This window comes from Pavona decussata, unplaced genomic scaffold (assembly GCF_977016875.1).
Source record: "Pavona decussata unplaced genomic scaffold, jaPavDecu1.1 SCAFFOLD_380, whole genome shotgun sequence".
In the NCBI taxonomy this organism is placed as follows: Eukaryota; Metazoa; Cnidaria; class Anthozoa; order Scleractinia; family Agariciidae; genus Pavona; species Pavona decussata.
The window spans coordinates 144,650-267,500 of record NW_028145754.1 but is presented as its reverse complement, the minus strand read 5'-3'; the positions used below and the strand labels follow the sequence as shown (position 1 = coordinate 267,500).

Below are 122,851 nucleotides of genomic sequence, written 5' to 3'. Positions count from 1 at the left end.
TCACATGGAAAAACAACAAATGTTAGATTAAAATTATAAACCAACCTGAAATTTCCAAGATGACGGAATGCAACGCAAATCATGAGGAACGGATACACCTCTTTCTCACCATGAACCAACGTTCCGATGCACCCAGTTCTCATTGTGACCAAAATAGTTTGAAAGAGCTTTATCATCATGAAGTTGACAACCATTCAAGTTGCCAAAATCGCCGCTAGACAGATTTTTAAATTTATCAAACAAAGAATCCTGCGTCTGTTCAAAAAAAAAAATCCCATTTTCACTAAAAAGCCGATGATCGAAACATGTTCGAAAGTCAGTTTTTATTTCTTAATTGCATTACAAGGAAGCTATGCGAACTGTGGCAGTCGGACAAAAGTGCAACAAGGTCAAACAATCCGTCGTTTTTGTTTTAAGCTATTTCTAATACTTTTAGTTTATGCGTCATTTGACCACAAATGTGATTAAAATAAACTCGCGATTGCAAAAACGTTGACACCTAAAAAGCATAAACCGTGAACGATGAGACCCAATGGCTTTATGCATGGGTATAAGTGTACTGAATTTATTTTAATATTCTATTCTGAATGATGGAAACTGTCCAAGCTTTCCTTACACTGTAAAGTGTCAAATTGGCCAACAAGAGCCAATTTTTTAACAGTATACCCACAAATCCGTTGGGTCTCATCGTTCATGGTTTATGCTTTTTAGGTGTCAACGTTTTTGCAATCGAGTGTATGTAAACGCTATTACAGTCAATCCAGGTCACGCGTGAACAGTATTTCCAAGAATGAAATGAACATTCGAATTTCTCTTTGTAATGTCCGAAGTGTGATTGGAATGTTGGACATTTCTCTGGAAATCGTTCCTAAAAAGACGCATTAACTGAAAAAAAAAAAAAAAAAAAAAGATTAATAATACTTGGGAAACAACTGTTATTCTTGAAATATTCAATTTTGCCATGTAAAGAAAAATTCATAGCTTTATACCGTCCATTAGCTAAGGAAATTTACACGGGAACTCTGAAATCTCGTTGGCGATTTTCAAAACTGACATGTAAATTTCAAAACTCTGTTCAAATCACGCGTGACCTGGGTTGACTGTAAAGTAACAGGAAAATGCAAAATAAGAAACGGTTAACAGCAGCCTTGCATGCTCAGGGCTCTCTCTCGATTTCCATTCGTAGCAGTGAGACGACTTAGTTCCCTAAAAAAGTAGGAAAATGAGGGCTGTAAAAAACTTACGGAGAAATTTTGAAAACTAAATAAATAAATCAAAATAAATTACTCACCCGACATCGTTAGCGAGGGAATCCGTCAGCGCAGGAATAGCGAACCAGAGCGGGACCTGGAATCTATTTCGGCTGTATTTTACCGTGGGAATTGATTCCAGATGTTGTTTCGTGACAGCAGTCAACAGTCAAACGTTAAATTGAGTGGTATAAACTCACTCGTCATTTGCGCTGTTTCATCCTACAGGTTAACTTTATAACTTTAATTTCACATGTTTTTGTTTTTCGCTGTGATTTTTTGAGGGGGTCAGTTAGGGGGTCAGTTGGGGGTCAGTAGGGGGTAAGCTGACCCGGGGGTCATAGGGTAATTAAAAGGACATAACAGCTCTACATGTTTGAGTTGAGTGCCTTTCAAGGGGTGATATTAGCAAAAGCCAAAGCAAAATTACAAAATACAAACTCTAGAAAGCCACATGCCTTGCCGCAGAAAATGAAATGTCCTAGATTTGGAAACTACATGTAACTCATGCATGACACTGGCCTCTCAATGTTAACCATCTCATGGGAAGAATCAGCTCTGGGCAATTAAGGGTACAAGATCGTCTGAATGGTACAAGGAACTTTTAACTAAAATCAGGTGAGCTGCTGAAGTTAATAACAACTCAGTGCTACAGAACAGTGCTTGTGTGTCATGCAGCACTTACCAATAAACTTGGCCTTGTAACATTTACCATCAACAGAAATGCCTTCTTCTTTAATCACATTTTTCTCATAATTCAACCGCCTGATTAGCTTTGGTACTTCTTCCCTGTATTTAAAAGACAATTTATTAATTCAAACTGAAACATTTAAAAAAAAAAACAAAGAGCTAAAGTTAAAACTACAAAGTTTTGTTTTGTTAAAGGGGAACAGTCACGGATTTTGCTGTGTACTTTTAACTGTCAAAATTCTATTAATTGTTTTCTATAAATCAAGCATGTGCAATCGCAGCATGAAGCCCACTAGAGTTGCTGTTAAAATGGTGCCAAAATAAAACTTCTGCACATTTTCTAGGTTGTATAAATGGTAGTAAAAGATTCTCAAAGTTTATTTTGTCAGTAAAATAAAATTTGTATCACCTTTTTGTCATAATCCAGCCTGATATTTTGGGGGAAAGCAAAGTGCCAGTAAATGATGTTCGGCATGATCCCACGGAAAATCCCTTACACTAAACAGAATTAGACTACAATGATAGATTCAATCTAAGATTTAACAAATATGAGCAAATTGAAATGTCCAAAGATCCCTGATTTTCCAAAAATATTCTCAAAGAAAGCTTGCATTGAAAGCTTGTCAGAGTCTCTAAGTCTTGGGCAATCAAATGTGCGACAGTACAACCAAACATAATTATGCTGGCTTACAAAATACGATTTCAAAGTGCGCTGCCACAATTTTTTGATTATATAATGACTCCACTACTCCTTAAAGTCAACAAAGAAAAAGTTTTAAAAAATGGTATGCCAAATCTGTCAATGTTCAAATTGCCAGATGTGTATATCTTCTGATCCTGTTTTTAACCCTGGCAGTTCCAACATCTGTCAAACACTGACCAAATTGCCCTTTAAAGAGCTTTCCCAAAGTAAATTGTTGCCAAAAAATCAACAGAGGCATTCTGTGAAACCTTAAATTGAAGTAAAACAACCGTTATTGAATATCAGTATAAAAAGATGGAGAAGATCAACTGAGAACGATATAAACGTCAGGCTGATTTCTAAGACAGCTTTGAAAAATTTAGGTTCAACTTTTCAATATCATTAAGCGGAGCATCAGTGTGCTGTGCCCATGACCAGGCATGCCCCTTTAAGAGAAAAAAAGGAAACTTCAGCATGATTCACAAGCTAACACTTGTTCAAAGCAATGGAAAGTCGGGAAGGACAGTCGGGGAAAATTTTTTCATAAAATTTCATGGCTGGAGCCACTTTACCTGTTCTCTTTGCAGTTTCCGATTGCTAATGGATACACGGAACCACTACTTTCTGAGCTTAAGTGGCTAAAATTGACAGCAACCACCCCAACAGAGACCTGATCTTTACATATTCATTTCATAAAAAAAGAATAAATACACAGATCAACTGCAATTACATTAAACAATCTCTTAACAGATATATGTAGATGCTTTGCATTAAGTAAAGTACGTCTTTAAAAGGTCCTTCAAAGCAATTTGGAGAGCATCTTTAGGCTAAAACTGTAATAATGTAGCCTAGGACCATAAAAGATGTTAAATTACACATATACTATTTATACCAGTGAAAGTAGAGAGTGTAGTAGAAGGAAATTTGTCACAGATGAAATTTTCGTGTACTACATAGTTAGAAAGAACAAATTGATATGGATTATACTACTTGCAAAAGGGCGCCCATCCAACTTGATATTAAAAATCATTGTGGGGCTCAGCGTGTTGTGAAGTCTGGCTTCTCGAATTGCCCAAACAAGTGCAGGGGCCATGTACTACTGAGTACCCAGTAATGCCACAATCAAGGTCAAGGGCATTTATTTTAACCAAAGACTGGGTGGTGGAAAATACCATTGATTTGCAGGCTTTGATCATGTTTTTTGTCAGAAGACACTGCAGGTCTCTCTCTTTCTGTCATTAAAAGAAATGAACAAGAAAAACAAGAACATTTTCATAAAGTAACACCATTATAACATCACTGAATTTAAAAAAAATAGGGACTGTACTACAAAATTAACATATACGCTTTCTACATATGATTCTGATTCTGTCCTGTAGAGCATTTCATTGTTATTACCGCTCCAAAATAGAGGTTGTACAAGTTAAGGTTGTACAAGTTAATGAATCAACTTCAAACATCTGGTGGAGCAGAGGTAGTTTTAACATGAAGCCAAAATTCTTTAAGATCCAGTAACAACATGTATATCTTTTTCACTAGCTGTCCTCAAGATATATTTTTATGTTACTACTTGGGAAAATTTGTCTAAAAAAATCTTCTTACTTTAATAATTATTTAATCAGGCAGTGATATTGTAAAGAGAAATTAGATATTGGTCATTGCTGGGGCTTAAAGGGGTTAATGAAATTAGTTTGCTCCTGGAAGTTACAACATTATAAAGTTCATTAAAAAGGGGGAAGTATTTTTCAGCAAAGTTTAATAATCCTTTAAAGATAAAACAATACTCATAACAAGTAAACTCACCCTACTTCTTCCAAGATTTAAGAAGTTTACCACCGTTTGCCAACCGTTGTCAGGCAACTTGACTTCAAGTTTAACATACACTTGCACCCAATCCGGTACTCGCCACGACGTTTCCTGCCTCTGCCGCATTTCGGGAGAAAAAGCAAATTCGGGCGCAGATCTGACTCCTTTGTTGTCAGCAACAATATCCACAGCTTATGAAATTGCTGATTTCGTTCACTAATTGCTGATCCTCTTCTGTGCCATATAGAAAGCCGTATGCTAAGACAGAGCCTAAAGAACCGTGAGAGGAAGCATTGGTGAGCTGATCCAGGGCATTGCTACAAACTAATTTCAGTTGTCTTTTCTTGCTTATGGGCCCAACAGAAGTTGAAGATGCGATGCTCTCGATTGAGCGGGGGGGAGAGAAGTCGGCGACTTGCGATCCTACAGCGGGTGTATTCGGTGGAGTTTCTAAGGTAGCTGCCATGATCGAACTTTCAATGGCCCTAAACTTTCCCCGATAGAACGCAAGTTCTCCTTCGAGAACTTCGATTCTTCGCGATTTCGGCGTTCGATCGAGAGCTTGTGCACCGCCGGGGCCGGGAAGGCTTGCATCACAGATTTCTTCGATATCATCATTGTTGATTGTCTCCACAACTCGCTTGCAAACATTTGAAGACAAAAATCCGCCACACGTAGACGACGACTGCTTTATTAATCCCCCACAAAGGCCAAACAAAGTGATTCCGTAAGCTTCGTTTACGTTTTTCGTTCTTTCGGAAAACCAGTGTTTTGGAACGTGTTCTCCATTTTCCCGCCACAAATCGCTGACCTGAACGCGGTAGATCTCGCTTGGAAAAAGCTCAAAAAACTTTGCTTTGACAAACTGGCTGATCTTACGGTCAACCAATTGTCCTGAGAGACAGTACCATCGTTTATCGGGGCTCAGTGTTGTTCCATAAATCCGATGAAGTGGAACATTGTTCCGTGCCCCTGCACTGAGCGCCATTGTTGAGGCGCGCGCGCGAGGTGAAATGGATTTGTCTTTCCCGCAACCTTCATGTCGCCGCTAAAAATGGTCATTCGATAGAACATTAACTATTTTTTGCTGCTTAAAGTTAGTTTGATTGATTTCCAATGCAATCCGATGGACCCTAAACTCAAAACACTTTTCTGAACACGAAACACCTTTCGTGACGAGCTTATCGCTGTCGTCAATTATCGTGTGACGTCAGGAGACGTCCAGCCGCGAATTCCTGAGTCGAGTAAAGCACATCATGGTTTCGGCCATCATTAGTGAGCTTACGCAACAGGACGGCTGAGGGAAGGAGACGGTGAAATATCGTTGTGTGACCAACATGACATCTTTGTATCTTCACGTTTTTAGGCGATTTTCAACTAAAACTGGTGCTCTATCATCTGTGACAACCTGAAAACCACGAGCGGTAGGAATGTTACAATCTAGAGTCATGAATACTTGGCCGTCACGTTGGTCACACAAGCAAAATTTGCCGTCTCACCACATCAGCCGTCCTGTTGCGTAAATTCGCTATTCTGCCAACCTTCAGGACCGTCCGCGCGCGGATCGCCGCCATATTTAAGGTTTCAACGTTTTCAAATAGATATTCTTTCTACAAAAAAAATCAAAAGAAAATATTATTTGTGTCGAAAGATATCGGGGGTAAAAGATTGTTCTCGTTAATTATCTTAATAAGATCTGTCATACCCGTGTCATATATCAATTAATTTGCCTGTGGACTAGTAACGTGATACCGAATGCGCGCTTCGGCACAACACGTGCGAATGGTCTTCATTTTGTTTATAGCCTTTAGTATTCTCCATAGATATTTAGCGTTTGCTTCGACGAAAATGCCGCCAAAAAAAGAAAAGGTCGTGTCCGTTTTCGTCATCGAAACCGAGAGCGAAAAAGAAATCGAAAGCGGGTTCGACAAAGAATGGGCCGAAGAATTGGCAGAGAGCGACAAAGGCTCATTTTATGGGCAAGAGAAGTCTCTGGAGGAGTTGGATATTCAGAAAAGTGAAAATGCTCCAGTTGCTGAGAGTGCAAGCCGCTCCAAACTCCAGCTTGAAGAGCCAGAGGAAGAAAGCCAATTAATCTCATCGACCCCATCTGCTGATGGAACGTGAAAAACAATAAGCGGTCGAGCTATCGTATCGAGCGAAAAGCTGCTTGAGAAACTGGACTAGTCTGTATCTTGTCAATTTTGCCATGGAAGAGTCCAAGTCATGGTAAATGTAGCGACTAAGCATGGACTTGGTTCTACCTGGAGAATCCAGTGCGAGAATGAAAGCTGTCCGTCGCACAAGACAAATTATGTTTTTAATTCTTCCGAGAAGAGCAGAGCGTTTGGAATAAACCGGGCCTCAGTTCTTGGCCTTCGCGAGCAATCGGTGGTGGACATTCGGCATCTTCGCTTTCGTTCGTGTTGATTTCGCACTGGTTTTTGGTATCTTTACCAACCTAGCCAACATTTCAAGAAATAAACGCAATATATCTTTATTGTTACATGGAAACCGTCATGTTGTTTGTGTATTAAACGATTACTATACATGCACGTTCACTTACCTCAACGAATTTTGTCTTGTGTCTATACGCGGTGTAATTGAACGACCGGAAGCAAAATAACTATTTCACGCTGCTTGCCGCGAAAGTTTGTTTCTACCTCTCAAAGTCCTATTGTTAGAGAAAATTGATCCCTCTCTGATATCAATCAGAATAAACATTTAGGTGTTATAATCTCATTCCAGGTAGGATGCCGCCAAAAATTGTATTTTCTATTTTATCTCCGAACGCAAATTTTGCTGATCGACTCGTACGTTTTGAAGTCCAAGTCGGCAGCCTTTCAATCAATTTGGCTAAAATTTGGCCAGAGTGATGCCATATATCTCTTCTACGAAATCGTGTCTGCGAATTTTAATACTACTTTTAATTTTGAACTAGAATTTTTTTTCCACAGGGAGTCTTGACTAATTGCCTTCCCCAACTTCATTTGCTAATAAAAGAGAAACAAACGCACATATCAAAAATCTGACACACAGTCTTTTAGTGGTATTGTGTTGAGAAGCGAATGCGGTGTTAATTGTTTTCTTCCGTTTATTTCCGGCGGGAGTGGAACATGATTTATAGAGACGTGTACTTTTACACGAGGCGTTCCAATTTCGAAACACATTTAAGTAAATTGGTTTTGTTAGTTCAAATCCATAATCTCGAATCATTAAGCTTTTATAAAATATATGGTTTATAGGTTTTTTTTTATAAAAACAACAAACGGCTACAGCGAACCGCGAGCGGACGGTCCTGAAGGGTAGCTATGACCTTAAAGTGCTTTTTAAAATAACGACTATCTAATTTAATGCGCCAATACTTCAGGGCAGCAGTTTTACTGAAAACAGAAACTTCTACATGAAAAATATAATCAATTACTTCCGGAGAGTCAGGACATAGTTTCAAGTTGAGAAATTCTTTATAATGAATAATGAAAAGGCAAACGAGGTTTTACTATTTTAATAATAATTATTTTATCAAGCAGCACCTGGTACACAGGTTCCCATTTGCAGCTGCCCTTTGGTTAAAGTTGCCTCCTCATTCATATGCCATTTCATTTTTGCTTTTTAAAATAATAATTATCTAATTTAATGCACCAATACTTCAGGGCAACAGTTTTACTGAAAACAGAAACTTTTACATGAAAAATATTATCAGTCATTTGCGGAGAGTCAGGATATTGTTTCAAGGTAAGGAATTCTTTATAATGAATAATGAAATGCGCAACGATGTTTTATTTTTTTAAATAATTATTTTATCGAGCACCACCTGCTGCACACGTTCTCATTTCCCGCTACCCTTTGGTTAAAGTGGCCTCCTCATTCGTATGCCATTTCATTTTTGCTTTATAAAATAATAATTCTCTAATTTAAGGTTACCTTATACCTTCAGAGGTGTCGCACGTCCAAGCGATGTAGCGCGTCCGGTTTAAACTGTACATACCTAAACCCATATATCAAATTAAAGCTTATAGAGCTGGCCATCAAACTATACCAAAAATTTTGAAATAAAATGAATTGCCGAATTTTAGCACTGTTTCACTGTTTTCTCAAATCAATTTTTGTGCTTGGAGGAAACACTTTAAAGAGCTAAAACACAAAGGGAATTTGTTTGTTTGCCTTCAAATTTGGACAGTAGCTAGCTTAACACATAAATAACAAAAACGTGTCTGCGAATTTTTTTCGTTCGAAATTTTTTTTTCCGAGAGCGATTTTTGTCCGATCACTCTGCATTGTTTTGATCCTATTACGAAAATGTTCTGTAACTTTTCACTGCGATTCAATATGGCAAAACGCAGACACGTTTTGATAGCGCTTTGGGTCCGGAAACTGAGGAGCAAATTAAATTAGCAAGAAATAAAATTCGCTTTGACTTGTAGCTTTCAAAAAGTGATTCGGACGCTCACATTTAGAGGTCTTGACAAATTCGACAATTCATTTTATCATAAAATTCTTAGTATAGTTTGATAGCCAGCTCTATAAGCTTTAATTTGATGTAAGGTTCAGGTTTCTACAGTTTAAACCGGACGCGCTGCATCGCTTGGACGCGAGACACCTCTAAACGTATAGGGTAACCTTAATGCGCAAATGCGTCATGATCAGGGCAACAGTTTTACTGAAAACAGAAACTTCTACATGAGAAATATAATCCATTATTTGCGGAGAATCAGGACTTAGGTTCAAGGTGAGAAATTCTTTATAATGAACTGATGAAAAGGCAAACGAGGTTTTATTTTTTTATCAAGCACCACATGCTATACACTTTCTCATTTTCGCTTTAATATAGTTTCGGCCATCATTCTCGTATTTCAAGTGCTTTTTAAAATAACAATTATCTAATTTAATGCGCCAATACTTCAGGGCAACAGTGTTACTAAAAACAGAAAATGTTACATGAGAAATATAATCAATTATTTGCGGAGAGTCAGGACATAGTTTTAAGGTGAGAAATTCTTTATAATGAATGATGAAAAGGGAAACGAGGTTTTACTATATTAATAATAATTATTTTATCAAGCACCAACTGCTAGACACGTTCTCATTTGCCGCTTCCCTTTGGTTAAAGTTCCCTCCTCATTCATACGCCATTTCATTTACGTGCCGCAACGAGTTGATTATTAATGTTTGTAACGGAGATGAGCGTGAATCAGTTTGTTTGGTCAGTCATATTTAAGCTTCAAATGGTCTGCAGTGACAAACAGCGGCGAAAGGGGACCCATCAAGACTCCGTTCCACTTATTTACCATAGAGAAAGAGAGCTTCTGGATTATCCTGGTTTCGACAGTTTTAATCTGGTTCACTCATGTGACCAATTTGTGAGAAATCATGCAGCAAGTTTTAACAGAGGGAAGCGTCAAAACTGGACAATTCCGGCACGCGTGATGGCTCTTCTTTCTCTCGCGCACCTCCCACTCAACTCGTGGCTTGTGTGGAAACTTCTCAGTAGTTAACAGACTATTATTAGGAAGATAAACCAATGCAATGTAACTGTTACCCGGTCATCGTGCCACCCTATATCGGTTGAAAATTATAAATTTAAGATTAAAAAGGTTTGGCACAGCATTGATTAAGTATATTAGAACTGAGGAGTAAGAATATGCGACGCGACTATGCACCAAAACGTATTTATTATAGTAAGCAAGGAGATCTGTAGACAAGCAAAAGTGCATCAGGAATAAAACATATTTCTCAGAGATTTATGACACTGATAAACATACAGAATTTGAAATTGCAAGCTATCAGAGCACATTTTTTATTACACCAAAACGTCTGTTTTAATTCACACATAGAGTACATGGGCTGCAAAACTTAATCTGCCGAATTAGACTGATCGAGACGCTTGTCTTTTGTGTGGGTAGTTAAGCGAAGCAGTATCTACACCGGAGTGTCCACCGCTGCTTAACTAAGTGTCGCAAAATGCGGCAGACTCTGTCGGAGCAGAACAATTACAAAACAAATCGATCCGCACTCCAACCTTACTAATCAATTCGTTTCAGCACGTCAGTAAAATGGCGTTCGAGTCAGCCCTCTGTGAACAATGGCTAATGGTAAACAAAAAAGATGTGCGCAGTAGTTGGTGTTTGAGAAAATAGTTATTATAAAGGTAGAAACTATTAGTTTGATTTTTGACAATTGATGGTGTAGCACTTCTTACATTAGAAACTGAGTCCTGTTGCTCCAGAAAAATATAATTGGTTATACTTCTCATGAAGGAGTTTGTGTTTTCGGTAAACGTGTTCTCCAGAAGCGTTGGCGGAATAAATTGAATTTTTTCTGCATACGACAGTTGTTATACACCGATAAAGGAAAGAACGGTTTTAAAAACGAAAAGAAACCATACAAATAAGATAGTTAAAGTTATCTTTTATTGTATTTCACAAGTCTGTGTGCCATGTCGCAAAAGATGTGGTTCACGACATTGTATTTTAATTTATTTCAAGCCTGTTTGCCTACTCGTCAAAATGGCGTCGAAATCCGTGATAGGGCCTATTGAATTTTTCATGCATATGACAATTGTTATTCACCGATAAAAGAAAGAATGGTTTTAAAAACGAAAAGAAACCATACAAATAAAATAGTTAAGGTTATCTTTCATTGTTTTTCACAAGTCTGTGTGCCATGTCGCAAAAGATGTGGTTCACAACAGCTAATTGTAGAGCTGAGATTATTTCAACTAGCACGACATTGTATTTTAATTTATTTCAAGCCTGTTTGCCTACTCGTCACAATGGCGTCGAAAACCGTGATAAGGCCTATGGATATGACAGTTGTTATTCACCGATAAAAGAAAGAATGGTTTTAAAAACGAAAAGAAACCATACAAATAAAATAGTTAAAGTTATCTTTTACTGTATTTCACAAGTCTGTGTGCCATGTCGCAAAAGATGTGGTTCACGACATTGTTTTTTAATTTATTTCAAGCCTGTTTGCCTACTCGTCACAATGGCGTCGAAAACCGTGATAAGGCCTATGCATATAACAGTTGTTATTCACCGATAAAAGAAAGAATGGTTTTAAAAACGAAAAGAACCCATACAAATAAAATAGTTAAAGTTATCTTTCATTGTATTTCCCAAGTCTGTGTGCCATGTCGCAAAAGATGTGGTTCACAACAGCTAATTGTAGAGCTGAGATTATTTCAACTAGCACGACATTGTATTTTAATTTATTTCAAGCCTCTTTAACTACTCGTCAAAATGGCGTCCAAAACCGTGATAAGGCCTATGCATACGACAGTTGTTATTCACCGATAAAAGAAAGAATGGTTTTAAAAACGAAAAGAAACCATACAAATAAGATAGTTAAAGTTATCTTTTATTGTATTTCACAAGTCAGTGTGCCTTGTCGTAAAAGATGTGGTTCACAACAGCTAATTGTAGAGCTGAGATTATTTCAACTAGCACGACATTGTATTTTAATTTATTTCAAGCCTGTTTGCCTACTCGTCAAAATGGCGTCGAAAACCGTGATAAGGTCTATTTAATTTCTCCTGCATATGACAGTTGTTATTCACCGATAAAAGAAAGAATGGTTTTAAAAACGAAAAGAAACCATACAAATAAGATAGTTAAAGTTATCTTTTATTGTATTTCACAAGTCTTCGTGCCATGTCGCAAAAGATGTGGTTCACGACATTGTATTTTAATTTATTTCAAGCCTTTTTGCCTACTCGTCAAAATGGCGTCGAAAACCGTGATAAGGCCTATTGAATTTTTCATGCATATGACAAATGTTATTCACCGATAAAAGAAAGAATGGTTTTAAAAACGAAAAGAAACCATACAAATAAGATAGTTAAAGTTATCTTTTATTGTATTTCACAAGTCTGTGTGCCATTTCGCAAAAGATGTGGTACACGACATTGTATTTTAATTTATTTCAAGCCTGTTTGCCTACTCGTCAAAATGGCGTCGAAAACCGTGATAAGGCCTATGCATATGACAGTTGTTATTCACCGATAAAAGAAAGAATGGTTTTAAAAACGAAAAGAAACCATACAAATAAAATAGTTAAAGTTATCTTTCATTTTATTTCACAAGTCTGTGTGCCATGTCGTAAAAAATGTGGTTCACAACAGCTAATTGTAGAGCTGAGATTATTTCAACTAGCACGACATTGTATTTTAATTTATTTCAAGCCTGTTTGCCTACTCGTCACAATGGCGTCGAAAACCGTGATAAGGTCTATTTAATTTCTCCTGCATATGACAGTTGTTATTCACTGATAAGAGAAAGAATGGTTTTAAAAACGAAAATTAACCATTCAAATAAGATAGTTAAAGTTATCTTTTATTGTATTTCACAAGTCTGTGTGCCATGTCGCAAAAGATGTGGTTCACGACATTGTTTTTTAATTTATTTCAAGCCTGTTTGCCTACTCGTCAAAATGGCGTCGAAAACGGTGATAAGGCCTATTGAATTTTTCATGCATATGACAATTGTTATTCACCGATAAAAGAAAGAATGGTTTTAAAAACGAAAATTAACCATACAAATAAGATAGTTAAAGTTATCTTTTATTGTATTTCACAAGTCCGTGTGCCATGTCGCAAAAGATGTGGGTCACAACAGCTAATTGTAGAGCTGAAATTATTTCAACTAGCACGACATTGTATCTTAATTTATTTCAAGCCTGTTTGCCTACTCGTCACAATGGCGTCGAAAACCGTGATAAGGCCTATTGAATTTTTCCTGCATATGGCCGTTGTTATTCACTGATAAAAGAAAGAATGGTTTTAAAAACGAAAAGAAACCATACAAATAAGATAGTTAAAGTTATCTTTCATTGTATTTCACAAGTCTGTGTGCCATGTCGCAAAAGATGTGCTTCACAACAGCTTATTGTAGAGCTGAGATTATTTCAACTAGCACGTCATTGTATTTTAATTTGCCTTTACAAAACTGTGTTGCTTATGAAGTTATATGGACGTCACGAAAAGCCTTGGAACTGAGCAACTTTCATAGATGGAAAACTTTAGAGGCCAATAACGCGCGTCATGGTATTTTCTAAGCTTTCATAGCATTAGCTATCTTTTTTTTTAATTAAAAATACTGTCCGTGACGGGATTGGAATTCACCCAGAAAATTATTCATAAGTACTGTATACCAGAAATATAAGCATATATTAAAGAAAAAAGAAGATCTTTGAATTTCCTTTCATCATGGAAAAACTGCACCACAGGCGAATTATTGTGGTTGAATCATAGCCATAGAATCTTGTTTGGGAATCCGCGATCTGCACACTCTAAACGACACTCGTTTTGCTGAAGATCTCATCCGCCCAAATCCGTCCATATTTTAGAAAAGTGAAAGTCGTCGGCATGTCAAGTGGAGAAATAAGTCCAAACGCGATTATTTTAAAATGAATTCAGCATAAGCGTATTATTTTATTACCAAGAGATGAGCTATGGTTTGGTATGACTTTGGCGATTGCTATTTTCAAAACCACTTCTTGTTCTACATTTTAAGAAGCACAAGTGCGCGTCTTACTAGAGATATTTTTCTTTGTACCAAACGCCAAAGGGGCTGGGGCTGAGAGTGTCCTTACCCTTGACTCTTTTCCAAGGGGTTTAAAACACGTGGCGTGCCAATCTTAGCTTGTTTTCCTGTTATGGAAACTTGAAACTGTTAATCCTCCAAATGACCAATTGCTCGTCGATAGTCGATAAATGAGGTCATCGGCATCCAATGGCAGATCTGCATGTCAAGCTGTCGTGTCAAACAGCCCCCACCCTATGAAATCATCACCAACCAATAGCAAAGCGACATGTCAGCATTGTCCACACCCTGTTCTTTTAAACCTTTGTGCTTCTTTACTTTAAGGACATTGTCTTTGGGGAGATCGAAGGATCAACTTGATTTGAGGTAAGTTCTCTAGAACGTAATAAATTTAAACTGCGCTGAGGGTCAGAATGACGATATCTTATCCTTCGCAAGATGTGTAGCTTTCAATTTATACCGAAGTGGTCAACAGTGCCATAAATTACTCTTACGTGCTGTACTGTTTTATTCAGAAGAGGTTTATGATTAGTTAGGAAGGCTAGAATTATGTTGTCTTTGAGTCAGCATTTCAGTTGCGTTAGAGAGTTGTTACTCTATCGTATCGAATGAAGTTGCAATTGAAGTAAATTATATATTTTATATTTTTCATTCAAAAAAATCTCCAGTTCTTCTTAATTCGTGTTCGTGCGCGTAACTTGTTCGCTCCGTCATTGAAGGCAATCCAGCTGTGAGCTAGCGCACGCGTTGGTCGCTCCCTCGCCTGCGGACTCTTCCGTGTAAGTTGTAAGTAACTGAGGCTCGTGTGAGCCTCGTTTTCTCACTCAATAGTTGGAGTGATCCCAAATCAGACAAAATTTTGACCTAGCAAAAATTAAAAAAAAATTCTTTATGTTGCGTTTTATTCCATTATTTAGATTACATTAGATTGTTCTATAATTTAATCCCCTTTTTTCCTTTAATCTGTTTTGGTTGATGTCCGCATTCTGCCTTGTCTGAATACAAAGATAATTCGTATACTTCCATTGTTCAGTGTTCCCAAGTTAAATAGCGAATTTTAAGACGTTTAAATGATGGACCTCCATTATTCCTGCGTCAAATAAATTATCTACAGGTAATTTAATAAATTATCGCCTACAGGGCTGAAACCCTTTTCTTGGTATCTCTTTTAAAAAGAGCATTTTTTTTTATGATAGGCTGTTTCGTACTGTAATGAATGTTCTTTCTGAGCAGAAAATACCATTTTAACGTCTTGTTCTTAGTAGCTGTTTTTTTGCTTTAAGGCATAAGAGTCTAAAGTTGTTCACAATAATAAGCCCTATAGAAAGGCAAAAAACATAAACTCAAGGTCAGAAAATACTAACAGAATACCATGTAAAGAGAGGAAAGTTATAACTATTTAGAACGAAAAAGATATATTTTTAATTGTTTTTATCTTGAGAAAGTAGTGTTGATGCATCTGACTACAACTGCACAGATTTAGAAAGTAGGAGTATTGCATTATTATGAAAACAACAATTTGTAACGTCATTGAATATTCATAACTGTTTTAATATAAAAAAGATGGCGCACGTGACTTGATGTTTCTATGGAAACAAGATTGGGAAACATTTCGATTGGCACAAACAACGAAGTTTAATTTTAGTTCTGTTAAACCTTTATATGTTACATTATTTTGACTCTTACCGATTGTTTTGGACAATTTTAGAACAATTCGGGTCGACTTTTTGTGATTAAGGACAAATTTTTTTATCGAGATATAATTACTTACTTTACAATACTTCACATTTCATAGTTTTGTGTACACACACACACCCACACACACACAAGGCAAAATACAACACTGGTCTTATCCTTCAAAGAACTGCCAATAATTATCACAAAAAAAGTTAATCAGTACCATATGTAATTTTTTAATTAATACAAATTTACTTTTACGATGGATAAGACAACGCAAACTACAAAATTAAGCACAACTGGAAAAAGGGCCGTATGAACTGCCCTTTAACAGAGACCAAAGTAAATGTTTATAAATATAAATTCAAATTCATGGATATTTGCTCATACAAGTCATGGGAAAGAGGCCCAAGAAAGGATAGTAATAATGTTTTAAGAGAGCGTCGTTTTTGTCTGCTATAAAAAGTTCTAAATTGTAAGTAGTTGCTACTTTACCTATAACAACATCCATGGATGGATGGATTTTATCCAACACCTGTAAATATTAAATGTTCGGCAATAGTAATATATGATTAATTGCTTTGAAATCTTTATCGATATCAAATTTACCGATTGCAAGAGGCACGTCAATGAGGGAGATTTCCGCTACTTCATCTTTATAAATAGTTATCCATAATAGAACCTCTTACCAAAATAAATCAACAATTTTGCAGTAAAACAGTAGGTGCTTGAGGGATTCTTCTTCTTTTTTACAGAAGGTGCAAAGGGAAGAGTCCACAATTTTAAACGCAAACAATTTATATTAAAAAAAAACCATAACTTTGTGTCTAGAGTAGCATTAAAAGGTAAAGAATAAATTTTCTTCCATTCAACTGAAAGATGTAGGTATTCAGTATTTAGTCTGGCTTGAGCAGTAGGTGTGGTAGCTTTGTGTGAGCAGAATTCCTTATAAAGAGTTTTGGAGGATGTGCTTAGAAGATCTACTATCTCTCCCTTTACAGGTAAAAGGAAAGTGTTTTCACTGAAAGGGTGCGGGTCTGTGAACGTATTTTCTTTGATGATAGACCGCCATTCACCTGGTATAGCATTGACAATACCCATCAACGAAAACAATTGACTTGGCGACAGCCGAGCTCTAATAACTTTCTCGCTTTTAAGGAAAATACGATCCTTTGATACCAAATCACCTAGTTGATACATGGATTTTCCTTGGCTAAGTATATTCTTATTATTGAGTCCAAATTACTTGGTTCATTACATCCTCATAAGTAACAACATTCCTCTTTACGAGAAAGGACCATGCATCAAGACATTCGCTATAAAACACAGGAAGAGCGACTGGTAACTTATGCGTGTTAAACTGACACTTCAGAACAAACCTGCTTCCTATTTTCCCCAAATAATGGTCCAAGAAAAACGTCCATTACGTCTTCCCCTAGTCTATCCACCTTCAAAAGAAAGCTTCTTGATTTCCTCACTTAATGGTATGAAACGTCCGACTCTGTTATGTCTTAGTCTATAGTCTTACCACCGTATGTTAAAAAATCTAAATACAATGTCTTTACTAGTCTTACAGTCCTAACATATTCCTCAGGAGACCTCTCAGTATAAGCCAGGGGGTTTCTTGAGGTCTCCTCGCCACTTTTTACTTCTTCTTTTACTATTATTATTCACTCTAAACTTATGTAACATCCTAGTCTATTATTCACTGTAACTTTCTATGATTGTATGCCGTGGTGAATAAATAAAATAAAATAAAATAAAAAATAGTCGTCAATGTACTTCTTTAAGCAAATAACTCTTTGAGCTTTGATCATACATTCTATATCGAGCATTTTCAGACTGCCTTGTTGAATATCATTAATTAGTGCCGTACGCATACCTTATCCTTGCCGCTCCAAATGAAGTAGTAAAATTAACGACATATCGAGAAATCCAAGATGGCGGCTTTGAACAATTGTCACTACGTGCCGCATCCCCTTCCCCACTTCCCGCTTCACGTTAGGGGATGTAAAAAAAAGCCCGTCCTGAACTTAATAGGGTTAAAATCTTCTGAAAAATGAATTTTTGGAGATGACAAAATATGAAATGCTTATAAAGACTATTACAACAGTTATTCCAAAACCTTTCAAACCTTACATTGTTTCCTCTCTTAATACATGGCACATTTTTAAACGAGGCGAATATTTGACTCATGTTTATAAGCATTTATCTGTCGCATATTAAATATTTGAAATATAGACTTCCTGAAGTGTTATTTTGGCAATAATATGTGGCTTTTAATCAGCACATTAATTTAAATCCTCTTGAGATGAGAATAAATCTAGTACCTGCGCTTTAAAATAAAATTGCTTAACATTTGTCATCCTGCTCAGATTCACTCCTTGATTGTCTAATGAACTACCTAAGAGCTAGGGTTGAGCAAAAGCCGCTTGAAAGTATTTTGCTTTCTCGGTTCAAGTCGCTCAAGATATTTGGCAAATTTGGCTTCAATTTTGGTCGCGCTTTCTCACCACATTGAGAAGGTCGATATATCTGATCAATTTTTGCCCTGTTTTAGAAATTGAAAAACAGCCAAAATAAAAGAATGAATTGTTAATAACTTATCGATCAGTGTCACGAACAAAGTCACCGAAGAAATGTGTCTTGGCTCTCACTTGCCATTCTGGCAAAAGTACACTCTTATTTGAAAGCTGGCAATTTGACTATTATTGCTGACTTAGCTGAATTAATTTAGAATTTCATTGACAGTGACTTCGTGACCTATGGATTATATATCCCCTTCCTCAAAACAATAATGGTCCACCACGTCCTCAGATATAATGGCTTAGTTTCCTCTGGCTCAATGGTAGGGAATCCAGACTAGTAAAGGAAGGTCACAGTGTCAACTCCTGTTGGGGGAATTCGGATTATAGGGTTTCCGACTAGCAAACGGAAGAACCGCCTCCCTTTCTTCGGTTAAAATTTGAATAATCCTGTTTTTCGTCATATGATAAGCCACATAATTTCTTGAAGGCACGGCATTGGAACAAACTTGAACATTCTCTGGGGCCATGTATTTTATCCCTCAGTTATACACGTGCATACTCGATAAAAAGTGCGAGTTCTCCCAAATTGACTTCAGTCTCTTATTAGTCTCTTACGCAGCATCCAGAGCATTAAGGCTGTTCATTGCAACTTGCAGTGAAACTTATATAGCTGGTGAAAAGCTACTTCCCTTTATTAACAACTTCCCTTGCAACCTAGGCCCGATTTCCAGCCGCTGTTCGGGAAACGAGCCCGCGCTCCTTCTCTTCTTGGGGAGGAACAAAGACCGGACTCGAGAGAGCGGCGGAAAAAAATCGAGCCTACTTGCAACCACGATCTTAGATATCTGGATTTGTCCAACCAACATTATTTATTCCAAGCGAAACACGTAAATAATATAAAAAGGAACATTTAATAAGTAAATCGTGAGCAAGTTTGAAAACTATTGGAACATGATTTCACGTAGTTAGCCCCATGCCGTGCCAAACTTTTACCAGATCAATCTTAGACCATTTCTAAGCTACTGATGCTTTAAGTCAGAGTGGACCCTTTCTGCCACCCTATCTCATGACCAGGAAGGTTGAAGATATGACGCAATTAGTCCATTGGAAGTAGTTTGGGTGATCCCCCAGCCGACTAATTTACTGAAATTTCCTATCCGTTGCAGTCTGCGATCAAGTTTGGGGATATGAAAGCTGTACCTGTCATACTGTGGTGGGTGCTTATAGCAATCTACTGCTCGAACGCGAAGAACGTACGGAAGAGAAAATTTGCAGGTGTGTACCTCCTTGATTAGTGTAGAACATATTGCGATATAAAGCGATTTCATGATGACCTAATGGAAAACTCATTGGAGGTATTTAACAAAAGGTTCATTAAACCTTACCCCACTCTTCTTTCTTCCTGGCCTTGTTGTTTGTGCTTGCTCCTTTAAACATGATAATTAAGGAGATAATATTTTATAGCTTGCTAATACCTAACACTGGGGATAGACTGTTCTACTTCCCTCAGCAGCTGAAGTCTGATAAATCAAGATTGTCAAATCAGTGATAAACGGGTGATATTTTCGGTAACATTCCTATATTTGGTATAATTGGGAAGCTTGCGCACTGGTTAACACACATTCATGAATCCTAATTTTGAGAATGTCTTCATTGTTCCGTTGAACCTTATTGACTCTACTCGTTGCGCTTCAGATTTGGACTCCAACAACAACGATGCTCCTGAAAATATGAGCGACAATCCTGTCATACAAAACATGGATCAAACCACAAGTCAACAGAGTGAGGCAGATAGTGCAATGCCTAGCCAGAAATCCACTGAACGAGAGGTAAAGAGGGATAAAATTACACTTTGTATAGTTAAGAATGATTTGATTCAGTCAAAACACCGTAAAAATGTTTTCTATAGATAAGGTTCGACACAACTTAAAGTTAACAAGTAAAAGATTACAAGGGTCGGCCAATTTCATAGACAAAAAGAGGATTCAAGTTTACAAAAAGTATTATGAGCGAATAACAGCTAATGCTGCTAACTGCACTAAACACAACAGTGTTAAGAGTGCCCATAGTTACAACTCTAAACAGTTACTTACAACAACCAACATTTAGTCATTTTAAAGATTTTTCACCTCGACAGGAAAATTACAAATTCACAAATGACCAGCTCCCTGTTGGCACGATGGCTTAATTGAAAGAGCGCTGCACCCACATCGCAGAGGTCATGGGATTTTTGTTCAGGCTTTATTTTCGAAAAGCTACTTAAGTTGCGTGCATAAAAACTATGGTAATAAGTCACTTAATATTCATCTTTTATTCGCAGCTGTTAAAATATTTGTACGTATTTCATATATTCTACTCCAATAACTTCACCTCGACGGAATTTACGAATTCGAAAAGAACCAGCTCCCAGTTCGCTTGATATCTCAATTGGCAGAGACCTGCACGAGTCTCGCAAGGTCTTGGGTTTGGTTTCAGTGAAGTGACATATAGGCATAGTTGGAGAAACAAAATGCCAGTTCTCCCAACAGGACACCAACCTATCACATTCCAGTTGGCTAGGTCAGGTTTTCTACCAATGGGGTATACCAGACTCGTGGGAGTTAGACCATTAAACTAGGTTTATGTGACAAATAACGAACATTTAATATAACCGATCAATGACAGCCTTCGAGAGTTACCAATGACTGCAGTAACTACCAACGACTATTAACGACTACTGACAAAATCCATAAAGAATTCCTGAAAACTAGTTATACACAAATACTCACAAACACTAATAACTGTTAACAGCTAACAACAAGTATTAACATTTCGGAATGGCTAGTAACAAAACTGCTTGACAGCTACCCACAGGAATTGACACCATGTTACCTGATATTAAACTATGGAGCTGTTTTCAAGTGAGTGTCCAGAGTAATTTCACATTTGCCTGTATCACTTGCGACTCGTCCGGGCAATTAGGTGCTACAATACTGTTAACAACTAATGTTTTCAAGCAACAGCTAATAATGACTGGAGACAGCTTTTGATGGATATGCCATCTTAAAAAGGGGTTTTCCAAAAGACGAGATATGTGAACTAGCTTATTGACTCTAGGCTGGCACGATTGGGAAGAATGAGTGGTAAAATACTTGCTTTTTTTCTGGTGCAACTTTTACAAAGAGAACATGACCCTTTTTAATTTAACCTTAAACCTGCTGAGACACTTTTAAGGATAACTGTAAATTGCTACCATTACCTTCAATCATAAAGTTTAAGTTAAGTTATCTTGATATCTGCACTGCTTTTATTTAATTTGAACACAGAAACGCGTGCCACCTGCCGTAGCAGAAGTTGGAACGGAGATATTAACGGATGTCATAAAGCAAGCTATTGAGAAGCAAATGCAGAACATAGCAGAAGCACAGGCCAAAGCAGAAGCGCTCGTCGGGAGAAAGGTATCTTGTAACAAGGCTATGGGAGTTTTTATTCACACGGACACGTTTTCAATACATACGTCTCCACCATTGGTTTGAAAAAACGCTTTTCGTTAGAGAAAAATTTTGTTAACAGAGGAACGTCTTAAAAATGATCTTAATTTTGCCTGCATTTACTTGTTAACCGCGGAGAACTTTCATTTGTTCATTCGACGTCGTAATCATTTATGTAAAACGTATTCCATTAAATCAATTATCATTAAACTTTTGTGATAAGACTACTATGCCATCAAGAAGGCAAGAGAATTCTTGAAGCTGTTCTTGGTATTTGAAAATCCACAAAACGTCTGCTGGAGAAAATTGTAATCAAGCAATAGATGGAGCATGCACGAGGGGTGTAGGGGGAGGGGGTACTAAGGTATATTACGACAGGGATGTGCAAATGCCAAGAAATCGGTAGCCACCCCCCCCCCCCCCTCCTAAAATTATAGTGGGATGGATTCTAACCAAAAAAGCCAGTCCAATGGCCCAGAACGTGACCTAAAAAACGTTCCATTTGAACTAAATGACCGATGATGGGATTGTTTGACATAAAATTGAGCTTTCGCTACAGTTGTCAACTCACCACCCCCAAAAAAGAGGTTACCAAAAATACCTCAGCCTTAAAAGACTTAACAAAGTTTCTAATCCAAAAAGGCATTAATTTCAAACTCAAAAACATAACTTTGCACATTCTTGTCACTAATATACCAGAGTCCCCCACACCTTTCGGGAGATGAGGAGACGTAAAGCTTTGGACAAGAAAATTAAGCACCAGTGCTCAAACAAACTGAAGCTGGAAGGTGAACACGGCATTCAGTGAGGTTGGCTGAAGTGTAATAATTATAAATCTAGGTAAAAGTCAAGACATGTGTAATCCATCGCATTATCTGTGCTGAGAAATTATGCCGACCAAAATAGAGCAACTATTGTACCTGTCTGTCGCGGAAAACATTTAGGATTGGTGGTTTCAAATGTACAAACATTTTTTTAACCTACTAATTTACCTTGATTTTTCAATACATAATACTTGGATAATCCTTGGCTGAATTTCGGTTGATCAGCTGTTTCTTTTAATATAAAGATTTACCACATGAAAGAGCATAACAGTAATGCAACAAAGCAGTTGGGTTTTTTTTAATGAACACAACAATATACATAATGAACAAAGTCAACTAATAACATTACAGCATACTATACAAAAAGCACGAACTATCAATAACAAAAAGATAACAATGATCAAGACGGCGAGGGTTGCCATCAAACAGAATAGCAGTTTTCAGTTTTCCATTGGCATTCAATTTTCCTCTGTAATTCTACAGAGTTGGGCGTCTTAAAAATCATTTTACGAGTGTATAGATAATATTTTGTGTATAACAAGATAATATCCAGTCTGCGTTCTTGGGCGTTCGTCAGCTTGCAGTTTTCATCTTTTATATGGAAAATAATCTGTTCATTCAGGGGAGTAAGATTTAAGTTACTCACATTATTGAACCTATTCAAGATATCAGTGCAGATTGAGAACGTAACAGGACAGTGCAAAAAGGTGTGGAGTATAGAGTCTTGCTTTGAACATTGAGTGTATTGATCGTCGGCTGTAATTTTAAATATTTTCAGTTCTCGATTAATAACAATTATCCTATACAGAAGCTTAAATTAAAATTTCCCTAATTTGATGTCTTTAGTTATTTTGCATATCTTTTTTTGTTTTTTTTCGTTTTTAACACTTTATTGTACCAAAACAATACAATACATTTTTTATCATTTATATTGCAGAAAAAAACCCCCACTACATTTACGTTACAATTTGCACCGCATTTACAGAAACAATAGTATTTACAATACTGATCGCATAGAACCGTATTATATGCTAACAGAAAAAAAATGTTCAAAGTTTCACTTGGAATTTAGATTTATGTTTTTCCATATAAAGATAGCTTTATGAGAAAGGCAAAGAAAGCTTGCCAGATGTATGCTTCCTCTGTCCTTGATGCAGTATAAATATCGTATTTGGCTAAAATCATGCAGAGGTTCAAGCCAAGACGAAGGGTGGGGCAGAGAAGGAGATTGCTTCTGAATTTTTTGTATTCCACCAATTTGTTAAATCGGCCCAAAAAGAACGCAAGTACTAAGAACAAGTAGCAAAAAGATGTTTTAAAGTTTGTTTCTCGGTGCAGAAATGGCTCTGTTTACTTGAGATAAGCGCATCTCTAAACAAGGTGACATTAGTGGGCAAGATGTGATGTGCAATCTTGAATTGAAACATAGCAAGTCTAGTATCTTTTATGACTTTAAAAGGGATACTGTGAATAAGACTTGTTCTTTGCTCACCAAAGCCAGCATTTTTCATTCATTCTTTTTTCGGCAGTGGGTGCCTTAAATTTCATCTTTACGTCAAACTGGCTGGCCAACTTGCAACAAATTTTGTTTAATGATGTTACCGTGTCTTTTGTTAACTTATCTTCATTTTTCGTCTTCAATTTTTTCGATCCATTTTTTAAGGAATGCGTGGCATAATCCATGGTATCCATGGTAAGTTTGTCTTTATTGAAAATTTAGATGAAAAATCGTTGAAGGTTAAGAAAGAGCTTCCATGGAAGACGTCGCGAGTTGTAGTCACACTTGCCTCATGCCACTGTTTATAGTAGATAGAGTAAAGCCTTCAATTCTGATAAACCTGTCATTCCATATTTTTTCATTCAATATTTGTTACTTGAGTTCAGGGCTACGACAGTTTATTTCTTGCCAAGCCTCTAGAGCTTCTTCGTAAAAAAGTTAATGGTGATAAATCATTAGAAAGATATTTTAGATCAAAGTTACGTTGGAATAAAAAACGACCACCTAAAGGCTCAGTTTAGATATTCCATAGGAATATGAGACCAACTAGCAGCAGGGATTCTTTCATTTAACCGCTTGATCCACATTACCTTGAGAGACTTGTTGATTATTCTAACATCGGGTGTATCAAGTCCTCATTTGGACCTATCATAGTTGTATGCTTTATTTTAACTGTTTTCCTCCATAGAAAATTCCTAATAACTTGAATTGGTCAACTGTGTCAATAAATTTATGAGGAAATGAAAGCATAGATGTATTATAAACAAGTTTAGATGATGCAAGGCTTTTTAAGATGGTTATGCGGCCATGCATATAATGAAAGGTTTCTAGCATATCATAAATTTGACAAGGTTTGCATAAAGGTAAGCTTTTCTTCAAAGTTTTTCTGAAAAGAGACTATATAATTTGAAAAATGAATACCAAGCGCAGGTGCAAAATCTGAAGGCCAAGCAGTTCCAAAATTTTTTGTTTTGTTATGCCGATTAGCACCTAACCACATTCCTTCAGTGTTGCTCAGATTTACCTAAAGGCCAGAACACTTTTGAAACTCGTGCAACAATTTAAACACGTTTTCTGCGAAAGACAGGTCTGACACAAACACGGTGGGTTCATCGACATATTGAGAGACTTTATTTTCTCTGTCAGAAATCTGTATTCCACGGATGTTCATACCTTGTCTGATAGCGTTACCGAATATCTCTGTGCACAGAGAAAAAGCTTTTTTTGAAGGCGGTAAATTGTGCTAAAGACAAAACACCGCCACTAAGCAAATCAAATGTTGTTTACAAATTCACTTGCCGCGGCTGCAATTCCTCGTACATCGGCAAAACAAAGAGGACTTTCCTTGTCCGTACACAAGAACATCCGACCACTGACAAAGATAGCGCTATATATAAACATCTGCGCTACTGTGATCAGATCAAACACATACAAGGTTTATGGAAGCTACCGGACATTTTTTTTTCTAATAACAAGCCACTTTCTATTGCAATGAAAATAGAATATCTCACCCATGCCGTGCGTGTTAACACAAAGATAATAGACAACGATGATAATCGGAAATTACTACTTTACAAAGAAGCCTACCATATCAAGCGTTCAGCACCATCTTTGAACAATGGTTTAAAAGCTAGCAGAGAACTAAGCCTATTCTTCTGGCTCCAGCTGTTCAAAGGCCGGATAACTTTATCCTGTGGATAAGTCACTATCCGACAGTTTCAATCTGAGAAAAGATTTCAGTATTTCCTCTTGTACAAGCGAATATGCACACTTTAACCACAGTTAAGTTGGGGAGTGTACGAAAACCTTGGACAACGTTGAACGTGAAGTATATTTTAGACCTCTGAATAGTGCCTTATCCAGCGGATAAAGTTATCGGGCAATTGAACAACTGGGGCCTGATATTTACGTCTTGTTTTGTATTTTCATGTGCATGTTTTGAATTGCTAATTTATTATCGTTCAGTATTTTAATCATAGCTACTGTTGTCACCTTGATCTGAAGATGATATAGTATCATATTGAAATGTAACAATTAAGTACACCAACGTTAACTTTCCTTGCATCTGTTGTCCATATTATTGACACAATGCATTTACTCGGAATTACATTTATTCTTTTCTAAATTGTGCTATGCCAGGTATATTTTCAATCTCTTTGACTTTTATTAGGTCGTGATGAGTCTGACATTTTGTCCAATATATCGGCCTTTTACGTACCCTGTCTGGACCTCGGAGTTAAATCAGGAAGAAATGTAACAATTCTGTGGGCTATTGTCTCTGTAGCAATTTTGTAATCTCGTTTAATATTGTAAGAGTTCTCCAATTCTCCAGATAGGATTTGCCTTTTTTCTTTTTCGTAATTACTTTAATAATCCCTTGGCTCTGAGTGATATTTATTTGGCCTCGTTGGAGAGCGTAATTGAAACTCCCTATCATTTCTTCACCTAAAATAAGCCTTTCGCACGTTGTTTCAATAAATTATAGCATTCATCATTGGCAAGACGCCCCTCCAGCGTATCTTGTTGAGATTGATCAAGTTTCGGGAAAGTGGTACCTCCAAAAAATTGTTCAAATGTTTCATATGTTGCAGTGCTGTGGGGAGTAATGTATAAAGAACAATAAAAAGATCTTTGTCAGGATCAGTGATTTCTCCCCCATCGTTACGTTTAAGTTTTGTGATGTTACTTTTAGGGTGTTTACGTTTTCCTAAGTTCAACAAGTACTTGGTATTTTTCACCTTCTTCATGCCAACGTGACCTACTCCTAACGATAGCACCTTTTGTCTTTTATTCAATAATATTATTCAGCTCAGATCGCAGACGGTAAAGGTTACAAATATATATTCCTTGGATCTGTTGGCTTTTAGCTCGTTCATTAAATGGTCAATCTGTTTTTGGAGTTCTTGTTCTCTATTTCTCCAATTTCTGCTCATTCGCCTTGAATATTGAACACAAAATCCTCTTACTTTCATCTTAATCATGAACAATTAAATTTAAAATCAGGAATTTTGCTAGTGAGTTCGGATATAAAATTTTCACAATGAGTTATTCAATTTCCAGAATCCCAGGCCTCGTCTAGCATATTTCTTGGATTGCAAGTCAAGTAAAATTGCAGAATGAGCCGAGAAAGTAGGGTTTGTGATTTCTGTCGCAGACACAACTGGTATGAGGTCCTTAGACATTAACCAAAAATCCAACCGACATTGAATTTTTAACGAATTGTTATGCTATGTGTACTGAGATTGATTAGGATATAAATATCTCCAGATATCTTGTAGTTTCAAAATATTGCACTTATTATTTATTTCCTGAAGCACCGTTTTCTTTGTGTCCACTGAATGTCCGCCTGTTTTATCTAGCACCTGTCAGGGCGCAATTAAAATCGCCACCCATTATAATTTGCTTATCGGAGTAAGGTCGAAGGTTATTGCTTAGCTTTGTAAAGAATTTTTTTTGTTGCGAAATGTCATTAGGAGCATAAACGTTACATAATACAAAGGTAGAGTCATAAATGGTAACCTCAACTAGCAAATATTCCCTTTTTTTGTTCGCAACTATGCTGGCAGTCTGAAAATCAAGTTTTGGGTTAAAAAGATTCATAACGCCTTTAGAGTGACTGGAACCATGACTGTAGCAAATTTTGCCACCCCATTCAGATCTCCATTTTTCTTCCACATTTTTCGTAGAAAACGTTTCTTGCAGAAATATAACATCAGCCTTGCTATTGATGCTTTGCATGTGACGTCATGGCGGCCATGTTGGTGTACAGGAACAATACGATTTTTCTCTTTTGGGACTTAACTTTTATTTTTATTCAATCTCTATGAACAAAGTCTCTTCTGTTTTGTTCAGTAACATGGCGGCAATGCAAACCACCCATTATGTGCCCAACGAAAAACCTGCCTCTACTTACGCGCTTGATTTAAGCCTCTTGCATTTAAATACAATAAAGATAATTTGAATGCTAATGCAGATTATTGTTGCAACGCGGAGACAAGATATTTGCAATGGTATGAAATTGCGAGTTATTTCAAAGGTAAAGCTTTGAATAAATGATGAATAAAACGAAAACAAAAAAACATGAAAAACCAACAAACAACAAACACACATCTCAAGGCTCCTAATCATAGCTCGAAAGCCCGGGGTAAAAAATAGTAAAATAGTAAAAAATCTCAACTAGAAAAGGAGCCATGCTACTTTACTAAGTAAAGGAAGGCGAAGAAGCCGAAAAAAACTGCAGTCTCGAATATAACCGTGCAAGAGCTTGCAAAGCTAACGATCAATTTATAAATGAAAAAAAAAGAAGAAGAAGAAGAAAAAAAAAAAACGAAACAAGGCATAAATTGGAAGCTTCTTGGTTTCGGGTCCACGATAAACCTGTCCATTGATTAGTAGTTTATCCACATTGAACGAAGCTTTCGTCTTGTCCTGTTAAGCTTTTTTTAAGAACAGGCGGCAGTGCTTTCCTAATTTCTTCTACTTCTCTTGGGTAGTCATCTCCCACACCAATTTTAAACTCTCGATCGATATTTTTAACGTGTTTGAATATACGTCCTTTGTCTTTGGAAAAGCTCAACTTTGCATAGCTGTTCACAACTTTTCACAGGCAAAGATCGAAAACAGCAGCAAGCAAAACAATTTTGTAAACTGTTTTCTCCGACAAACGAGTAAAAATACTCTCAGCTGACGAGACCGAATGGAAGCCGCGAAAAAAGGTGCCAAAATATTAGCCTCGTTCGGTTCCAAGAATTTTGCCCAGGCTCTCAACTTTGCTCGCTTGTTTCCAGGCTACCACAAGTTGAAAACTTGCATCTACCCTAGAAATGAAGGAGTCAGAATGTAGGGAGACTGTCGATTCCATTAGCAAGAGCATATATATTCAAACCTCATATACAAGATTCCTTTTGTTTTCAACTTGATAAATTGCCGAACAGGAGTCATTCAACGGATTTGAATGAGTAGATCTCCTGCTTTAATTCTATGAAAAAACAATAATGCTTCTCTTTAATGTTTCTACAAAAATATCTACAACGTGCGACATACCAATCGCTCTTTCATTGGGCTTAATGTAGTTTTTCAAAACCCTAGCAAAAGGTGATCATGGCCATGTGGTCTGGCATCCTCCTTGGCTTCAAACTGACAAAGTTATTCGGCATTTCCAATTTTCTCAGTTGTAAAGTATTCTAGGAAAGTTCTTATTATAATTATATATTACTTTTATAATTAAAGTACACCTGTTTACTTCATAAACAATGTTCAAAGCTTCCGTGACATTTAGTTGGAAGTTGATTAAAACAGAAGTAGAAAATTGTCTATAAAAAGAGCTTTAAATGAGTGGCCCAAAAATGACAAAATCCAATCAACCCATGTCGTCTACTTTCAGTTGGAGTTGAATATTGAGCCTGAGAAGGGTTGGAAAACAGAGAGCATGTTTGCACCTGCTGGTATGCATATTGACGCTGCGTATACTAAAGAGGAAGGCACGAAAAAATCGAATCAAGGGGAACCACCATTTACGTATCCCATGGGACTTGGAGGTGTCATGATGAACGGATGTTATGGTTCAAACTATCAAAAAGGCGATCCTTGTTATGCTGCTAAGAGGTTCTCATCCATTTGTTCTGTAAGTGAATTTTAACATGTATAAGCTTGAGTTAATAGTCTTCCTATAATGAGTCTTTCTGAAAACATCTTTCTTAAAACTTGCTCTAAACTTGATTGAAACAGAAGTTAAACCATCGCAACAATTGAAAAACCCTAGGATGAAGCAATCCACCATTGACACCATGGTAAAATGTTCGGGTCTCAAAAATAAGGATAATGGGACATTTCATTTATGAAAATAGTTATTAAATGATTGAATTTCCAGAATGGAGGTACTTTTTGAGAGCCTGTGTGGGGAGCGGCTAAATAAATATTTCATGGTGTCTACAACAAATGTTCATATTTGGCTTTGGAATTAAAATAATCTAAACGCACGATGTTGGACTAGATATACATAATAACGGCAAACCTCAGAGACATGTAATATTTCGTCTCTGGAAGATGGTGTCGACGCCACTAATTTGGCCTCCACTCCCAGCCCACCATGGATTTATACTCCAAGAAAAATAGCCTATCCTAATCGTTTATGTTCCTCTATATTTATTCTCCTGCAACATAACAAAAATCTCTTAAATAAAGTCCACTAATATTAACAAGTCCACTAATATTAACCAGGCACTTTTTTAACGACATAATGTGGGTGCACGAGCATAAATTTGGCTTTTATTCCAAATGAAACATCACAGTCTAACTTTGCTACAAATATGGTCAATTTGAAGCAGAACAAAAGTGTTCAACAAAATGATAAAAACAGATACGACATGCAAAAAGAATACAGTAAGTATTTAACAACGCGTTCATTGAATTAATGTCTTATCATGTTAACCTGGTAATCTTTATTTTGCTTGACATAAAGGATCTTATCGATGGTGCTGCTTTCATCGGGGTCGGATTTGATGGACGGGGTGATTATAGCTCTGAATCTCGAAAGATGAGCATTGTACAAAGAGTTTGTGCCGGAAAGGCGACGTAAGTATATTCATTGTTGCAACTTCAAAACATCATCAAGTCTTAGATTTGAAAAGGGATTGGAAAGCATCGCATCTTGTTACTGTTGTGATCCTACATTTTTAAACATTAAAATGAACACAAGGGGAGATATAATTAAATATCCAGGCTCCAAGAAACTTGCTTTGATATATGCAAGGGGGGGGGGGGGGGGGAGGCGGGGTCCTAGTTTGAATTTGTGGACATCAGGACAAGATCTGGTCCCGTATTTTTGTATGCTCATCCCCAGAAGAAATATCATTTCATTATATTCATTAAATCTTATACACGACATTTAATTTTTAGGTATGATGGCGCCGACGTCCCTGACACAATGAACTTGCATGGCGTCTATGATACGAGCACCTCAATGTACAGCTTCTATAGTCGACAAGAGTACCAAAAGTTTCTACAACGGCAAGCAGGAATGTCAGGATCGGTTCTCGGTTTTTACGCCGGGGTAAAAAAGGCCTATGGAAGCTCCGAAGTCAGAGGATCAGAGAAATACATGTCGCTTCTTTCTATTGATGTTGATAGGTGAGTAAAAACATGTGCATTTTAAGTTCGAGTCAACAAAAAGTTTTATTTTTCACAAGTCCTTGAATTCACCCTGATTACACCTACTGCACAGTATGGACTGACCTGTCGAGCTGGGGGTGATTGCTAACACTAGTACACTCCCAAACGTACCCCCCTGAGTCTTCGTGATATTCGAAATGGCGCAGGGTGGCGAAGACCCTGGGACACGCTTGCAAAATACTTCATGGCGCATGGAGCATGTCCCGGGGTCTTTGCCTCCTTCCGCCATCTTGAATATTGAGAAAATCCTGGGGAGGCACACCGTGCACCCCAACCAAGCTTCCACATATACATACACTACTAATCCCTGATCGGTGAATCTAGGACAGAAGCTGACAGACAGACAGACAGACAGCCTTTCTTTCAGCGCGATAAAAATTTAAAGCTGTGCAGCTTGTGGGGGCGTGCAAAATAATTTGAATATAAAATATATACACAGTAAAATCCTCGCACCCTTGATCCTTTTTTAAAACTCCCTATAGATAATTAAAATCCGCACGTATAAAATTGGCCGTTGTTACTGAAGTCTCGATCCTTAAACGTTAACTCCTTGAAGATATCAATCGAGCGGATTTTCTTTGCCAGGTCCTTATAGTTCGTATCCGCGAAGTACTTGGTTTGGGAAATGCTTCAGCATCTAAGTCTCTTCCCCATAATCATGTATACAAGGCTGGCCGTTGAGGGTGGCAAGCCAGCTAGTGTTGGCTTCTTGGCCACAAGGGCTGTGACATATTTTACAAAATATTACATTTTTTCTCTTGAGAGTAAAAATTGCTGTCTAAATGAATGAATGAATGAATGAATGAATGAATGAATGAATGAATGAATGAATGAATGAATGAATGAATGAATGAATGAATGAATGAATGAATGAATGAATGAATGAATGAATGAATGAATGAATGAATGAATGAATGAATGAATGAATGAATGAATGAATGAATGAATGAATGAATGAATTAATTAATTAATTAAAGACGGTCAACTCATCAGGACTTAAAAAACACTATTTCTATATTAAAGTAAAACTACTATAATGCATCAAAATTATCATTTTAAAACTTATTTAGACTCAGAGCCTGTTTTACGTAAGTGTCGTGTAGGCAGATTTTGAGAAGTGTTGTTTGCAGCCAGCCTTGAAGGCCCCAAGCGAATTTGCCTGCAGCAGCTCAATAGGAAGGCTTTTCTAAAGAACTGCTCCAGAGTAACTGAAACTATTCTTCGTAAAGTTTGTATGGGGAAGAGGAATAGTAAGATTGTCGTTGGTGTCTCTCAAAGAGTAACTGGAGACTGCTACGATAGGTAAATTTAGAAATAAGATAATCTGGAGCTAATCAATTGAGTGATTTATATACCATAGTAGCTTTATTAATTAGTCTTTGTTTATCCGGTTTTTTTCCAGCCAAGTTTATCGATAAGAGAGTCGGAATTGGTGTCATAACTTGCACTTAATAGAATGCGTGCTACGCAATTTTGGAGTTTCTGAAGTTTGATAGATAGTGTTTTGTTGCCGCAAGCCCAAATCTCGCTACAGTAATCGAATTGTGGCTGCACTAAAGAGGAATACATATATTGAAGAGTATCAAATGGAACAAAAGTTCTAGGACGCTTTATCACACCAATGCCAGCAGCAATCTTTTTGCACAAATTGCTGACGTGAACATTCAAAGATAGATTTTGGTCAATGTAAACACCAAGGGATTTAGTAAAAGTCACTTGACTTACAGGTGCCCCATCACTTTTCTGGCTAACACAAGGTGCCTATTTTGGCCTCGGACCAACCTCCTTGTTTATCATTCGCCTCATTAAAAGCCTACTCAGAAAACACTTAGTGATGTGATTCAAGGCATATCTACTGACAACTTTTTTTCGACCGCAGCAGGGGCCCGCCTCCCTAAACTTTTTGTTGACCGGGCTAAAATGCCTTTGCACTTAAATATTTTGTAACTGTCTTTCGCCAAGGATAACGGGAATGGTATTGCGTAACGTGAACAAAATGTTCAATTTCTCTCAAGACCATCCCTTGCGTCTTAAAAAAATTAATGAAAGTTGATAATGGTTTGTTTTACTTTTGATAAAGTGAAAAGTTTACCTGGTGTTATAGGAGGTTTTTTCACCAAGAAAATATTGCTCATTTTCTTTTTCAACACGTTATCGCCCAAAAACGAAGCATCCCCCAGGAAAAGTTCCTGAATTTTATAGTATGTACAGTGATTTTTCCACGTTCAAAAAAGTAATTGACGTAAGGTCCTGTGAATGGGAAATTATGTCAGGTGCCAGAATTTTAGAATTCAAGCTGTACATGGCCTGACGAATACAAAAACGTAATTTGTCCCGATGATTATAGGTATGAGATCTATCTAGACGAAGTCAAGCCAAACGATCTCAGTGTGAACTTTCTTCAGGAGTTCATGGACCTTCCAACATCCTATCTGGCTCCCGGCGCTGCCACCAAGTTTCGTAAGTATCTTCTTTGCTTATCAATTTTTAAAATTATTATTATTTTTATTTCTGGCAATTAATCGTAACATTTAACAAATCGACGGCAGTTGTCTATGGTCTATACTCTTATAGACCATAAAATGACGTCATAAAATATTCAAAACTCAAGTGGAACCACGAGCCGCAGGCGAGTGGTTTCACTGCCAAGTTTTGGACATTTTATGGCGTCATTTTATGGTCTATAAGAGTATAGACCATAGAAAACTGCCGTCGGTTTGTTTTTTACAATAACATGAAAAAAGTATGAGCGGAATTTGTTACCGTTCTTCACATAGTTTTCTAAAATCTGGGAAGAATTAAATAACGTAAAACGTAGTTCTCACGTCATGTGACGTTTTTGGGCCAAAATATTTTTGCATGTCAAAGTTCAAATGCAAATTACTTTCATCCCCTTTGATATTCTCCAAGCTTCTGTATTCAGTTATCTCCTTTTCCATTCCTTAAAGATGATCACGTAACCCACACATTTCTAAAATACACCTATTATGATTCATAAACGTATTTTTTTGATACAGAAAACTTCATTCTTCGTTGGGGAACACACTACATAAAGTCAGGGAAATTTGGCGGCCGGCTGCAAATTTTTAAAACAATGGAAGCTAGTCAAGTCTCCAGCAAAGAAGAGTTCAGTCGAGTCATGGAAGTTGGATACAAAAGTCTGTTTGGAAGTTTTTACTCAAAGGATGAAAGCGAGAGCGGTAGCAGTGCCAAAAGTCAATTGAAAACTTCATCAACTTCTATTAGCGTAGAAGGAGGAGACCAAAGAATTGCTGCTATCGTCACAGATTTCAACTCTCCCACTATAAAATACGACTTAACGAAATGGTTGGCCTCAATTCCTACCTTTCCAAAGCCTTTCAAGTTTATGGTAGCGCCAGTCACAGATCTTTTAAAGTTCAACCCTTCGTCCCTGTTTACTGATGAAGAGAGAGACTGGGGATGTGAAGCACATGCTGATAACATGAAGAAAGATCCAGAGACAAACGAACACTACTATGAGGTCAAAGTCAATGCAACAATAATAAAGAAGTTTTGTCCATACGAGGACCGTGGCAATTTGGTTTACTTGATCGACCGGAGGAGGAATAGTCTTGAAAGAGCAATTGCAGTCTACATGGAGGAGGTAACATATTATAAAGGTTATCATGCTCTTGTACATTCTGTAGCTAATTATGAAATAGCATTGGCATTTTGTTTGATGTCAAATCCTTCTGTTTGCACGGAATAATGATTGTTGCCTTGCGAATATTTGTTGCTCTTAAAACAAGCATTAGTTCGCGAAGCATGAAACTTTCCAAGAGGCAACCATCAACCAATAATTCGAAGAAAGAAACGATATTGTTTTTATTGTCCACCACTAAATTTATCCACACAAAAGTTAGTGAGACTAGCATTTCTGGAGCCAGATTTGACCTTAAAGTGAAAAAAAGACAGGACAACATAAATGATAGAAATATAAAAAGGAACAACAAATGGAAGGTTTATTCACAATGAGTGATATCCACCGGGGCATTTTCTCCTCATGGACACTGTGTGTTGGAAGTGTTTCTGCGGCCTCCGAGGTTGACCACTTTCAAGTCGCGTAATAAATTTAAGCTACTTAGACTCAACTGAGTGACAATCTATAATAGTCTATAAGATGTTATTTTCTCATACACCTCGTTAAAACAGGTAATTTATGTTTTCTTTATATTCAACACCAAAAACTCTAGGGTCCTATTTCTACTTCTGATATCATCCTTCCTGCTGGAAAACCTGGATGTCAGACAGCAAACTACAATTTTCAAAAAAAAGCAGGCAAGCCAAGCTGGAAAGAGATGGTCGAAAATGGAGCCACTTTTCTGGTTATCTTCGACAGAAACGAAGATCTGCTATTGGGATCATTTAATGGCCCAGTGGATTTATCGCGTGAAAATGAGAAATATGTGAGGTATTTCAAAGGTAGATGGCTTGTTGGTGACAGTGGAGATGGCATTAATTACATGACAGGTTGTAACCACGGCAGCCTAGAAAACAAAACGATTTGCATACTTGGAATGCTCTTAACGTACAATGAACAGAGTGGTTTTCTCACACTCACGAAGGAAGACCTCGAGGTTTCTAAGGAGAGCTTTCCAAAATTGACCGACAACATCATTGGTACGCGTATAGCACACGTGGAATGGCCATCTGACCACATCTTCCAACTAGAGACGGTGGTTGGCTATCTTCCATGCAACGTGAAGTGGTCCAATGTACTGCGTTTTGACCCAAGCAACGATGAAGGAAAATGTCTTCACTTTACAGCAACTTCACAAGGAACAATATTCGTCATATTTGCTGCAGTTCCAAATAACAAGAACACATGGTATTATGTCCAGATCTCTCCTTATGGTGTGGGGATATTTAAGGTCAGTTTCTTTGCTACAGTTTTACATAATATAAAACTTAATGTAAAAGAGTATAGTAAAACTTAATACAGAACGCTTTCTTTTTAAAATAAAACTTAATCTAAATAATTCTCTTTCCCCCCCTTGTTTATTATCGTTCGTGGAAAGACCCATTGAGGAGGATAAAAAGGGCGTGTAAGATATGTATGTGTGCATGTATGCTTAAAGGGACTATGTCAGCAGGGGGACATGCGCATTAGAGTCCGTGCGTTGACAGAACTACTTTGAAATCGTTGACCCAACTTTTTCAAATACCGTCGGAGAGTTCAGGAAACGAAAGCCATTTTCATATGCCTGAATCGCGTTCACCTTTGGAAAGTTAGCTAAATATTTTATTTACGAACGTTCCTCAGTAATTACAGAAGCTGCTTGTTGCAATATTTCTGAAATCGTTTGCTCTTGGAGCTCCATTAATGTGGATTTGCGATGTCGATTCGCGGCGGTCGTCGTTCTGGCTGCGGCCGAAAAAGAATATACGACAGCAACGGCACAAAACATAAAGTTTGGAATCGAGGGCATCGAAGGATTTGCCTGGATAGTTACTAGTTTTATTTGACCTCGCTTGACCTCAACATTGCTATGAATGCATTGACAAACGATGAGTGTAAATCCGACATGAATACAAATACTGCGTTGATTGTTTTGAGAAGCCAACTTTCTCTTCGCGCCACAATTGTGTGTGTAAATAAATCAGTTACGTGCAGTGTAATTTCGTAGTTTTGCAGGGGCAACCGCGGGTTTTGGACGTAGTTTTTAGAGCACAAGTAGTTGAAATTGCAAGGATCGGCATATAAACAAAAGGAACTCGCACGTGTCATTATTTATCACTGTATTGGCAAAGGTAAGCTGACCGATAATTTACATCAGACAGCACATATAAAACGCGAATCAAGCGGTTTAACTTAACTCGTGTGATACACTTTCAACGATAGCACAGTCTGTTTCCATAAGCTTGGAAAAGCAGGAACGTGAAAACGTATCTCCGTGCGTGAGAAGGTGCGATCGACACGACGGACGTAATGGCAGACTAACAATAATACCTCGACGAGTTATATGCAAATTAGTCTCAACCGGACTCCAATGCGCATGTCCCCCAGCTGACATAGTCCCTTTAATATTTTACTTCCTGGTTGAGGAATCCCCACTGGAGGTCTAAGAAATGCAGGTTTATAGATAACACAAAGTAGCTCTCGTAGCCGTTCAAAAGACTTGACTTTCTTTTGGCAATTGGAAGTATGGACTATTTGATTTATAATCAATTGATCGATCGATCGATCAATTACTGTTGAAAGATAGACGCTAGTTATGAAATGTAGATCATTGCATAATGCGTTTTCAGAGAATCGATTCGCTGAACGGTCATAAAGCACCAGCCATTGTAAAATGCCCAAGAATAAGCGGCTATTAAATCGTCTTCTAGTCTTAATTGCAAAAGTAAATTAAGGTCTACCAATACTTTTGTTGTTCTTAATAAAATAATTATTTTACTCGCGCTGAATAAATATGAATGATTAAAGCCACCTATATCTTTAACTCATATCCAAAGCGTGATTATGCAAAGTATTGTCAACCAGTCCACGGTGGTATTTGAAAAGCCCTTGGACCTCATTGTACAAGAGAAACTTCCAAAGTAAGAAAATCCTTAATAATGCAATAACACTAATTAGATAAGATGGAAGGATAACTATAATTCGGAACAGCAAAATAAAATAATTACATTAAAACGTTTTTGTTCTAACTACCATAAATGTTGTCTAAACATTTTCAGTCTCAAAAGCTTATGGTTTCCACTGTTGATGTCAATGCAGTTGGCTTGGGTACTGCCATACTCTACCAGTCCTACTTTGTCTGCCTGAAAGAGACTCCGAAAAGCACTGTGATTGAGTATGGGAAAAGCTTGAGTACGACTGGGAGTGGTGATGTGTATCTGACAATGATTGACAGAGATGACCCCTTATTTGTCCGTTTCTTTTCATTTGGAAATGGAGAAAAGCCTTTGCAGGTGGTTGATGCGCACATAGTATCACGTCGACTGACCAACGCCGACTGCAAAGGAGACACGATGCGTGATAATCAAACAAACATGTGCGTGCAACACTGTCATGAATTGTGCGATCCTACTCAAGGTATTCCTTTTCTTTTCCGTTTTTTTTTTCTTCCAAACTTGACAGGCAATTTTTTTGTCACAATTACGAATATTTCTCTTGTGAGAAAAAAGTAGCAGTCGTGTCTTTACATCATTCTAGTGCTTTTCTATTAGTTTTGACCACATTTTTGTTGAAGTTGCTGCTTTTTAAGTTTTGGTCAAGATCTTAAAATCCAAGATGGCCTCCGTTTAGACTTTATGACATAATTCCTCCTTTATATGAAGTCATTTAATTTTTTTTATGTCTAGGGAAACATTTTCTGACGTATAGATATTTTTATAGCTTCAACATTCTTTGAATTATAGTGGAGATGGGGTGGGGTGGACTGCCGATTCTCCCTCAGTCACAGAGAGCCGTGTCTTATACAGTTCAATTTTACGGCTAAAACTAATGAAGGATAGGTTTCCCAGCAACACCATTCAGCTAAAAGGCCAAAAAATCGATTGTAATAACAATTCCACGCCATTTGAGGAGGGAAGGGCCGTGTTGTTTCTTAAAATACGTGTAATTGCATGTGGCCGAGTAGAATAAAGGATTAATTTTCACTTGTATTTTCAAAGTTTTCGCACGCTCGAGTCGCGCAGCGACGAGGGCAATTGGCTAAAACTTTGAAAATACAAGTGAAAATTAATCCTTAATTCTACGAGCACTCATTGCGGTTACGTGTTTATAACATAGACGGCAAAATTGTCTTAAAACTATCAAGGCACTTCGTAAAACATCCAGCCCCGGCCCGGAGTAAAAACACCCACCCGTAAGCAAAAAAAAAAAATAATAATAATAATCACCTGTTTCCTAGCTTATAAAACAGACAAAACGAGAAATGTCGATTGCTATATACATGTAATTAAGAGAAAATAAAAGTTTAATTTATGAGCAAAGTAACAACAATTAAACCAAATGTTAAGCATCAATAATTTTGATTCACCTGCACTGTGAAGCTTTCTACCACTTGAAAATCACACGATTACAGATCAATAATAATAGCAAACCGTGGGTCCAAAGAAGGAACTTGTAGAGTAATTTCTTCCACTGAATTAGACCTGCTTCTTCCTCCCATCAAAAGGGCACTGTTATTATATTTCGGTTATCGTTCGTTGGAAGAAGCTGTAGCGAGGTAAAAGCACTTGGTCGCAGCTGTGAATGGTTTCAGTTTTTCAACCAAACAAATCCTATCAAGTTTTGAGCTTTTCACACAAACAAGAAACGAAAGTTTATCTTTAGGAATTTCAGGAATTTCCGTTGTAGCTGTAGCACTTGATTTCCAAGTATTTTTGGTACAAACAATCCGGGTTAACAAGTCAAAATCCAAAGAACTTTAAAGAAGTCGTTGTTGTCGTGTCACAAAATGAAGAAACCAACTAAATGTTGAAATGGTGTGCTCAGCCAATAAGGAGCAAGTATTTTCGCCGCTCGACTTATTAGGAGTGGGTAATCTCGCCCTCGGTGAAAGGAAAAGTAAGAAAAAAAAATTGCCCTCTGTTTTGACCAATCAGCATTCAGTAATTTTGCCCTCTATGTTATAAAAGAAATAACAAGGCCGGGAAACCAGGATAGTTAGGAAAATTAAGAAAAAAGATGCCCTCTGTTTCGACCAATCAGTATTAAGTAATTTTGCCCTCTATGTTCTAAAATTCAATTCATTTTCAATTCATTGATTATGCCATTAAAAGAAATAACAAAGCCGGGAAACCAAGTTAGTTAAAGAGCAAATCAGTAAAATTCTTCCCCAGCCTAGCCTCAAAGCGAAAACGTTCATGATTTGTACGCGAGGAAGAAATTATACGCAGTATTAACCTACTTTAGCATGAGATGTTTTATTTTCCCTGAGCCTGTGGCGAGGTGGATTTAAATCGACATCTTTCGCATTTTCAAGGCCATTTAAGCTGCGTCAAGGGAACCTGGTGGTCATAACGCACTTCGGGAAATGGAACCATTTTTATTGACTCAAAGACAATGAAATTCTATAAAGCTATGGTAAAATGGCATAAATATGTAAAATTTACGACAATACCCTTCTTGGAAATAAATAGAATAAGTTTTATTAAACGTGGCTCTTAGAATCTTGTTGTCACGAAAGCATCACGTCACACTAAATAATTCCTGATAAACTTTTAAAATTGTCGCAAAGCTCGGCTGCGTTGCCTAAATATTAAAAAAAAGTAATGAATAATGGAGGTCAGCTAGTACAGTTTGCGTCTTTTCTTTTAGCCTTTCCCGGGGTTAAATAGGAGTGAAGGTGGACATTGGAATGCAATGTAATCACCTTAAATGATAGGAACATAAATACGTCCGTAGCGTAACTAAATTTAGGGCGCGTTTTTTTATCCACAATTCTGGAATAAGAATGGTAGGAACGGAATGCTAGGAATAATTCGGATTGTCTGCATAAAAAAACGCCCGTCGGTCCTGGCCAAGTAAACATTGCGTAACAAATATGGCGGCCGACTAAGAGGCTGCCATTGCAGCCGTTATCGCAGCAATTTTCCTTGTACTTTTGGTACAATGAAATTAGAAGCAATGTTTCATTTTGTCCAAAAGTATAACCTGATTTTTTCCTTTGTAGAGACGTATTTGAATCCGCAGCGCTCATCTCGCCGTCCGCCATCTTGCATTTTCATTCGCAACATTCTGTTCATTCTGCCCCAGGGAGCAGAATGGATGGAATGGCATTCTGTCCATTCCGGAATAGGAATGCGGAATAGAAAAACGCGCGCATTTTACATTCTGTCCATTCTCATTCCAGAGTTGTGAATAAAAAAACGCGCCCTAAGTCTTTGATAAAGTTTCAAATCCCAAAATGTTCTACTCCGACGATAACAACAACACAGCAAAGTGTCTACCTTGCTCCTTCTGTAATGTTTTCCAATCTCAAAGGTCTAATATGTATGGAAAAAATTTTCGATACGTTAAGGCCATGAGGAAAAAAAGCTTTTTCAACTTGTTATAGGAATTGAATATTTACTATACATGAGGCGAACCCATGAATTTTCCAGGATCCCATATTTAACTCAGACAATATGATCCTGGTTAAGCAAAGCTAAATGTTCGATAATGCAGACAGCAACTGTCCCCGATTTATCCTAAAACCCTAAAAGCAATGTTTCCTGCCTGTTTAGAAAAAACGATAGTAGCAATAGAATCAAACTCTTGCAACGTTTTCACTCAACAAAGGTATCGAGTGTCGTTCAAGAAAGATATCACTGTGTATTAAGACCTGTCAACACAATGAACAAACATTAGTAGAAATTTAACACCTTTGTTATATATAACTGTCGACTGGCAGATTAAATAACTGTTCTATACACTCGGCCATTATATTACTTATCACTGAATGGTGGAACATTTTTTTATTTGGAATGAATAGGATGCCGGGGAGGCTCAAGTGATAAACTTCTGGTTACAAACTGTAATGCATGCCGGTATTTTAAGGACCCTGTCACTGGTGAATGTCTGAAGGAGTGCCCAGACGGCTATGAGCAACAGGATGACAATACCTGCAAAAGTAAGATTGACCAGAACGCTTACCCCTATTCAGCCTGGGAAGGCTGGGAGGATAATAATAATAACAATAATAATAACAACATCAACAACAACAATAATTATAATGATAATAATGATAATGATAATGATAATGATAATGATAATGATAATGATAATGATAATGATAATGATAATGATAATAATAATAATAATAATAATAATAATAATAATAATAATAATAAATAATAAGAAACTATCAAAATCCCCTTAGAAAACCTTTTTACAAATCTTTACATATTTACAAATAATTATATATGACCAATTCACATTTTACTAGCGTAGACTAAAATTTTGATGAAAAAACTGATAATAATAATAATAATAATAATAATAATAATAATAATAATAATAATCATAATAACAATAATAATAGAAGTCATAAAGCTACAATCATATTCGTATTTAATAAAAATTCATATCATGATCGTATTCTGCCTAAATATATTTGGAAATAAAAATAAGGTTCTCAATATCTTTACAAAAAAGTCGTGTAATCGTATTCTAGCTAATAATAATGATGATAATAATAACAATAATAATAATAATAATAATAATAATAATAATAATAATAATAATAATAACAATGATAATAATTATAAAAAATATTATTATTATTATTATTATTATTATTATTATCATTATTATTATTGTTATTTTTATTGATCTTAATTTAGATAATTGAATGTAATGATATGGAAGCTTAAGGACGGTGCCTACTATTGTTACTGCGCATACGTTCTGCGCATCTCAAGATACTCGGGTTTCCTATGGGTGGTGTCTACTAATACTGGGATATTTTTGCGCGGTTTAAATTTATACGGACAAAGCAGAACTTACAAAATGCTTTTGGTATCTCAAAAGAAAATTGGCGGTAACCATACATTTTTCAGAGATAATTAAGCTTCAATTTAGGAAAAAATCCCATACATTGCTTTATATTCTAACGTTTTTTAGAAATATTACTGCTTATAATAATTATCTCTTAAAAATGCGTGGTTACCCCCAATTTTCTGTTTGGATTCCAATAGGCCTTGCAAAGATCTGCTTTTTCCGCATAGTCATAAACCGCACAAAAATATTTCGGTATTAGTAGGCACCGTCCTTAATGTAATGGAATAAAAGGACTGGTATATTCATGCCATTTTGTTGACAAAACTCTGCAGTTTTGCAAGATTTGTTTTTCTTGTAGTGTTGACCCTGCAACTTGTTTAACTTTAATAACCTTAATACTGTTAACTTCAAAGCGGTTTTTTTAGCTCATTTTTTCGGTCTATGTTCTTTATTTCTCTTGGAATCAGTTTATTTTTTAATCTCGTCCATTTTCCTTCATTTAAGAGGACTTGATTCTTAGTTAAAATAGTCAGTCAAACCCGAAGCGTCTCGCAACACTGTATCGTTGGTATTCACTACTGACAAATTTTTCTGGGATATATTCCTAATTTTAGCATTTATTTGACAATCTTGACAGAGAACAAACAAAATACTTAAAACAATAGCATATAACGAATATTTTTCACTGAAAATCTTTTCAAAGAAAGTTAAAACCGAATGTAAAATTTTAAAAAGTGTGATTTCATCTTCATCAAACAAAGCTTACGCAAAACATTTATTTGCCGTTTGTGCGAATTTTTCAAATATTGTTTTTTTGTTTACTTCTGAACTGATTGCTTTGAATTATCACAGTTTGTTAATTTAGATTTATTACTCCAGTATATATTTGGACGCTATTTTATGGTTAGGTCTACCCTTTTCCTGAGGTTTACGTATGGCTTTCTTGCTAAGAAAAATTTACTAGACATTGACAGTGCTACGTAGCGCGCGTTGACTGTTCACAAACCGGTTCGCCTTGATCCGTCTTAAAAACTAAAAAGAATTATAAAAAACAATATCATTTTGAATCCATTGAACAAAACTCAATGTAAATGTCGTTTTTGAACCTGAAGAAAACTACCGCAACTCGATAAATAGGCGATCCTGTCCCGAATATTTACCTACAGAGCACATAAATTTAATACTTGGATATTTGTTGAAGCCCACACTCATGAAATCATGTACCTTAGAATGACAGTTCTACTGAATTTTTTTTCCCGGGTGGGGGGGGGGGGGGGGGGTTGTTAGGGAAATTTGCAAAGCCTTTGAAGATACAAGTGAAAATTACTCCTTAATCTATGAGGAATCATTGTGCTTTTATAACAAGGAGGGCAAAATTTTCTTAAAACCATCAAGGAACTTCATAAAATAGTCAATAAAACACTCACCGTAAGCAAGCAAACAAACAAATTATTTAATTTTTTTCGTAGCGTAGAAAACAAACAAAACTGACGAGAAGAGTTACCATTACATATGTGTAATTAAGAGAGAATACAATTTTAATTCAGGAGCAAACTAACAACGATAAAGCTAAATGTTAGGCATTAATTATAAAATTGTTCACCTGCGCTGTGAAGCTTCCTACTGCTTGAAAATCACAGAAATATAGATCAATAAAAATAGCAAACGGTGCATCCAAAGAAGGAACTTGCGGAGTAATTTCTTCCACTAAATTTGACCTGTTCGTTCCTCCCATCAAAAGGACACTGTTATGCTCGGTTTTCGTTCGTTATAAGAAGAAGTAGCGAGGTGAAAGCACTAATGGTCGCCATGACTGATTTCAGGTTCTTAGCCAAACAAATACCGATCGAATCCAAGTTTCTTGATTTCCATGTATTTTTGAACCCGGTTTAAAGAGTCGAAGTCCAAAGAACCTCAAAGAACTCGTTGATTTTGGGCACAAAATAAAGAAACCAACAAAATGTAGAACTGGCGTGCTCAGCCAATGAGAAGCAAGTATTTTCACTGATCGACTCATCAGGAGTAAATAATTTTGCCCTCGATGAAAGGAAACTTAAGAAAAAATGCCCTCTGTTACAACAAATCAATTCATCAAAACATTATTCATTCACAAATTCTAAATAATAGAAGTAACTTAACCTTACATAAAAGAAGAGGAAATAGATATAATATAATTAATAATAAAAGTTCAAAATTCCATAAAATAAAGAATTCCATTATGCAGAAATATTAAGATCATACAATCGAATCATGCTAATGACGGCTAAACCAGTGTCCATGTAAAGCCCTAAGTATAAAAGCGTATAGACACGTATTATTATTATTATTATTATTATTATTATTATTATTATTATTATTATTATTATTATTTTTATTATTTATATTATAATTACTTTTTGGTGGGGTGGGGCTTTTTGATGAGAGATTTTAGTTTAACATCATAAATTTGATATGTTTGCACCTTTCCTTAGCATTTCACTCTTAGTTTTAATAACTGATGAGTCAGCATGGATGATTTCATAAGTTTTTTTTTTAAGAAATCGACAATTCAAAGATGGCGTATCCTACATTGTGGTTTTTCAAAGCAAAGGGCACGATTATCACGTAATATGGCATCATGAATTCTCTCTGTGAACCTCAAAGCACGAACATTTAAAGGCTTTGAATTTTTCATTGTCCTAGCTTTAATGGTACTGAAGTGAGAGCACTTTGTGTCCCCCTCAACCTTTACTGTATGTCTGCACCATATCGGATAGCTCCTGTGCCGGCACCAAAAACATATCGGATAGGGCCTCTGTTCACACACAAAACGCCGGCCAATTTTGGAACAGTTTTTGTGCCGGAGCGATGCGGCGCTGCTTCAGTCTTGAAAGTGAATCGTCACATATCCGATAGATTTTCGTAATACTTTCTTGAGTAGTGTGAACAGAGAATCGAAACGAAACGGAAGTCAACAACGGGGAACTAGGATTGGATTCTAGTGGAAAGATGGCGTCGTTGTTCAAGTTTTGGGCCACTTCTGTTCACACCATCCGGAGTATTTTTTACAACGGCATAAAATGCTATCCAGCATAGTGTAGACATAGCCTTAGGCTTTAGAAACTAGACAAACAGCTCTGGCTAATAGAACTTGACTTTTAGTCGAGTCACAGTATCTGATCAAAATCTGATCAAAAAGTGAGATATGACAATCTTTTTTGCTGAGCATCTCGAGACTCGATGTCCCACAAACAAAACCATGCCCTAAGATTTCATGATTGGCAACACGTCTAATAACAAAAACAGTGAGATAGCTTTTTTAAGCGGTTATATTATCAATCTTATATTCTTGCTTCCTTTTCCGTTTAAAAAAAAAAGCAACCATGTGTTGGGGTAAAATGTGTTAACGGAGGAATATGCAAAAACATGGCAGATGGGACATTTCAATGCGAGTGTGTGAATGATCACTTTGGAGACCACTGCGAGCAAGGTAAGTGGAAACTGAACAACACCTCTATTTTTTTTTTTTTTCTATTTCTTTTTCTTCTCTCACTTTTTGTCTTTCTATCTGTCTGATTTTCAGTCTTATCTTTTACGTTTTCTAAAAGTTGTTTATTTTAATGTTCCAAAAAAATAACAATGATAAGGAAAAAAGATTAAAAGACAATTCAAGAAATGAGAAGGCCAAATTTTGCGTTCATCAACCAAGGTTTATGTGGAAATGATTTCCACAGATTTTCTTAATATAAGAAAGAAATTATCTTTGAGTCTCAAGGTAATCTCTGTTTGGATTGGATTCTAGTGGAAAGATGGCGTCGTTGTTCAAGTTTTGGGCCACTTCTGTTCACACCATACGGAGTATTTTTTATAACGGCATAAAATGCTATCCAGCATAGTGTAGACATAGCCTTAGGCTTTAGAAACTAGACAAACAGCTCTGGCTAATAGAACTTGACTTTTAGTCGAGTCACAGTATCTGATCAAAATCTGATCAAAAAGTGAGATATGACAATCTTTTTTGCTGAGCATCTCGAGACTCGATGCCCCACAAACAAAACCATGCCCTAAGATTTCATGATTGGAAACGCGCTTACTAACAAAAACAATGAGATAGCTTTTTTAAGCGGTTATATTATCAATCTTATATTCTTGCTTCCTTTTCTGTTTAAAAAGAAAAGCAACCATGTGATGGGGTAAAATGTGTTAACGGAGGAATATGCAAAAACATGGCAAATGGGACATTTCAATGCGAGTGTGTGAATGATCACTTTGGAGACCACTGCGAGCAAGGTAAGTGGAAACTGAACAACACCTCTATTTTTTTTTTCTATTTCTTTTTCTTCTCTCACTTTTTGTCTTTCTATCTGTCTGATTTTCAGTCTTATCTTTTACGTTTTCTAAAAGTTGTTTATTTTAATGTTCCAAAAAAATAATAATGATAAGGAAAAAAGATTAAAAGACAATTCAAGAAATGAGAAGGCCAAATTTTGCGTTCATCAACCAAGGTTTATGTGGAAATGATTTCCACAGATTTTCTTAACATAAGAAAGAAATTATCTTTGAGTCTCAAGGTAATGTCTGTTTGTTTATTCCTCTAAGCCTCGTATCGAAGTACGAGTTTTAATGTATCGAAATTGGTCACTCCATGCTTAATAGAAATCTGTCGGCCTACCACTACTATCTAACACAGGCATACTCGGAAAAAAGGAAATCCAGGTGGTCCTATCAGGAGTGGAGATTATTATATCGGATGCTCTACCACTGAGCTACAGGACACTCGTGGGAGCTAAGGCCATAAAACTAGGTTCATGGGACAAACATCCTGCATACAGACAGTGCCTGCCAACGGTGTTCACGGATTAAGACTAACGAAGTAAATATTTGCCTGGCACTGTGGACCGCAATAACACAGTTAATGAATAACAATGCATGACGGAAAATATCGCCTTTTTCCACATTCAAACAGTACTTTATTCTCAGCGTTTTCTCTCTCACATACTCTTGAGATTGGGTACCGACAGTCTGGTCCTGTTGATGAATGTTCTAAAGATAAAAAAGGGAAGGTTTGGGTAGGAAAAAAAAAAACAAACAGAGGACGAAACTTGGAGATTGGCGAAAGAGAGAACCCCAAGGCAAGGAATACTCTGAGCCGCCTTTTTTACTCCAACAGCTTGATCGACAAAATGGCATGGTCCATTTTGTCTCATCTCCTTTTATATGTGAGAGGTGAGCCCGCTGAGAATAGTACTTTATTCTCAGCGTTTTCTCTCTCACATACTCTTGAGATTGGGTACCGACAGTCTGGTCCTGTTGATGAATGTTCTAAAGAGAAAAAAGGGAAGGTTTGGGTAGGGAAAAAACAAACACAGGACGAATCTTGGAGATTGGCGAAAGAGAGAACGCCAAGGCAAGAAATACTGTGAGCCGCATTTCATACTACAACACTTCGCTTGATCGACAGAATGGCATAGTTCATTTTGTCTCATCTTCTTTTAAATGTGAGAGGTGAGCCCGCTGAGAATAGTACTTTATTCTCAGCGTTCTCTCTCACACGTACTCTTGAGATTGGACACCGACAGTCTCTTTGTTAAAGTGTGTTCTAAATTCTCAGATCACAGGATCAAAAAGCATTCCCGTTCTCAGGATCCCAAACTCAAGGCACCCCTTTCTAAAAAAACACGGCTGGGTACGCTCTACAGTGAGGGGCATGACGAAGTGGGGTGGGTGCATTCTCTAACTTTGCCCCACAAAGAAACGTAAACGGTCCAGGAGCGTATCAGATATAAACGGGGCAAAAGGTTTGCAAGACAGGTGATTGGGAAAAATACGAGGAGGTGGACTACTGCACTCGTACTTTTTTCCTTTGTAACAACCCTTAAACGGTCTAAAAGACTTCGTTACGTCTACACCGTTAATAATCCAATCGCGGACTTAAGAGAAGCGCTTATCGTGCATATTATCTAATAGTGCATTCCATTGTGGTGCATGGCAATGGAGCTCCCCTGCTCGGAAGTGATCTAGATCGCCGAAAACAAGGCGAGACATATCTGCAAATGAATTTTTCCTTGTAGCACCAGGTTGATATCCTCATAAAAGATTTGGGCATTGTTTGCCATCCCCTGGGCCTCATCAATAACAGATCCATCTGTGCTTATCCGCTGCAATTTATTCATGGTAACCGTGTAAGGCGTGAAACCAGGACACTTTTCCCAGTCGTAAAAGCAAGAGGTCGGAAGCAAGAGTGAAAAGGAAAAGAGAAATTGAAATTTATGAGGGCCCAAGGAATGGCAAACTCAGCACCGGTAATCCAAGAGGGAAAATGAGCTTCCCTTTGAGAATGCCACTCGAGGGGGGGAAGATGTGACGGAAATAGATACACTCTGTTTTTTTTGTTTTTTTTTTTTTTTATAAGAACGTCTAATTTTTGAGCTGAGGCTGAACGTTCTTACGTTTTTTTTTTTTGCAATTTGAGACTGAAATCGTTCTTAAGATGTTCTTAAATTACATGGTATACGCTACATGTATTGCAATAAACGGCAATGCAGACGTGACCAGGAAACCTCTTAAAGTGCATTGCCTGCGGAGATATGTTATCAAGAACTGCTGATTATGATAAACCGAGATGTGTGTCACCATTGCTAACGTTATACAAAACATGCCCTTAAGTATTTTGGTTAATTTACATTTGTTACCTTGACTTTATATACAGATTAGCAAACTAAAAACGTTCTTAATCGACTCTCAGCCTGAAGAATGTTCTTAATACGTTCTTAAAATTTAGGTTAATCTCAGCCTCGACGTTCTTATAAAAAAGGTTCTTACTAAAAAAAAAAGAGTGTAATTGGTCTGCTACCAAACAAACACTGCCAACCTATTGTCAATATCCTGTAGTTAGTTTTCCCAAATACGGCTTCCTTACGCCTAAACATGTGAAAAATGATTTTCAGTTCAGTTGAGTTCAAAATCCGCTTCCGGCCGGACGGAATTTTCCTTAACTTTGGAGGGCCGCGTATCAATCCACAGCCAGTCACGCCGGATCTTGAAATAACATCTATTGCTTCTCTGTGTCTTCTTCTTCTATTCCACCGAAAAACATTCAAAACGTAGGTTACTTGTATACCCGAAACAAATCAAGAACAACATGCTATAAATGCAAAGTTTTAACAACCAAATTTTCGAACTTAAATACCGGCAATTTTACCCATGGGCGATAACTTAGATTATCATAAAATAACTTTCTATGGAATCACTGTGTACTTACAAATCATAATATCAAAACAAAGCTTTGGGTAAATTATTTTAAGTGACCCGCAGGGCCTCGAGTTTATCCCCAACCCTGTCATAAATCTGGCATTCCGATTGTAAACAATGGCGTGACATAGCCGGTGACCGTGAACTACGAAAGCCAAAAGAGATTCAAAAACGTCCATCATTTTAAGACACAAAGATACGGAAACTAAGCTGATACCTTAATAAAAAAACCAACATAAGTTTTGGGCATCTTCTTCATCTATTCCCGCTCGATACAAGGATAACACGACGAGTTCGTTTTCTGTATCTCATGTTCATTTCAAGCACGTTTTATCAAAGAATTTAGCATCGAATTTTTCATTAACCCGCACCGATGTTATTTCTGTACTCTTACCCTCCGGATATAGAGAACTTCGACAAAACTAGCCAGTTTACGAATTAATAAACATTTCTACTTTTTTTTAATAAACAACTCGTAAGCTACGCTGTTGCGTGACAACCATGAACCGGAAGTGTCACCACAAAGATTTGTATGTTTCAATGTCTTCTTCTCCTATGATGATTTGAAATTGGGGATAAAGACGATTTTAAGTGACTAGTTTTCGTAACTTATGTCCGTTTACACCCATACTTTCGCACACAGAATAAATACTCAGAAACGAGCACATTATATTCGAAGTCCAACAAAGCATAACATCACCATTTTAAATGCCGTCAAATTTGGTCGGTATGTTAATCACACCTGATAAAGAGGAAACGACTTCTTTCAGGACAGAAACGAACAAGAACTAAAACTGAATATTGTGTCAACAATTTTAAGTCACGAAGTAGCAATAAAGACATGCTACGGCTCCTACATTGGTATTTCTGTGTCTACCTTTACTCCTATTTATTTAAACTGCTGCTTATATTTGGCCCTAACTTACCGGGCCTGAATAAGTGTCTTTGGTGACTAATGTTTCTCAACAGATAAGTCCTAATCGTCATCGTCTTGATATTTTCTGGCGTTGAAAACATGGCTGAATGGGCAAAAATGAGCTCAACCACGTTCCCTACATTTTTAAAACCAAAACATGACTTGTGCTGGTCAATATTCTTTGCACAGGACAGCAACGAAAATGGCCCACCAACTATCGACTTAAACTGTACTTAAACGAACACAAACTTCCATGCCCGCCGTTTTGTTTACAGTTCCTTGCCGTTTCTCTTGTGCAATATTTAAATTTATTATATGGCTGGCTCCGCGAGCGGGCAAGATGAGTCAAATCCTGCGCTGTGATTGGCTACCCGAGCGGGCAAGATGGAGCTATCTTGCCCGCTCGGGATTACCCGTTGCCCGTCCGCTTGGCATCGAAAGTTTAATCCCAACAACAATGCAATCTTTTCTTCGATTTTCTCGTTGTTTTGGGGGAAAACGCTCACTAAAAAGTTCGGTAAACTTTCTCAACATCTACCTAAAGGAAACGAAAGAGAATGGAATCGTTCTGGTGTAGTGAAAATTTTGTTTCAGCTACAATGAATGTGAGTTCAAAAGGTGAGTTGCTCTACGTGTAGTATTTTAGATAGAGTTGATTTTGTAAAACTTATTGTCTCAAGTCGAGCGCCAAATTGATAAGTTTTCTAGGTTTGCAATGACTGTATTTAAATCATAGCGTAGTGGAAGTTGCGTTAAGTGTTTAGAGCAGTTCAGAAAAGTATTTTTTTTCAAGTTCGCCGAAGAAGCTCACGTTTTTAATTTAGCCGCGTCTTGCTTGTTGTAAACAACAAAATCTTGTCAAAGTTTCGCCCAGTTTTCTGATTCAGCCGCTCTTTTTTTCGGCTTATGTTTGCATATAATCTCAAAATCTATTGTTTCATTCAAGAATTAATGATTGGAAGCCAAAAACTGTGTAAAAATGTTTATTATTTACACCACCGCGCGATCGGCTGAAAATGGCGAGTTTGCCGGTTTCTATTAAAATCTTCCCGCTATTGCGAAAATCTAAATTTTTCGTTCTCAATAACTGTATACTCCCTTCAAGCCACTATAAAGTTAGAGCCCTAAGATAATTTAGGATTCCTTGTTTTCCACGATTACATGCTAATCCAAAAATGCACTGAAAATAAATCTTGCACCGGCCGGCTATGAAGTATTTCAGTTTCCGAGTAGAGCAGTTTCATGTCCTGTTCTGTTTTGTTATTGTAGTTTTAACTTGAAGGTAAAGCCATATAATAAATCCTTTATTGACCAAGCTTGTTCGGTGAAGATGGCTGGATATTGGCCTCGTTCTTTTTTTGCGTTTTTATGGACCTCGACTTCGTCTCGGTCCATAAAAACGCAAAAAAAGAACTTGGCCAATATCCAGCCATCTTAACCTTACGCTTGGTCAATAATGCATATTTATTCATAGGTCCAAAAATGCAATTACGACGTTCAAATATGGCCGTCGATAAAACCAGGAACATGGAACATTGCAAAACATTCCGGAAAATCCCGGAACACGAAAAAAAAAATTAAGATAAAAAACAAATAATAATAATAAATTAAACAAAAATAAAAGAAAGAAATGAAAAAAAAGGGTGTTTATTTATATCAAATGAAATTACATTGTATCCGAAAAAAATTCATATAAGAGGAAGTACGGAGTAGGTGGGACGGTAGTACAATGGGGTATTGTAACTGACCACACTGAATGAAGGTAAAAAAACTAGAGGTGCCGCATTCTGTTGATTCTCGGTTGGGTCTCTATCATGTCACTGTCGTGTTAAGTTTTCCACGCAGTCCGATCAGCCTTGCAGAAATTTGAGTCACTTATATTTTTGGCTGATTCGATCTTTCACAGATCCTGCCTATACTTGCAGCATTTTCGTTGTGCGGTTCCTTGCAGATTGTTTGCTTTTAAAAAAGCTGATCTTAAACGCTTATAACTATTTTTCATATGAGCAAAGTTTCCTGTTAGGCCTGTTTGTTTTTAAGATAAAATCTATTGAAAATAGAATGGAAGGGCAGAGAAGTTTTCGTGGCTTTCGTTCGAAAAACGGGTCCAAGCTCCCGAACGACCAACAAAGGAGTACAAATACGGAACGTTAGGCCCTAGGCGAAGTCGTGGGAAGCCCGGGAATGTTTTGATACAAAGACTGCGCGAACGACTTTGAGTTCGACTCCGAACATCAGGAAATTGATGTTTTGGTCAGCCGAGCAGGAACTGATCCATTTCTGACGTAGCGGACGATAAGCACGTGCTGCAAATGGCGGGAAAATACTTGCGCTTTCATTCAGTGTGGTCGGTTACAACACCCCCTTTATCGTAGTACCGTCCCACCTACTCCGTACTTCTTCTTATATGAATTTTTTTTTTCGGATCCAATGTAATTTCATTTTATATAAATATACACACTTTTGTTTTTTTTCATTTTTCCTTTTTTTATTATTATTATTATTATTATTATTATTATTATTATTATTATTATTATTATTATTATTATTATTATTATTATTATTATTATTATTTATTATTATTATTTTCTTTCCGTGTTCCGGGATGTTCTGGGATGTTCCATGTTCCTGATTCTATCGACGGCCTTCAAATGTACGACGTCACGACGTTCAGAAATCTAATTAGTTAATTACTTTCATCTTCACAGAAAGAATATTTCAGGATCAAAAAGCGCAGCAAAAGAACATAATTATTGGTAATAACACGAATATTGACCACTATCTTTGTTTCATTAAATTTGTTACGGCTTTTATTGTTATTACTTTTTCCCTTAGAATCGTTTAGAATTCTACCGAAATACATATTGGTCCGTAACGCTACCGAACTTTCAATTCAAAGATTTTTCTACTGTGAATGCAAAATGCTTCCTTTTAAATGTCGCTTCATGTTTTTTTTTTTCCTAAAAAGAAAAACTATTTGTACCCGTGACAGTGTGTCACGCCATCCTTTTTTGCGCTTCGATCGCCAATTCTCGAGAAAATGCAGATAAATCTGAAGCCTAGCGAGTCATTTATTTTTATTTACCCAGAGCTATGTTTTTATATTATGATCAATAGGTATACAGTGAAGCCATAGAAAGTCATTATAGGGAAATCTAAGTTATCGCCCATGGGTAAAATTGGCAATGTTTTAGTGCTAAAATGTGGTTGCTGAAAATTTGCATTTATAGCATGCTCTTCTAAACCTATTTCAGACTTTAAAGTAACTTAGGTTTTAAATGTTTTTCCATAAAACAGAAGAAAAAGTCCTAATAAAGCAATATATGTCGTTTGAAGTTCAGTAACAGTCTGTGGATTGATACGCGAGCCGTCGAAAGTTAAGGAAAATTCCATCCCTCCGGAAGCGGACTTTGAGCTCAACTGAGACAAAATCGTTTTTCGCATTTTTACGCGAAAGGAAGCGGTATTTGGAAAAACTAACTACAGCTCAGTTTGTTTCTCACTAGAGACTACCAATGAGCGAAATATGAACGAAATCGATTTTTTTCACTTGTGCCTCCGCTTGGTCAATATTTGTGGAAAGCCGTCCTTAAAAGTGCCCTCAAAGCGAGAAAGCTACACACAATCATAAGCACGTACATGTAATATGACTCAACTGAAAGTCAACTTCAAGTTGCCCGTAACGCTACACAGCTATACACAGCAGGGCATAACATCGTTAAAAACAAACCTCTATGCGCCCACAGAGGTTAAACTACACGTTGTCAACGGGACATAACATCAATTATAGAAAGTCAACATCACGATGCCCGCAAAGCTAGAAAGCTACACGTTTTGAAGCAGGGCATAACATAACTAAAAACAAACTTCAAACTGCCCGAAAAGTAACCGACGCGACACGTTAGGAGCAGGGCATAACATCAACTAGAAAGTGAATTGCATGTTGCCCGCAAAGCTGAAAAGCTATACGTTTCGAAGCTGGGCATAACATAACTAAAAACAAACTTCAAACTTCCCGAAAAGTAACCGAAGCGACACGTTAGGAGCAGGGCATAACATCAACTAGAAAGTCAACTGCATGTTGCCCGCAAAGCTGAAAAGCTATACGTTTCGAAGCAGGGCATAACATAACTAAAAACAAACTTCAAACTTCCCGAAAAGTAACCGAAGCTACACGTTAGGAACAGGGCATAACATCAACTAGAAAGTCAACTGCATGTTGCCCGCAAAGCTGAATAGCTATACGTTTTGAAACAGGGCATAACATAACTAAAAACAAACTTCAAACTGCCCGAAAAGTAACCGAAGCGACACGTTAGGAGCAGGGCATAACATCAACTAGAAAGTGAACTGCATGTTGCCCGCAAAGCTAAAAAGCTATACGTTTCGAAGCAGGGCACAACATGAATGGAAACAAACTTAAAACTGCCCGCAACGCAGCTAAGCTACACATTATCACCAGGGCATAAAACAACTGGAAATTAATCTTAAAATTGCCCGCAAAAGCTAGAAAGTTATACGTTTTGAAGCGGAGCATAACATGAACGGAAAACAAACTTAATGTCGCAGTGGGAATACGAAATGCAAAAACTCGTGTGCGATACTAGAGTAAGAAGAAACATAGAAAAAACCTCCAAAGTGACCTCTTCTCCTGCGGCGTTTTGAGGGTTTGGATTAGCAGGTTCCTTTTGGTTTTGTGCAGGCGGAAGCGGCTGGACAACAGCGGCCGCTTGAGCGGCTCGAAGGCTTTCGTGACTTGTACATGTACATCAGGATCAGCCATTCAGCCAATTCACTATGATGGAAACAATTTTCACGTGCTGTGTTATGGTAGTCCTCCTTTCAAACGTTACTGAGTTTATCAGTTATAATTACTTTTCCTTATTGCTTACACATATGAGTCCTTACAGCCACTGACCTACTTTTTAAAGTCCACACAAAATTGTTGTAACTTAAGCGCGAGGTATCCTTTTAGTAATGCACGTTTATTGGCGTATCAGCCACGTACTCGCTCTATTCTCCTTTCTTCCCTTGATGTTCACTCTTCGTGGACGGACTCTTTTTGTCTTCTGTGGCCAGAAAATGGGAAGGGGGGATGAAACTTGGAGGATGGATGTTACATTCCAAGATGTGTCCGTTGAGGTCCACATCGGGAGGTGATGACTAAATTATTGCCAGATAAATGTTTGAAAAATTCACGAAGTTCTGTCCCCCTCGCTGTAATATTAAAGAACTTTGTATTGCAAAGAAAGGATTGTAAAGAAAGTTGCAGATTCCGTGCGGCAAGGTAAAATAGAATATTGACAGAATAAATTTAAAATTCGTATGCGTCTTTGTCTTGGAAATAAAGCTAGAGATTTGCTAATTTGTTTTTGCGGCTCAATGGCAATATATTTTGTCCAAAATGTTCTTTCAACAGTTTTTTATTGTGCGATTCCTGTTTAAGGTAACCTTTTTGACTCTCGAACCGAGAGTACAACTGAAATTTGTCTTTCTCCTAATTTACGTAGCTGACAAACAAATTTCATATTTCACTTTACATGACAGCATCATCATCGCTTTATATCACGTTTAATTATTATTTTTTTTTAGCCGGATTAGCAAGTTCAGCCATCCTGCAAAAGAACAACAAATACCTGACAGCATTGAACACCTGGCTGCATCCCGTAGTGCAAAGCAAGTCATCTGCCTGGAAGCCATGTTGGCGTGCGTCTGTTGATGGTTGGACTGCATCAACCTTTCACTCCGGGTGCGATAACAAGGGTCCTACTGTGACGATAATAAAGGTCGGCCGGTATATATTTGGAGGATACGCCAGTATCTCATGGAGTAAGTGGCATGTTATCCATCCATCCATCCATCCATCCATCCATCCATCCATCCATCCATCCGTCCATCCGTCCATCCGTCCGTCCGTCCGTCTGTCCATCCGTTCGTCCGTCCGTCCGTCCGTCCGTTCGTTCGTTCGTTCGTTCATTCATTCATTCATTTTAGTGATAGGCAATTTTCATGATGGCGTCATTTTACTACAACCACCAGAATTCATTTCGTTTTCCTTTTCAAATGTAAATTTTGTAATCCCAGTGGACAGCAAAGAACAATAGCTCTAATTAGCATTAGAAAAGAAAAACCAGAAGGATTCTGGTAGTTGTAGTAAAATGACGCCATAATGAAAATGTCCTATTGTTAATTACTTATTTAGTTAGGACTTCTCCACGGTAATTTCCATTTTATGAACGACATCGAACGAAACTCTATTAAAAGGGTAATAAACTGAATTCTTACTGAACTTGAAAGCCCTTAATCATTTTAAACTTAAAATCCAAACTTCATTTTAAGCCTGTGAGCAGAGGTCTCCAACTTCCTTTCGGCGAGGGAAAAAAAACCATAGCGACTGCGCATTCTCGTCCCCAGTATTTATCGGCGTATTATTTTTTGTGATTTCGCTGGAGCTGATCGCGCTCAGCCCCAGGTCTCTCGGTAATATAAGGTTCGGACGGCTCAATAAACGAGTAAGGCCCTGGGAATAAAACTGGTCTGCTTGCACGATGGTCGACTGTAGTTGATGTGAGAACAGCTCTTTGAAAATTACTGTGAAGTGACTTGACTGAAAAATACTTTGTAAGTAAAACGATGTCAGTCTAATTTATGTGCATGTCTCGGTTTAGATGCTATTGTATCTCTTGTCTAAACACGGGAGAAAGCAAAATGGTGCAAACCGAAGTCTAAATCAGTGTGGTGTGCTTTCTTTACTGAGGCATTTATTAGCTAACAAGCGCGTCCCAAATAATATCAAATGAAAATGAGGAAAACAGAAACTTTAAACTACAACAAACAAGAGAATTTAAAATTAAAACTATACGAATTCAAATAAACAAACAAACGAGTAACTAATAGCGGAGCTCCGCGCGCCGGAGGCGCGCGCGTGGAGCCCCAATGATAAGAGATTTTGGTAAACCCATGTATGTGAAAATTTTTGGTTATGACGTCACTGTTTGTCCGGCGTACGTACGTCCGCCCCTCTATGTAAGCGATTGTGAAATGTCACACTCAACCTGTGCAGCAACCTGCGTTTTTTCGGCGGGAAGTGGGATGGCTTACTTCTTTTAGAAACAAACGAGAATTTTGAAGAACACTGATTTCTTGTATTCGTTGAATATGTTGTAAAACTACATAAAAAGTCGAACCTGTATATAACGGCCACCCTCGGGACTTGAGTAACTGGCCGCTTAATACAGGTGGCCGCTTAATACAGGATCACTATAGTCACTGGGCGTGGTCTAATGTTGATTTTATTGGCGTATCATACAAAAACACTTCATGCAAGGCAACAATAGGACAATCACCACTCTTTCAAGTGATCAATGCTTTAAACAAAGTTCAGTGCCAACTTGTAACTTAACGGTATAATATACGTAACATTGTGTAAAAGTACCATACAATAAATTGTCCTCTACTCTCCTACGGTATACAGTGCTCTATTTCTATGACTTACAGTTCACAACAAAATATCTCATTCCGTCATTTCATAGTTGTTACGCTCAATTTTCAATGTCACATGGCTGAAGAACAAGTTAATTAAAGATGAATTTCTTGCTAAAGAGTGAAGCATATTCAAAACAAATTTTTTTTAGCGTTCGTGATACGGTACTGTACTTCAGCACATTGCGGACATCTGAAAAGCGTTAACTATATTAAACGGCCGAGTATCAGCTTACAGTAGCTTTGTACATGTTGTTTCTTTAAAGTGATACAGGATCGCATTTTAAACACAATAAAATACCGCATAAAATAACATATGGCTTAGTTTCCATTCAAGGGTGGCCGCTTAATACAGGTAAAAATAACAAAGAAAGACAAACATAGGACTGCTACAGGGTGGCCGCGGCCGCTTAATAGAGGTGGCCGCCTAATACAGGTAACAAATACAGCGTTTGTATGAGCAAACAATCGGGACTTTAAAAACTGGCCGCTTAATAGAGGGTGGCCGCTTAATTCAGGGCCGTTATATACAGGTTCGACTGTATTCCGAGAAAGCAGGCGACTAATAAGCAAATGTGAACCCCGAGAGCGACGAACAAACAGGCGAAATGTCAGTTGAAAACAAACATGTGGTGAGCTAGGTGAGTAAGCAACTCGCAAGTCGCATAGAAGTTAAATGCATTTTTGAAGGCAACTGTCGGTAATTTTCCATATTTAACAACATACTTCAAATTATACACAAATACTTGAATCGTTGACATACGACAAATATTCGTGGATAAATTAATTTTGAACAGTCATAGAGCTATTCACAGAGTTATGTTTTTTGTTGGACTTGTGTAATTCATTTGCAGGGCCAATTATAAACACGCAGTAAACATTTAAATATTTCGGACCACAACGAAACATTATTTTTCCTGTATTCTCCTTTTGTTAACGTTTACTTATAGAGTTGAATTATTTCTGTAGGAGAAATATTCACAGAGTTATGTGTTGTTTTGATTATTTTGTGTTGGACTTCTCTAATTCATTCGCCATTCGCAGCGCATACGCTTTTGTAAACACGCTCTAATTTTAAATTAAAGCGCTCACTGAAATACTTCGGACCACAGCCAAACATTATTTTCCTGTATTTTCCGTTTGTTAACGTTTACTAAGATACTAGAATCGGATTATTTCTGTAAGAGAAATATTCACAGTGTTATGAATTGTTTTGAAAATTTTGTGTTGGACTTCACTAATTCATTCGCTTTTCTCAGCGCATAAGTTTTGTAAACACGCTCTAATTTTAAGCGCTCACTGAAATATTTCGGACCATAACTTAACCTTATTATTTTTCCTGTATTATCCGTTTGTTAACGTTTACCTAGAGACTACAATTATTTCTGCAAGAGAAATATTTACAGAGTTATGAATTTTTTTTGAACATTTTGTGTTGGGCTTCTCTAATCCATTCGCCATTCGCAACGCATAAGTTTCGTAAACACGCTCTAATTTTAAATTAAAGCGCTCACTGAAATATTTCGGGCCACAACCAAACATTATTTTTCCTGTATTCTCCGTTTGTTAAAGTTTACTAAGAGACTAGAATTATTTCTGTAAAAGAAATATTCACAGTGTTATGAATTGTTTTGAACATTTTGTGTTGGGCTTCTCTATTTATTCACAGTTAGCCATTCGCAGCGAATAAGTTTTGTAAACACGCTCTAATTTTAAATTAAAGCGCTCACTGAAATTTTTCGGACCACAACCAAACATTATTTTTCCTGTATTATCTGTTTGTTAACGTTTACTTAGAGACTACAATTATTTCTGTAAGAGAAATATTTACAGAGTTATGAATTGTTTTGAACATTTTATGCTGGACTTGTGTAATTCGTTCGCAATTGTCAGCGTTTAAGTTTTGTAAACACGTTTTAATTTTAAGCGCTGACTGAAATATTTTGGGCCACAGCCAAACATTATTTTTCCTGTATTATTTTCTTAAATTTTAGTTAGAAACTAGAATTATTTCTTTAGGAGGCATATTCCTAGAGTCATTAATTGTTTCGAACATTTTGTGCTCGTCAGTCATGATTCGCAGTGCATATTTTTAAACAGTACTATGCCCTAATTTTAAAGTAAACGTTCAAATATTTCGAACCATAACCAAACATTAATTTTCCTTTATGTTTTTTTGTAACGTTTTTTATGAGACTATAAATATTTCTGTGCGAGGAATATTTACAAAGTAATAAATTTTGAAGCAAATGTTTTATTTTTAACATAGCGACCAAATTGCACGCGTAGAAACATTACGTGGTATCCAAATTTTCTTTATTGTACGCATTTCAAACTTTACACAAATGCATTAATAGTTTCCACAGGAGAAATATTTTAAAGAGAACGTAATTTTTTCATCCACAAGTGTTTTATGCTCTCGAACGTCATCGAAATTCAGGAATGTGATCTCGCACGATCAACAAGAACAGCTTATGGTTCAAAACATTTTCCGCTGACGCGTAAAAAGTTTAATTTATATGCACTTAAGATATATATATAACTCAAGGCAGGATGAAGAATTCGTAACGTGATTACGTTCATACAATAAGCAGAGTAGCATGTAAATAAATGCTATTAAAGAGGAATTCTGGAGCTCCGCTTTTAGGCTTGGCTAAACATATATATTATGACAGAAATTACAACCAGGTAATTACTGCTGTTACGCAATGACAAGGACCAAACCGTAAATCCGACTTTTAAACAACTAAAATTAACGCTACAAAAATGGGAAGAACAGGGAAGTGAAAATGTGTGACTAACTAACTGAAGAGAAAACAAAAGATCAGTAACATTACTGTAAGATCTTCAGAAAGGATGAATTTGTTTTTGGAGGACTGTTCACACTTTGCGTTTGACCTTTTCATGGTTTCTGACGCTATTTTGGTTCAGGCTCAAACGTGTTTAACATTGCAGCAACTGTATGTAGTTTAAGCCAACTTTCAAGGATCGGAGCCCTTGTATCTCATCTCGAAATTGATAGACTCATTTTTTTTCAAATCAGTTTTTTATATATTTCAGTTAATGTTACGCTTTCGTCAGATAGAAACTTAGGTCTTCATAGATCTGGACGTTTCAACTTTAGCAAAACTTTATACCAAAAACAACTCATTTCGTTTGTAGTGTAACCACAATTTTAATATTTAAATTAGAAGGCGAACTTAAAACTTCGTTTACAGTCGCCAGGAGCAAACTCCCTCGTATTTACTCCAAATTTTAGACAGGTTTACCTGCCAACCAAGATATTACATCGGTAACCATGAAGAAGTCCGCTTCCTTTATTCTCTATACATTCACGTTCTATATTTTTATCCTATGAAATTTCACTACCGTTTCACATGTTGAAAGGACGCACAAAAGTCTAACCTCTAGAGAACAGCCTCCCCGTACAGCCCACTAGATTAACCCTTCCCCTCACCCCACCGCGCTCCGATTTCACAGTTTCGCTATGTGGAGAACCCTCCGCTTCCCCCTCTGGCCTCGCAGTTTCGGTATATGGATTTCACCCCCTCCCCTCCCCCCACCAGATTTTGCAGTTTCACTGGGTGTTAACTAATTTGGCATTGCTGGTAAACAAAACTTGTAAAAGAATTTATTCTCGGTAGGGATTGTTAAAAACTCACTTGTTTTATCCTCTTAAACTTCCCATCAGCTTCCAGTTGTGAATACAGTACGGATCGCAAAGCATTTATATTTTCGTTGGTAAACAAGCCAGGACGGTCGCCTTTTAAGTTATCTCCACCAGGACGGCATCATTCTTACGATAATGCTATATATGGCTGCAATCAGTGGGGACCTGCATTCGGGGGAGGTGATATTCGCATATCTGACGGCGCATCATCAAGTTTTGATTCATATTCAGATCTTGGTAACACCTACGTCCCTCCGAGGGGGTACGAATATGGCACCACCTTCGTCCAAACATTCCTGGCAGGGACCTATAAGTTTCAACCGGATGAAATAGAAACATTTTATGAAACAACTTAAGGAAATAAAGACTGGTACCAAGCTGGTGTCTCAGCTTACAGCAATTAATTGAAGGATTGCAAAACGGTAACATTTTACTCTGATTAATGAAAGTAAAGTCAATTACTTCTAACCATAATTACTGTTACTTTGAAAGGTGGTATAGATTTCTCTTATTAAAAGTGCCATAAGCTAAGATACAAAGCAACACCTATGTCATTAGTTGGTAGAATTATGTAGTATTAATAATATATTAATAGTATATCTATAATATTGACAACATTATCAACCTATCGCCGCGCAAGAAATCTACAGCTGAATCTACTATACGATATTGGCATTTGTCAACAACTTGCGGAAATATGGAATGCTAGCAGTAGGAAGATTTTAATTATCTTTTTTGTGGATCAGTAACATGAAATTTGCATGATATTAAAGACGATTAAAATTACAGTATAGGCAAACTAAGACCTTTAAAAGTATAATCAGGTAAACTAATGCCACATGGTAGTGTCATCAGTAGTTAACCAGTAAAATTAAAAACAAAAGTCAATAAATGCCAAATGCTCTTCAGCGTAGGGGATGGAGCTGAAAGAATTCGAAAGCAACGCGAGATAGGTAGTAAATTACATTAGTGACAAAGTGTTCATTAGCGTTAAGAAGAAACAATTTAAAAAAAGATTGATATAGATTATCATCGATCAACTGCAGATGGCTAGGATGGAGAAGGAACGTAGCTGATTTTTCTGATGCAATCAAAAAGAACTTAGTTATTCTTAATTACATCAGAAAAATCATTCTATTAAAATGACATCGATTGTGGTTTGTTCTTCCCTCTACAAATCACTTAAAGTTTTCTTTTCGGAGCTGTGAAAGCGATTTCAAATATTGTCTACAATTGATTAAAACACAGCAAGGAAAAATCACCATGACCATGCCCCTTTCACAGAGAAGCAAATTTGTCCAATTTAGAGGCATTGTAGAAAATAACAGTTAGGTTAAAGGTCGATGATTGAGTCACTAGCTTGAAAAGCTATACTACTAGTGATTACAAGGAGGAGGGGGTGGAAAACAGCGTTTGCCTTACAATAGGCGAAAAAAGATACTAGGTTACCATCCTTTAGACTCCTTTTACTCCAAAAAAAGATGATGTTAAGGAGACGCTAAAATTAGAACATGAACAGGGAACCCAACGACAAAATTTAAGCAAAATACTTTTACTTTTCACTAAAGCTATACTTGTGTAAGCTAATTCGATCGGTTTGATCTGTTCGGATGTTTAACTGAAAATTTAAGTCGCAGAACGTTTCAGGGAATGGAATCTTATTTTCAGAGTTTGGGAGCAGTTGTAGGCTTTACGAAAATGAAAGCTGGCCTATTTTCGAATTACAAAGACATATTTTCCACTCCTAAAACGAAATAAATTTGTTTTTCAGTGTTACAAAATATGGAGCTATAATTTAGACGATGAGGAAATTGTGAGATTTTCTTTACAACTAAATCCCAAAATCCTTAAGCGTTAAGGTCTTCCGAACAGATATCTACCGCAATGAAATATTGGGAACCTTGTTAACAAGGACTGAACTGGCTTCTGTCAGACATACAGAAATCGAGTTCGGTCAACACAGTTATTTCTTTAAATTTCTAAACAAATTCTTTTTTGGGATTAGTTATAACTTTGGTGGGAAAAGTAGTGTCGTCTATGCAATATCCGTTATGAGAACTAGACTACAAACACTAATGGAGTAAAATCTATAATGATTAGTTCAAGTAATGATGTCGGTCTTCATTCTTTAATAATTCAGTGTTTAATTTTAAGACAAAGTGAGTCATCACGATCATGCAGTCTAAAGGAATTAGTCTCATCCGGGATCACATTATTAAAGCGGTTTTCAATTGAGGGTCGAAAGTAGTTTTTCGCGTTTTCTTTAGTTTTGCATTTTAAACCTTCTGTGATTGGCTATGCTAGCGAAACCTCAACCAATGAGAAAGAAGCAAAGGCAAAACCAACGAGACCTATTCCGCAAGCGCGTTTCCCTAACCTCCATCATTCTTAGGGTCCTCTTATAGCCGCAACCAGGGTCCTTTTTTCGAGGGACAAAGACTTTGGAAAAGAGGTTGGTATTTGCCGGCGCTTTGCGCTAGTTACATGTGTTTGCTTTGAGTTCTGATTGGTTCATTACTCTGTGTACGTCTATTGTTATCAGCCAAAGTTACTGTAATTACATTGGTTTTGGTTTTAAGATACTTAATTAAAAAAAAACCGCTATTAACCCTACTCAACCAAGGCTTTTTTTTTTTTTTTGCGTTTCTGAACCTCAGGGGGGACTTTGTGATTTTTCCAAAACCGCCAAAGGTTTTGCTTTAGGTTCGTTTTGGAGAAAGCGAAGACTAAATAGAGCGCAATTGAGACACTGTAATTATAATTTTTCTCTTAACACCCTCCCGATCTCACGCACAGCTACATATCACGATTATAACTCGGAGTCATTGAAATTTCAGCCAGCGGAGCAGACGTTATTTTTTATGCATTTTACGGGCGAGAAGAGATCACATATGGAAAGGTGATCACACCTCGTAATCGTTGAACCTTGATTAGACTTTTTATGTGTTTTGCGGGCGAGACATGTGACATCACATAGCGTAAGGCAGCCTTCGAGAGTCACACCTTGCGATAGTTCCTTTCCCTAAACGTATAAAAAGGCTTGCTCTATGGGTTCTACGAGAGTAGTCACACGCGATGAAAATAAAATACAAAAACCACATACATCAAGAAGAATACCAATGGATTGTTTCGAGATTATATGATATTTAAAACGCTGAGGGGAAAGGCTTTCCAGGTCATTAAACAACCACACTAGAAAAAGATTTTTGTCACTAAATAAAAGTGCTCAAGGACTCAAATGAGGGTTATTTTTGACTGTAAATTAATTGCCATCTAGGCTCAAGTAAATTTCTTTCAATCCCCAGCGTCTGAGATAGGTTCTAAGGTAACGAAAGCAGAACCACCTTTGATATCTCTCGCATGAATCCTCGCTCGATACACTACAGAACTTTTTTGGAAGGAAAACGAGCCAACGACCTTTGTCACGGTTCTGTGTCAAAACTTTGAGTGTGGGCTGTAGCATAGTAATTACAGAATATGCTCCATCTGAAGAAGATTTAGAATATCTTTTAGGCGAAAAAAGAGCGGAAGCTCTTAGCTCTCTCCTTCGTTTGCTGACCAGCAAGCGCCCTAAAATATTTCTTATGAAGCTTCATTTTTTCGATCGCGCACCAACACAGGATTGAAAAGTACCTTTGAGCCTTAAACCCCAATTTTCATGCTCTGCTTAAATTGTAAAATGGAGCTTTTAGCGCTAGGCCTTAAATTTTTAAAACTGCCAAGGTTTCTGCAACAACAGAACTCGCGCGTCAGCTGGATGACAACTGAGTGACCAACCGTTGATTACGATGACCTTTAAATTTGACCGGGTGATGTCATCGTTTCCGGAAAGTGTCAAAACGAGTAGACGAAAATAGCGTTTTGAAAAATTTCCTCTTTGAAGAGCGTTTTCAATAAATTGTGTTAACGGTTACCTTTTTGACAAGACGGAAGGCCAATTCGTTGCCTTGTCCCTGTACGGCTTTCTCCCAGGCCCTCCCGATCAATTCGTATCGGTAACGTAACCGACGTGAACGGCAGGAGAAAGCCTAGACAAAAACAGAATGCGCATGCGTTTGCTTTATTTTTCAAATTGGCGGACATCGTGTGAAGTCTCTGCATTAACCAGGCTATATATACTCATGCGGCTATACTGTAAAAGCGGCTATATTAACCCCAGCTCAGCCATTTCATTTCGATGTAAGTACTGTAAGTGCACATGTATTTGGATTGAATATGCCAGAAGATTCTTTATTGTGTTAACTGCGAGTAGCAGATTTGTTAAGCTTAAGCGTTGTCTAGAGCGCATTTAGCGCAGAGGATAAGGTTGAAGGTTTTTGGCTGTGTCTCAATTAAAGATTTGGAGTATGAGCTTCTCGTGTGGCATTAAATTAGTGAGATACTCGATGTTCATGTTATGGTTGAACGCTTCTGTCCCCGAGCAATTCAAGTTACTCCACACATTTCGAAAGCTGAGATTTTCAGAAACCAAACCAAAAAGAACCGTTTTTGTTCGTTTTCAATATCTGAAACGCGATAAGCAAAAAAGTGTATGACAGCGTTTAGAAAAAACGCCTCTCTAATTTATTAATTATATATGAGTGATAAACAAATTGCGTGGCCACATTTAGGTCACATACATGCATTACGATACCGCGGTAAAGAACAGAGCGTTTGTTTATCAAAGACGCCTGTTTGGAAATCAATACCGGCTTGAAAAAAGTTTATTACTTCTTATCGTTTGCTGGTTTCAAGAGAAACACGTTCGCGTGTGGCGTCCTTCACTTTTGCGTCAAGTATCGGCGAAAAATAACAAACCTAAAAAGTCGCAAATCATCACTTTGGTAAACTTTCTACATTTGTATACACGTAAAGCAGACTGGATTAAAGTACAACTACTCCAAACTAACCTCTTGTCACTGCTGTCTAAAGGATTCAATGCATGCTCTTCGTTTACGTCCTCCAAATGTCGCTTTAACCCACAGATAATTTCATACAAGGAACGAGGCGGATAGCAACCACCGTTCTTATTCGCAACTTCTTGAACGAATTTTGTAAGCCAATAGCTTAGGGATAGATAGAACATCCAAGTCCTCCAACTTCTCTGAAAGACTTTGCAAACGGTGAACATCATAATCCTTGAACACGCTTCCCGAGTCAACTAAAGACAATTTTTGTTTGCGGGCTGCTTGACAATTTCTGAAAACCTCAACGCCCCACTTGTCTTTGTACTGTGTACTTTGCTTGGGCTGTGCAAACAAAGAATCTTCTTCTTGCACACTTTTGGGCGGCTGAAACCGGCCAGATTCAAACTCCGCTAACCCGTCCATATGTTTCGAGAGAACGAGGATGCCAATGCATGCAAATTGTGGCTTCTTTTAATAAATCATTTTTCATTACAAACTATGCGCTAACTAACAAAAGAAAGCAAAAACTAAATGATAACGTGAACAATATCCTTTGTTTGTAATTAGGACGCCGATTGAAAAGCCATATCAAAAACTCGTGCTTTGTATTTCACCGCGGTCTGTAAATACTCGAAAAACAAATTCTCGTGTTTGGAAACCCCGGTGAAACACTCGCACTCGTGTTTGAAATATTACTTCACACATTTCTATATTCACATAAACAATTAAGATCCAAACGGCAAACCTCCGTCACCCGTTTCTACAACAGGATAAATGTAACTAAGAAAAGACACTCGTGCATATTGGATATCTGTATAAGCATTTAATTTCTCTTGCACCGTCTTGACAGTCATCATGTAGCTACCAATAATTTGTCACTAAATTAATTCCAATTTTCAAATAATAAAATTTCTTAAATAAAATAAATTCAGTGTATCTTTAATATATTTAATGTATGGATGAATATCTCCAGTTACTCTTTAATTTCATTAGGTCATAGCTTATTTATTTCAAGAACTTTTCATGTACTTATCTTGTTTACAAAATCTCAATCCAGCCCCTCACCGCGGTAAAACGGAGAGCATGCCCAATGGCCGTAATTCAAGTCGACAGCCGCGCAGCGCAAAAAAAAAAAAAATCAAAGAAAACCGTAAAACAAACCGGTGTCATGAAAAAGTTTCGTGTGAATGGCGGAAAGATTTAAAAAAGCTGAATACTTGTAATTTTCTTTCTTTTTTTATTCTGGGACTTTCTTAATTTATTTTAAACGAAGTATATTATGTGAAGACTGGTCAGTGTTGTGTACCTTTGCTTACTTTTCGAATGCTTTGCATCCCCAAAACTTATTCACCAAATGATTCTAATCTGACGCATGCGTATTCGTTTTACCGCTGTGAAACTTGGCCTTCCCCGTAAGGCCTGGAACCTAGTTTTGAAGGGGGGGGGGGGGGGGGGGTCTCCATATTGCTCAACGTTCAACCCAGCTCGAAAGGAAAACCTACGGTTGTTTTTAGAGGTAGTTAATAAAATGCTACTTGACTTACTTATGGCCTGATTTTTTTTCTTTTACCCAATAAGGAGTAAGGTTCACCGAAACGTGAGAACTGAAAACTGACCAAAGAATTGAGCCTTTAGAAAAATTCTGATAATACCTTCAAATTAAGAATTCTAACAGGTTTTAACACGTACATTTTCAGCATTTACAGTGCTCATTTTTAACTAGAGAAATATTAAGAGACGCACCATTAGAAAAGTGATGGGAGGGGGGGGGGGGAGGTGGGGAAAATACAAAAAAAAAAAATTCCTGCAAGCCAAAATGCCCGAAAAAAAAAATTTTTGCAAGCCGAGACCGAAGAAAAAAAAAATTCTTGCAGAAAGAGATTAAGGAATTATTATAGAAAATACCGTTTAGTGTTTTAATGACAGAAAATTTCTTCCAGAATGCCCCAAAACGGCCTTTTTAATGTTTTGAAAATTTAATTTTTTTTTGTGGAAGTTTGTTTTGTATGAACAACAAACCAACCCCACATTTTGTGTCGTGGCTGGAATTTACCCTTACTACAACTCAGTATTTTGTTTTGTGTTTGTCACCGGTAGTAAACCCAATAATCACGAGCAATAGGTCAATTAGTTTTGAAGAAAAACGATTTTGTCAGTAAAACGCTTCCAGCATATCTGCTTATCCATAAAGCGCTTTGTAGTTTTATTCGTTGGGCCACAGAGTGCTTTATGGTTACAAAATTTAAAAAACTGAATCATTTTCAAGATATCCTGTTAAACGCTTGTAGGAGCATCTAGATTGAAGGGCAAGTGTTCACTTTATTCACCACAAAATGCTCTGTGGCTCATTGTCAATACCACAAAGTGCTCTGTAGGCAATTTAAAACCGCACAAAGTGCTTTGTGATCTGGTGATCGAAAGTACCTTGTATCTTGTGAATGACTTGCTGTTTACTGAAGGATTAAGGCGGTCAATAATCGACATAGTTTTAAAATAATTTATGTTTAAAGCTTTTACTGCAAAAATCAGGATGTAGGACAAATTTGCTTTGAATATAGTACGGTGAACCCTTTCTATTAAAGACGCACATGGTCGGGACCGACTCCAACTGTCTGGCTTAGAGAGGTTTCCGGCTTATAGAGAGTAGGGGTACTAAGGTGACACCAGTAATACTGAGATAACAAGCTGAACCAATGCTGTTATTTTTAGATATTGTCTCAGGGGTTAAAGGTAATCATTCCAAGCCCACAAAGTACAACTTTTTTAAAAAAAAAAAAAATCCTTTAAAAAATCCTTTATTTAAAGTTTTTTTTTTCAACAAAAAAAAAAATCGCCCAGAGGGTATCAACCGAAAAAAATTCCTGCACAAGCACTGAGCAAAAAAAAAAAAAACATTCCTGCAAACTAAAAAAAACCCCACCCCATCACTTTTAGGTAACGAATGATAAATACTTGTAAATTAGGAACATGTTAAAAACATGAAAAATCCTGCACGGACACCAAAAAAGAAATAAGATCATAATTAAAGTTCGTCTGTTTAGCTCAGCTGTTCATCGCAAATCTCATGAAAATAAATAACCTTTTGATAAACTCGTTCTTTGATTAAATAGAAATTTCTGACACGATTAAACTACTTGACCATTTGTTTCAATTTTCGCTCAACATTTTTAAATCCTTGAAGCTAATTTCGAGTACGTTTCAAAAAGTCTTTCGACTTAGTTGAAGCGTCTTTAAATGCATGTTAACCCTTTAAGCCCTAACATTGATAAGCATAAAATTTGTCCTTGTAATATCAATGCTTATTGAACCCCTTAGGTCATGAGAATTAAGAATATGATCACCGTAAGTGAACTATCTTCTCCCCAGTACTTTTATAAGAAAAGTATGGGAACAAGAAAGGAGAATTTGTTCTTAGATACTAGGGGTTAAAGGATTAAAGCGATGTTGAAGCACAATTTAAGGATGGTGCCTGCTTCTGCTACTGCACATACGTTCTACGCATCGGGGATGTGCCCACCAATACACTTGTATCTTTGCGTGGTTTATGACTATGCAAGAAAAGCAGACCTTAGCAAGAACTAATGAAATCCAAAAAGAAATTGGGTGTAAGCATGCATTTTTCAAAGATATTCAAGCTTCAATTTGCAAATAAATACGTATTTTAAAATTGATCAGAAATATTGTGATTAATTTTCTCTGAAATATGCGCAGGTTGCCCATAATTTTCTCCTGGAAAGTGCCCGAAAATACCTGTCTAACAAGGCACCGTCCTAAAACCAACTTAAGGAGGGTGCCAACTAATAAAGAAGTATTTTTGTGTGGTTTATGACTTTACGGAGAAAAGCAGATCTTAGCAAGGGCTTTCGAAATCCTAAACGAACATTTGGGATAAACATGCATTCTTTTTTAGAGATAATTAAGCAACAATTATTCTAAAAAAAAAAAAAGGAAAAGAAAAAACAATAGTAAAATACAAGGCAATGGATGGCGTTTTTTTTTTTCCAAATTGAAGCTCTACTGTATTACCTCTGAAAAATGCATGGTTACCCCCAAAGCTTCTTTTTGGATACCAAGAGCACTTGCTAAGTTCTGCTATCCCCGCATAGTTTTGAATCGCGCTAAAATATCCCTGTATTAGGGCCTGTTCACATGGAGGTGGGGGACCCCGGGAAGGTGAGGTACCCCGCATGGGTGGGGTTACCAATCTCTCCATACAATCTCCCTTTATTTCTTGATCACGTTCACATGTGAAGTGGGGTACCTCACCGAGGCGGGTTGCCCGGTCAGGCGAGGCGGATTAACCGCATAGCTGGGGTGAGTTTTCTCCATGTGAATGCTGGAGGTGGGGTGGGGTGATGTTCATCCGGGCAGGTGTCTCTGAATTCAGTACAAGCGTGGCGAGCTTTTTTGCAGATATCACCTTCAAAACATCGACAACAAAGCCATTGAAGAAAGTTCTGAAGGAGGTGAAGGTGCATTTGTCGAGTCTGATAATCAAGCTGATCTACCGGTCTTGGATGAAGGTGAAGTCGTGCCCGTAAGAACAAAGAAACGAAAAGTGTCTTCCATCCGCCATCTTTGTTGATATATGTACTTAGCGACCACGCGATAGCTTTTTAAACCTCACCCCAGCGCCCCGGGGTTACATGTGAAGGCTAGATGGGGTACCTCACCATCCTTTCGTTTCGGGGGAAGTTCAAGATTTTTCCCACTCGGTCAACATGTTAGCAATCCAAAATCCCCATTTCGGAACGCCAACGCAATGGCTCGTGACAGACGAACGAATAACAATACAAACAGAATCAGAAAAGGACAAGGAAAGTTCGAAATGGAAAGCTAAAGAGGAGAAAAATCTTCATCTCGGCAACAAATTGTAAGGGAAATGACGTAAATCAATCGATTTACAATGTCAAAAGACCGAAACAAGTGGTATGTGAATTCAAAAGTTATGATAGACATTGGCGTCACGCAATGCCAAATTACACGCGCAATCTGGTCACACTTCACCTATCTGTCTATATTTAGCGACAATGGCATGAAGAGAATTTTCACTGTGAACTTGATTGACATGTAGCTTGAATGATGTGAATGACTTTGACGAGTATCAAGTAAAAAGCTAAAAGGATTTGTGCGACCGAGCGTTAGAGTCCGAACGAGATTGTGAATGCGCGTGTTTTGAACTGTTGACCGAACCTAAAGTATATTAAAGAACGTATACAGTCCTCTTGAAAGTGGAGTGACATACTTTGAACAAGTATTTTATTCCTTTCACTGCTATTTTAGAATTATTAAGAGTTAAACCAAAACCTGTTTCAGACAGCAGATCAAGATAGATGACTACTTTTTCTCTCGCAGTAAAGCAATAACCAAATAAAGTAGGCATGGCGAAACTACTGTAAATACAACACATACGAGATGCAATAAGGTTTTATCTTCGTCTATGCATTAACCACGGCGAAAGATGACGCTGCTAGTGAAGGATTAACATAAGTAAAAAGGCCAATAAACTGACTTCAGTTAAAATACGTTTTCCATATATAATTTGCGGCATCAGTTCTACTTTTTACAATAACTGTCCAAATTCCCGCGCGCTGATTGGCTCGTAGATATTGTCTATAAGAGTACAGACAATAAAAATGACGTCAAATGTAACGCGCGCGCTTTCTCAACAACAACAAAAAAATTGCCAATTCCGCTCGTACTTTTTCCATGTTATCGTAAAAAACAAATCGACGGCAGTTTTCTATGGTCTATACTCTTATAGACCATAGAATGACGCCATAAAATGTCCAAAAGTTGGCAGTAAAACCACTCGCCTGCGGCTCGTGGTTCCACTTGAGTTTTGAACATATTTTTGACGTCATTTTATGGTCTATAAGAGTATAGACCATAGAAGACTGCCGTCGATTCAATTCAATTCAATTTCAATTCAATTCAATTTATTAAAGCACATTTTTCACGAAGGTAAGGCAAGAATGCACTAGCCCGCAAATAGCATAGGCTAATCTAGGCGGGTAGTGCAGTTGAAAGGGATAAATGTTAAGGGATTTGTTAAGTATATCGATTTACCCAAGGTGTAGAACATTCCAACTAAAGCATACTTCAATTAAGTGCCAGTCTCTGCATCTTTACCTCCGTGAAACTCACTATGATAACCGTAGATTTTTGTAGCCTGTTCCAGGCTCCTAGAGAGAAGCGCGAAGGAGAGGGCGAGGGGACGAAAACGAGGGGGGCTGGGGAGAGAAAAAGAGGGAAAGAAGAGGAGCCTGTAATCATTCTCTTAAACACCTCATGCCGGTATACCAGCTCCTGGTATACCCTCTGATTGCTCAGTTTTGACAGTTCAGACATCACTCAAAAGATATCGCGAAAGAATCTGAAAGAGTCAAAATGGCGAGTGTGTCACACGCGCGTGGTTTTGATGAGACTGAGTTTAATGCAGTTTTAGAGAATTGTCTTCGAGATTTTCCGCAAGTTAAAGTACTCAGGAAGGAGCAAAAAGCGTGCCTTCTCAATCTAGCTCGTGGGAAAGACGTTTTCGCCATTCTACCCACCGGTTTCGGGAAGAGCTTGATATTTCAACTGTTTCCTCGAGTCTCGAGTGCTTTGTGCTCAAGTGAAGTCAAGCCGTTGTCAACCATTATAGTGGTTTCTCCGTTGGTTTCAGTGATGAGAGATCAGGTCGAGCAGTTAAAACAACTAGGGCTCTCGGCCGCAGCAATAGGAATTGGCGACGAATGTATAACAAATGCTATAGCTCTCGAAAGCAAGAGACAACAATGATAAGCTTTGAAAGACGAGGATCTGTTAGACACTCATATCCGTGATAAACAAACATCCTGCGGCAGTTTCAATCTTCCCGCAGTGATATGCAATAGCATAAGCATGAATTCACGAGTAAAGAAATCCACGGATCCTGTATCTTCACAGATAAAATTTATTTAGCGCTACCTGAAATCTTGCAGTTAATCCTAGCTGCTAAACTTTAACGAATGCCACAGAGCTAGCATACACAATGGCATATCAAAGACTAATTCTAACGGCTAAGAATGATCAGCAAGAAACCCTCCACTCAGTATATATGAGAATTCCCCCTCAATATCAAGATAAACACCATTAAGCAGAGCGGTCGCATTACGTTTTGATCAAAAGGGAAGAATCTCTTATACAAAAGGAAAATCGCTTAAAGACATGCTTGTAAAAGCAAAACTGAAAAGGCTTTTATCAAAACAACGGACACACAGTGGGAGTCGTGCAGGTCCTCTCTCCTCCGCATAGGGCTCCGCTGAGAAAAGGGAGTGCAGGCGTAAAATTCCGTGGAAGGCGACGGCGGGAGCCCTTGCCAGAAACCACGCCCAGTATGACTGCGATCCGGGGGAGTCATTTTGTAACTAGGGTGGTGTGCGTACTTATGTCATGAAGATGGCGGGTGTCTGTGAAATTGTCATGTTGCACGATGTGGGAGATTTACTCACGAAAACTTACCTACATGCTTAGAAATCGGGGAAAGTTTGTTTATCTCATGATGACTGTTTAGAAAACGCTTTTATTTTGCTGTGATGCCTTGAATCATCACTACAAGAATGAAATTGAAGTTACATGAGCGGCGATCGTGTGGAGATAAAAGAGTGCATGCAAAGAAATGATTTATTGAGGAAACGTCTGCCAGCTGAGACCAAACAAAAACTGTCGATTCGGTCTTAAAAGAGACTGGAGCAAGTAAGCTTAATGTTTTAATTAAAGCGTATTTTTTTTTTCTATACTCCGAAACGACCAAACTTGATATTTTTATCTTGTAAACAAGTTTGATCAGAAGAAGTTATAATGATCTTTCGGTGATTTAATTAGCATTTAGTTCTCACGAGAAGCTTGTTATGTACTGTGATGAAACAACTGTCTTTAAAATAAGGTTATAAAAGGCCAAAAGGCCTTTCGAGCCCAGAAAAAGCAATTATTTGTTCGTGACTATTGTTGACTTTCACGAAGCGAAATGTACTAAGTCCACTCTCCACGGGTTTCAAGGGGGGCTTCGAATACAAACGATTTTGCTTTTTTCTAGAAATTGTGAAATCTCACCTTAAAATTAACGACCGCAAACTGTAGAGACAAAGTAAATGTTGACTTCCGCCAAGAATGAAACTGTCAAATTTAGAGATGACCGAGAAATATATCAATGTACAAGAAAACGACAAGGATGTAGCTTTTGCGCCTGCACTCACTTCGTTCAGCGGATACAAATAACGCCCCATCGAACCAGAGGTGCAGGTCTGTCAACCCCATTTTAACTTCCTTTTTTTTTTCTTTTTTTTTTCTTTCTTTTTTTTTTTTTTAACATCACAGGTCATTTGTGGGTCAAGTAAGGATTAAAACCAATATAAAAAAGTTAAGTCTCTAAATCTTATTAGCTTAGGATAGATCATCGGTGACAACACTCGATGCAGTTCCGTATTCTGGCGGACATTGATTCCGTGAATTGACTACCTTTTATTCTTCTACGAGACAATATATTTCCTTGAACTTATAAATTCTTGAACTAGAATCTGCATGAACTCATGAACACCCCCGGCGCCTTCCATGATCGTGCTCGTTTGTTACAGTCAATGCATGTCACGCGTGACTATTATTTCCGAGAATGAAATAAACATGCGTTCGAATTCCTTTGTAAAGCTCGGCATTTGAATGGAATGTAGAACAGTTCTCTGGAATTCGAATCTTTCCGAAAAAGACAATTCATAAATTTTTCAGCAGCGATGTTTTATGAAAATTATTTGACATCGGATTTCCATACAAACACTGTTATTTCAAGCCTGTTTGGCTACTCGTCAAAATGGCGTCGAAAACCGTGATAAGGCCTATTTACATGTCAGTTTTGATGTCGGCAATGAGATTTCAGAGTTCTCGTAGAAATTTCCCTAGTTTATTGACGGTAAAAAAAAAAAAAAACTATGAATTTTGCTTTATATTACTGCACAAGTATTTCAAGAATAACAATTGTCTCTAAAGTATTTTGAATCTTTTTTTTTGTCAGTCAATGCGTCTTTTTTGGAAAGATTTCCAGAGAAATGTTCTACATTCCATTCAAATGCCGAGCTTTACAAAGGAATTCGAACGCATGTTTATTTCATTCTCGGAAATAAACAAGCACGATCATGGAAGGCGGCGGGGGTGTTCATAGTAAGCTCATGCACATTCTAGTTTACGAATTTGTTAGTTCAAGGAAATATATTGTCTCGTGCCTTGTATTTTTTGCCTCATTTCGTTTCTTGGAAGAATAAAAGGTAGTCAATTCACGGAACCAAAGTCCGCCAGAATACGGAACTGTATCGAGTGTTGTCACCGAAAACCTATCCTAAGCTAGTAAGCTTTAGAGAATTAACTTTTTTACATCGGCTTTATCCTTATTTGACCCACAAATGACCTGTGGTGTTGGTGTTTGCGCAAACGTTTTTCCGGTTTAAAGTCGCCTTTGACAGGATCCCCCCGTCCCCTCCCCCAACAGTCTAGATAGGGATAAGGAGTGCAGACCACACAACAAAAGATTGTTGCCATTCTATTAAGACAATTATATACTTGTACCCTTTACTTTACCTGTTTAAGATACTCTTTTCCAATCACAACTAGGTCATCTTTAACGTATGTTTACGAATTTTTGTTTTCAAATTGGTAAAGAGTAATTTGACGATCATGGAGATAGTCGACTACTGACGTTTCGAATGCTAGCCCTTTATGACAGGGAATTTCACTGATTGCGTCACAAGAGCCATTGAGTCATTCGTGCTTTAGATTTCTGTGTAGTCATCATTAGTTCAAGTTCCACTGATTGGCAAAATTTCTACTTAACAACCGTAGACCTTGAAAGCAAGAGAGTGCTCGTGGTGGACACCTGGGTTAAAAAGCAAGTTTGCTTCATCCTGTTTTCCCGATAGAATTTGCAAATGAGCTTACTTAGATTACACTACGTTGTGATCATTACCGATAAACAATCTCATTTCATTTACAGTTACCATACCAAGGAAAAGAGTGGATATCACTTGGATTAATAATAAAGTCACACAGTCATTTGTGGAAAGTCAACTGCTGGAAAAAACATCTTAAACTAGGTCCTTAAATTCGCGAAAAAATAAACAGGTTTGCAATATTCTGAAACTTAAGGGAGCTATATAGTTTCACTATTTTCAAAGACAAGAATTCCAAAATTGGGCATTAAATAACTTTCAAGAGGCTTTCCGCCAACAATATTAACTGATGAGTTTTCGTTATTTGGCCTACGAAAAATATTGATTAAGAAGGATAATCTTACGGGAAATTTAGAAAAGTCTGCCTCTCCAATAATGATGAAGTAAAGGCTAGCCACTTCGTTTGTCTAATAGACATTTAACACACTTGTTTTGCAGAGCTTTGGTGGAAGACCTTCCGTGTTTGTCACCGCAAAATACTCTCGTAGTACAAAACCGGATGACGCTGTCTATTTATGGTTGGAAAATGTCGAAAGTCGAGGGTTTGAAGTCTGCGTCAGAGAATTCTTGCCTTTTGACGGAAAACACCAGGATACAAATGTGGTAAGTTGTATTGACAACTAAATAAATTCATCAACGTTCAAACGACGAAGTACATCAGTCAGCCTTTAAAAAAGTTAACTGGAGTGATAATCATAACGGCAATTCTATATTCTTTTGCTCTCCTTGACTTTGCCGCCAGTAGAGTGGTTCTGTACAGCCCCCGAAATGATCCCGACCCCGAAATGATCCCCAACCCTGAAATGATCCCCAAATGGACCCCGAAATGATCCCGACCCCTAAATGATCCCCGTTCATCTTCTTGTCGACCCCGAAATGATCCCCAAGGAATTATGGAATGGTGATTAAACATGAGACTGGATTTCTCAATAATTAGGGAAAGTAAAGACATTTTGGCGTATGTAGTAAATAGATTTACGGCGCCGATATTAACAACTAAAAGAGAATAAAGTAAACTAAGAATAGGGAAAATTTTGCAATAAATGCAATTTGTAGAAACATTTGTGACTGAAGCTAATTAATGTTTTTTATGAAAGGTGGACTGCAACTGGCTAAATGGCTAGCTAACAAAGGCTTTGTGTTGGTAACATTACAAGGAATCCGAAAATGAAAGGAAATGAGAGTGAAACATATGCCTTATGGCTAACAACGTTCTGAAATAGTAAACTTTGTAATAGCAGAGCATGGCGAGATCCAACGAATCGACTAAACGTTGTTTTTTTTTTTTTTTTTACCGAAATACAAAATATATTCCAATTTGTAAATGAAAGTAAAAATGGCATCTCAAATGTCGTTGTTCGTTTCCCGAATTAACGCTTTGTAAAACATAGCACAGAAGAGGAACTAAAAACCACGCGGTTCGAGACATTGCATCAAACTAAATGGGTCAAAGGTCGACTGGAACGAGACAGTGAACCGACAACTAGTATTTTTTTTTTTAAACTTCGTAAGAATAAAAAGATCTGACAGGATTGCAGCATTTCAACAAAGAACAAAAACGCAATCACATGTTTAATCACCATTCCATAATTCCTTGGGGATCATTTCGGGGTCAACAAGAAGAAAAATAGGGATCATTTTGGGGTCGAGATCATTTCGGGGTCAAATTTGGGATCATTTCAGGGTTGGGGATCATTTCGGGGTCGGGATCATTTCGAAGGCTATACCGTTCCCTCAATTTGAAAGAAATGATTCGGAGGAAATTTCTCCAGTTAAATTTGTTTAACTTCTAGGCATCAACAAAGCGCAAGACTCAAAGTACTGAATGAGACCAGCGCCGAGTTTCGTGCCCGGTGAAATAGGATGAGTTTCGCATCTCCTTGTCCCGTTTCATGTCGTGCGTCTACCGTGCAGAGCGTTGTTTGACATGCTGCACGCTCACTACCTGCAACCAAATTGGGTTGCACGTCAGTCATTATCCATTTTTCTCTGATGATCAAAGCACGCACCAGCCGAACCTTTCCTGTTTTATGGGATTGGTTTGCGTTGCTTGGAAACGGATCTGATTTTTTCTGGTTTATAGGATTGGTTTGCTTTCCTCGGAAATGGATCTGATCTTATTTTACCTTCATTGGAGAAATGGTTTTCTCAAACAAGGGCAAACCTGCAGCTGAAGACAACTACGGATTTTACCAGGTGAGTCATCACACTCAGTCTGAGTGGATCTGATTTTTTCTGGTTTATAGGATTGGTTTGCTTTCCTCGGAAATGGATCTGATCTTAATTTTACCTTCACCGGAGAAATGGTTTTCTCAAAAAAGGGCAAACCTGCAGCTGAAGACAACTACGGATTTTGTCAGGTGAGTCATCACACTCAGTCTGAGTGGATCTGATTTTTTCTGGTTTATAAGATTGGTTTGCTTTCCTCGGAAATGGATCTGATCTTAATTTTACCTTCACCGGAGAAATGGTTTTCTCAAACAAGGGCAAACCTGCAGCTGAAGACAACTACGGATTGTGTCAGGTGAGTCATCACACTCAGTCAGCCTTCTTTCTTTTCTAATTAATAGCCTTTGATCCAAACCCTCTATACATGCTCATGCAGCATCTCTGTTTTATAATCAGTGGAACTGTCGTTAAAATCTTTCATTGATGCCTCTATTCTCCATTTTACCGAGTTTCCAGGTGACACTGATTGGTAAAATGCCTCTTTGTAAATATAAGTTGATATTTCCATACTAAGGAACATCATCAATACTTATCTCTTTATTTATTTGCTTGCTTGTTGTATAATTTTACAGCACATGCCTTTCAATACCACGTTGTACGGGTCACCAGTGGTCCTTGTTTCCGTTCACCACCAATATGACCGCCAAACAAAAAGCTTCGTTCCTCCTGAAAACAACATCATCACGGCCTTGGTAGAGGTATGATATCACTTTTGGCTCCATTAATGGCGGGAGCGTTTTTTACTATTTTTTTTACATAAACTTAATCGCTGCATATTCGTTTAAACGATTTTTTTTTTCTATAATCGCAAAAAAACGTCTACGCTAGTAAAGAAATGATCTTCTCCTTCCAACTTCTCTGCCTTAAGGTCAGGAAAACCCAAGCTTACCCAAAATGTTATAAAAAGTCGCCAATACTGGCAAGAAGACTATTTCTATGCACAAAATAGCCGTTTCACAGTTTGACAGTATCCCGTTAAAAATTAGTTTCGCTCACATTTCACGAAAAGGCCCATAAATTGACAAGACAATTTCGACCCTGAAATTAGCACCTTATTTTACGGTTGGCAACATTCCAGTGAAAAGATTAAGCAGAACGGACTATATTGCCGTTTTTCGCATAGTCTGTGAGATAGGCACACAAGATTGCAAACTACGCCCTGTAAAATGAGTAAAAATGACAGCTGTCACTTTTAAAAATCCCATTGAACACGTTTTATGAGCCTGACAAAATGGAAATTTCTGTTTCTTGAGTAGTAGAGAATTAACATCTTCAAAACGGGTGTACAAAAAGTGTAGTTTCCATTCCCCATCTCCAACTATTGGTGTTAGCACTCATTCAAATTCCGCAGTTTTATTTCTCCCGCTCTTTTTTTAGTTGCGATCGAATGAGACATGAAAAGAATTGCTGGGGAAATATCGCCAATATTTACCAAGGAAACGAGTTGTAATAACATCAAACCTCATCACAAACGTTTTCTTTTTTTTTTTTTTCTATTCATAATGTTGGCCTTAAGAGTATGGAGATTTGTGTTAAGGACTTACTGGGATCAGGAAGCGGTCACGACCGTTTAACAATAACATATACTGTTATTGGAGGTTGGTTTTCCCTTTTTTTCTCTAATTTGAATCAGTTTTCAGAGTTTTCAGTGAAATGTAAAGTCTCATTTTTCGCCAAGCATTAGTAGAATTGTATAAGAATGTAAGATTTTGTCCGTAAAACTTTGCAGCGTAGAAAATAGGTTTCTTGATTCATGGTCAAGTAAAATGAAGTTATTTTTGAACCATTTTACAATAAATCCATCTATTTACACCACTCGTCAAGGAAATTACTAATTAAGATAAATTAACAATATTTTTGTTGTCACAGATCTCAATACCTGTCTTAACGTGCATTGTCCACGGTTTGGAGTGTGCAAGACGTACAGTGCGCATGACGCTCGCTGTGAGTGTTTTGAACAATGTCCCTCTTATCAGGATCCAGTGTGTACTGCGAATGGAACAACATACGACAACAAATGCTGGCATGAGTTAAGTTACTGTAGAGGACTGGAAAATAACCTTGTGTACCATCCAGGAAGTTGTGAAGGTAAGAGAGATAGACTAATGTAGCTTACATTGAAACTCATCATTAGACCACACACAATAGTACAACTGTCTTCTTTGTCCTACTGTTATTTACTATGTCGTAGCGACAACTTGCTATTACCCAAAATCCGCCACCCTATCCCTCTCCACTGCAACATAGCATACCATTTCGCCTAAACTGAATGCAGTTGTCACAGGAGGAGAACGACAGGTATCCCACAATCCTTTGCGTTTACAACTATATTAGCAACATTTCATGTGACGTCATCAGTCTCTCTAGGGTACGATAGGGCATGTTTCTGTCACAAATCGCGGCTTCATTGGAAACGTGCTTCGTTGTAAAATGCTCTGCTTGGCGGATAACAAGGCTGATCTACATACACTGCGTGTCAAAAGAAGTTTTTAGTGTTCACCTGAAAGGCTTCTCCTGTGCTGTACTTTGTTGCAAGGAAATTCACTGGAGTTACGTCGAGAGCATGTCGAAACGAAGGTTCTCTTTGGTTCCGAAATTCATCGAAGATCGTCTTGTCGATGAGCTGTTCGACAGTTTATGGAGTCCTGTCCTCATTCGAATCAATTGCAGTTGCGACATAACCGTAATTTTATCATTTTTATGTATAAAAAACGATTCGAATCCATCTGTAAATCCCGAGATGAATGAAAAGTTGTGTATACTTGTCGGCTTTTGTTCCCTTGGTTTTTTACAGATGTGTAAATAAATGTATTAGGCTATTTTGATGTGGATTAAACAGTGCATTGAAAAGCGCTTTTTCTGATTTTTCTACAGTTTTTAAATCCTGAGGACAAAACTCAGGAATCAACTGGAGCTTTGATTTGGGATTTTGAAATTTTGCGTCGAAATTGTTCTGCGGCTGTGGTGCAGGCTTTGTCATCCTGTTGACCTCGCTCAAGCAGAATGCAACTGCGGCAATTTCAAGCAGTTCCCGTACGGGTGGAATTCGAACCAAATAACAACAACAACAATCTTTATTATTCGTGCCCAGAAATTAAACAGTGTTACATAAATTCAAGAAAGAAAAATTACTAAGGAAGAGGGCACAGCCACTTAGAAATAGCAAGTTAATCGAGCTAAGTGACTGGGCCAAGCGGAATATAATATAATGTATAATAATATAGAAGACAAAAATGCCATCAAATTTGATGTCTACTTTGATGATGGCTGGCACATAATAGGCTACTGTGGCGTAAACAAAATTCCCAAGCTAAGGAAAGCAATGAAGGGGAAGGAAATTAAAAGTTTGTCGTTGTAATATATTAAGAGGGAATGTATTCCCTGGCAAAGTAAATTTAGTTTTTATGCATCTGTCAGTGTTGCAAAAAGGGGGCAATGGGAAAGGGACAGCCCTCAGAATCATTATAACAGCAACCTGGATTAATAGTCAGATAAGGGATCAACCAGATAGTGGAAAAATTGGTATGAAAACAAGGATTTAAAGTCAGTTCGCTATATGTCATCCCCAAATTTATGGGGTTTTTTTCCTCTAAATAATCATGTACCAATTATGTACAATAAATGCACAGTTGAACGACTTGAACCTCCTGCCTACAGACCCCATGAGGGCCACATATCACTGTCTGTTTTATTTCAGCAGAAGCCAAGTGTCTGCTTACTAGAGGCATGCCTTGTGGAGGTTTGATTTAATAATGTACTAGTGTTCGTGTGGAACCTCGAGTGGCCGCTTAAAAGGGTCATACTCCTACAGAAGGCATGCATTAGAGGAGGTTTGACTGAATACCCTGTCTGAATACTGATGCAGTCAAATCTTCGCTAACAGACCTCCTCTTGGCAGCCGCCTCTCCTAAGTCACACGTAGGCACATAACCTCCCATAAGTAGACACCTCTCATAAGAGGCACTCAGCTGTGGTCGCAGTCACACATGAAGAATTCTAAAAAAAATGTTTAGGAAGTATGGGACCCTTTATTTACTTTGATCAAGACTGAGACTCTAGACAATTTTTGAATGTTTATTTTTATTTTTAACATTGGATTCCCACATCAGCACTATTGATTGCACTATGCTTGGCTGTAATAATCTCCAGGTTATAACAGCTGTCAGTACTATCTGGTGAAAATTACAGTCATGTATGAATATACCACATATGCCATTAAACATGTAACATTAGGAACATTTATGTTCACAAGGTATATTAAATAATATACTACATGACTTTCTGATGTGCATTACACTTTAAATAAATTTCCTTATTTCAATACCATGAAAGGAAAATAAATATTGTTTTAATCTAACAATTTAATGTTGGTTATTTTACTTGACATTTACATATTTTGATGTCCTAAACTGTTTTTCCTAGTCCCTTCTCAATCTAATTTTTCTGAGTTACTGGTTCTATGCACAAAGTGAGGAGCCAAATTATGGCCTGATTACATGAGCCACACTATGTATTAGCAATGTCAGCTATGTCTGTGATGTCTGAGAGGCAGATCAGTTTCTTGATAAATTGTGACAAATTAGAGACACCTCCTGCCAGACCCTGGAATATGGCATCTTTCAAATCTGGTGGCACATTTAAACAAGGAATCTCATTTGGAGGTACTGCTGCAGGTGTCTGCTGGTCTGGAGTGCTCCTGTTAGCCTGCCTTGGTTGTGGCGCCAAGGTCAGCTCCTGCAAACAACCACTGAGGCTGTGTGAGGTTGTAGGCTTCCTCTGCTGCCTCCAAGGTTTCAAACTTGCTTTTAAAATAGGTACATACTCCGCTCTGACCCTGGTGTATGAGAAAGAAATAACCAGAGTATTTTTACCCACCTGCCACATCTTAACATAATACAAAAATGTTGTCACGGTTTGAAATTTGGCTTCAAATATAATTTGAAAAGCCAGTTTTTCTCAAGGGTGAATAGAAAATAACACTAATTTTGGTGATTGAATAGCTAATCAGAGTGTGCATAAGGCACCATTTCAGGGTCTCCGAAAGCAAAAAAAAAATACTCAGCTAGATTAAGATTCCTTAAGTTGGTTCATTAGTTTAGTGGAGGGGGGAAATTAAAGTTTTAGAGTGAGGTGGTACCCAAAATTTATCATCTAAAATGGTAAGTTCAATTTTGATGAACGTATCAATCTTTACTCATCTTTATGCGTAAAGTGTAAGCCAATTGAAAAGGAACGATAATACTCATTTGGAAAATGATTGCAGCTGAAACTATCTTTATTACTAATACAATGGTAGTTTGTACAGCTTTTACATAATGAATATTTTGAAATTTTGAATAAGGAACATACTTGTGAGAAGAACATTCGCTGATGTACTTGTCTTGATATGGGAAGCTGCATCTGCCCAAAAATCACTAATGTTTCTAAAAGAAGGTCATTCTCACTGTAACTATCTCTACATACTTTGGGTCTGTTCTCCCAATTCCAATAAACTCCACAAGAGCCCTCTCTTCTTCATATGTCCACTTGTGTCTTTTCACCAGTGACTTCCGTAAGGGGCTCACAATGGAACATTTTGCCTTTGTAAGAATATGTTTGGCCACCTATGGAAAATATTCATTGCTTTCAATGAAACGGGACAGTGGTATAAACAACATAAATTTTAATTTGTCACTCACCTTTCGGTTTAGGCTTTTGGATGAATGCTTATCTGGTGTCACTGGTGATGCAGACTTGCTTGAAAATAATGTTTTACGTGTGGCCGGAGACGATGTATCACGAACTCGCTTTTTCTCAGGCTTTGATGTTGTCGTACCCGAGGGAACATGAGTGCGTTTGGCACTCAAATCTTTGTCTGGCGAATTTTCCATGATAAACCTAAAAAATAACACACAAAAGTTTCTTATTAGGAGTTCTGTGAAACAAACTAAAACGATAACTTCACTCATAGTTCGCTAAAAAAGGGCAATAAAGAAACAAAAACACATTGAAAGTTCAATCTACATTAAACGCAGAATCACCATGTTTGTTATTATGTGAGATCGGAAATCGGCGGTTTGGACCATTTTCGACGGTTCAGAAATGCAAAAATCGTGGGTCACTATGGGTCAAATAAGTCCAACTAACTTTCATGTTTTGAAATTTTAATAGTATGTATAAATCGTTCAAGCAGAAAGAGAATTATTGTGGATTAATTTATGGACCTCATTGAAGCGATCGTTACGGATAAATGTCAACATTGTTATGCAAATCAAAGCAAAAAACCTTTTCGGAACTATTAATTCCTATAGAAAACATTCTGACTAGTCAAAGAGATCGTAAGGTTGTTGTAAAAGGTTCACTTACCCCAGAACAACGCTTTACCTCTGAAAACATCCACGTCGAAAACAGCCAAAATCTGCCACGTTTCGAAGGAAATCCGCCATTTTTATGAAACCGGACAATGCAAAGGATTGTGGGAAACCTGTCGTTCTCCTCCTGCAGTTGTCATAGATAGGCCCGTCTGCAGGGAATACTTTTTCTATCGCAAGATCACTGTTTGACAGCCTGTGTGGCATCTCCCTCCAGAAACATCCCTGGACAATTACAAATCACATTTGGCTTTTTCAGCCAGAAGTTAACATAATGACTAAAGTTATATGTAGAAATAGTACTAGAAACTCACACGTCCCTATTGCACACTCTTGCCTATACATTTACCACATTTTGCTGCCAGGATGTCCGTTATAACACCAAAACGTGACTCTGCAGGGAATATCAAAACGCAAAGTAAAGTGCAGTTCAACAGTAGAGGAACTATTCTTTTTATTTTCTTTTAACTCTTTAATAGGTTTTCCGATTGTTCGAGGCCGAGTAGAACTCCTCCATGTTCCAGAATGGTCCGATTCCAGCTGCAAAACAATCGCATCCCCACCATACCGCTTCTATCCGGACAAACAGGTTCATGTCCAAGTCACTGTCAATCACATGAAGCTCAACGAAGCCATCACCGTCCATGATGCTGTCACCTCGTGGACAGAAAAAATTAACAGCAACAATTTCACTGTTTGCGTGATGCAAACAGGACGGAAACAGGAAACTGTTAATCCGTTTGCTACCATAGATTGGCTTGCCTATCAAGGGGCACCGAGGGATGGATTAACGGGAAAGGTCCAGTTGCAAAAGTGGTGGTCTGGGACAAACTGTGCAGATGTAACTTTTCCAAAGGTAAGATTTGAAACTTTTTTTTATTTCAAAGATCTTTCTTTTCGTTGTGTTTTACCGACTGATAAAAGATATAAACAAAGGTCGTGTGTTGCCTCCTAAATGATTGCAAAAAAGCACAACTTATGCCACAGTATATCCAGTGATATGAATGCTTAGTCAGTGGTCTGAGCCTAAAATTTGCTCTCACTGATCTCCTCCTTGAATCTCAGAAAATGTGCAGCTCGATTCAAAAACATTCGCCTCGAAACTATCGTTGAGAAGTCACAATGAAGCAATTGCTTGCTCAATTAACAACTGCAAACTAGTTTCCCTAAATATTTTTCTGTTTCTAATATTGCAGGACAAGTTTTCTGAGGCGCCCGTAGTTCTTGTGACCTCAGAACACCTGAGGCTTGGTAAGGAGTATGATGCCGCTCTCATTTGGGTCGAGGATTCTACAAAGAGTTCTTTTAAGGCCTGTCTTCGGGAAATGCAAAATTTCGATGGCAAGCATGAAGATATCATTGTGGTATGTGCATAATAAACTACTTCTACAAGGCAGTGGGAATATTTTGGTAATTTTAGAATGTATTGATTAAACTAATTTGTTATAACATGAGCAATCCTGTGCTTCGCGGGAACTTATTTTTTCCATGCAAAAATCTCTCGGATTTGCCCAAAAATTATACAAAATGCAAAATCATATTAAATAGAAATTTTGAGTGTTGTTTAAATATTAGGCCTATTTAGTTTTTGGTATTAATAGTGTGACGAATTTAAAGAAAAATCTAAAAGGACCAAAGCTAAAGCAATTTGTGATTTTCACGGAACATTATCAAGTCTGATAGATGAGTTAATCGTTTGTCTCACGATTGAGTCACAAAGATGTGGGTCGCGACGTTTCGACCGCTATACTGCTGGTCTTCATCAGGCGATGGTGTCGACTGATTGCGTGACAGTATAAATAGCACCTTGTTTTGTGTTGATTGGTGCGTTTCGATCCTCTCTTAGGCTGTTGTTGATTGGAGGATTTCGATCCTCGTCGTTCAGACTAGAAATTGTTCCCTCGGCCGTCCGCCTTGGTACCGATCGGTTGCTGTGTAGTTTGATCGTGGGCATCCACGCTTCCGGAATTTCAATTCCATTATCCCTATTGATGTTGTCAGGGTGAAGTCTTATGTGAATAGCCTCTTTAACCCTAAGGGTGTACCAATGTGGGTCTCGGTCAATAAACTTAACCTCATCCCAGAGCGGATAGTGGCCCGTCGCATTGCTGTGTTCTGAATACTGTCACGCAATCAGTCGACACCATCGCCTGATGAAGACCAGCAGTATAGCGGTCGAAACGTCGCGATCCACATCTTTGTGACTCAATCGTGAGACAAACGATTAACTCATCTATCATTTTAAACCACGATGACAAACACCTTTCATAATGAAAGAAATGTGATGGTATATTTCCAGCCTGGTGAATGAATGAGAATGATGTTTATTCAAGAAAGTGACGCAGGCATACTCGGAAAAAAGAAATCCGAGTGCTCCTATCAGGAGTCGAACCTAAGACCTTCCGATTACTAGTTCGGATGCTCTACCACTGAGCTACAGGAGACTCGTGGGAGCTAAGGCCATTAAACTAGGTTCAATGTTCACATTCAAATCCTAGCAGTATGCAGGATGTTTGTCCCATGAACCTAGTTTAATGGCCTTAGCTCCCACGAGTCTCCTGTAGCTCAGTGGTAGAGCATCCGAACTAGTAATCGGAAGGTCTTAGGTTCGACTCCTGATAGGAGCACTCGGATTTCTTTTTTCCGAGTATGCCTGCGTCACTTTCTTGAATAAACATCATTCTCATTCATTCACCAGGCTGGAAATATACCATCACATTTCTTTCATATACCACACGTTCGACATTCAAATCCTAGCAGTATGCAGGATGTTTGTCCCATGAACCTAGTTTAATGGCCTTAGCTCCCACGAGTCTCCTGTAGCTCAGTGGTAGAGCATCCGAACTAGTAATCGGAAGGTCTTAGGTTCGACTCCTGATAGGAGCACTCGGATTTCTTTTTTCCGAGTATGCCTGCGTCACTTTCTTGAATAAACATCATTCTCATTCATTCACCAGGCTGGAAATATACCATCACATTTCTTTCATATACCACACGTTCGACATTCAAATCCTAGCAGTATGCAGGATGTTTGTCCTATGAACCTAGTTTAATGGCCTTAGCTCCCACGAGTCTCCTGTAGCTCAGTGGTAGAGCATCCGAACTAGTAATCGGAAGGTCTTAGGTTCGACTCCTGATAGGAGCACTCGGATTTCTTTTTTCCGAGTATGCCTGCGTCACTTTCTTGAATAAACATCATTCTCACCTTTCATAATATTATCAAGTCTCCTTTTCCAAGAGTGCAATTGTTTTATGGTTTTACTTCCGATTTCTGCTTGCAGCTCGTTTCAAAATAATCTGTCATGCTCAAAAATAGGGTTGGGTTGGAATTTTGACAGTTATTGTAAAACAAGGATTAAGAAAAGACAAGAAGGGGGTGCGAAGCGTTTTATCTCCCTAGTCCCTTGTAATTCACACAACAAGCTTTTGCTAGAACTCTCGGCACAAAAATGCTCAACGGAGCGTAAGGTAAAGAGTGCACCGCAAGCAGGTTTTCAAATCAAAGGCAGAAAGCTCATTAATTTAAAGGAAGATCTCATTTCCCTCTACAGCTGTAGGCTTAAAACTAAAGTTTACCAGAGGTTTTGGTTAATAAATTTATAGGTGTTGCAAATTATGGCTGTTTATTTTATTTAACAGAACTGGCTCGCGTTCGCCAAACTTCACAAGCCATTGTTTAACGAGCACGGGGTGATCGATTTTCCAAATACTTACCCTCCAACAGACGAAAACAACAACGCTTATTGCGAGGTAAGAAAAGTAGGACATTCAAGTAAACAAATTGCAAGGTAATGCTGAATAGTTCTGTAGACGAAGTGCGCGAGGGAATCTTGTGGTGCAGTATATATGAATAGACTCATATAGTTTTGTACATCAGCCGAGAATCATGAGCTACATCATTTATGTCCCATATTTTAGAATATAGACTTTTAAAAGCGCACATATGGATCCTTGCCTCATTTCATTTACACATATCGATTCGTGTGGAATACTTCGCAACCATAGACATTCCTGCAACGTAGTATATGCATGTACATGAATTTCTAGTTCCATGGATTTCTGTGTCATATCCGCCAATCCTATGGCGCAAAATTCTGACCTTTTTGTAAGATTGCGTCTACAGGAAGCCTGGAAGTTCCAGGTTATATTTACGCGTGTTTCTTCTGTAGCAAATAATCTCAAGCAGTTTAAGGCCTGGGTCAAGGGCTTTTAACAGGAAAAATGGTTTATTCTAGATAACTTTAACAAATTCAATGGCACTGAACTGAAATTTGGAGGATAAAAAGATGTTATCATTCTGAAAATTTCTAAGCATAATAAGTAGTGCTATAGATCACGTGACATGTCACGTGATCGTTTTTGTGAAAAAAGCAAAGATTTGACAGGTAGGCGACGGTTTTAAGAGAAAACATCAAACAAAAATGCGTTTCTAATAAAGATTAAATATCTCCATCGCTTCACGTTTGGAATGATCGTCCACTGTTCTCCAGAGAAAAATTATCAGCACAAAGGTCATTTTTTAGTCCACAATTTAACCTTTGATTGTTAATTTCTCCAATTTAAAAACTTAAGGACAGTCATTCCAAACGTAGAAAGTTAAATATTTAAAATCTGCTTCGGAAACACTAATTCAGTTATCTATATAAAGAAAATTCGCCGCCATATCGCCGATTTACGTAATTTTCATTTTTTGGTCACGTGATGTGTCACGTGATCAAAATTATACGTTAAGGCAAAAGAAGACATCAAGTTTAATATTCAGGGAAAATTTCATCCTGTTCTAGGCAGAGAAACCGAAGATATAGGGGATCATTCATAATTTCTAAACACCCTTCAAACCCAGGCCTTAAACTACTTGAGATGTGCTTCCTCCACAAACACTGAGCTAATATGGTAAAATATGTTAGAAAAACACCAAGAAAATAATCTTATCTTCTTTAAAGGTGAGGATAAGAATAAAGTAGCGTTATGTCTTACAAAATCAAGAGGTTAATTAAAGAAAGCTCAAAATGCAAAGCAAAAATGTTATAAGTTGGTGTTTCGTAAGGATGAGAGGAAATATGCAAAGAAAGTGTAAAGAACTTATAATATTGGCTTGAATAATGGAACTAGAAGTAATACGATTTGTTTCTCTTGTAGTTCGTTTCATTTACAAGAGCTTACAACTCAACACCAACGATTTTAATATCTGCTAATCACAGCACGAGGGCAAGTGGAAACTCGGCTCCTGTCCACAACGGCATGACGGCCTGGATCGAGGTAAAACTTTGTCTTCAATATTCCTGAAGGGAAACTTCCATTGCAATGCTTTAAGAGAAAGCTGTAGAGACGCAATGCAATGAAATTTTTGGAAGTATTTTGTACCATTTTAACGATATTTTCCTTTCGAAATTCAAAATAACCTGATTTGAATCCACTTAAAAACAAGACCCTAAGAAAAGGGCGTTGGTAGGCATACCTGTCGCTGATGCTCGAAGTGATAAAAATTCAACTTTGATCCTTTGGACCTCTATCAATACCGTAGCAGCTAAAGAAACTGCTAATATGAGATGTGTCAAAGCAGTTAAATCAAACTGGTTTTCTCGTCCTTTTTTAATAATATAGCACCATAGGTTGCTAGTCATGGTGTGGAAATTACGCACGTACTTCTGTAACGAAAGTAAGTCTTTGTGAATTTTTTTGTGAATAGATGCGTTGTCCAGTGGAAAAAGTGGAGCAAATGCAGCCAGTGAGCATTCAGCTAACTTTTCTTTTACAGAACATGAATTGCTCCGGATTCAGAGCTTGTGTCAAGGAATTATACGAAACCAGATATGATCCGCTGTCAGTGAGTTATGTCATCCTCACAGGTCAGTAAATAATGGATAGCTGGTAAATAAGTAGTTTTATAAGCGAAAAATGCATCTTGATGACCCTTAAAATCCCGCCATTTTGAAATCAATTGAACTACTGAACTACTTTTCAAAAATACCGAAGTGTCCATCTGTTAGCTATTGTATATTTAATTTAAATTTACAAAATTTGAAGATTTCAAACTCAACAATCTAGTCAATAATTTACTAATCATAATTCTGAGAACAAACCAGTTCATTTAGTCGTTTATCATTACAATATTCCATAAACATTTCGCTTATTGATAGTTATATATTTGCAAACATCTGTGATCCTGACTGGAGCTATTTCAATGGATTTTGTTACTATACAAGTGAAACATGCGCAAACTGGACCACAGCGCTGAACAAATGCCGTCAAGTAAACTCAGTTCTTGTTGACATTAACAACAATGAAGAAAACGTGTTTTTGCAGCATCGTCATAATGGCGAAAAATCTTGGCTGGGATTGAATGACATCTCCACAGAGGGTAGCTTCACTTGGGCGGATCGTGGAGCTGGAAACTTCACAGCTTGGGCTAAAAATCAACCAAATAATTTTAAAGAAGAAGACTGCGTACACACACTTGGCTTGGAGCACAACTACAAATGGAATGACGTCAAGTGCAGTGACTGCCATCAATATACTTGTAAGAAATATATTTGTAAGAAAGGTAGGCTGCTGATGTTAATTGAATTAAAAATGGTGTATAATGGCCATCTTGTCCTAGGACAAGTTTGTTGTACGGCTCATGTTAATAAAATAAGAGAAAATTTCCTTTTATTGTTATTAAAACACGAATGACGAATTCTGAATCAATGCACGCTAATAACCCTTTTAAGGCCGCTACCTTTTCTTGGCATTGCGCATGCGTCCTTCGCATTTCGGGTCTTTTTCTTAAGGGCGGTAACATCTAATACAAAGGCTTTCAAATAAAGGTTAGCAAGGGCTGTTGGAATCCAAAAAGACAATTGGGTGTAATCGCGTAGTTTTCAAAGATAATTATTTTTCAAGTTCGCAAAAAAATGCCATAAATTGTTATCTCTTAGAATCTCTTGGCTTCAAATAGCCTTGAAACCATAGGCCATGGAACCCATTTATCTTCTGCAGCAATCTTTGATTTTGCGCTTGTCACATTTGTCGGTGGTATTTGCACTTCTGACAAAAAAACAACAAAGAAAATGACGAACTGAAAGTAACGTATACTGATTTTGCAATCTTTCTTTAACATTACCTTTAGATTTAAACGAATGTTCAAAGCAGGGAAACTACTGTCATGAGTTCGCCACCTGTTCTAACACAAGGGGTTCATACTCTTGCAAGTGTAACCAAAGTTACCTTGGAGACGGCTTTGAATGCTCTTATAACGCAGGTGAGTAAGATAGCGATGTTTAGTCAATGCACGCTTCGCACTTGCGGTAGTCCTCTTAGAGATGACTGAAATTTCTGATGCGAACTAATTTTTGCGATCCTCTGTTCAAGTAACAGAACATTAAAGTGGAAGAATCCTTAATGTTGATCACAGTTCACTCTACGTACATATTAGAGACATATCACTGTAATACCTTACTGTACGAGGGGACTAAAAAAAAAATACAAAACAAAGAGCCTACCCCTACCATGCACAACAAAACACTGTTTCATTAATACGGTTTAAAAATACAAACAAGATACAGACTACCGTAACAACATGTATCTAAGCTCTGGTTGCTTTCTACAATGGAAAATCATGTTAATGTTCTTGTTTGAGTTCAATGTATATTGCCTCAGTGGCACAAGTTTATTAAAAGCGGAGTTTTTAATTTGAGTGAAGGAAGTTCATTTTTGCGGCGTTTTATTTTGCGGGTTTTTTTTTTTTTTTTTTTTTTTGTGCGGGAACTAATCTTTGCAAATCGATTTCCATCCGCAAAATCCGCAAAAATTAGAACCCGCAAAACTTTTATGTTTCACGGTAACTGACAAACAAATTTCATATTCAGTTTCCATGACAGCTGTATCATCGATTTATATCACGTTTTATTATTTTTAGCCGGACTAGCAAGTTCAACCATCATAAAAAAGAACAACAAATACCTGACAGCATTGAACACCTGGTTACAGCCTGTAGTGCAAAGTAAGTCATCTGCCTGGAAACCATGTTGGCGTGCGTCCGTTGATGGCTGGGCTGGATCTACCTTTCACTCCGGGTGCAATAACAAGGGTCCTACTCTGTCGATAATAAAGGTCGGCCAGTATATATTTGGAGGATACACCAGTGTCTCATGGAGTTCATGGAGTAAGTGGCAGGTCATTCATTCATTCATTCATTCATTCATTCATTCATTCATTCATTCATTCATTCATTCATTCATTCATTCATTCATTCATTCATTCATTCATTCATTCATTCATTCATTCATTCATTCATTCATTCATTCATTCATTCATTCATTCATTCATTCATTCACTCATTCACTCATTCATTTACTCATTCATTCATTTTAGTAATTGTTAATTACTTATTTCTATTATTCTTCTTGGTTAGTACTACTCCACAATAATTCCATTTTTTGAACGACATCATACAGAACTCTATTAACAGGGTAGTAAACTGAATTCTTACTCACCTTAAAACTCTTTAATCATTTAGAATTTTAAATCCAAACTTCACCGTAAGCCTGCGAGCTAAGGTCTCAACCACCTTTCTGCGAAGGAAAGAAACATTAGCACCTGCGCAATCTCGTCCAAAGTCATTCTTCAATCATCTATTGTGATTTCCCTGGAGCTGATCGCGCTCAGCCCCAGGCCTTTAATATAAGATTCAGTTGGCTCGATAAACGCATAAGGCCCTGGGAATGAAACTGGTCTGCTCGCAAGATGGCCGACTGTAGGTGAAGTGAAAACAACTCTTTAAAAATTACTGTGAAGTGAGTTGACTGAAAACTACTTTTTAAGTAAAACAATGTCAGTCTTATTTATGTGCATGTCTGGGTTTAGATGCTTTTGTATCTCTTGTCTAAACACGGGATATAGGAAAATGGTGCAAACCTCCGAAGTCTAAATCAGTGTTGTATACCTTCTTTAACTTTGGCTCAGTGTCTGCTCAAAGTGTTTCATGGACTGAAAGTTTTACCTCTTTCTTTTTGTTTCAAGGGTTAAAAGACTTTATTGAAAGGAAAAGATGTTTTTCTTAGCACCTTGAAAGATAATCTCTTTTGGCTTAAGAAATTTATTGCCTAGCAGGCGAGTCCCAAATGATATCAAATGAAAATGAGAAAAAAGAAAGTTTAAACTACAACAAACATGAGACTTTAAAATTAAAACTAGAACGAGTTCAAACAAACAAACGAGTAACCGGTATGACAGGAATTACAACCAGGTAATGACTGCCGTTACGCGATGACAAGAACCAAACCGTAAATTCGGCTTTTAAACAACTGAAATTAACGATAAAAAAAATGGGCAGAACAGGGAAGTGAAAATGTATGAATAGCTAAGTGAAGAGAAAGCAAAAGATCAGTCGCATTATTATAAGATCTTACAAAAAGAATGACTTTGTACTGGAGGACTGTTCACACTTTGCCTTTGCTGTTGACCTCTTCATGGTTTTTGACGCTATCTTGGTTCAGGCTTAAACGTGTTTAACATTGCAGTTACTGTGTGCAGTTACTTTGAAGGATCGCAGCCCCTGTAATTCATCTCGAATTTGGTGGACTCAAATTTTTTTAATCATTCTTATATATTTCTGTTAAGCTTTCATCAGATAGAAACTTAAGCCTTCATGTGATCTGGATGTTTCGACTTTCGCAAAACTTCATACCAAAAGCATCTCATGTAATGTAGCCACAATTTGAATATTTTGATTAGAAATTGAACTTAAAACTTCGTTTACAGTCGACATAGACTCAATTTGCGCTCTTACGAAATTAATATTAAGACCAATAGTGTGTGTGCGGATGACGTCACAAAATTACTGGCGGCCATGTTGGAGGACTTACGTAATCAAAATGGCGACTGAAACAACAGGGGTTGAGCTTCTGATGCTCTCAAATTATAGCGAAAATCTTGAAGGCAAGGTAAAATATAGGTATCTCGATAAAATTTCTGAGATTGGTATAGATCCGCTTCTCATCCCAGCTAAAACGTTGAGCGAGAAATGCCTTCCACCAGTTGAATCCATGGATTTAAAACTTACTTTCGTATCTTGTGCTCGATACTAGATTTATTCCAACGCACAATTTAAAGCTCACAGAAGCCTTCAAGCTTACAACCAGATGGTTAGTGGCTTCATTTCCAGTGTCCTTGGATGTATGATTAACAAGAGGTTTGTGGTGTTGGCCAAAGTAAGACAAACGCAGAGACTGAATGAACCACTAGTGCAATTGTGGATTATAACAAACGAATAAGGTACTGTGATGTCAGCACATTGTGCAGGGTGTATGGCTGGCCTGGGTGAGTGTTGCTCACATATAGCAAGTGTACTATTCTATCTTGAAGTTGTCACCAGACAAAACGGAAGGTTAGCGTGTACGCAGGTTAAGTGTGGCTGGATTTTGCCAAGTTATGTTAAAAAGGCTGATTACGCCAGAGTTAATGACATCAACTTTTCCTCAGCAGCCTGGAGAAGTCTTTAAACGATCTTAGTTTGTGCGGCAAGAATGATAACAGTGATCAATCCTCTACAGGGATAAAAGAATCACCTACAGCACAGGGGTCAGTGCAGCAACCAACTAAGGATGAACTTGAACAGTTGTACAGTTCTCTCAATGAATGCAAAGTCAAACCTGTTTGTCTTAGTTTAATAGAAACATATGCAGATGAATTTATTTCAAAACGAGAGGGATACCATCTATCCGAGATTTATTTGATGAGAAATACATAAACCTTAATTATACTGAGCTACTAGAACAGTGCTACAAAGTTGAAATAAGCCTCACAAATGAGCGAATAGAAATGATTGAGAAAGAAACCATATACCAAGCAAAAAGCAGTGCTTTCTATCATCACAGGGCTGGACGAATTGGTGCATCTCAATGGCATGCAGCATGTCACACTGATCCTGCACAGCCATCACAATCTCTTATCAAAACAATTTGTTATCCCGACGTGTTTAACTTCTCTTCTGCAGCTACAAGACATGGCTGCAAACATGAAGAGTTGGCAACAGTGGCAATCGCTGAATATGAAAAGCAGATGAAGGCAAAACATAACAACTTTAAAGCAGTCAAGTGTGGTACATTCATAAACAAAGATTACCCATTATTGCATGCCAATCCCGATTTCATTTGTTCCTGTGACTGTTGTGGTCTTGGGTTGGGTGAGGTTAAGTGTCCCTACTGCATTGATGCGAAAGAGTTTGACTCTTATGTCAAACGTGGCAATGTTTACAGTGATCTTGAGAGTTTTAAAATTTTCAACATGAATCTAAGTTTGTTGAAATTAGAAGATGTTTAAAATACCTTACAGCAATATTTCTGATATCTGATAAAATAAGGGACAATGTCAATCAGGACATTATAGCATTACATTAATGTTATGACCCTAGAATTATGAGCATTATCAATTATTTTTTCAATAAGTGTACCAAATTGAAATGCAAAGCCATGTTTAGTTCACTTACAAAGAGTGAGTTTTAGTCAAATGGTATGATTGGAGGGCACAGATTCACTAATGCAGAACATACCCTGATGATTCTATCAATCAAAGGGGTTTCCTTCTCTTCTTTTTTCCTGCATGTGAGGTAATCTGTAGGTAATGTAATTTGCAAAATAGTGTATTTTTGTCTCGAAAATGCAATCACCCTTTCCACGTGTATTCGTACGTTTGCAATTTTTCTTGTCTTCTCCACATCGATTGGATCTAACTGACTTTTCCCTTTGGTAAAAGCAGGGATATTTAAGCTTGCCTGGTAGTACCATACACTTTCATGGACAGTGAACCCTCTGTATGCAAGAACTAAGTCTCCAGGCAACAAGTTTGTAAGGAAACCAGAGTTTTCAGTTACAAACTTATCTTATGCCCTACCAACCCATGCTTTACTGACAAATGAAATTGATCCTTGGGGGGTAATGCCAATGAGCACCTTAACGGTGTTGTGGTGCTTATAATTAGAAAATGTTTGTGCCCTTGCCAGCAAATTGGTAGGCCTGTCAATGAAAATCTCAAAACAGTCGATAATCACAGTTGTTTTTAGACCAAATGCATCTATGAAACATTTCGGCATGGTTTTCTGAAGGTCTTTGCGCTCAGGCCACACTATCAAAGGAGACAAGCGAATATCCATTACCTCGATCCATGAATTGAAGACTCTTGAAACAACAAATCGAGATACACCAAACCGATAGGCGAGATCCTGGTGAGGTACGTTTAGCCGTAATTTCATAAGGACCATAATAAATTCTTGAAACTTGCTTAAGCGAGCACGGGAGAATTGCCTAGTTGCGTGAGGAGCAATAAAGGAAAATGTTTTTATCAAAATCTCGTATGAAGGCAATCCAGTGTAAAATTTGACCTTGTCATCATCATTACAAAAATACTCTTCATCATAAACTTGTCCTGGCGCCCCCTGCCGACCAGCTAGACAGGCAGATTCGTCTGTATTTGTGGCAACATGTTTTAATTTTAACTCTCTCATATCAGCTGTAACATCTTCGATGTCATCAATTAACGCTTCAACTGGCTCGCTAGCCTCCTCCAGTTTCATAACTTTCACTTTTTCCTTTTCTTCTCTTTCGGCTTTACGTTTTCTGCGCTCCTTGATTCTGGCACTACGCTCCAGATTAGGTCGTGATTTTGCTGTTTCGTCGATTGATTTTTTTCTCGTGACCAAGGTGCACAGTTGGGATCCAATCGGGATTGAATCTATCCCAAAGTTGGGCTGCTCTGTCACTGATAAAATGTTTCCCACAAACTCTGTCGTTTTCTAAAATCTTTTCTGTCAAGTCATCTCTGCTGATTGCCGCTAACCAAAGAGTACATCTTTCTGATGACAATCTTTCCGTTTGTTCTCCTTGGTTTGTTAAAACTTTCGGAACACGGCAAAACGCTACATTCGGACACTTGTCGCTTTTGTTCCCACAACCAACAATTAAACAAAACGACGGCATTATATCAACAAGACCAATTCACACTCTAGTTTGATCGTTCGAAGGCTGCTTGCACTGAAACGCGCGTGGATCAAGGCAATTTTTCTCATAGAAACCATTTAAATTCGAATAAAAAAATTCAGGCAGACAAATTGTAGCGTGCAATCAATGAACCGAGACAAATCGCGCAGAGATACGCCGTGAGACTGGTAGATTTTACAATTTTTCGTCATGATTTCTTCACTCGTAGTCACGTCGAAAATGAAAATGATCCCAATTTATAAGAAACTGTTGCACTAAAACCAATTTTCATTAGTTTCACCGATTTTCAACACCGGGATCATGTTTTCAAATTTAAAAGTAATCGGGCCGACAAAACAAAGTGAGCGGAATAATCGGTTTTAGAAATTGAAAAAAATAGGGCTCAAAAAGTCGATATAAAGGGGCTTTGTGGTTGAAATATACCTTAAGAGCGGCTGACTGAGAATATCGAGAACTCGCGGTCAAAACTGAAATTTCGGATTTCCTCATATTTTGTCAGAAGAATCCCTTTAGAGAACTATTCACGAAAATGATATTAAAACTTTCCAAAGATTTTTCGTTTTCGAGAATTCCGGCATAATGTGAAATGCCGTGATCGCGGCGCAGCCGGCGTTAAATTTTGACGAGATTTGGTGCATTTTCAAATCGCTCGGGAAGGAAGACGGCTTAGCGTATTAAAACGAGCTTTTGAAGTTAAGTTAGGCATCCTTCTGAAAATACGGTCTTACGAAAATATTGCTGGAGGATTCTTATTTACATGCAGTTTTCAAAGTCCGAAGAATCCTATCTTCAGCATTTTTGTTGACACTTGAAATTGTGGAAACTTTGCGGACAAAATTCTTTTCCTGTGGGGGGGAGGGGGGGGGACAGGGGGGTCAGAACCTCCCGCCTCCCGTACCTTTGCCTCCCGCCTCCCGCCCTTTTTCGCGTTTCTCCCGTCCCCGAGTAAATTAGAAGGCTTAGAAACCCGTATTAGTCATAAACCTGTACAAAGACGTACCATTCGTAGGCCTTTCATTATTCATTTTTTTACTATATTTATTTTGATTAACGTTAACATTATTGATAGGTTTTGTACTCTGAGTTAATGAAGTTTTGACTAACGTAAAGACTTTCGCTCTTGAGCCATCGTAGCTTGATCAGAAACAAAATACAAACAGCGGTGATAGACATGATAAACTTGCGCATTTTATGTAACTTGATGTTTCATAAGCTACGTCAAGTTAAAAACGGCAAGTTTATTATGTTTATAGCCGCTGTTTGCATGTATTTAATTTTTGACTAACATGTTCGTCTTGTTTGACAGTTTAACCCGGCATTCTTTCAGGGACAACAGTCTTAGTCCATCGTGCAGTGTAATAGTTGTTGCTTTCCTTAATTATTCATTTTTTGGGATCATGTAATTCAAATAGGTACACGGCAAGCTGGCAGCCAAACGCCCCAGTTAGAGTTCAGTACGTCTGCCTAATTCTTGGCGCCGTATTGCGGATCCATCGCATTTACTTGATACACTAATTATATTCTTGATATCTTTCTCGATATCGTTCCTCCCTAAAACTGCGTGAGAAAATTGCTTTTAGTTCGGGAAAAGTTAAAAATTAAACCTTAGGACCTACTTTCAATCCAAGGTTTAAACCTCTGGGTTACTGGTGCCCGGTACTGGTGGTGAATTCTAAGCTCATTGCTACTGCTCTGAGGAAAGAATTACTGCATTAAATGCAAAAAAGCGTCCAAAATTAGGCCGGTCAAACTGTTCATCAAAAAGAAGTCTTCATCAATGTGCCGAGGAGGCTGCACTGATCTCCTCCTACTCCTAATCCTACTCCTCTTTTCTACAAAGTCGTTCCTGATTGCTTCCCATGCTGTTTGGCTCCCTATTGTGATAGGAATAGATTTTGCCTTGTCCAAAACGAAAAACGACGTCGTGAAACGAACCACTCCGCACTCTCCACGTGCTCATTGAAACAGCATTCCGTTCGCAATTCCCATACACCATGCAGCTAAATCTTTAGTACGGTCCGATTGACGGTCATTGGGAGCTAACTCCCAAGAGGGTCGCCCATGCCCCTGATTTCTCACTACCGTACTGAAAAATACTAAGAACTACTAAAATGGTATTTGACGAGATTGGATTTTTTTTATATCTCTGATACTAAATTTAGAAGACGCGTACTTGCTCGCCTTGCTCACCTCTTTTGACTGAGACTTCTAACAACTTGCGCGGCACTCACACATGAGCTCACATGCCACGCTTGATATTTCATGAGCTATGACGTAACACCATGAAAGGGTTTACAATTGCACCGGAAGTAACCCTGTTTTTCGCCTGAGCACGAATTTTTGTGTGCCCTGGGATATAAAATATTGTGTAAAGCCTCGGAGGACGCTAAATGGAGGACAAATAACATTGTAAAACATTGTTGGGTTCTTTTTTTTTGATAGTATTCTAATGCATTAATAAGTAAAGAAATTCACCGTTTTGTATTGCTCTTCCGCTCCCCGTCCCCTTAGAACTCCCGCCTCCCGCCCTTTCCTCTCCCGTCTCCCGTACCCCTCCCGCCCCCTATTCTCTCGGGCTCCCGCCCCCCTGTCCCCCCCCCCCCCCCCCACTTTCCTGGTACATCAAAATTTACAATGAAAGTTACAAATAGAGCAAAGCTCTATTCTTGTGCTGCAACATATCAAAAATTCAGCTTGGATAATTTAAAAGCCAGTCTTTGACGGAATAAAAGACGTAGGGAATTTTTGACATATTTTTTCAAAAAATTCCTGTGGTCACGCAAGGACAAGATGACATGTTTCAATAAATTATTGTTTGTATGTTATTTTTACCGGAGAATTATATAATTCTTGTTCCAAAACTAAATCTAATGATCTAATAAGTTTTGAATTGCTTTATATACCTTAAATAAAATAAGTCTAACTAGGGAGTGAGATGTAACCCCAAATTTGAAAAGGTCAAAGTGTCATGTCACCTTTCTGCTCGTCCAGATCTCAACCAATTTTTTTTCATTGTCACATGGTGCATCTAGAAGTACTTCTAGAACCAAGTATTTATGATATATCTTACTAAATAAGAACTTGTTTCAATAATAAAGCTAATAGCAGGCGTTAAAATCACTTTTGGGTTTGTGAAGCTGTGCAAAGCAGGCATGTTTTCTAGATCACAGCCTTTCAACAACATGCTGACTGTTGAACTCCTCGCATGTGAACACTTGAAAATGAGGAAATATTTCGAGGCAAAATCTTGCCCTGGTACATCGAAACTTACAACAACAGGTATGCTTGAGGTACGATCTGTTATTTTACTGCAACATGTAAGAAATCTAGTTTGGGTATAACATTTATAGTCAAGTGTTAACAAAATGGTCAGTCAGTGGTCAGTCACGCAAGTACTAGTTAACACATTTGAAATACATTTTATAGTTTGTATAATATATTTTCCCGAGAGAATGACAAAGTTATCGCTACAATACAAAACGTAATACTCTAAACAGTTTTTCGTTGCTGAATATTCCTATACAAAAAATTATTCACAGTTAGAGTGAGTGATAACTAATGCTACAGCAAAATTCGTAAAGGCCGATTGCCGTGGCATAAGACGCAAGGCCAGAATGATCGACAAATTTCATTATTGTACTTCACGCAACTAGTACGTTTTTCACTAAACAGAAGGAAGACAATCTGCTCAGTTCTTAAATGAATCTGTACGAAACAGCGACATTTTCTACCTCACAGTCGATAGCTAGGGTTAATGACATGTTTACGTTTTTATAACTACAGTGTAGTATCCGAGTTGTATTTGCCTGCCGCTTCGATACCGCTGATATGAGATAACATTCCATTTTGCCCGGCGCTTTGGCATATTTTCGAGTAGAAGGTAGATCACCTACACGTGGTATTGCTCACTGAAGACGAAACTTCCATCAAAACAAACGTTGCGGTATTTTCATCTTTTTCGCACTGAGGAGTTCAACTAACCCGTGTAGTCTGTTTGTCTGTTTGCCTGTCAATAAACGACCTTTATCGTAGCTAATTAAACAGCATTTTCTGAGTCTTTTTGAGTATTTTCTTCCATAGTAAAGAAAATAACATTGATTTAAAGTTGGTTACAACGCATTCAACTTGTTAATAGATATATAAGTTTGCTGAAAATAATCCCTAGATCCCAGGCGCTTGCTTTTTCCAACCGGCCCTCAAACAATCTTGAGTGAATATGACATTTAAAAAAGAGAACAATGAATGAAGTTAATACGGGGAGAAGAGGAAGCGGGGAAACTATTGTGTTATCTAAGAGGAGGGTACCATGTGGTATAGGGAGACAATACTCTGGTCTTAGAAGGAAAGGTGACTGATAAAACTTTAAAAAAAAAGAGAGAAAATAATATTCAAAAACCGCTATGGTCTCAGCAATCATTCTATCGCTGTGGCTACTTTAATTTGAACGAATTTTGAATCTCCTTCAGTACACACATACCCTTGCACGAAAAAGGTATTCAACAATAATCCGAAGTATTTCCGCACTACAGATGTCATTTAATAGTAACTGCAGGTTTCTCATGCTCACAAAAAAAGCAAAGGAATATGCCGCACCTCTAATGCCTTCATTCGATTCACCAATGATGATGATGATGATGATGATGATGATGATGATGATGATGACGATAATGGTGATGGTGATGATGATGATGATGATAATAATGATGATGATTTTAGGGCTTATTCAGACATATATGAGTTTCGCGAGCGCGAGGACGAGCAACGCTTGCGGAATGCTAGTCACGCAGATTTCTCCCTCTCGGCCCCTTCCGACTAAACTAGACGTCTTAACTAGATGTGTACGGTCTTCGTTGGCGGTAGCCTCCCACGTAGTCGTTTTGAGGGGACTCGGGGAGGAGTTAATACGAGTCCCCTTAAAACGACTGCGTGGGAGGCTACCGCCAACGAAGATCGTAGACATCTCGACGGCGCAGGCAGATGGTCTGATTGTTATTCGACTCATCCTTTCAGAATATCAAATTCCATCAATGTAAAGACTGTTGTTCTTGGGTCATCGTAGGTTGATCAGAAATACCACCGCTGTTTGTATTCCATCAATGTAAAGTCAGTAAACTTAACATCATATATTCAATCAACAACATCAGATGATCGATAACTTTACTAACATGCGCGCGCGAGGATTCATTACATTTCACTGTCAGTTTTGTCGTCAGCAAACAGCTTCCTGGCGTTGGGACCTGGATGACTGGAGATATCTTTTTGGCATTCACCCAAAGAAACGCAGGTTGCTGTAATAGTACGAACTTTGACCGCAACCGGACTCGTCGTCTATCAAGGACGAAAATGAGCACGGAGCCATAAATGCAACCGAAAATATATAGAAACTGCAAAATATGACATCGCGGAAGAAGAAATACAGTTTCTAGTATCGAGCAAACCACTCCAAACCAAGAACGCACATTGCTATTTATAACCATTTTGCGTCATTGTTTATAAATAGCAAGTTTAAAATAGCTATGTACACAGTGATGGCCATAATATGCAAACAACCTTGGTTATTTTCTGGTGCTGTTCTATCCGGATCGGACTGAGAAGGGTGGACTATTGCTCGCATTAATGGGGATGGTTCATTAAATGCCTATTTTGCAGGTATTGGAACGGTAAGGGCTCATTCAAATATATTATAGCCGCAGTGTAGCCGTTAAAGATAATATTATGGCCAGCTTGCACTAAAGTGAAAGCATGATTTTCTTTACCGGCTCTGATATCTCAGTTCTGTTTATGATATATAGTCTAGGGCCTGCAAATTGAAAACACAGATACCTTGTTCTTCAGCTTTTAGAATTCTCGTCTTCGCTTGTCCAGCTCAATGTAAGTGCCTGTCACGACATTTTATTGACAGTGAGGATGAGATGCAGCTTTGACAAACCTAGGATTTATAAAAACTGCGACTTTTGCGCAACTTTTCAGAACCAAAGGCGTTTTTACGCAAGTCGATTAGTAATTTAATGAAACATTATCGCCTGTTGGGGGTTTCAGATACATTTTGATATGAAATATTTACTGATTTCGTTTCGTATCCTTCTCATTGTTGACGCTGGCGTACCGAGGAAAGCGTGACATAACACCTGAATCGACCTGAACGTTTCATTCATGTGTTTTTGTTTGCGATCGGTGATCACCTACTGGGAAAGAAATTATTTTTTTATAGGGATAAACCCATCAACACATGAGATTTTGTTTCCGAATAACAACTTAGTTTATTCCAGCAGAACTGAAACATAAACAATAAATTCATTTTAAACTTATTTTAAAACTTGTCCTTGCGTGACCACTGCCATTTTTGAAAAAAAAAAATTAAAATTCCCTATGTGTTTACTTCCGTCAACGCTTGGATTTTAAATTACCCAAGCTGGATTTTTTATATATTGCACTACATGTATAGAGCTTTCCTAAAGTATAATACTTGCTTCAAATTTCGATGTACCAGGACACGATATTTGTCCGCAAAGTTTCCACAATTTCAAGTGTCAACAAAAATGCTGAAAATAGGAATCTTCGGACTTTGAAAACTGCATGTAAATAAGAATCCTCCAGCAATATTTTCGTAAGACCGTATTCTCAGAAGGATGCCTAACTTAATTTCAAAAGCTCGTTTTAATACGCTAAGCCGTCTTCCTTCCCGAGCGATTTGAAAATGCACAAAATCTCGTCAAAATTTAACGCCGGCTGCGCCGCGATCACGGCATTTCACATTATGCCGGAATTCTCGAAAACGAAAAATCTTTGGAAAGTTTTAATGTTATTTTCGTAAATAGTTCTCTAAAGGGATTCTTCTGACAAAATATGAGGAAAACCGAAATTTCAGTTTTGACCGCGAGTTCTCGATATTCTCAGGAAGCCGCTCTTAAATGACAAAAGGGCACTGTAAATTAGCTACCTTTCCGATTTTAATTCACAAGGAAGGAAAGGAAAATGCGAGGTATATCTTGAAAGCACTTGCGATGCCCGCACTCTGAATGGTAAACACAGGGAAAACCCATCAAAGTGGTCCTCCAACATGGCGGACGGTAAATCAAGGGTCACGTGTCCGCACACACACTATAGGCTTAATTTTCTAAATCTAATTCTCAAACTCCCTCATATTTACTGCACATTTTAGACAGGTTAACCCGCCAACCAAGATATTTCATCAGTAACCATGGAAAATCCCATTTCTTTGTTTTTCTATCCTTTCTAAACTTTGAATTTAGCAATTTTCCACTCAATGTCTACATAATTATTTTTTCTTCCGTTTCACATGATGAAAAAAGGCGACAAAGTCATACTTCTAAGGGAGTAACGGAGTACCCCTTCACGTTTCACGGTCACGCTGTATGGTTTAACCCTCCCCCAACCCTTGACAGTTTTGACAGTTTTGTGAATTACCTCCTCCACTTCCCCCTCCAGATTCTCCAGTTTCACTGGGTGCTAATTAACTGAACGCTGCTTCTGTTAGAATTATTATTCTCTGTAAGTATCGTAAAAAAGTCACATGTTTGATACTATTTATCTTCCCATCAGGTTCCGGTTGTGGATACTCGTACGATTCCAAATCATTTATATTTTCACTTGTAAACAAGCCAGGATGGGCGCCTGTTAAGTTATCTCTACCAGGAGCGCAGGGGTCCGCTTCTTACAGTCATGCTATATATAGCGGCTCATCTGATGGACCAATATTTGGGACTGGATATGATATTTTCATATCTAACTATGCATCATCAAATACACAATCACGAACATACCTTGGTTGGACCTACGCCCCTCCGAGTGGGTACAGCTATACCAGCACTTTCACAAAAACATTCCTGGCAGGGACTTTTCATTTTCAACCGGATGAAATAGAAACATTTTATGAAACAACTTAAGGAAATGAAGACTGGCACTGAGCTGGTGTCTAAACGTATAACAATTAATTGAAGCATTACAAAGCAGTAACATTTTACTCTGATTAATGATAGTAAAAATGTCAAACACTTCTAACCATAACTATGACTTAAAATGAAGACAACACGTTAAGTTAAATTCGAGCAAGATTTTCTTTATTAACATAATGATTTCACAAACAAGTTTAAGACAGAATTTGAAAGCATGCAAAAAAAAACAAGATGAATTAATGTCTCTCTAAGTTTTACGTTTCACTGACGAGAAAAGAAATAGTTTTTATAATCTGAAAACTAGTTTGTTATCGGTTCGGCGAGCGGCTCTCGACCACCATCTAAAGTCACCACCTCACAACAAAATATTTTCATCTGTAACAACCGTGTACTTGTTTAGTGAAGCCAATAAATGACTTAATTCCTACCTGAAGCAGCTTATCTCTGGGGGCAATTTTTAAAGTCCGTTAACCGGCGAAGCCATCATGTCAACAAGAAATTGTGCAATAAAATGCTATCGCTAACACTTGTGATCCCGGCTCAAGTTGTACACCAAACAGCCTGGATCATCTCCATCTATTTTGGTAAACGGGTCGGAAAAACCCAACATTCATTCACAGAATTGAATGCTTCGTCTCAATGAAGCGGCAGTTAAAGAATACTGACATTCTGCTTGTGGCCGTGTTCAGTTTATCGATTGCGCATGTGATTTCGATTGAGCATGTGATCGGCAGACTGCGCGTCTCTTTTCATTGACGTGTGACAATATGAAACAAACAAACAAAATCGACATTTCTCGGACGGTACTTGTTTTTCTCTGATAATCACCTGAGTAATTATACCAAAACAATCATTCGCCTCAGGCTCAGTAAATATTGGTGAATATTCCCCGAGACGAACCAATATTTACTTATTTGTTAAAAATTAATTGTATATCAATGATATTGAGAATATCATTAACCTACATTTACACGCTTTACACGCTTTTCTTTCCCTAATTTAGATTAATAGATGCGCACAGTTAAATCATTGTCATGCAGTAAATTAACTTCGGACTTTGCTGGTTTATAATTGTGCAATCTGTTTTGTCACTAACTTAATCCTATTCGCGTTACATGTGATATGTTTTGTGACATTGTTCATTCAATTCTCTATTTAATAGTTTTTCATGCAATATTTTTAAAATTCAAATCACGCACGTCAGTTCCCCTTTCCCGACATGGACTATGAGAGTGAATCTTTTAGCAGTTGATCATGAGCTGCACCATCCATAAGATTATTAAGATCAAAGGATTAAAAGTTCTTCGATTTATTGGTGTCACTTGCCCGCTTAAATTGAACAACAATGTATTTGTTGGAAACTCCAGCAATCATTTATCGTAAGCACGTGACCAGTCGATGCTAGGGTCTTTTTCCGTCCCTCCAGTTTACAAGGGAAAAGCCCTGGGAACAAGGCTGCGAGAAAAGGACCCTGGCTGCGGCTGAGGGAAGACCCTGAAAACGAAGTTAGGGAAAAGCGCGGCGAGGAGGTCATGATTGTTTTTGCCTTTGCTTCTGGTTGGTTGAGAAAATGGGGTGACTTTTGCTAGCCAATCAGAGAGCGTTATTATTATTATTATTATTATTATTATTATTATTATTATTATTATTATTATTATTGTAGCAGAGTTCTCAGCTGGATGCTAAAATTAGTTAAAAAGCTGCACAGGGCGCACAGCGTAACCTGTGAGCCTAGGAGTTAAAAAAAAGGATATAATCATAATAATAAAAATATATATGTAAAATATATAAAATCTATCTATATCTATACATCTACTAAAAAAATTAAATAATAATAATCGTTACAATTCGATCGTCTCTCAGATCATGTATCGTTATAAAAAAAATATCAGTGTGTTGATTACACCAACAAAAATAAGGCTAGACACAATGAAATATTAAAAAAAAAGGATCCAAACTTGGCCTAAACTCATTGTCATTGGATAATGTAGTCATCATTATCATAGGATAATACAGTCAATCGTCTCTCAGGTCACAACTTTAAATGTCCCGGCAATATTGAGCGTGCCCAATAGCACCGCTTTCCGCATTCTTTTCAGCACCCTTTTACTTCTGTTCCCCACAATCTCGTACGTTGTAGTGTCCATCTCCCGTTACAACCCCCAAGGGCATCGGTGATTATGTTGTGTTGTTTTACTTCGTAACCGGGGAACCGCTGTTTTAATTCCCAACGTAGGGGGGGGGGGGGGGAGCATGCTTGACAGTTTTCTCTTCGTTCTTCTTCTCGCTGTATGACTTGATGAAATTAAAGAGTAACTAGAGATTTTCATCCATATATTCAATGTATTAAAGATACATTGAATTTATTTTATTTAAGAAATTTTATTATTTGAAATTGGAATTAAATTAGTGACAAATTGTTGGTAGCTACATGATGACTGTGAAGACGGTGCAAGAGAAATATTAAATGCTTATACAGATATCCAATATGCACGAGTGTCTTTTCTTAAGCCCCGTCTACACGAGCAATTTTTATGTGCAATTTTTATTTGCCCGTGTAGATGATGAGAAATCACCAATTTTTATGTGACAACTGCATTTGTTGAAAAGCTGGCGTGTTAGTTTTTATGTGGTAAAAAAAAATTGCCACATAAAAAAATTGTCCGTGTAGACGAGAAGCGACAATTTTTTCAACGTCATCTGTAGAATCTAGACCCTACAGTCCCTAACATTTGCACATCCATGGTCATCCCCGCTGTGCGAAATTATTAGTGACGCAAATTAACAACAAATATTTGTCGAGCCATCTACAAGGGCAAATAAAATTGCCACATACAGTTGCCACATAAAAATTGCTCGTGTAGACGGGGCTTTAGTTACATTTATCCTGTTCTAGAAACAGTTGACGGTGGTTTGCCGTTTGGATCTTAATTATTTATGTTAAAATAGAAATGTGTGAAGTAATATTTCAAACACGAGTGCGAGTGTTTCACCGGGCCCCGGTGAAACACGAAGCACGAGTTTTTGAAATGGCTTTTCAATCGGCGCCTAATTACAAACGAAGGATATTGTTCACGTTAACATTTAGTTTTTGCTTTCTTTTGTTAATTAGCGCATAGTTTGTGATGAAAAATGATTTATTAAAAGTAGCCACAATTTGCATATATTGGCATCCTCGTTCTCTCGAAGCATGGACGGGTTAGCGGAGTTTGAATCTGGCCGGTTTCAGCCACCCAAAAGTGTGCAAGAAGAAGATTCTTTGTTTGCAAAGCCCAAGCCTTAAAATACACAGTACAAAGACAAGTGGGCCGTTGAGGTTTTCAGAAATTGTCAAGCAGCTCGCGATCGAGCAAAAATTCCCTTTAGTTGACTCGGGAAGCGTGGTCAAAGATTATGATGTTCACAATTTGCAAAGTCTTTACGAGAAGTTGGAGGACCTGGATAGTCTATCCCTAAACCGGCTATTGGCTTACAAAATTCGTTCAAGAAGTTGCGAATAAGAATGGTGGTTGCTATCCGCCTCGTCCCTTGTATGGAATTGTTTGTGGGTTAAAGCGGCATTTGGAGGACGTAAACGGAGGAAATGCATTGAATCCTTTAGACAGCAGTGACAAAAGGTTAGTTTGGAGCAGTTGTACTTTAATCCAGTGTGCTTTACGTGTATACAAATGTAAAATGTTTACGAAATTGATGATTTACGACTTTTTAAGTTTGTTATTTTTCGCCGATACTTGACGCAGAAGTGAAGGAGGCCACGGACGAACGTGTTTCTCTTGAAACCAGCAAACGATAAGAAGTAATAAAGATTTGCGTATTGTCTTCGCTAATTGATTTCCAAACACGCGTGTTTCGATAAAGAAACACTTTATTCTTAACCGCGGTATCGTAATGCATGTATATGACCAAAATGCGGCCACGCAATTAGTTTATCACCTGATGAAAAAGTAATGATTTATAGAGAGGCGTATTTTCTAAAGGTTGTCATTCACTTTTTGCTTATCACGTTTCGAACAAAAACGGTTCTTTTGGGTTTGGTTTTTGAAGATCTCAGTTTTTGAAATGTGTGAAGTAACTTGAATTGCTCAAGGACACAAGCGTAAAACCATAACATGAACTTGGAGTATCTCACTTCTTTAATGACACAAGAAGCTCACACTCCAAATCTTTAATTGAGACAGCCAAAAACCTTTAACCTTATCCTCTGCGCTAAATGCGCTACGGACAACGCTTAAGCTTAACAAGTCTGCTACTCGCAGTTAACAAAATAAAGAATCTTCTGGCATATGCAATTCAAATACATGTACACTTAGACTGCTTACATCGAAATGAAATGGTTGAGGTAGGGTTAATATAGCTGCTTTTACAGTATAGCCGCATGAGTATATAAAGCCTGGTTAATGCAGAGGCTTCACACGATGTCCACCAATTTGAAAAATAAAGCAAACGCATGCGCATTCTGTTTTTGTCTACGCATTCCCCTGCCGTTCACCTCGGTTATGTTACCGATACGAATTGATCGTGAGGGCCTGGGAGAAAGCCGTACAGGGACAAGGCAACGAATTGGCCTTCCGTCTTGTCAAAACGGTCACGGTAAACACAATTTATTGAAAACGTTCTTCAGAGTGGAAATTTTTCAAAACGCTATTTTCGTCTACTCGTTTGGACACTTTCCGGAAACGATGACGTCACCCGGTCAAATTTAAAGGTCATCGTAATCAATGGTTGGTCAATCAGTTGTCATCCAGCTGACCCGCGATTTCTGTTGTTGCAGAAACCTTGGCAGTTTTAAAAATTTAAGGCCTAGCGTTAAAAGCTCTATTTTACAATTTAAGCAGAGCATCAAAATTGCGGTTTAAAGCTCAAAGGTGCTTTTCAATCCTGTGTTGGTGCGCGATCGAAAGATTGCAGCTTCGTAGGAAATATTCTAGGACGCTTGCTGGTCAGCAAACGAAGAAGAGAGCTAAGAGGTCCGCTTTTTTTTCGCCTCAAAGAGATTCTAAATCTTTTTAAGATGGAGCGTATTCTGTAATTACTATGCTACAGGCCACGCGCAAAGTTTTGACACATAACCGTGACAAAGGTCGTTGATTCATTTTCCTTCCAAAAATGTTCTGTAGTGTATCAAGCGAGGATTCATGCGAGAGATATCGAAGGTGGTTCTACTTTCGTTACCTCAGAACCTATCTGGACGCTGGGGATTTAAAGGAATTTACGTGAGCCTAAGTGGCAATTAAGTCATATTCAAAAATAATCCTCATTTGAGTCCTTGAGTACTTTTATTTAATGTCCAAAATCTTTCTTTCGTGTGGTTGTTTAATGACCTGGTAAGCCTTTCCCCTCAACGTTTTAAATATCAAATAATCTCGAAACGATCCGTTGATATTCTTCTTCATGTAGGTGGTTTCTCGTATTTTATTTTCATCGCGGGTGACTCTACTCTCGAAAAACCCATAGAGCAAGCTTTTTAATGCGTTTAGGGAAATGAACCATCGCGAGGTGTGACTCTCGAGCGCTACCTTACCCTATGTGATCTCCTCTCGTCTGTAAAACGCATTAAAATAACGCCTGTTCCGCTGGCTGAAATTTCATTGACTCCGATCGATAATCGTGATATGAAGTTGTGCGTAAGATCGGAAGATTGGGCTGAGAGCGTCACAGAATAAAGACGTGTGTTGCGAAGCTCCGTAAACCGGACAATTTTACTACCGTTTGAACGTCCATGGGAAAATTATTCATCACTCCAAAACGGAAAAGTAGCTATCGCAGTTATTCAGAGCCGTCACCAGAAGATAAAAGACTGAAAGAGTCAAATTCTCCGGCTAAGATATCGTGTGACGAAGACGAGGTCATGGAAGCACTCGGATCCAAAATAGACTTAGTGTTATCGAAGCTTTCTGACCTGGGAACAAAAATGGAAGAACTGAACGCAGCAGTCAAAGGTCTACAAAGCAAGATAACGTCTTCGGAGAGAGAAGTAGATTCAGTGAAAATGAAGCAGAAAGCCTTAGACGATAACTTCACTTCAATGGAACAAAATTCTGCATTCGTTGACGAGCAAGTACAAGACCTGATAACTAAGACTTATAAAAACAATGACGAAAAAACTGTTATACTTGGAGGCGTACAATCGACGCGAAAACTTGAAATTTGAAGGCATCCCCGAAACTTTCGCTTCGTGCGAAGAAGATGGAGCTATTCAGCGGGGTGAAGTGTCTACTGAAAATACAAAAGCGGTGCTGACTGATTTCTTGGAAAGAGTCCTGGGAATAGAAGATGCAGAGAACATCAAATTTCAACGAGTACACCGAATGGGCAAGCCAAGAAAGGAAAATGTTAGAGAAAGGATCATTATTGCGCTTTTCTTAAGATTTTCAGACCAAGAACGGGTGCTCAAATGCGGACGTAAACTCAAGGAAACAGGATGCAAGATGTATGAAGACCTCCCGAAAGAAATCCACGAGATGCGAAAGCTCCAAATGGAGAAGTTAAAGAATGCCAGGAAGGACGGTAAACGTGCTTATTTTAGTAGATCGGAGCCCGACAAGCTTTACATCAACGGTAAATACGTCAAAATGTAAAATGTAATAAGTTTATTTGGGTTAACGTTGCTATCATGATTATTCTTTTTCTCTAGAAAATGCTAATTTAAGAAGCAGTAGAAAATTCCTGCCATTTTTGTCACTTTCTACTTTATCCGTTATGCATATTCTTTTTCACACCTCATGGGCACTACCAGTGAAAGGGTTTCGGGTGGAATGATGTATAAGGCGTTTGCTCGTGCTCGTAAACAGTTCTTCTGGAGCAAGAGGTATGTGGGATTTGTTAACTTATTTTCGCCCTCAGTCTTCGTTTTCGTTTTCGTTTTATGTTCATGTAGTTTTATCACAGTCTGTTAGATACCAATTTATTTCATTCAAACCGCACTCGATTTTTATACCCGGCTCATTTTCATATTTTAAGAATGTAATATCGATCATCTTACTCTTATGAATAACGTTTGCTTTAATGTTCTATCATTGAATGTCAGAGAAATTCGTGATCTCAACAAACGCAAATCCATCTTTGCATGGGATAGGAACCAGAAAGCGGATATTATTTTTTTGCAAGAGACATATAGTACGCCAGATGTTTTTGATAGTTGGAGATATGTATTATTCGCACGGATCCAATCATAGCAAACGCTTTTAGAGAGAAAAATCTCTCCTTGTCAGGTTACTTACTCCTACAAGGCATTTTTCCGCCATTCCGCCTAGCTGGAAACAGCTCCTTAATGATGGAGAGAATAATAACAACCCAATTGACAAAACTGTTTCAGACGACGTTTAAGATATACTGACTAGAATGACTTCAAAATCAATCTATTACACCCTGGTCAAACGAATCCAGATTTCTCCGACTGCCCAATCTAAGTTTAATTCCGTATATAATATTTCAGGTACTATAGACTGGAAAAATATTTATCTATTTCCGGGTCGAGTCACTCTTGACACCAGAACGAGAGCCTTTCAATACAAAATCTTAAATCGTATTCTCTACACCAATAAAATCCTATATAAAATGAATTTGGTTCGTTCTCCGGTGTGCACCTTTTATGGAGATCACGAAGAAACTCTTGAGCATCTTCTAATCAGCTGTACCTACACTAAAAACTTTTGGCTTTCGGCTATTTCTTGGTTAAATACTTACAATATGAAAATTGATAAGCTTGATGAGGTAACAATCCTCTTTGGTATTTCCGATAATAACCCTGGGAATTGTTTGTTAAATCACATAATCATTCTTGGGAAATATACCATTTATTCATGTCGTTGCAAAAATATCAAGCCATCTCTATCCTTACTGAAGGCTAAAACATCTGAAACTCGGAAACTTGAATTTTTAATTGCAAAAAAGAATAAAAAAGAATCTATTCATTATAAAAAATTGGAAAACATGTTATTGTAATAACGTCTCAATAGATGAGTATCGGGTATTAATAGTTATAGACGCAGTTGAATATACAGACGTTCTACCAAAACAAAACAAAAAAAGAATTTGATGTAGAAGTATTTGTACAAATTAGTATATAGGTTTATATTATTATATAACCACAACATAAATTAAATCTAGCCGACTGTGAATGTGATGTAATGTTATTTTGTAGTTAGTGTTAGTGAGTAGCGTAAGCGTTAGTGTAATTAACTTTGTATTTGTTTGTATTACTCTAGTACTTGTGCCTTAAGTGAAAATAAAAAAAATGTTAAAAAAAAGTAAGATCGGAAGGGTGATAAGACGAAAAATTATAATTACAGTGTCTCAATTGCGTTGTATTTAGTCTTCCAATTCTCCGAAATAAACCCAAGGTAAAACCTTTGGCGGTTTTGGAGATATCACAAAGCACCCCCTAAGGTTCAGAAACAAAACAAAACGCCTTGGTTGAATAGGGTTAATAGCGGTTTTTTATTAAGTATCGTAAAACCAAAACCAAAGTAATTACAGTAACTCTGATTGATAACAATAGACATACACAGCGCAATGAACCAATCAGGAGTCGAAGCAAACACATGTAACTAGCGCAAAGCGCGGGCAAATGGCAACCTCTTTACCAAAGTCCTCTCTCTTTGTCCCTCGAGAAAAGGACCCTGGTTGCGGCTAAAAGAGGACCCTAAGAATGATGGAGGTTAGGGAAACGCGCTTGCGGAATAGGTCACGTTGGTTTTGCCTTTGCTTCTTTCTCATTGGTTGAGGTTTCGCTAGCATAGCCAATCACAGAAGGTTTAAAATGCAAAACAAAAGAAAACGCGAAAAAAACTACTTTCGACCCTCAATTGAAAACCGTTTTAATACTGTAATCCCAGATGAAACTAATTCCCTTACACTGCATGATCGTGATGACTCACTTTATCTTAAAATTAAACACTGAATTATTAAAGAATGAAGACCGACATCATTACTTGAACTAATCATTAAAGATTTTACCCTATTAGTGTTTGTAGTCTAGTTCTTATAACGGATATTACATAGACGACACTATGACATTTAGAGAACTGAGAGGAAAACTGTGCGAGCTTTACGAGAATAAATTTATGCCCATTTCAAATGAACAACTGATGATGCCAACTGACGGTATGCTTCTCTCGTGAGGTTTTAATAGTTTCCGTGTAGTTTGTAAAGAAGGCAGGGTTACCAATCGAGACAATGGTCTCCTGTCGATTTGACCCGAGGGCACCCGGGGTTCAAAACAAAAATTGTGTTTTCAACGGTCGTGTGTCGTGGTGAATGTGTACACGGGCCTTTACACTTTTAAGATCTGGGATTATTGAAACTAAACTGCCGCTTGGCGCCTGCCGCAGGGCACAGATTGCGTTGCTATTTAACGGAAATGAAACTACTCAAAACTATCTGGGAACACAGAAGACAACATTTTAATTATTTTGCTTAAATGTTGTCGTCGGGTGCCCTGTTCGCTCACAATATTTCAGGCTCTAGTTTTAGTGTCACATTAACATCAGTTTTTTAGGGTAAAAGAAGTCTAAAGGATGGTAACCTAGTACCTTGTTTTGCCTATCGTAATGGAAAAGCTATTCCACCTCCTCCTCCCTCCCGCTTTTGTAGTCACTAGTACTATAGCTTTTTACGCTTTTGACTCAATCCTTGACCTTTAATCTTACTGTTATTTTCTACAACGCCGCTAAATTGGACTAATTTACTTATCTGTTAAAGGGGCATGATCACGGTGATTTTTCCTTGCCGTGTTTTAATCAATTGCATTCAATATTTGAAATCGCTCTCACAGCTCCGAGAAGAAAACTTCAATTGATTTCCAGAGGGAAGAACAAACCACAATCGATGTCATTTTATAATGATTTTTCTAATGCAATTAAGACGAACTAAGTTCTTATTAATTGCATCAGAGAAATCAGCTTCAATCCTTCTCCATTCTGGCCATCTGAAGCCGATGATAAGCAATAAACTTTATTTTAAACTTTTTCTTCTGAAAGCTAATGAACACTTTGTTGTTGTCACTAAATTTAATTTACTACTTCCCTATCTCGCCTTGCTTTTGAATTTTTTCAGCTCCACCCCCTACGCTGAAAAGCAGTAGGCATTTATTGGCTTTTTTTTTTAAATTATATTTCATTATTAATGGGTTAACTACTGATGAAACTACCGTATGGCATACGTTTACCTGGCGATATTTTTAGAGGTCTTAGTTTGCCTAGACTGTAAACGTCTTTAATATCATGCAAATTACGTTTCTGATCCGCAAAAAAAGACATCCATCAAATCTTCCCACTACTAGCATTGCGTAATTCTGTGAGTTGTTCACAAATGTTAATACTGTGTGGTAGATTCAGCTTTGGATTTTTTTGTTCATGGGTTGATAATTTTGCCAATATTATAGATATACTATTAATATATTATTAGTACTACATTATTCTACTAACTAATTCCCTAGGTTTTTGCTTTGTATCTTAGCTTAGGGCACTTTTAATAAGAAAAATCTATACTACCTTCTAATGTAACAGTAATTATGGATAGAAGTATTTCACATTTACTTTCATTAATCAGAATAAAATGTTACCGGTTTGCAATCTTTCAATTAATTGCCATAAGCTGAGACACCAGCTCAGTACTAGTCTTCATTTCTTAGGTTGTTTCATAAAATGTTTCTACTTCATTCGGTTGAAAGTACTCAGCCCCTGTGAGGAATGTTTGTGTAAAGGTGTCCCTATGGCTGTGCCCACTCGGTGCTGCGTAGGTATAACCAAGGTCTGTGAATGATTTTGTATTTGATGAGGCGTAGTCAGATACTTTAATATCATGACCCCCGAATGTAGGTCCATTAGAGGAGCAGCCGTATATAGCATGATCGTTAGGATAATAGTCCTTCCCTGATAGAGAAAACTTAACAGGCGCCCATCCTGGCTTGTTTACAAGCGAAAATAAAAACGCTTTGGAATCGTATATGTAGTCACAGCTGGAACCTGATGGGAAGAAAAAGAGGATAAAACGAGTGAGTTTTTAACAATCCTTACTGAGAATAAATTTCTTTTAGAAGCTTCGTTTACCAGGCGGGTTCTCACGTGAGCAATGCCAAATTAGTTAACACCCAGTGAAATGGGAGGGGTGTAATCCATATAGCGAAACTGTGAAGCTAGAGGGGGAAGGGGAGGGTACTCCATATAGCGAAACTGTAAAAACGGAGCGAGGTGGGGTGGGGGTGTGGTTAATCCAGTGGGCTGTACGGGGAGGCTTTTCCCTAGAGCCACCCTTGTGCCTCCTTTCAAGATGTAAAACGGTAGCAAAATTTCATAGGATAAAAATATAGACCTTGAATGGGTAGAGAATGAAAGAAGTGGGCTTCTTCATGGTTACCGATGTAATATCTTGGTTGGCGGGTAAGCTTGTCTAAAATTTGCGGTAAATATGAGGGAGTTTGCTCCTGGTGACTGTAAACGAAGTTTTAAGTTCGTCTTCTAATTAAAATATTCAAATTGTGGCTACATAACAAACGACTTGAGATGTTTCTGTATAAAGTTTTGCGAAAGTCGAAGCGTCTAGATCAATGAGAACCTAAGTCTCTATCTGATGAAAGCGTAACTGAAATGTATAAAAATGATTTTAAAAATTTTGAGTCCATCAATTTCGAGATGAGTTACAGGGGCTCTGATCCTTCAAAGTTACTGAAATGTATAAAAATGATTTTAAAAATTTTGAGTCCATCAATTTCGAGATGAGTTACAGGGGCTCCGTTTCTTCAAAGTTGGCTTAAACTACATACAGTTGCTGCAATGTTAAACACGTGTGAACCTGAACCAAGATAGCGTCAAAACCCATTAAAAGGTCAAAGGCAAAGCCAAGTGTGAACAGTCCTCCAATACAAATTCATCCTTTCTGTAAGATCTTATAGTAATGTTACTGATCTTTTGTTTTCTCTTCAGTTAGTTATTCATACATTTTCACTTTCCGGTTCTTCCCATTTTTTAACCGTTAATTTTAGCTGGATTTACGGTTTAGTCCTTGTCATCGCGTAACAGCAGTCACTACCTGCTTGTAATTTCTGTCTGATACCGGTTACTCGTTTGTTTGTTTGTTTGTTTGTTTGTTTGTTTGAACTCGTTCTAGTTTTGATTTTAAATTCTCATGTTTGTTCTAGTTTAAACTTTCTCTTTTCCTCATTTTCATTTGATATTGTTTGGGACTCGCCTGCTAGCTGATAAATGCTTCAGTATAGAAAGCACACTGCACTAATTTAGACTTCGGAGGTTTGTCTCAAAGGATATGTTCGCACCTTTTAATTTTCTTTATCCCGTGTTTAGACAAAAGATACAATAGCATCTAAACCCAGACATGCACATAAATTACAACTTACAAAGTGCTTTTTTCAAAGAGTTGTTTTCACTTCAACTACAGTCGACCATCGTGTGAGCGCGATCAGCTCCAGCGAAATCACAAAGAATAATACGCCAAGAAATACTGGGGACGAGACTGCGCAGCCGCTATGTTTTTTTTCCTTCGCAGAAAGGAAGGAAGATAGATAGATAGATAGATAGATAGATAGATAGATAGATAGATAGATAGATAGATAGATAGATAGATAGATAGATAGATAGATAGATAGATAGATAGATAGATAGATAGATAGATAGTCTATTAATCAAAACCTTGCAGCCACAGGCTGAATGACGTTTGATTTACAATAAAAGTTGGAAGTTGGAGACCTCTGCTCACAGGCCTACAGTGAAGTTTGGATTTTAAATGTAAAATGATTAAGGGCTTTTAAGTTCAGTACGAATTCAGTTTACTACCATTTTAATAGAGTTTCGTTTGATGCTGCTCATATTACCGTCGAGTAGTACTAACCGAAAAGAAGAATAAGTAACTAACAGTCACTAAAATAAATGAATGAATGAATGAATGAATGAATGAATGAATGAATGAATGAATGAATGAATGAATGAATGAATGAATGAATGAATGAATGAATGAATGAATGAATGAATGAATGAATGAATGAATGAATGAATGAATGAATGAATGACCTGTCACTTACTCCATGAACTCCATGAGACACTGGTGTATCCTCCAAATATATACTGGCCGACCGGATGAGTGGATGGATTGATGGATGGATGGATGAATGGACGGACGGATGAATGGATGAATGAATGAATAACTGAATAAATGAATAAACTGTCACTTACTAGTCCATGAGGCACTGGTGTACCCTCCAAATATATACTGGCCGACCTTTATTATCGTCACAGTAGGACCCTTGTTATCGCACCCGGAGTGAAAGGTTGATGCAGCCCAACCATCAACAGACGCACGCCAACATAGCTTCCAGGCAGATGACTTGCTTTGCACTACGGGCTGCAGCCAGGTGTTCAATGCTGTCTGGTATTTGTTGTTCCTTTTCAGGATGGCTGAACTTATTAATCCGGCTAAAAAATAATTAAACGTGATATAAGGCGACGATGCTGCTGTCATGTAAAGTGAAATATGAAATTTGTTTCTCAGCTACGTAAATTATGAAAAAGACAAATTACAGTTGTACTCTCTGTTCGAGAGTCAAAAAGTTTACCTTAAACAGGGATCGCGCAATAAAAAAGCTGTTGAAATAATATTTTGGACAAAATATATTGCCATTGAGCCGCAAAAACAAATTAGCAAATCTCTAACTTTATTCACTAGAAAAGGACGCATGCGAATTTTAAATTTATTTTGTCAATATTCTATTGTATCTTACCGCACGGACTCTGCAACTTTCTTTACAATCTTTTCTTTGCAATACAAAGTTCTTTAATATTACAGCGAGTGGGACAGAACTTCGTGAATTTTTCAAACATTTATCTGACAATAAATTAGTCATCACTTCCTGATGTGGACCTCAATGGACACATTTTGGAATGTAACATCCATCCTCCAAGTCTCGTCCCCCCCCCCCCCCCCCCCGTTCCCATTTTCTGGCCACAGAAGACAAAACGAGTCCGTCCACGAAGAGTGAACATCGAGGGAAGAAGGGAGAATAGAGCGAGTACGCGGCTGATACGCCAATAAACGTGTATTACTTAAAGGGATACCTCGCACTTAAGTTACAACAACTTTGCGTGGACTTTGAAAAGTAGGTCAGTGGCTCTAAGGACTCAAATGTGTAAGCAATAAGGAAAAGTAATTATAACTGATAAACTAAGGAACGTTTGAAAGGAGGATTACCATAACACAGCACGTGAAAAATGGTTTCCAGATCAGTTTCTGTATAAGTCACGAACTTTGGTGACTTATGCCAAGCACTTGCATACAATGTCACACATCGTAGTGAATTGAAATATTAGATGCTGTTATTGACATATTGTGCAAATTTTTGGGTTGTTTATTGTTGTCAGTATTCATTGCCATTCATCCTGCACTATTCTCAGCGGTCTCACCTCTCACATATAAAAGGAGATGAGACGAAATGAACCATGCCATTTTGTTGATCTAGCGAAGAGGTTAGTTCAAAATGGCTGATCCTGATGTACATGTACAAGTCCCGGCATACGAAAACCTTCGAGTCTCTCAAGCGGCCGCTGTTGTCCAGCCGCCTCCGCCTCTACAAAACCAAAAGGAGTCAGCTAATCCAAACCCTCAAAACGCCGCTAGAGAAGAGGTCACCTTGGAGGTTTTTTCTGTTTCTTCTTACTCTAGTATCGCACACGTGTTCTTGCATTTCGTATTCCCACTGCGGCTTTAAGTTTGTTTTCCGTTCATGCTATGCTCCGCTTCAAAACGTATAGCTTTCTAGCTTTGCGGGCAATTTTAAGATTACTTTCCAGTTGTTGTATGCCCTGCTGATAACGTGTAGCTTAGCTGCTTTGCGGGCAGTTTAAAGTTTGTTTCCAATTCTTGTTGTGCCCTGCTTCAAAACGTGTAGCTTTTCAGCTTTGCGGGCAACGTGCAGTTGACTTTCTAGTTGATATTATGCCCTGCTCCTAATGTGTCGCTTCGGTCACTTTGCGGGCAGTTTGAAGTTTGTTTTAGAAGATATGTTAGTGCCCTGCTTCAAAACGTATAGCTTCCTAGCTTTGCGGACATCGTGACGTTGACTTTCTATAATTGATGTTATGTCCCGTTGACAACGTGTAGCTTAACCTCTGTGGGCGCATAGAGGTTTGTTTCTAACTATGTTATGCCCTGCTGTGTATAGCTGTGTAGCGTTGCTTGCAACTTGAAGTTGACTTTCAGTTGAATCATATTACATGTACGTGCTTATGATTGTGTGTAGCTTTCTCGCTTTGAGGGCACTTTTAAATTTGTTTTCCAATCATGTTGTGTCCTGTCTCAAAACATGTAGCTTTGTACAATTTTGAGTCGACTTTTCACCTGATAATTGGTTTTGCGCGTGGTCACCCTCTCTGGCGTGCCTTTCCAGTCAGTTCCAAGCCTTTGTTTTCAACGCGTAGCTTATAGCTTTGGAACAACTGTGTTTTATCCTCTAATTTTGAGGAAGCCTTTTATTTTTAAACCCGTTTGCGGACTCTTGCACTTTGCTTGCAAGAAGCTTTATTCTATTGTCTAAAGTACCGCTTTATACGTTTCTTTTGGAAAGCGTGTATTCTAATTCTTGTCTTGCTCCTAGAGGTTTTAAATTTTTGTTGACTCGGAAACATACTCTAGCAGAGAGTTAGTTACTATGAATAAATTGCAGTGGATGAGCACAGATGGATCTGTTATTGATGAGGCCCAGGAGATGGCAAACAATGCCCATATCTCTTATGAGGATATCAACCTGGTGTTACAAAGAAATTCATTTGCAGATGTCTCGCCTTGTTTTCCGCGATCTAGATCACTTCCGAGCAGGGGAGCTCCATTGCCATGCACCACAATGGAATGCACTATTAGATAATAAGTCCGCAATTGGATTTAGACCGTTTAAGGGTAGTTACAAAGGAAAAAAAGTACGAGTGCAGTAGTCCACCTCCTCGTATTTTTTTCCCAATCCCCTGTCTTGCAAACCTTTTGTCCCGTTTATATCTGATACGCTCCTGGACCGTTGACGTTCCGGTCCTTTTTCTTTGTGGGGCAAAGTCGGAGAATGCACCCCACCCCACCTCGTCATGCCCCTCACTGTAGAGCCTACCAAGCCGCGTTTTTTAGGAAGGGGTGCCTTGAGTTTGGGATCCTGAGAACGGGAATGCTTTTTGGTCCTGTGATCTGAGAATTTGGGACACAGTTTAACAAAGAGGCTGTCGATGCCCAATCTCAAGAGTATGTGAGAGAGAGAGAGAGAGAGAGAGAGAGAGAGAGAGAGAGAGAGAGAGAGAGAGAGAGAGAGAGAGAGAGAGAGAGAGAGAGAGAGAACGCTGAGAATAAACTACTATTCTCAGCGGGCTCACCTCTCATATATAAAAGGAGATGAGACAAAATGAACCATGCCATTCTTTCGATCTAGCGAAGTGTTGTAGTATAAAATGCGGCTCACAGTATTCCTTGCCTTGGCGTTCTCTCTTTCGCCAATCTCCAAGTTTCGTCCTGTGTTTGTTTTTTCCCTACCTAAGCCCTCCCTTTTTTCTCTTTAGAACATTCATCAACAGGACGAGACTGTCGGTGCCCGATTTCAAGAGTATGTGAGAGAGAGAACGCTGAGAATAAAGTACTGTTTGAATGTGGAGAAAGGCGATATTTTCC

The 122,851-nt window shown here is 37.8% G+C and overlaps 4 protein-coding genes across 9 annotated transcripts in view; 2 read left to right on the top strand and 2 right to left on the bottom strand.

Moving 5' to 3' along the window:
* The window catches only part of LOC146452134 (uncharacterized), a 20,877-nt gene extending 16,966 nt beyond the window's left edge, over positions 1 to 3,911 (bottom strand). For 2 of the 5 annotated variants that reach the window (XR_014859824.1, XM_085098188.1), the window contains exon 1: positions 1,936 to 3,908. The gene's annotated coding sequence lies outside the window, so the exon portion shown is untranslated. Of the gene's footprint in view, positions 1 to 1,935 lie in introns of all 5 variants that reach the window. The other 3 variants (XM_085098186.1, XR_014859825.1, XM_085098187.1) reach the window with 3 other exon arrangements.
* Positions 3,912 to 13,871: 9,960 nt separating this feature from the next.
* On the top strand, positions 13,872 to 106,631 carry LOC146452131 (uncharacterized). 2 transcript variants are annotated; one of them, XM_085098183.1, is made up of 15 exons: positions 13,872 to 14,336; positions 19,342 to 19,450; positions 19,871 to 20,004; positions 21,481 to 21,612; positions 29,351 to 29,590; positions 30,428 to 30,540; positions 30,865 to 31,095; positions 33,485 to 33,597; positions 34,155 to 34,762; positions 35,352 to 36,029; positions 37,837 to 38,194; positions 41,583 to 41,720; positions 46,742 to 46,858; positions 56,328 to 56,564; positions 61,909 to 64,500. In XM_085098183.1, the coding sequence occupies exons 2-15, from the start codon at positions 19,363 to 19,365 to the stop codon at positions 62,241 to 62,243; spliced, it is 3,522 nt and encodes a 1,173-aa protein (XP_084954309.1). In that variant the 5' UTR covers positions 13,872 to 14,336; positions 19,342 to 19,362; the 3' UTR covers positions 62,244 to 64,500. The 2 variants fall into 2 exon arrangements, with proteins under 2 accessions (XP_084954309.1, XP_084954310.1); XM_085098184.1 differs by lacking the exons at positions 13,872 to 14,336; positions 19,342 to 19,450; positions 19,871 to 20,004; positions 21,481 to 21,612; positions 61,909 to 64,500 and adding exons at positions 22,331 to 22,454; positions 105,849 to 106,631.
* LOC146452132 (uncharacterized) lies at positions 80,466 to 94,352 on the top strand. The gene is made up of 11 exons (XM_085098175.1): positions 80,466 to 80,556; positions 80,828 to 81,046; positions 85,788 to 86,164; positions 86,505 to 86,672; positions 88,948 to 89,058; positions 90,448 to 90,567; positions 91,067 to 91,161; positions 91,449 to 91,828; positions 92,420 to 92,551; positions 93,209 to 93,454; positions 94,312 to 94,352. Exons 1-11 carry the CDS (start codon positions 80,478 to 80,480, stop codon positions 94,350 to 94,352), a joined length of 1,968 nt encoding a protein of 655 aa, XP_084954301.1. The 5' UTR covers positions 80,466 to 80,477.
* Positions 82,731 to 85,426, bottom strand: LOC146452133 (uncharacterized). Its single transcript, XM_085098182.1, has 3 exons — positions 85,304 to 85,426; positions 84,637 to 84,835; positions 82,731 to 84,561 (listed from the first exon to the last, which is right to left on the bottom strand). Exons 2-3 carry the CDS (start codon positions 84,826 to 84,828, stop codon positions 84,382 to 84,384), a joined length of 372 nt encoding a protein of 123 aa, XP_084954308.1. The 5' UTR covers positions 84,829 to 84,835; positions 85,304 to 85,426; the 3' UTR covers positions 82,731 to 84,381.
* Positions 106,632 to 122,851: the final 16,220 nt, after the last annotated feature.

What these genes read in the sequence shown, in the direction of transcription:
- LOC146452132 (XM_085098175.1), top strand. Translation starts at nt 80,478, where the DNA reads ATGGAGATTTGTGTTAAGGACTTACTGGGATCAGGAAGCGGTCACGAC. An exon ending in ACAACAACGCTTATTGCGAG is followed by an intron (nt 89,059 to 90,447) that starts GTAAGAAAAGTA and finishes TTTCTCTTGTAG; the next exon opens with TTCGTTTCATTTACAAGAGC. An exon ending in TATGTCATCCTCACAGGTCA is followed by an intron (nt 91,162 to 91,448) that starts GTAAATAATGGA and finishes GCTTATTGATAG; the next exon opens with TTATATATTTGCAAACATCT.
- LOC146452131 (XM_085098183.1), top strand. Translation starts at nt 19,363, where the DNA reads ATGAAAGCTGTACCTGTCATACTGTGGTGGGTGCTTATAGCAATCTAC. An exon ending in CTTTCTATTGATGTTGATAG is followed by an intron (nt 31,096 to 33,484) that starts GTGAGTAAAAAC and finishes CGATGATTATAG; the next exon opens with GTATGAGATCTATCTAGACG. An exon ending in TGGAGACCACTGCGAGCAAG is followed by an intron (nt 46,859 to 56,327) that starts GTAAGTGGAAAC and finishes ATTTTTTTTTAG; the next exon opens with CCGGATTAGCAAGTTCAGCC.
- LOC146452133 (XM_085098182.1), bottom strand. Translation starts at nt 84,828, where the DNA reads ATGGAAAATTCGCCAGACAAAGATTTGAGTGCCAAACGCACTCATGTT. An exon ending in CCAAAAGCCTAAACCGAAAG is followed by an intron (nt 84,562 to 84,636) that starts GTGAGTGACAAA and finishes TATTTTCCATAG; the next exon opens with GTGGCCAAACATATTCTTAC.